The sequence below is a fragment of the Bos indicus genome, chromosome 14 (genome assembly GCF_029378745.1).
Source record: "Bos indicus isolate NIAB-ARS_2022 breed Sahiwal x Tharparkar chromosome 14, NIAB-ARS_B.indTharparkar_mat_pri_1.0, whole genome shotgun sequence".
In the NCBI taxonomy this organism is placed as follows: Eukaryota; Metazoa; Chordata; class Mammalia; order Artiodactyla; family Bovidae; genus Bos; species Bos indicus.
In genome coordinates, this window is record NC_091773.1 from 2,575,249 (window position 1) to 2,714,188 (window position 138,940).

General features: G+C 58.9%; 3 protein-coding genes and 1 long non-coding RNA gene across 9 annotated transcripts; 1 reads left to right on the top strand and 3 right to left on the bottom strand.

The window, feature by feature from the left end:
• Positions 1-9,372: 9,372 nt before the first annotated feature.
• LOC139186790 (uncharacterized) lies at positions 9,373-10,091 on the bottom strand. Its single transcript, XR_011570398.1, has 2 exons — positions 9,851-10,091; positions 9,373-9,617 (listed from the first exon to the last, which is right to left on the bottom strand). It is a non-coding gene; the product is annotated as an uncharacterized lncRNA (long non-coding RNA).
• A 12,762-nt stretch (positions 10,092-22,853) lies between these two features.
• On the bottom strand, positions 22,854-33,147 carry C14H8orf90 (chromosome 14 C8orf90 homolog). The gene is given in 6 exon segments (XM_070803001.1): positions 22,854-23,003; positions 23,138-23,315; positions 24,106-24,227; positions 28,236-28,349; positions 28,351-28,706; positions 33,063-33,147. Coding segments are annotated over 6 exon segments (1,005 nt in total).
• A 7,567-nt stretch (positions 33,148-40,714) lies between these two features.
• LOC139186855 (maestro heat-like repeat family member 5) lies at positions 40,715-101,492 on the top strand. Of its 4 annotated transcripts, none has more exons than XM_070802351.1 (30): positions 40,715-40,912; positions 46,119-46,300; positions 47,507-47,652; positions 48,262-48,390; positions 50,678-50,837; positions 52,302-52,354; positions 59,816-59,923; positions 60,205-60,321; positions 61,171-61,290; positions 62,271-62,417; positions 63,121-63,243; positions 64,291-64,370; positions 64,581-64,716; positions 66,277-66,372; positions 67,799-67,903; positions 69,390-69,525; positions 69,831-70,003; positions 75,320-75,475; positions 76,367-76,521; positions 87,360-87,516; positions 88,729-88,910; positions 94,716-94,856; positions 95,295-95,409; positions 96,081-96,224; positions 97,169-97,345; positions 98,359-98,514; positions 99,060-99,182; positions 99,281-99,383; positions 99,704-99,778; positions 100,012-101,492. In XM_070802351.1, the coding sequence occupies exons 1-30, from the start codon at positions 40,833-40,835 to the stop codon at positions 100,107-100,109; spliced, it is 3,873 nt and encodes a 1,290-aa protein (XP_070658452.1). In that variant the 5' UTR covers positions 40,715-40,832; the 3' UTR covers positions 100,110-101,492. The 4 variants fall into 4 exon arrangements, with proteins under 4 accessions (XP_070658452.1, XP_070658455.1, XP_070658454.1 ...); XM_070802354.1 differs by having other exon boundaries at positions 75,320-75,469; XM_070802353.1 differs by having other exon boundaries at positions 94,719-94,856; positions 100,012-101,491.
• A 1,039-nt stretch (positions 101,493-102,531) lies between these two features.
• PTP4A3 (protein tyrosine phosphatase 4A3) lies at positions 102,532-120,193 on the bottom strand. 3 transcript variants are annotated; one of them, XM_070802358.1, is made up of 6 exons: positions 120,174-120,193; positions 109,632-110,571; positions 106,737-106,829; positions 105,455-105,585; positions 104,843-104,917; positions 102,532-103,167 (listed from the first exon to the last, which is right to left on the bottom strand). In XM_070802358.1, the coding sequence occupies exons 2-6, from the start codon at positions 109,734-109,736 to the stop codon at positions 103,050-103,052; spliced, it is 522 nt and encodes a 173-aa protein (XP_070658459.1). In that variant the 5' UTR covers positions 109,737-110,571; positions 120,174-120,193; the 3' UTR covers positions 102,532-103,049. The 3 variants fall into 3 exon arrangements, with proteins under 3 accessions (XP_070658459.1, XP_070658458.1, XP_070658457.1); XM_070802357.1 differs by lacking the exon at positions 120,174-120,193 and adding an exon at positions 118,845-118,925; XM_070802356.1 differs by lacking the exon at positions 120,174-120,193 and adding an exon at positions 112,870-113,027.
• Between the last annotated feature and the right edge of the window lie 18,747 nt (positions 120,194-138,940).

Consider the following 138,940-nt stretch of genomic DNA (forward strand, 5'->3'; position numbering starts at 1 on the left):
GTGGCCGCCGTGGACAGGTGGTGCACGCACGCCGGGCTCCCCAAGCCAGGCGTCATCGTGCCAGTCTAAGAGGCTTATCTGCCTCCAGTAGCTGGTCCCCTGCAGACCAGCGCCTGCCACCCCTCATCCCCACCCGATGCAGGCATGCCTGACGGTACCCAGAGGTAGAACTGAATTTACAGCGAGGGAGGCAAGTCACCCCTGGGTCCTGGAGACGGGACATTCATCTTGTCTGACTGTTCTTGGAATGTCAACCATAAATGCCAAGATGAACGAAGAATAAAAGTCTTCCCAGAAATCCTGGGACAGCAGCTTGCCCTGGACGGGTGAGTCCCTGGGGTGTGGGGGAAGGGGCCTCAGAGGAGCAAGGATATTTGAGCCTTGGGTGTTCTTGGCACAGCACCCCTGTGGGCAGACAAGGCCCTGCCTGTCCAGGTCCCAGAGACCATGGGACGAGCCACGAGGGGAGGATACTAGCTGCTGACCGTGTGCTAAGACTGCAACTTCTTCCTAAGTCTGACCATTGCAAGGGCCAGTGAGCTTGGGGTCTCGTGTTTCTAGTCCTCATTTTCAGATGAGGAATCTAAGTCTCAGAGACGTTAATTCACATGTTCAGGCCACAGACCAGGAATCATCAGAACTGAAGCTTGTTCTTTTAACCACGATGATGTCACTGTCACAGGGATTATCCAAGCAGTAATAGTGACGTGGGAATAAAGTGCAGTGGGAACTCAGATGTATCAGTCAGCTGCTGCTGCTGCTGCTAAGTCACGTCAGTCGTGTTAAACTCTGTACGACCCCATAGACGGCAGCCCACCAGGCTCCGCCATCCCTGGGATTCTTCAGGCAAGAACACTGGAGTGGGTTGCCATTTCCTTCTCCAATGCGTGAAAGTGAAAAGGGAAAGTGAAGTGCTGCTTTAAAACTATCCCCAAATTAAGTAGCTTAAAACAACAATCAGTCGTTTGTTCACCATCCTGTGAGTGGGCTGTGTGAACAGGACTCCACCGAAGGCCCGTCTCTGCACCACTGACGCTGTCTGGGCTCAGGTGTGCGCGTGCCATCGGCTGGCCACACTCCCGTGTTCCGCATCTGGCTGGCTGTCCACAGGGGAAGTAGAGGTAACTGGTCCGTGTGCTGTTCACCAGCCGGCAGACTAGCCCAGGCTCATTCACGTGGTCATCCCTGGCTTCCCAAGAGCTGCATGATACACGCATTCCAAAGCTGAAGCACTTTTCAAGCCTCTTTCAGGTCACGTGTCCCATTGGCCAAAGCAGGTCAAAGAGCCCAAACCATCAAAGGGTGGAAAACTGACTCTGCCTCTCGATGGGAAGACTTTCAAGCTCAGTTGCAAAGGGACAGGGACACAGAAAAGGAGAAACTCCAGGGACATTTGCAGCCTGTCACAATGAAAAAGGCAGCAATTAGCTTTACCCGGGGCGGGGGGTGGGGGGACACTCTGAGAAGGTTCTGGGCAGACCTACAGGAGGAGTAACATCAGCATTCACTGGCGTAGCTGGGAAGAGCAAGAACCTGGGCCAGCCCTCAGTTTCAAACCTCACACAAAATAAAGTCACATGGTCCAGGGGTCACTATTCACATTAAACCTGTGAGATGTGAAACCTGAGCAGCTGTACACGACAGTCCTGCACAAGGTCACCAAGACTCTGTTGATGGCACAAACACTGCCCGTGTGCTAATCCAGCATCTAATCCTGAGAGAGAGATAGGGTGTCTCCCCCACACTCATCCAGCCCCAGCACCAAACAGGAGCCTTTCTGGCTGTGCTGTCAGGCCATCTTCCCCCTCCGGGCTTGCTCACACTCCACAAGTTGAAGTTAGGGTTTTACAAAGATCCCTGTGGGTGCTGGATGGGCCAGCCCCTAGGCCACCTGTGTCCCAGGGAATCTGCCACCACCTGCAAGGAGCAGGCAGATCTTCCTCCTGGCGTCTCACAGGGGCATCTCCTCCCTCCCTCATCAGGGCAGCTGCGGGCACCGGGCTGCGTGACCAGCAGGCTCCTGGCTCCTCCTCTCGCTCCAGCCAGCTTGCTCGGGCACCCAGATCAACACCTCCGCTGGCCCTTCCTGTGATGCCACGGCCCCACTGTCCACAGCCGACACCCAGCCCCTTGGCTGGCCCCGCCACCTCACCCGAGAAGGGTCAGCGTCAGGTCAGGGATGAGGCTGGGCCTCACATCAGGGTCATTCTGCTCACCTGTGGTACATCCTGCCCACCGCAGGGTGCCCTCCCCAGTCTCCAGGTCACTGCCCGACATGGGGTTTGAAGGATAAAGACGGCTCTGCGCCCCTAGCCCCTTCCCCTCCCCCAGCCCTCCCCCTCCCCCGTCCCTCCCCCTCCCCGCTCACCCTGCCCCCACGGCATGTATGAGGTGTCTGCTGGCATACTGCACAGGGCGGGTCCCCAGGCGTGGGGCTCCAGTGTGGCTTGGGGTGGGGAAGGGGCTGAGGCGTGATGCTGCTGCAGTCACGGGGGTCACTGGGGTCACTGGGGGTGGGGGAGACTGCAGAGGGATTGCCCTGCTCCTCAGAATCAGAGCACGGGATGGGGGGCGAGATGTGGAGCCAGCCCCAGACTCTGGGTCCCCACACCAGCCGTCCTCATCGGAGCCTGAGGGGCTGCAGCGCAGACCACCCCTAGGCCCCCAGTGCTTAGGCCTGGTGGGTGAGGGGGGCAGATAACCCAGGGGTGGAGGAGGGAGGGGGCCCGTAGGAGAGGCCAGGCTGGGTGACAGCTGGCAAGGTGAGGGGTGGAACCAGCCCTGACCCAGTATGTGGTCCAGTCTGGGGCCTGAGGGCCAGAGCTGCAGGAAGGGCAGAGGGCCAGACCCCAGGCCGATGTCTTGGCCCGCCTCCTTCCCTCCCTCCCCACAGGTGCCGGAGGACAAAGAAGCCTCGCGCTAAGCCCCCTCTGGACCCCTAAATCCTGCCTGTGCGTCTGCGCCAACTCCTGCATCCTGCTAATTTGCTGCCAGCCGCCCCCGGGAGCACTCAGCAGTGGCACTCAAATGTTAAGTGAGCCCCAGGCCCACCTCCTTCCAAATGTCACTTTCTGGAGAGGAGCTCCGAGCCTCAGGGCCCAGCCCGCCCCCAGTGATGCAGGCTGCTGCAGAACTGCCCCCGCAGCCCCTTCCCCACCCCAAGTTCCACAGGGCACAGGGTCCCCCAGCCCCCAAATCCAGGCCCAGGGCTGGGCTTGACACATGTATCAAGCGCCCTCTGACTCCACCATGACTGTGTTTCAGGTCCACACAGCTCAGCCATAGATGGGACCCGCCAATCCACGCAGCTAAGGAAACGGACCGGCTGGAGGTTCTGTCTTCCCTGCTGTGCTGCTCCCTTCAGAGCATTCTAGAAGGCGGAGCTCTGTCGTCCTGGGGCACTGGCTGACTCCATGGAGCAGCCCCCAGCCTCACCCCTGCCAGTCTGCAGCAACTCTGAAAAGAAACAGAGCTTTTCTTTGTTACATCACTGAGGCTGGGCCGTCCACAGCCTGTGCTGCGAAATCATCCACCGGAGGTAAGAACTGGCTGAAAGGCGACAGGAAGGACCCAAAGTGCTCCCCTTGTGCTCGCCTGCCTTCGATCTCCACATCCAGAAAATGGGTGCAAGAGTAGGTCCAGCTCTACCCTGCTTCTCCCCCTGCAGAGGCTGCAGGAAACGGAGTGTGAAGGCTGCCCTTGAGAAAACACCTCTCCGATGGTCCACGTTGGCACCTGAAACTCCACCACTGCCGCCTTCCTGGGATGAGACACTCCCGTCGCCGCTGCACCAAATGCTCGCTGCCCCTTCGGGCCCCCGAAGAATGACGAGCACCCCCATCACCAACCTACAGAGCCTGCTTCTCAGGGAAGCCAACCAAGGAGCTGGGGAAACAGAAGCAGAGTGGCCAGGACTGCGCACCCAGGAATCCTCAGGGCCCTGCGGCTCTCAGCCACTCTCCAGGGTCTCCCAGGCCATGTCCAGCACCGTGCTCCTTCCAGCCTCAGGAGGCCGTGTGGAAACGCAAGCCCGCCCCAGTTCACCCTCTTGCTTGCTCATTCCTGGGTTTACTTAACACTAAGCACCGCCCCACGCAGGCCCTGGGTGCCAACTCACGAGGTCACACCCACTGCCAGCAGCCCTGTGCCAGGCCAGCGTGTCCCAAGGGGTGAAAGGGGGCCACACCCTGTTCTACACCCTGGGTCCTCAGAGTGGGGCTCAGGGCTCAAGCAGGTTTGTGAAAGTTTGGCTTAATTGTTAAACGCGCAATGAGATGCCACATGACACCCTTTAGGATGGCCAGAATCAAACAACGGATGGTAAGTGCTGGGCAGGAGGTGAAAAGTGGACCCTCACACACAGCTGGTGGGGGTGGAAAATGATGCAGCCGCTTTGGGAAAGCCTGGTAAAGTGGAGTTACCCTGTGACCAGCAATGCCACTCCGAGGTGTATACCCAAGAGAAGCGAAAGCACAGATCCATCCAAACACATGTACACGGATGTTCATAGCAGCCGTATCCACCACAGACGAAGCTGTAAATGGCCCGAAGGCCCGTCCCCTGATGCTGGTGGAGACGTGGTCCAGCCACACGGTGGGATATGATTTGGCCATAAAGACAGGACGAAGCCCTGACCCAGGCTACCACGTGGATGGACCTTGACAGCAACAGGTTCGGTGAGAGGAGCGTACACAGGAGACCACACGCGTGTGACTCCATTTGTAGGAAACGCCCGGAACCGGAAATGCTCAGAGCCGAGGGCAGGCTTGTGGCTGCAAAGGGAATGGGGTGGGGATTGAGGGGTGGCGGTGATGAGGTTTCTTAGTGAGGTGACGAAAGTGTTCTAAAAACGGCAGCACGCCTGTGAACATACTTAAAATCGTGAGTTGTGCGTTGCAAGTGGACGGATTGTATGGTATGTGAACTATGAAAGTGAAAGTCGCTTAGTCGTGTCTGACTCTTTGCAACCCCGTGGACTATACAGTCCATGGAATTCTCCAGGCCAGGATACTGGAGTGGGTAGCCTTTCCCTTCTCCAAGGGATCTTCCCAACCCAGGAATCAAACCAGGGTCTCCCACATTGCAGGCGGATTCTTTACCAGCTCAGCCACCAGGGAAGCCCAAGAATCCTGAAGTAAGGTAGCCTTTCCCTTCTCCAGGGGATCTTCCCAACCCAGGAATCGAACCAGGTCTCCTGCATTGCAGGCAGATTCTTTACCAGCTGAGCCACCAGAGAAGCCCATAAACTATATCTCATTGTGAACTATATCTCAATAAATTATTTGGGGTTAAAAGTTTTCTTCAGAGTTAACTGGTTTTCCTCACGGGGATCCCTCTGGCCGTCTACGTGACCCACTGTGACTCTGAGGTGGCAGCCCAGTGGGCCCCTCACATTTGACCTCTTCCACATTCCAGACCACCTGACCTGCCTCTTGAGAAACCTGTATGCAGGTCAGGAAGCAACAGTTAGAACTGGACATGGAACAACAGACTAGTTCCAAATAGGAAAAAGAGTACGTCAAGGCTGTATATTGTCACCCTGCTTATTTAACTTCTATGCAGAGTACATCATGAGAAACGCTGGGCTGGAGGAAGCACAAGCTGGAATCAAGATTGCAGGGAGAAATATCAATAACCTCAGATATGCAGATGACACCACCCTAATGGCAGAAAGTGAAGAGGAACTCAAAAGCCTCTTGATGAAGGTGAAAGAGGAGAGTGAAAAAGTTGGCTTAAAGCTCAACATTCAGAAAACGAAGATCATGGCATCCGGTCCCATCACTTCATGGGAAATAGATGGGGAAACAGTGGAAACAGTGGCTAACTTTATTTTTCTGGGCTCCAAAATCACTGCAGATGGTGACTGCAGCCATGAAATTAAAAAGACGCTTACTCTTTGGAAGGAAAGTTATGACCAACCTAGACAGCATATTAAAAAGCAGAGACATTACTTTGCCACCAAAGGTCCGTCTAGTCAAGGCTATGGTTTTTCCTGTGGTCATGTATGGATGTGAGAGTTGGACTGTGAAGAAAGCTGAGCGCCAAAGAATTGAACTGTGGTGTTGGAGAAGACTCTTGAGAATCCCTTGGATGGCAAGGAGATCCAACCAGTCCATCCTAAAGGAGATAAGTCCTGGGTGTTCATTGGAAGGACTGATGCTGAAGCTGAAACACCAATACTTTGGCCACTTGATGCGAAGAGTTGACTCATTTGAAAAGACACTGATGCTGGGAAAGATTGAGGGCAGGAGGAGAAGGGGACGACAGAGGATGAGATGGTTGGATGGCATCACCGACTCGATAGACATGGGTCTGGGTGGACTCCAGGAGTTGGTGATGGACAGGGAGGCCTGGCGTGCTGAGGTTCATGGGGTTGCAAAGAGTTGGACACAACTGAGCGACTGAACTGAACTGAACTGAACTTCCACACCCAGGCATCTACAGAACCACTTCCCAAAGCTCAGAACCAGGTATCTGAGCTTCAGAAATGGGCTCCAGGCTCCTCAAACAACTCAGGTGGGTCTGCCCCTGAGAAGAGCCCCCTCAGGGAGGTACCAAGGTGCTCATGGGGTGTGGGGTCACCGTGCAAACAGTCACATCCCTGCCACAGCTTCCACCAAAAAGAAGAGACTTTCCAGACGCCCTGCGTGTCGGCGAGGTTTTCTTGGAGACAGTGATGGGTGAGCTGCCTCTGCTGTCACTTGCTCAAAGGTGTCATTCAGTCTTTCCTTGTTGAATTGGTCAAAAAATAAAATAGTATAATTTTTAAAAGAGGAAAGAAAAAGAACTCTATCGCTCTGCCCCTTTAGGATATTTTTACCATTTTATGATGCTTGTGCTAAGCATTCTAAGTCGCTTCAGTTGTGTCCAACTCTTTGTGACCCCATGGACTGTAGCTCACCAGGCTCCTCTGTCCACGGGATCCTCTAGCAAAAACACTGGAGTGGGTTGCCGTGCCCTCCTCCAGGGGATCTTCCCCACCCAGGGATCAAGCCCATGTCTCTGAGGTCTCCTGCTTTGGCAGTCGAGTGCTTCACCACTAGGGACACCTGTAAACCCTTGTGAAGCCAGGAAGCAAATTTTGTAGAATTTTGTTTCTTGGCAGACCCTAGGTGGGGGATGAGAACCCCTGGGGCCCTCACTGGGGCAGGGAGGGGCCAGGCCATCAGAGCCAGAACCACCTTGACGACAGCATCCTGGGGCCCGACCGGGAGGAGAAGGCAGAGCAGCAGATGGGGGTAGGGGCGCTTCCTAGCTGATCTCCTTTCCTCCCCCTTTCACGACTGATTTCCGCCTCAATTTGGGTAATTACTCTCCACTCAGCATCATTTCTTTCCTTCATTCAAGGAGGGAGAAAAAAACACACCCCAATCTCTCTGGGGGCAGGACACTCTTTTAGACTCTGGCAGCTGCTCTCTGCACCGGTGGGGCTGGTGGGGAGGGGGTTTCTTCAAAGTCAGGCTGACTTTTGTGTCCCCTGAGAGAAACCCTGTCCTTTCTCACCTGCCCTGGGCTCTTCAGAAGCCCTGGCCTCACATCAGGGTGACGTCTGATCCCAGATGCAGGCTGCCTGGTGGGAGGGGATGGTCATGGTCAGGCCTCCCCCTGCCAGGCAGTAGATGACAGACGGGGAGGCCTGGTGTGCTGCAGTCCATGGGGCCGCAGTCAGACACGACTGAGCTACTGAACTGAACTGATCTGGGACGGGGGATGGGCACACGGTCAAGGTCCCACGGCCGCTCAGTGCTGCCCAAGGCCTCCCCGCAGTGTCAGCTGCTACGTTAGCCCTGAGCCACGTGAGGCCCTGGAGCGGAAGCGGATTCCGCAAAGCCCAGTGCTCAGACGTGGGGAGAGCCAGGCTGGCACCCAAGGGTGCCCTGTGCTCCAGCGCCCACCAGAGGGGGCGGGGCCCCGTCGGAGAGTCTGACCAACCTTTGCCAGGCACTTGTGGAAGGGGGACAGACAGGGGACACAGTGTGGAGTGAGTCCCCGAGGAGCTTCACATCTGGTAGCGGGAGGAAGCAGGAGCACCAGCCCGGTGGCTGGAGAGGGAGGACACTGAAGGGCAGAGCGGAGAGCTGGGTGCCCAGAGGCCCTCCCAGGACCACGGGCAGAGCCACGGGCGGGGTTACCAGGTGGACTTGGACCTCCAAGGTGGGAATCAGTGGAAGGGCGGCCAGGTCACAGGGTGGCAGAGGCAGGGGTGTGGGGCTGGGGCGCTGGGCAGAAACCACCAGCCTGAGCCCCCAGCTGACTGCCAGCACCCAGCCTCAGCCCAGCCTCCCCTCCTCCAGGAAGCCCTCCTTGACCCCCAGGCTGGAGCAGGCGTCCTGCACTCCTCCGCCCATCCCAGAAGACTCCTGATGCTTCTGGGAGTATTGACTGTCTGTCTGTCTGTCTGTCTCCTGCTCCAGACAGGGAACTCTGCAGAGCTGTGTTGGTTTCCTAGGACAGTCTGGGTGGGTTCATGTAACAGAAATTCATCCCCACCCAGGCTGGAGACACAAGTCTGGAAACAGTGTTAGAAGGCAGACCTCTGAAGCCCTGGGGGAGGGAGGGCCCGTTCCTTCTTCCAGCCCCCTTGGCGTGAAGTCCCGGCTTGAGTCTCCACCTCTTCCCGCAGACTCTGTGTCTCCACGGAGCCGACCCTCCTTGGTGTCTGTCTCCAGCCTTCCCTCTTCTGAGAGGTCACCCCACTCCACTATGACCTCACCTTGAGTCCATCTGCTGAGACCCCATTTCCTAAAAAAGATCATACCCACAGGGCCGACCATATGAGCAGGGGTCCCCAAACCCCGGGGCCGCAGACCGATCCATCAGTGGCCTGTTGGGAACCGGGCCGCACAGCAGGAAGTGAGCTGTGGGCAAGCAAAGCTTCAGCCGCTCCCCATCGCTCCGCACGCTCACATTACCTCCTGAACCATCCCCTGCACCCCGCCCCATCCGTGAAAAAGTTGTCCTCCACGAAGCCAGTCCCTGGGGCCAAAAAGGCTGAGACCACTGATCCAGAGCACAGTCCTCCAAGTTGTCTGATGACTGACTGTCACACCAACTTCACGGCTCCCACACAGGACAACTCATAATATTTTATGCCAGTCTCCAGTCAACAGGCAGCCTGTTAGAATGAGTCTCCGTTTCCTCAGGGTAAAGGAACAGTTGAGTGGGGTCCTTGACACAGCCCTGGAGGGACGAAACCTCCAGCCCAGGGGTCAGGACGTCCTGCCCCGTGTATCTTGGCTGCTCCTTCCCTCAGGGGACCCCCATGTGGACCCTGCAGGGAGGCGACTGAAGGTGCAGTCACCAAACAGACTCAAACCTCCCCCCAACCATGCCAAATGCCAGAGCAGTTGCTGTGATTTATTAATCTGCCAGGATCTTTGCAAGATTTTAATGTGGTATTTGGAGTCTATTTAACTGGGTAACAAAAACACCCAAAGCCAGAAACCGTAAATAATTATCACATCCATCGGGCCTTTCATATGAAGACTGGTACTGGCTTCCCCTCCAAGCTGCTCAATTTTCAACTTTTTCTCTCTCCATTTGGAACAAGCTCCCACTCATCAAAGAAGGAGCCAACCCAGGGGTTTCGGGGAGCACCAAAGAGGAACGCTGCAAGTCTGTGATTAGAATACAAGAGGGAGGATCAAGGTAATTAATTTTTTTAACTTAAAAAAAAATTTTTTTAAGTTTCCCCATCAGCTTCTGCAAAGCCATGTGAATTATATCTGCTTATGTAAATAAAGCTAACGGGTGATAACATTAATTAGCAGAATAAAACTTTTGCTCATCCGGCTGGAGATAGCAGGTAGTTGGGGGAGAGGATTAATTTCTGTTTTAATTGGAAATTTACATGTGCGGCAGCTTGGCCTCCATCGGCGAACAATCAGATTCCAGGTCCCTTCAAACGTGTTGGCTTCCGAAAGGGCAAGGGGCCCATCCGCCTTTCAAGGGGGCTCCACTTCAGTTCCCCAGCCAGCGTGGAGTTGGCTGATCAAAGCCTGAGAAGCATCCTGCGTGGGGCTGGCTCCTTCGGGGGTCAGCACCCCAGCCTCCCCCCTCCAGCAGACGGGTCTCCGGGTCCAGGCCTGAGCTGCCACTGGGTGGGACGGTGAAGCGATTAGAGAAGACCCCGCCATGGGGAGGGTCACGTGGAGAGGCCCCCACCCAGGATGCCCAGCCCCTCCAGGAAGGCGTCTGTCGGTGATGAACAAGGTGAGGAAGAAGCTGGCAGGGGGCGGTGGCCTGACCACACCTGCATGAGGAAGCAGGGCCCCCTCAGACTCTACTCACTAAGAGGGCACCTTGCTGGGCCCCCGTGGAGGTAGCCGGTGGGTCCCGGACCCTCCTGTTCTCCACAGGGGAGAGCGCACAGAGGGTGAGACCTCGGCATCAGGGCTTGATCCTAGTGGCTCCGAGACCCCTTCCACCCTGACCTCCCAGGGAAAAGGCTGTTTTCAGGTCGCTTGGAAGCCCTAGGAGGCCAGTCTGGGGGCTGTTTGAGTGAGGGAAACGTTCTGGGGCTCCTGAAGGCACCTCACCCCACGGATGGGGACAGCCCATCTCTCCCGGTGGGGGCAGTGGTTTCTGGGGAAGGACAGCAGTTCGGGTGGTCCTCTCTGAGCTCCCCGTCCAACCGCAAGCCTCCTGTGATGGAGAGTAAAGAGGAGAGTCCTCCTGCCTCCGTCCCTCCTCATCCGGCTCTGGGGGAGACAGCGGCAGGGCCGCCCGCAGCTCTCACATGACGGCTCCTTTCTCTCTTCCAGAAGCTGCTCTCATCTCCACTCCCTGCCAGGCTGCTTCGAGCTTCTCCATCAATAGCTCAGCCACCCAAAACACCTGGAGGAAGCTTTGTAGGAGAGCGTGCAGCCTCCTGAGCTGGGCCGGGAGCCCTTCCCCACGCTCCCCTGACCCTCCTGACTGCCATCCTGAGGCTCCAGAGAGGAGGCTGACCAGAGCTGCAGCCGGTGGAAGCCGGGACACACACGAGGAAGGACTCTGGAACCCCAGGGGGACGATTCCAGGGGTGTGTGGTGTCCAGCCCTGTTCAGACCTCAGAGATGTAAAGTCACATCCCTGACCACAGAGCCCGGTGGCCTCGGCCTCACATGGCATTCCATCTGATCAGGGCCCACATCACACAGGGGGCCCTGGGAGCACCAAGGAGGAGCCCGAATGGGGAGTGATGGGGCAGACTCGGGAGGACCGGAGGAGGCAGAAGCAGGCTGCTTGGACTGAGAGTCTGGAGGCACACTAAGGAGCTCAGTGGCCCCCACAGCAGGCAGAGCTGGGGAGGTGACTTTCACTCTCAGCCTGAGAGTTGGGGGCATCAAGTGGGCCCCCTCTGTATCACAGGGGGACCTGAGGCCCGGAGGGCTCCCTGCTATGGCCTAGGGCACAAGCGAGTGAGGACAATTTGAGGCTTCACTGATAGCTCAGTTGGTAAAGAATGCAAGGCAGGAGACCCTGGTTCGATTCCTGGGTCGGGAAGATCCCCTGGAGAAGGGAAAGGCTACCCACTCCAGTGTTCTGGCCTAGAGAATTTCATGGACTATATAGTTTGCAAAGAGTCGGACACAACTGAGCGACTTTCACTTTCAATTTAGTCCAGTAACTGATGGATGCGAAGATGGATGGATGGACAAAGGAATGCATAAAGAAGATGCGGTACATGTAGACAATGAAACACTACTCAGCCATTAGAAAAGAATAAAATAATGCCATATGCAACAATATGGATGCCCCTCGAGATTATCATACTAAGTGAGGTAAGTCAGAAAGAGAAATATCATATGATATCGCATATATGTGGAATCTAGAATATGACACAATGAACTTGTTTACAAAACAGACTCACAGACACAGGAAACAGTGATTACCCAAGAGAAAAGAGGGTGGGGAGGGATAAATTAGGGATTTGGGATTGGCAGATACAAATCACTATATATAAAATAGATAAACAACAATGTCCTACTGTATATAGTACAGGGAGCTATATTCAGTATCCTGTACTAAACCATAATGGAGAAGAATATGAAAAAGAATATGAATAGATATATGTATGTATAACTAATCACTGTACACCAGAAACTAACACAACACTGTGAATCAACAAGGCTTCAACTGAAAAAAAAGAAAGAGAAAGGAAGAGAGAAGGACAGACGGGTGAGTGGGTGGGTGAGTAAATGGGTGGGTGTGTGGGTGGATGAGAAAGTGAGTGGGTGAGTGGGTGGCTGAGTAAGTGGGTGGGTGTGTGGATGAATGAGTAAGTGGGTGGGTGGGTGGATGAGTAAGTGGGTGGGTGGGTGGGTGGATGAATGAGTAAGTGGGTGGGTGGGTGGATGAGTAAGTGGGTGGGTGTGTGGATGAATGAGTAAGTGGGTGGGTGGGTGGATGAGTAAGTGGGTGGGTGGGTGTGTGGATGAATGAGTAAGTGGGTGGGTGGGTGGGCGGGTGGGTGGATGAATGAGTAACTGGGTGGGTGGGTGGGCGGATGGGTGGGGAGGCTGTCCCACCCGCACCAGCAGCAGCACCCCCCTCGAGGTCAGCACAGCCAGGCTCTGCCCTTCCCCTGTGCGACCTCGCCCTCAGGCAGCCTCTCTCCCTTCAGTTTCCTTACCTGGAGGAAGGACAGCAGCACAGCCTGCCCGCAGGTCCTCAGGAAGCCACAGGCCACAGACAGAGGTAAATGGCACACAGTAGGTGCCTCATAAGCCCGTCTGCCATCTCCAGTCAGTGCTGGCGACGCAGACGCCCTCCCGGGGAGCGGCGAAACCTCCAGCCCTGAGCCCATCAGGGGCCTTGGCCCCTCCCTGCCGCCCCCCGGGAAGCAGCATATGTTCGTCGGCACCAGGCTGCTATTTTTGTGCAGTGTGTTCTTTCCAAGAGTGAATGTTCCAGGAGCTCTGACGCCCGGGGACAAGCCAGCCCTGCCCATCACTGCCAGAGGGGAGGGTCCCGGAATCCCAGGAAACAGAGGCTGGAGGGCCTGGGGGAATCCTCTGGCCCTTCACTAGCAAGTGGCCTCTCAGAGAAGGCAGTGAGGGTTCAAGGTCACTCGAAGGTCAAGGACAAGGCCAGTCTGGGAACCCAGTGAGTTCACACCATGCAGGCTACCCTCAAGCCCATGTTCTGCCCAGGCAGCCTCAATCCACAGCCATGCAGAGCCCGGGCATCCTGAGCCTGGGAGGGGCGAGGAGGACCCCCACCCTCCAATGAGTCTGGGGTCAGATGGGCTCACTAAGCTCAGAGAGAGGCCCAGACCCCCAGTGTGGCCAAAGGTACCTGGGGCTCACAGGGCTCCCCGGGGGTTGGGAGTGGGAGAGAGGGAGCTCTCACAGGACAGCATTTGAGGAACCTGGGATCCAGGGCTCCCCTAGGACTGTGGGTGCATCTCCCCCCTGCTGCCCCACCCCGAGCCCTGTGCAGTGCCCCCCGAGGCCTGCTCTCTCCTCCCAGTGAGCCCCCTCTCAATCGTCTGCCTGTCCACAGATCCTGACACCTCGGTCTGTCCATCCCAGTGGGTCCCACGAGGTCCAGGTCACCAGCAGGGCTACTGGGACAGGGCTGCAGCCTCCATGAAAAAAGTACCTGGAGGGGCCCCCACCTCGAGGCTGGGACTCTGTCTGACACCTGTGCTGCACCTGCCCTGAGGGACCCAGAGGCTGCCATCTGCCTCCCCCACGCCCTCCAGGGGCCCGGTCACTCCCTCTCAGTAGCGTCCTGTCACAGGCCGAGGCCTCTTTGCCTCCACTCCCCCCTTCACGCTGCTCTGTGGCCCATGAGAAGCCAGAAGATCCTCTAAGAATATCCACCCGAAGCCACCGGGACCCCCATCCCGCTCCTGGGAAAACCTAGGTCCCCGGCGTGGTCAAGACCTCCCTTGATCTTCCCCCAAGTCCCCATTCCTCAGTCCAACCCTAAGACGCCTCCTCTCCCTGAACACAGCAGATCATTCCCACCCCAGGACCTTTGCACAGGCTGCTCCCTGACGGAAGGCTGTTCCTGCACCTTCCCGAGACTGCCTCTGACACACAGCTTCCACCCCAGCACTCCCAGCCATGCAGGTCACCCTCTTTACCACCTGGGCTCATCTCCAAGCCTCCAGCCCCGACTCGGCCTTAACTGAAACCCTGCCTGGGCCACGGGATACTCGGGCAGCTGCCGACAAGCGGCCCCTTGGTCATCCCCCTGCTCTCATGTTTGCATCCAGCTTACCTGGTGCTGCGCCACGTGCAGAGAGCAGGGGTGAGTAACTGCCAGGAGCACTGGACGCACCCGGCTCCCTGGCTGAAGTCAAATAGTACCACGAGACGGCCTAAGCCCCACTGTGATCCTTGGGGCCTGCCGGCTCCCCGAGGCTAGCCCTGCAGCCCCTCTGGCCCCCTACTCGTGCCTGGCACAGGGAAGACACACACCCATCCATGGGACAGAGGTTCTCAGCCACCCAGAAGCTGTCTCCCCTCGCCCCTGCCGCCCCTCACCCCTGCTCGTTCAGGGCCCCTTTCCCTCTGGGCATCCAACCTGGCCCCCCATCAGCAGGATGTGGTGATGAGAGGGCAGTGCCCAGGACAATGCCCAGGAAGCCAGCTCCGGATGGGACAGCCGCCCTGAGAAATGGGCCCTGCAGGGCCTGAGCTACAAACCAGATGCACGCCTGGGAGGGCCCTGGGGGTCTGAGAGAGCAGGCACGAAGAGGCACCGTGTGGCCCCAAGGAGTGGGGTGGCCAGCCTGGGCACCCCCGGATAGCTCAGCTCCCGCTCTGAGCCTCAGTTTCCTCCTCTTGAAAACAGACTATTGGGGTCCATCTCCTAATGTTTGCTGGAAGATTCTTCTTCCCAGTGACGACTGGGCCATTTTTAGAACCTCTACCTACGCCGGCACTTTACAAACACTTGGACTTAGGAGAAGACCTTGCGGAGGATGTAACTACCCCGGGTTCCCAATGAGAGGACACATCCCGGGAGGCCGCGACCCCCAGGGCCACTGGGTTTCGTGGGTGGATTTGGGTCTGTCCCCGTGTTCCCTGATGCTGCGGCCTTGCCCTGGGCTGTTCCTATTCCCAGCGGGCCTGTCCTCTGTGGTCACCAGGACCCAGGCCCAGGAGGGCCCTCGGAGGGTCATGAAGCCAGAGCTGACACTGGGATGCTGAGGCCACACTCGAGGATGGCCATCAGGGCTGTGTTCTCCCAGGGAAGAGGCAGCTGGCCAAGCTTGTAACTCAAAACAGAGGCCCAGGGCTCTTCCCGAGACCACCACGGTGGTGCCTCCCACCCCTCACAGAGCGCCTGCACAGACGGCTGCTTTCGGCTGAAAGGAGAGCCCCGAGCCTTAGGGACGCTGACTTTGGCTGCCCTTGGCGGGGCCTGGCTGCAGGTGTGCGGCCCTGGAGACGCCCGTCACGGTAGCAGGAGTTGGCGCTGCCGCTCTGATCCATGCCCAAGCATCAGCCACTTTGCCTGTCACTGCTTTTGCACCATCTGTGCAAAGACCAACACAGAAGAGGCAAACAGCAGCATCTGAGTGTTACCGAGAAGGCAGCTTTGACCTTGTGGCTCCCCTGACAGCATCTTGGGGACCCCTCTCAGGGTTCCACGGACCCCCACTTTCAGAACTGGGGCGCTAAGGTAGAAGCCCCAAGAGGGCAGGCAGACTGTCTGTGCTCCTGGAACAGCGCCCGGCTCGCAGGCTGGGCTCGCGGAGTGAATTATCAGCCCACCGCACACACAAAGCCCAGAGACGATGGCGCGGGGCCCCGCTGCACACCAGCCTGGGCCAGGTCTCCGGGCTCCCTCGGTCACTCGCCCCGTGCAGCCCTGTGCCCAAGAGCCACTTCCCCAGCTCCTCTCCTGCCCTCAGGCTGGGCGGCAACGTCGCATCTCTGTGTCTTCTACAAGTAGGAGCTGCCCCCTCACCCTGGCAGCCCCCATCGCCACCCAGGAGCATCTGCCCGTGTGCCCCAGGGACCTAGGCTCCTGGAAGGCGGGTCAGCCTCTCGTCCATGGTGTCGCCAGAACCCAAAACCCCTTGGCTCTTAGCAGGTCTCAATGAACGTCCACAGAAGGCCCAAGCCCACCACACTGCACTAGGTTAGACTCCAGCCTGCCTGGACAGGACCCTCAGTTTGACCCGGGCCGGCCTCCCCAGTGCTCCTGGGCTCAGTTCTTCATGGGCCTGGCTGACCTGAGCAGGGACCCAGCCTTGAGACTCTTAACCAGCTTGCTCATGAATTCAGAAAACTTGTGACAAAAGTCTCCTGCCTTCCAGGCTCAGAGCCCAGAGCCAGAACTACAATGGACAACAGGCACTGTCCCTTCCTCAGGGGTCCAGGGACCCATGAGGACAGAGCAAAGCACGCAGTGTGCCCTGCATTCCCAGCCCGGTCAACCCGCAGGGCCGGGAGGAGAGCGGGTTTGGAGAAGGCAGAGGTGAGCAGGTGATGAGCTCAGCGTGGGATTCAGGGACCCAGGAGGGGGAGGTCTTTGAGGTGGGAACAGGGCCCCCCGCCTGGCAGCGCTGAGGACGAATCAGGGAGGGAGAGGGGGGAGGAGGGGACTTCCTGGAGCCTTAAGCTTCCACCGGAGACACCAGCAAAGGGAGCGAGGGTGTCAGTGTCTAAGGGCTCAGTCTGTGAACATGCTCTGTGTTCCGTGCGTGTCTGGGATCAGGGTTCAGACCACGATCAAGGTTAAAGCTCAGTTAGTGCCCAGGATGTGGACTCAGCCTGAGATCACGATGGGCGTTCAATGTGTGGCTAGGATCAGGGCTAAGCCTGTGGTTGGGGAGCAGGGCTCAGTGTGTGGCCAGGATTCAGCTCAGTGTTCAGCCAGGGATCAGCGCTCATTCTCTGCCTGGGTCAAGGCTTGGAAGTGAAGGTCAGCGAGGGTGGCGCGGTACCAAATCCCTGCCAAGCTCTGGCGTCTGTGAGCCGTCACAGCCGTGTCTGCGAAAGGGGGATCCACAGAGCCTGGCTGTCGCTTCTCATGGAAAACCACACTTGTTTTGCCTGGTTTTTTTTTTTTCTCCCTTCCCCTACCCTCAGCCCAGCCAGGCAGCAGAGGAAGGTGTAATTAAAAATCAGGTTTGTTAACACGAACACGACGTACATAATATTTAAAACATCCAAGAGCCTTTAACTCGCTACCGACATGCATTTGCTCATTAAGCAGGAATTTTTTTTTTATGGCGACAACACCGCAAATAGCTCTTATTAAAATGCTCAAAACACCATCTGGTCCTTCGCTGAGACTCCAAAGCGTTGCGGAGGTGGCCCCACACGCCTGGAGACCTGGAGATTCCCAGCAGGGATGGGGGCAGGACCGGTTCCAGCTCCCCGAGTTCTCTGGGGTCCCAGTCGGCGGTCTCAGATCCCCGCCTCTCTTGGTCCCACACCACCCTCGTCTCACAGGGGCTCGGCGGCCTGGAGACCCTCGCCCAGATGGCGCAGCTAGTAAGGGACGCGGCTGGGTGTGAGCCTGAGCCTCTCTGAGGCCGGGGCTCCGTGTGGGAGGCAGGAGGTGAGGAAGGAGCTGGGCCGCCCCAGCAGCGCAAGGACCAGGGGGAGGGGAGGATGGAAGCGGAGAAGCTGGGCCGTCATCGTCAAGCTGCAAGGCATTTAAGAAGGGACACAGCCGCCTGGGGCATGAGGCCACTTGATCGTGAGCTGACTGTCCACACAGGGTGCCCCAGCATGGAGAGGGCTGCCGGGCCTCTGGATGGCCCTCGGGGTCTGGGACCTGGGTCATGCCTGGCAGGCTCTGCTGAGCGCCAAGGCAGGAGGTTTTGCGCTCTCATCCTACCTGCTGGCTCTCTGGCTCCAGAATGCCTAGGGCCGGGGCACCATTGCCAGGAGAGCCGAGTGTTGCAGGGCCCGCTCGGGGCTGCCCACGTCACAGCAAGCCAGTTGGCGGAGGAGCAGAGAGCCAGGCGAAACCAGCCCAGCCAGGAGTGGGGCTGGCTGCCCGCCCTCTCACCCTTGGGGCCGGTCCCTGCGGCCCTCCTTGGCCTGCTCCCTCCTCCCTCTGCCCTGCCCAGCCCGCCCCTCCAGCCTCCATCAGCCACTAGGCGAGCTCCCGGCTCCAGGCCCCCTGCCAGACTTACAGACACGAGAGCCACTCCCAACCTTGCCCCCAGGACTCCGCCTTCAGGTGGTGTCTGGAGGGGTGCAGGCCACTGCCTCCCCACCCACACCCACAGCAGACATTGCCAAGCCACCAGGGCGCACGTCTGGCTGCTCTGAGCACTCGCTTCAGGATCTCAACACGTCAGGAGAGCAGGCCTGCACCCATGGGCGGCACCAGCCACAGTGAGGAACCTGCCTGCAATCCCCCCAGGGTCGGGGCAGGGGTCAGAGCTGAGGGCGGAGGGTGGGGCTCCGACCTGGGCCTGAGGTTCTAGTCCAATGTAGGAAACCTCAGAGCATTTGCTTCTGCGCCACGCACTTGGACACACAGCACTCAGCCTTGCCAGGAGCAGACAGCCACGGCGGAGCAGATCGTTCAGAGTGAGAACAGTCCTGGGGATCCCAACCTGGACTTCAGGAGGATCCACGGAGGCTTCCTGGAGGAGGTGTGCAAAGTGAGCAAGTGAGACGGGGAGACCACGTGTGCCAGAGAGGTGGACAGGACAGAGGTGCCGGGTGCCCAGTGCGGAGTGTGGGGGTGAGAGATGAGTCACCGACCCCCCAGGGCCATCGGTAGATGGGGCCCAGGAAGACAGCAGCTGCTCTTCACCTTTGAGCCTCGGTGGGCTCCGAGTTGCTCACCCAGGAGCACAGGCTCAGAGTGGGGAAGACAGACCTGGGTGGGGCTGGTGAGAAGTTCCGGGACCAGTCAGGAGGGAAGGAGGAGACGAGGGAGGAGAGGATGCAGGAAAGGCCACAAAGCCTGTGTCCTGGCCCCCAGCCCCCAGCCCCTCCAAGCAGCAACCTCTGTACCTTCAAGGGGGCCTTATGGACACAGTCCCAGCTGGGCTGGTTCTCAGCTCGGGAGCCTCAGGAGAGCCCTTTATGCCCTCACACCCTCAGTGTCCTCATCAAGAAAATGAGCCTAAAATCACAAAGTTCAGAGAGTTGGGGGGTGGGTAGAGGGAGTAGGCAGAGAAGGCAAAGGCACCCCCTCCAGTACTCTTGCCTGGAAAATCCCATGGACCGAGGAACTTGGTGGGCTGCAGTCCATGGGGTCAGTAAGAGTCGGACACGACTGAACGACTTCATTTTCACTTTTCACTTTCATGCATTGGAGAAGGAAATGGCAACCCACTCCAGTGTTCTCGCCTGGAGAATCCCAGGGACAGAGGAGCCTAGTGGGCTGCCGTCTATGGGGTTGCACAGAGTCGGACCCTACTGAAGTGACTTAGCAGCAGCAGCAGCAGCAGAGGGAGTAGGGGGACTTCAGGAACTTTGAAGATCTTTGTGTTATTTGTGTATAACGACCACAGACACACTCAGACAAAAGGCTGCATACACACGGATGCATGTGCACACACGCATACACGAGCACGCACACGGGCCCACATCTGCACACCCACACACGGGCACAGACACGCAGGCACATGCGCGTTCAGCCTGTGCCCAGCGGTTCTCACGCCCCAGTCTTCACAGGTGTGGCCTCAGGCAGGATTAACAAACATCAGATGCCATACTCTAAGAAAATACCGATCAAATATTCCCGTTAATAAGCTGATTTCAGGCCCAATAAAAATGAAAACGTAGAAACAACGGTCAACACAAGAGACGTGCAGAAGCCCTCGGTGCATCCTCTGGGTCCCGGGACGTGAGCCCCTACAGCCCACAGCTGAAGCCCACCCCTCACCTCCCAGATACACCGCCCAGCACGACCTCCCAGTAGCGAACCCGAACAGGCCGGTCCTGGCGGGCAAGCTCCGGGCTGGGCCTGGGGGGTCGGCGAGCAGGGGTCTCCCGCCTCTGCTCCCTCCCCAAGCAAGAAGTGGCAGTTTTTAGAGTGTCAACTTATTCCCAGCTGTTGTTGCCAAAAAGGGGAAAAAAAAGAAAAAACTCTCCTTGGTTTCAAGGAAACTCACAACAACTTCAGAAAACCACGTGAACATGATGGATGCGTTCACTCCCCTGAATATTCAGCAGAGGCCAGAGGCCCACGTTGGTCACACGCAGTTTGGAGCTGCTGGAAGTGGGCCGGGTGGGCCGGGGCCCTCGCTGGGGCCTGGTGCTGTTCCCCCGGGGCCAACGCCAGGCTTCCTGGAAGGCAGCGTCTTTTCTCTCTCTTTATTCCAAGGAATAATGGCTCTTGACATAAACGACTCCCGCTAGCAATTAGCGGTGATTAATGCAGAACTCGCTGCAGAAGTGGAGGAAGTTCGCCTGGAGGGGGTGGGCGAAGATGGCACATTCATGGGTTTGTGACAAACGCATGTGGAACGGGAGGTGGGTACTCCTGGGGGCTTCCTCCAGAGCTCTTGGGCCTGGGAACCAGCGGAGGCCAGTGTGGCCAGCGACTGATGACCGGGCTGGGGTCAGAGGACGCAGGCCCCTTCCAGGAACGCTCGCCCACCACAGACCCAGGTGCCTGGGGCTCCAGGCGGGAGCCCTCAACGGCCAGGGGAGACCAGCCGTCCTGCGGCCGGAGCCCAGCTAAGCTCGGATGCACGTCCACCCTGTCCTTCAGTTACAAGCTGACCCCACACGGTGCACCATCCCTCTGTCCCACAGACAGGAGACCAGGGACCAGAGAGGTCAGCGAGCTTGGCTGGCCTCGGCTCAGGGCCATCAGAGGAAGCACGGACACTGAACCAGGAACCTGCTGGTCACTCTGCCCGCCATGGTGGCAGACCTGAGTCTCCCCAGCTGGGAGAGTGGGGGATGATGGGACTGGCCTGGTCTGGGGCTGGGACACTCTGGGGCGGGCCCTGCCCTCTCTCCTTGGGCCACAGGAGCCGGCAGAATGACCTGAGCCTGAATGTCAGAACACCCTGCAAACTTCTGGCCCCCCTGCCCTCATTAACACCACCCCTCCGCCCCGGCCTGTCCCCAGGATCCCCATTAACTCCGTCACGGCGGGGGAGAAGGGATGCTGGCGGTCAGCTCCTCGTCTTAATTTAATTTCAGGGCTCGTTAGCATTCAGTAATTAAAGGCCATGAGAACATTCAACACCCCGGCAACAGCCCAGCACTGGGGCCTCAAACGGGCCTCAGCAGCTCCTGCTGGAGACAGTCCCTGCCCCACAGAGATAAACCAGCCTCAGGCCAAGTGACAGAGTGCCCATTTCACAGATGAGAAGCCTGAGGGCGTACCAAGCCAAGGGACTCCAAGTGCTCAAGTGCACGCTTCCTCGGCCATTCAAACATCTCAGCCAGCACCAGGCAGGCCCTCCTCCTGCGCTGAGCCTGGGTCCCCAGCACACCCATCTGTCTGAGGCCTCTGCCGAGCTGAGCCTGCCGCCGCCACTGGGGTCCCCCAGGCTCCCCAGACGCCCTCCTCTCCAGCCTCCCCATCCCAGAGGATAGAAGCTCCAGCTTTCCCCTGCCCCCACCCAAACTTTGGGCCTCCCTGACACCTTTCCTTCTCTAACCTTCAGGAAATTGCCCTGGAGCCGCACCCCTCTCCCAGGTTCCTCTCCGATTTCCAGCGCGGCTCATCTGGATTATTGCAATTGCCTCCAGCTCTCGTGGGCTTCCCTGGTGCCTCAGATGATAAAGAACCCACTTGAAATGCTGGAGACCTGGGTTCAATATCTGAGTGGGGAAGATCCCCTGGAGGAGGGCATGGCAACCCACTCCAGTGTTCTTGCCTGGAGAATCCCGTGGACAGAGGGGCCTGGTGGGCTAGAGTCCACAGGATCGCAAAGAGTCGGACGCGACTGGGCGACTAACACTTCCACTTTTCAATGCCTCTGTGGGACCCGCGCCCAAATCTATTTTCAACCCATTGCAGCAAAGTGATCCTTCTAGACCAGTGCTTCCCAACCTTTCTTTCATTTTCTGCCCCTCAGCACCTAAGGGGTCTTTCTAGACATGCTTTCATAGTTTGCCCCCCAAGAAATTTTAAGACCACAGATGAACTGTGCATCTCTGTGTGAGTACTTTATGCGTAGCTGTGCTTCAGACATAACAATTAAGATTTCTTCACTGAAATCTTAAGAACCAGATTTAAGAACTACTCCCCAAGAACCAGATTTTCCCCTTGGGGGTGAAATCAACACCACCCCTATGAATGCATGCTTTAAAGAATTAATGAGCTGCTGCCATTGCTCAGATCCAAGCCCACCGTGGAACAAGCCAAAGTTCTGTTAATTCTGTCCTGACCCCACACGAGAAGCCGGCGTCCTTCACCTCCTGGGCTCCCCTCCTCAGAGTCTGCCCCCCACCCTCCTTCCCTGGGGGCTCTGATCAAACCCCTCTCTGGTGCCTTCCTCCCCCACCTGCCTGACACCCCTCGAGCCTCTCGGTAGCCCTGGAAGGCAGCACTCCCAGCCCCACACGCCTAGGGCAGGTGGCAGAGCAGAGAGCCCGTCTAAAAAGGAGCAAGAACAGCTCAGGAACTCCACGGAAAGCAGCAGCAGGCGCCTGAGGACGGGCCGGGAGGATGGCGGACAGGGAGGGCGGCCCACGCCCTGCCCCTGCCACGGGCCCCGCAAAACCTGTCCCCACAAGGCCTGCTCACAGCTCCCGCCTCTCGTTCTACAGGGTCTGGGGCTGGTGACCTAGGCAGTCACACTCCAGGGCTGGTTTAATGCTCTGCTGTCGTCATCCTGCCATTTTCCTGATTTTGAACAAGGGCCCCTGGTCCCATCTGGCTCTGGGCCTACACAGTCTCACCTGCAGAGGCTGCATCAGTTGGGAGGCGCTAGACCGTGCCGCGGGAGGAAACACCTCCGAATCTTAGGCACTGGGGCAACGAGGGGCGATTTCTTTCTCGCTGCAGGTGCCTCCGGGACGCAGGACGGTGGAGGAGGCACTGTCTCTGGAGCCACGGGTCATGGGGCAGAGGAAGGAAGGACTCCTGAGGGTCTTGTCCCGGCAGGAAGGCCTCTGGCCCCAAAGAGACGCATGTCACGGTGACCAGGACTCGCTGGCCAGCACTAGTCACAGGCCCCACCTAAACACAGGGGGCTGAGGGAGCAGCCCCCACGCAGGGAAATTCCAGAGGCAGGAGCAGGACACACTGGGTGAAGCGCGTACGCCAGGGACCGCAGGGAGCCGCTCGGCCAGCCCACGCCCCGCTCCTGAGCCAGGGCCGAGGCGGCGGCCCTGACCTGGGCTGGGAGCTCTTCATCAGGCTGGCTCCCGCCAGCGTCCGCCCGGCCCCCTTCATTGTCATTCCAGGCTGAGCACAGGCCGCATCTGAGGGGGAGGGACGCAAAGTGGTCCTCGAAGCAACTCAATTAATCCTCCATCGGAAATTCTAACACGATCAATTTGGGGAGCCGGCCGACATCGCAACACAGTAATTAGGAACAAGTTTCAACTCCCGGCTTCCTTTGAAGATTGTAATTGCAATTAATTAAACATTCTCACTGTTCCTCAGAGTCTGTTCCCGAAGAAACTGGAGCAGACGCAGCGGGTGGAGGGACCCTGACCCCTGTTCCCAGCAGTGCAGGGATCAAACGGGAGCCCTCTCCTTGGAATATGGAAGGACATGGCGTCTCCAGTCTCCCTGGGAATGCTGTGTTGGCTAGGAGGTTAGAGGGAACCTGCCTCGGGTTCTGAGCTGACACCCTGACTCCTGTCCTCCCCCAGGGACCCCCAGGATGCCCAGCCTCCCTGTTCAGCAAGCTGAGAGCCCCCGGTCACATTCATAACATTCAGAGCAGCCCCCACAAGTAGGTTCTAGGGACAGAGGTCCCACGTGACCACTGACAGGTCACACCCTGCCCTGCATGCTGCTGCACCAGCGGTGATGTGAATGAGCTGGCGAGGCTGCCGGTGCCCCGAGGGAGGGATGTGAAGAGGAGGTGTGTGCTGGGCTCCAGGGTGGAGAGGCAGGACAGAGGAGGAGCAGCCACCCTGGGTTAAGACAAGGGGACAAGGCTAGCTGCCAGAGAGTGCACAGTCCCAGCGGAAATAGCTGGCCTCTGTGGGCTGGCATTGCATGCCAGGCCGACCCAGGGGTCTAAACAATGAGCTCTCCCACCTCCCCTTCAGCGTCTCACCCGGAAGCACCATGACCGTGCCCCCACCTACCACTGAGGACCTGAGGCCCTGGATAAGCGCTGACCAAGGGCTGCAGCACTGGGGCATAGAGGACGCAGCTTTCTAAAAGAGGTACGTTGTCTCCCGGAGCCTGGGAGGCAGCCATTACCCACCCCAGTGAGTACCAGGGCCCAATGTCACAGCGGTCAGCCCCTGACACAACACCCACAGTATTCAGTGCAGACCACCAGGCTTGATTCTGAGAATACGGCGGAATCTTCTGGCAAGTCAGAGGGGGTGAAAGGGTCTGCAACATTCAAAAGAAGGTATTGCTCTCCAATTTTCAAAAATAATTGGAAGCATCATTTTTAAGATTTTAGCCCCTCAGCCTAAGACTCGAAAGCCAGTCCAGGGTAAAACAGTGAGGCCAGAAGGCAGAGGCACCGCACCTGGGAGATCACGCCTGAGGAAAGCTAGGGCGGAGGGCACAGGGGGCTCTGAGCACCCTAACAGCCAGAGCAAACAGGCCCGGGGAGGCTCCATGGCGCTATCTGCGAGGAGGGCAGCAGGAGACCCTGCGTCCCGAAGGGGCTGCCCAGACGCTCATCCAAGGGGCAAGGAGCAGAGGTCCTGACGCCTCCCGACTCCCCCACCCACAGGTTTCTGATGCAGGAAGTCTTCCCACCCCCGAATGCCCCACCCCTCACTGAGTGGGAGGTCAGGAGACGAATTAGATGATCACCCTTGCCTCACATGAAACAGTAGAGGTCCCACTGTGGCCATTTCTGACCCAAGCTGCTCTCGAGTAACAGCGTACTTAATTGGAAGAGAAAATGCGTGATTTAGCAAAAAAACGTCAGCCCAAGGGCCACACCCCAGGGCTCACACCTCCTGGCTGTGATGGACATGGGGGCCGCCTCCCCAGCATCCCTTCCATTCCCCTCAAGCAGATCCACTGTGCCGTTCCTGGCCTTATTCTTAGAATCCAGTCAGGGCAACCCCACCCCTGATCATAGGGATTGGTTCAGGAAACACATGCCTAGGTCAGTCAGTACAGGATACTCTCTGATTTAGGACTAGACACGTGACCCTACTGGACCAATAGGCCATTCAGGGAAGCTTCTTGGGGCTTGAGATGGATCCAGTCTTCCATGAGAGCTCTGGGAAGCCAGTGGCCTCTCTCCTTGTCAGTGGCCAGGGAGACTGAAAAGTCAGGAGGTGCATCAGGCATGGTGCCAATATTAAGGAAGATAGTCTGAGGGCTAGATCCAACCTTGAGCTCCTGGATCAAACCTTACCTGAATCTCAGTTTATTTCTAGATCTTCCAGTTACATGAACCATCCTTTTTAACTTTCTGCCATTTAAGCCTGTTGAAGCCAGGCCTTTTGTGGCTATAATGTGGAGTTCTAGTAACATGCTGGTTTATGCTCTTGAGCACGTCCCTTCCCCTCTCTAGGCCCCAGGGCCCTCTTCCACCCACTGACCTCATGGTACCACAGGGAGGATGAAAAGATGCAGTATACATGAAAGGGCTTTGGGATCCTAGAGTCTTGTGGGGAAGATTCTAGAGTCTTCCCCATAAGGGGAAGGCTATTCATCAATGAGAGTCTCTTCTTGCTTGTTGTGCTCTGGAAGCACCCCCTGCTTCCAGTCCTATGACCTTTGAAGCTTTTATTTTTAATTGCTCAGCCTTTGCACAGTCTGTCCCCTCTGCCTGAAGCCCTCCTCACTCTTCCAGTCTCAAATGTCACCTCCTCCAAGAGGCCCTCATGACCACTGTGTTTGAAATGAGACCTGTCCTTACTCATTTTCTTTATAGTATTTACTGCGGTTTTTTTTTTTTTTTAATCATGTTTGTTTCTTTAGTAGGTTACTTATTTGGTTACTTATCTTTCTCCCCTAGGTAAGTTCTTCTCAAACTAGAGGTGGTAAAGGGCCACGTTTTTATTTCCAACATGTCACAGGCGAATACTTCCATGCATGCATGCTCAGTCACTCAGTGGTGTCTGACTCTTTGCGATTAGATTGGACTGTGGCCCACCAGGCTCCTTGCCCATGGGATTCTCCAGGCAAGAGCACTGGAGTAGGCTGCCATGCCCTCCTCCAGGGGATCTTCCGGACCCAGGGATCGAACCCGCATCTCTTATGTCTCCTGCATTGGTAGGCAGATTCTTTACCACTAGTGCCACCTGGGAAGCCCCAATACTTCCATAAACTACATTAAAAATACATTTCTAGAAAATTTTCTATTTAAGGAGTATACTAAATATAAACTCCAAATTCTTATCACACTTTACACTTATAAAGCTACTCTGGCACCTTTTAAAAGTTTCTAAACAGTTCCTCCCCGTGTATGCTGTTTCTGGGTGAAGTGCAGGCTCGGTCCCCGCACCACAAGGGAGGCAGAGCTTAAACACTGGCTTCCCTGTCCCGGAGGCAGGATGGCGGTGCGGCGGTCCCCACACAGTCTCCCAGGGGGTTTCCATCTGCCTGCAGGCCTACCTAGCCGCACAGCATGCCCCCCACTGGCTTCCTTCCCTTCTCTGTCTCACCTCCTCACTCCCCTACCTATGTGTCCAAGGGTCACCTCCCGCATCAGTCACCTGCACCCAAATCCACGTTTAGGGCCTGCTTCTGGGGGAACCCGAACAATTAGTATTCAACACAGGGACACTGATAGAGTCCCTAACGTCATTTCTGTTACCCCATCAGGATTCACACACATGAGGATTGCGGTGTAACCACCATCAGTTCAGTTCAGTTCAGTCGCTCAGTCGTGTCTGACTCTTTGCGACCCCGTGAATCGCAGCACACCAGGCTTTCCTGTCCATCACCAACTCCCGGAGTCCACCCAAACCCATGTCCATCGAGTCGGTGATGCCATCCAGCCATCTCATCCTCTGTCGTCCCCTTCTCCTCCTGCCCCAATCCCTCCCAGCATCAGTCTTTTCCCATGAGCCATACGTCTCTATAAAATTGGAGAGAGGGCCCACAAGGAGAAAGGGATCTGGAACAGGGTCAGGGGTCTTGAAGGGAGAAGCTGAAGACCCCTCTTGCAGAGCCTGAGCCCCTGTCCTCCAGAGCTGAGCATTTTTTGTCCCTGGTTTTCCTGCACACCAAGCAAGACTTTGGAAAAACCATCTCTGCCCACCACCAGGAAGCTATAAATAACTCCTGGATTAGAAGAAAGGGAGAAAAAAAAAAGCTCCGATTCCATCTGTACTTGAGTAAGAAGGTGCCCTCCAGCCCCCTGCCTCCAGCCCCCTGCCTCCTGCACGCCTGGGATCCAAGCCCCCAACAAGAGGAAGGCTGGGCCTTGGCCGGCAAGTGGCAGGAGAAGGTCACCCGGGTCCTGCGTCCAGCGGCTCTGCCCAGCACCAGGAGCCCACGATAGACTGGCCTCTGCCAGAGCTTCTCAACTACAGAGGGAGACACCCAGGATGGAGGCCAGGCCAGCAACGGCCTCAGCTGATCTCTCAGCCCCATAAGAGGGGTGGGGTGGGAGTGGGGGGCAGGAGGACCCTCTTCTCTGCAGAGCCAGCACAGAGGGCCGCTAGGAAAGCAGCGGCCTGGGAACTGGGCTCCCAGTGTGATGTTTGTGTCCTGGCACCTGTTTCCCCATCACATCCTCCCCGCCCCTCCCCCACCCTGCGCTCCAACTCCTGTGTCCCTTCCCTCCCATCTCTCCATCCATGCCCCACCGCCGACCCTGATGCCCCTCTGTTCCAGAAGACGGGACCCCTGCTGAACTTGCAGTCACATGGGAACCAAGTCGCAGCTGCTCCCGGGAGCGCTGGGACCCAGGGTCCTCACCTGCAGCATGGGGGTGCTAATGCCCACCAAGAGGCTGTGACGGGGTCCCAAAGGGCCATCCACCCCCGACTATCCCAGGTCCTCTCCCTGCCACAGCCGCTCCCGGCCTGGCCAGCCCATCCCGGCTGCCACTCCGACTTCCCGCCTTGATTCATTATCCACTTGGGACAAAGTGGACATCCCACACCACCGCGGACCCGGCCCCCGGGGATCTGCCTGGCACCAGATGCCCGCCCAGGTGTATCTGGCAAAGAGCCTCGGGGCGGGAGAAGCAGAGGCTCTGCACACTTTATTGACAATCTCGGGGCCGCGCTAGCCCAGCCGGGGGGCGCCCCCGCCGGGGGAGGCGGCCTCGGGCCCCGGGAAGGCGCTGCCCGCGGCGGCGGGCACGGGCGCCAGCAGCACCAGGCCGGGCCGGGGGCCAGCGCCCGCGTGCGCGTAGCTCAGCGCCAGCTGCTCCAGGCGCCGCTTGCGCAGCGCCGCCTGCGCCGTGCTGTGCAGGGGCCGCAGCAGCACGGGGGGCGGCGCGCCTGGGCCCCGCAGCAGGAAGTCGAAGCCCGTGCGGTCGTGCGGGTCGTAGAAGAGCGGCCCGCGGGCCGGGTCGGGCCCTGGCGGCCAGGCGAACGGGAAGGGCAGCGTGAAGTCCTCGGTGAGCACGCGGATGGCGAAGTCGTCCTCCTTGCCCAGCGCGCGGTAGGCGCGCCCGATGCCGCGGAAGTGCGCCTCCCACAGCTGCGCGTCCCCGCCGTAGATGTCCGGGAACGGAGGCTCCTGGGGCGCAGCGGGGCCTGCAGGCAGGGATCGCGGAGCGGCCAGGGATAAGCGACTCCCGCAGCCACCCGCGCTGAGCCAGAGAAGCCAAGGCGGGCCACGTGGAGACAGAGAGGGGAGGGGTACCGGAGAGGGAGACTAATTTCCAGGGACAGCGCTAAGGAGCTGTAAGAGGCAGAAAGGCCCGGAGAGGTGTGTTAGAATATAGCCACTACATACTATTTGGGCGGAAAGTTCCAGAAGGGGAAGAGTCTGGATAGCTTGGCGGGGACCACGCAGAGCCTGCTGTGGACCTGGGGTCATCCCCAGAGAGCAGGGGTGACCTGACGACTCTTAGTGGAAAGTCGATCCTGGGCCTGGGCAGAGGATGGACCGCGGGGAAGGGGGAGGGGAGACAGAGCCAGGTGAGGGTGAATTCAAAGGAGGACTCAGCAGGCCGAGCATGGAGGGGCCAGAGCCGGCCTGTGTCAACAGATGGAGGGAGGGGGGAGCCCTGCCTGGGCACAGGGATCAGGGGCCGACTGGCTTGACTGTCTTCACCAGGGAGAAGGATCCGGTTGGAAGCTGGGCTGGTGCTGTGTCTGTGGGACACCCCCCTCCCTCCTCACTCCAGGAGCACATTCCAGGAGAAATGCGGACGTGTCTGATCGCTGGCTCACACATGGATTCCCAGGAGGCAGGGGTCTGGTGAAATCCAAGAGTCTGCTCTCAGATATCACGTGTGTATGGACGAAGCACTGTGCCCCTGGTTGGGGGCCTCTGCACCCATGAGGCCCATCCATCCATGGCCCCAGCCAGCAGCCCAAGCCACCACTCCAAGCCCACACCTTCTGTGAGCTGCTAGGAGAAACCCTTCCCCCCGCTGCCTCCTTGCTTCCTTCAGCAAAGTGCTTAGCTCTGGGGGTCCTGAACTCAACAATGCAACCATGGGCCCTCCCTGGGTATAGATAAGCCTCTGGGACACAGGACCAACTGGGCAGCTCCTTGGAGACAAGGCAGGACTCAGGGGGAGGGCCTGAGAGGAGGTGATGGATGAACCCATACAAGGCTCTGACCGTGAGTTCTCAGGTCCTCACCCTGCACCCCTGTGAGGGGCGACAGCACTCAGACTGTTTTCCTGGTGAGAATGCAGACCCAGAGAGACCCGCCCTGAACTGATGGCCGCAGGAGCGTTCCACCGTGCCACACCCTCCTGCTAGGAGCCCGTGGACAATGACTCCCCTCCCCTTGTAAGTGCCCTGGGGCATCTGCTGTGTGCCAGGCTCCGCCACAGCTGTGTACAACACACACTCGGCTTCTCCTAGGCCAGGGACAGGAGCCAGCAGACCTGGGTAAGAGGTCCTTCCTTCACCTGGGAGAGCCTGGTCTGGGTTCTGGATTCCCTGAGCCTCAGTTTCCCCATCTGAAAAATGGAAACAGTCAAGCCTGTTCTGCCATCCTTGTGGATGAGGTTATGAACTTTTGTGAACCTCTTTGTCAGTGGGAAGTGCCTTCCTAGCTCAGCACCATAGCAGTTGCTTCCAGAGCCACAGACCCAGGTAGGAGAGGCCGTGGACCAGCTCTGAGCAGGGTGTGAGGCCAGAGGGGCTGGCTCAGGGCCCAGTGCACTCAGCACCTTGGACAGCTCTGAGGCAGCCCTGCAGGGGCCTCAAGTTCGATGGGCAGCGTGGAGGTGCCCCCACCCCGGGCAGCCTGTCCTGTCCACCAGGACGCCTCCTCCCTGAAGGCCTCCAGGGTAAGTGGCCGGAGGCACAGCACCGCACTGATGTCCACACCACTGGCCCGGCCTCACACTTAGTACCAACAGGCGGGTGGGCTGTGGGGAGAGGCTTTGGGGTGTTGCTATGGGCCAGGGGTGAGGAAAGTTGTGGAGAAGAGGGAAGGGCCCCGGGCTGGGGGTGGGGCAGGAGAGGACTGAACACCCCTGACTGGCATTTAGCCAGCTGGGTCTGGTGTTTGCGGAGCAGACAGGTAAGGGGTGAGGGCTGCCACGCAGACCACAAGGCAGCCAGGGCAGCGATCCGGCAGAGGGGCTGGGGCTCAGCAGAGAGAAGTGCTGGTTCTACATGTGTCTGGAAGATGGAGCCTATAGGCTCTGCCGATGGAGGGGCTGGTGGGGGAAAGGGAGGGGAGCAAAGGGAAGACACACGGTTTCTGGCCTGAGCCACTGGACGAAAGGAAGCCCCATGTACTGAGAGGAGCAACCTGGGGCTAGGCTCAAGAGTCTAATTCTGGACCCGCGATGCCTTCAGACAGACTGGGGAAGAGGTGGAGAGCAGAGTTAGCTAGAGTCTGGGCTTGAGGTAGGGGGGCTCCAGGCTGAAGACAGACAGACAGACTCCTGAGCGATGATGGCATTTAAAGTCTGGTGGTCCAGTAGTTAGGACCCATGCTCTCACTGCCGCAGAACTAGACGTGACTGTGAGAATAGAGAGGGAGAAGCCTGAGAAGCCGGCCTGGGCCCCCAGCTTCCCCAGGTCAGGGAGAGGAGGTGGAGCGGCAGTGATGTGAGAGGAGAAGGGGAGCCTGGGGCTCTGGGAGTCAGCGGGGAGGGGGTCCTGAGCCCTGAGCTGCCCCTTCGAATACACTGCATGTAAGCCTCTCAGTCGTGTCTGACTCTGTGCCACCCCATGGACTATACCCACCAGGTTCCTCTGTCCATGGGATTCTCCAGGCTAGAATACTGGAGTGCGTTGCCATGCCCTCCTCCAGGGGATCTTCACAATCCAGCGATCAAACCCGCGTCTCCTATGTCTCCTGCATTGGCAGGTGGGTTCTTTACCACTAGCACCACTCGGGAAGCCCCTGAGCTGCCGATGGGTCACGTCAAAGGGCACCTGAGAACTGACCTCGGGTTCAGCAGTGTGGAGGTCACCCCCGACCCTGACCAGAGCTGCTGTGGCCAAGTCCAGGAAGGAGGGGCTGGGTCCACTGCGTTCCAGAGCAAACGGGAGGGAAAGACGGGGAGGCAGCATGTATAAATAACCTTTTCCAGGATTTTTGCTAAAAATGGGGAGCAGAGAAATAGGGCGGTAGCTACAAGGGAAGTGGGGTCAGGAGACAGGATGTATAGCTGTGTGCTTTTATGTTGGTGAGAAAGATCTCGTAAAGAGAAAATGTCAGAATGCAGGAGAGGAGGCTGGAGAGGTGCTGGAGTGATGGCCGTGGGCAGGAGGCCAGGCTGGGCCTCGGCTGGGGAGGGGGTGGTTCATGCAGGGGGCAGGCGGGGGAGCACGGGGCCCACGGGCCCAGGTGCAGGTGGGCGGCTGCCGTGCCCAGAGCCTGTGGGGGTCCTCTTTCTCCGTGAGAGTGGGAGCAAGGCCAGCAGCTGAGTGTGCAGAGGGAGAGGAGGGTGGGCGCTTGGAGCGGGGGTGCGAGGCGGTTGCTGGGAGAGAGGAGGGGCTGGACGGGAGGAGGGATGCCGTGGGACCCTGGCACAGAGCACCCCCTGCAGCTCACCACCAGGAATGTAATGGGAGCATCAGCCTGGTTGAGTTGATCCCCAGCTGTGCAGGTGCCCGCGAGGAGTAAGCAGAGAGCTGGGGCGGGGGGTGCCATCAAACGAGAGCGGGCCCAGGGCAGGAGGGTGTGGTGCGGGTGTGATGATCGAGAGCTGGACGGGGGCGTCGGGGTTGGGGGGACAGGGCGGGGAGGAGGAGGAACCGGCTGCAAACAGCGGACTACGGTTCTGCCCACAGAGTGCTGGAGTCCTGGCCCCCAGATCAGGGTCAGCGCCAGAATGCAGTTTGGATGCTGGCAAGGCACGACCACCGCATGGGTGGCTGGGGGCCACGTTTCTCAGAGAGGCGTCTGGGAGGCTGAGGGGCCAGGAGAAGGGAGAGATCGCCCATGCGATGGCAGCAGATTTCGAGAGAGGGTCAGCGTCCCGGCCCCAAAATCCCTGGGAGGCTAAGAGCCCTCCCCGCGTGGGCAGTGGGTGTGTACCTCCTTCAGTTATTGCTGACCACGTGGCATGTGGGGTCTAGTTCCCTGACCAGGGATAGAACGAACACCCCCTGCATTGGGAGCGCAGACTCTTAGCCACTGGTCCCCCAGGGAAGTCCAAGAGTTTGTACTTCTGAGGACCTGGGACTCGCCCTGGGCTTTTAGGGAGGTGGGAGAGGGGGCCGGAGAATGAACTGGAAGGGCTTGGAGGAGTGAGGAGGACCCTGGCCCACGTCCCAGCTCAGGGTCCAGGGGCTGCAGGACAACAGAAAGGAGAACTGTCAGGAGATGGGGTGCTCGCCCCCACCCTGCCCTGCCCTGCTGTGTGACCCTGGGGAAACCCCCCAGGAAGATGTGGGGGCGCTGCCTTCTCTCCCACATTCTCAGAGCCCAGCTGCCACGAGCACCCACTTCTCCTCCATCCCGACCCCCTCCACATGTCTCACCTGGAGTGGCTACAGGACACGGGGGCAGACCTGCCGGGCTGGGGTCCCCGGAACAGGGGGAAGCCATGTCAGCAGCCAGGGGTCAGGCTTGTTTACCTGGCTGCCCAGGAGACTGAGGGAGGGGCCTTCTGGGGAGGAGAGAACCTTGCATTTAAAGTGACCCCACCCGGAAGTGCCCTGGGGCTGGGGGGGAAGGGTCAGCAGGCACAGGGGCCTCTCCCCTGACCCGCCACGGCTCACCTGGCCCTTCTCAGGAGCCGTGGGGACCCTACCCTGGCGCTCGGAGACCTCCATCCTCACCCCAGTGACCTGCCTGGGCTAATCCCTCCCTGCTGGCTCTGAACCTTGGAGCCCGGCAAGGGGCTGGACAGCCTCCAGCTCTCCTCTGGAAGCCCTGGGGAGCGTGTTTTAGTTCCACTAACAAAACGACGGGGGCAGCACAGGACACAGAGAATCGCCCTGTGTTCCTCAAGCTGGCGAGAGAGGAGCGCACGGCTCCCTCCTATTTATCCCGTGTGAGCCCCCAGCCCAGCTCCTGACGCACAACGGCCAGGTGCTCTGGGCACAGGCACCTGGGCACCAGTTCCTCCGTCAGGGAGACCCGGGTCCCGAGTGCCGGTGGCAGCCCTGAGAAGCGGCGACCCAGAGCCCAGGTGGTGCTAGTGGTAAAGAGGTAAAGAGTGGTAAAGAGTCCTCCTGCCAATGCAGGGGCCACAAGAGACGCGGGCTGGATCCCTGGGTGGGGAAGATCCCCTGGAGTAGGAACTGGCAACCTGCGCCAGTGTTCTTGTCTGGGAAATCCCATGGACAGGAGAGCCTGGCGGGCTACAGTCCATGAGGTCACAAAGAGTCTGGCACAGCTGAGCACACACACACAGCCCTGCCTGGCACTCCCTGCCTCCCACCCACCAGTGTGTCTGGAGCCCCTGGCCAGGAAGGCGCTCTCACGGAGAAAGAGGACCCCACAGGCTCCGGGCACGGCGGCCGACCACCTGCACCTGGGCCCGCGGGCCCCGTGCTCCCCGCCTGTTTCCCAGGGTCCTGTGGGACCTTCCACACGGGCCACCAGATGCCAGCTCTCAGGGCAGACGTCGTACCAGCTCAGCCCAGCCCGGTGACCCTGGGCAGCCGCTTGCTATCCGCATGGTGGGGACAATGCAGGAGAAAAACCAGACACTGACCTTCTGCAAATGGTCACTGAACACTGGACAAGACAGGCCTGTCAGTAGCCACTCAAGCCCTGCGTCATAGGGTAACCACCAAACCATGGTAACAGAGAGCAACTTCAATAAGGTGGTGCCGGCCAACGGTCCAGGCCCACCTGCCGCCATCCAGCCCATCCCAGGCTCCAGGGCATCCAGCCCTTCCCAGGCTCCTTCCAGCTGTGGCTCCGCCCCTTGAGGCGTGGTCTCATCCACTGTCGTTCCCATCTCCTTCTCAACCAGGAAGAGGAGGGTGGAGGACCCTCTCCGGCCAACAGTTTCCCTGGTAGCTCAGCTGGTAAAGATTCCTCCTCCAACGCTGGAGACCCCAGTTCAATTCCTGGGTCAGGAAGATCCCCCGGAGAAGGGATAGGCTACCCACTCCCACTCCAGTAGCCTCGGGCTTCCCTGGTAGCTCGGATGGTAAAGAATCTGCCTGCAGTGCAGGAGACCTGGGTTCGATACCTGGGTCGGGAAGATCCCGTGGAAGAGGGCATGGCAACCCACTCCACTATTCTTGCCTGGAGAAGCCCAAAAACAGAGGAACCTGGCAGGCTGCAGCCAGAACCTGGTGACCGTGGGGTCGCAAACAGTCGGATACGACTAAGCAACTAAGCACAGAAACTGTACACTTCACTTCTCAAGTGCCAGGGTGAGAATCAAGTCACCTGGTTGCTCTTGGCTGCAAGGGAGGCTGGGGAATGTAGTCGCAGCTGGGCGGCCGGGTGCTCAGCATTGGAAGGGACAGCTGCTGGCCAGCCTGCCTCCACGTTTAGGACAGACCCAGTGTGTGCAGTCCGGTCTCCCCCTGAAGCAAGTTGTATTGCTTCCTAGCGCTGCTTCGACAATCACCACAACGTCAGTGGTTTAAAACAGCATCACTGGGATGTAGTCAAGGGCCATGCTACCCCCACGGCTCCCGGGAGAACCGGCCCCTCCCTCTCCCTGCTCCTGGGGGCTGCCCACCCTGCCCAACCCCCACCCCCGCCCCTGTGGGCACACGGCCTCCTCCTCTTGTGTCTGTGATAAAGCTCCCCCTACCCTTCTCTATAAGGATGCACGTGGTTGCTTTAAGGGACCACCCAGATAATCCGGATAATCTCCCCATCAGAGGATTCTTAACTTAATCACAGCCACGAAGCCCTTTTTTTTTTGCCATATAAGGTAGCAATTACAGGTTCCAAGGATTGGAACAGAGCTCTCTTTGGGAGGCCATTATTCAGCCTAGCTCCAGGCCCTAAGGAACGATTTGAGGACAGGACTTGACCCAGGGCATGTGGTAGGGACAGAGGGAGGCGGGTGATTCAGGGTGATTCAGGCTAAGTGGTCATCTCCGAGAGCCGCTGGGGCTCAGCGCCCCCGCGTGAGCCTGTCTGAAGGTGAGGGCCCAGTCACCCTATCAGTGTGAGTTAAGCACTGCTCCCCGGAGAGGTGATGCCCTGAATCTCCCACCAGCGGCCAGAGAGCCCTTCAGACAAAGAAACATGGGCTGGCATGGAGCTCCCGGGACAGGAAGAGCCCAGCGCATGGGAGTGGGGCAGACCCATAGTTCCCCAGCCCCCGCCTCAGGGAGCTCACAGCCTAACTGCACAGAGGGTAAAGGTCAAATCCAGGAAACAGACACCCGTTGGGATGAGGATGAGAGAGGAAACTCTCAGGGACCCGTGGGGTGGCAACGGTAGGGGTGACCCCCGGAGACCATCCCGTGGTCAAGGTCAGCCTCTTGGAGAAATGACACGGACACTGAGAGCCGAGATGGGACGTCACGTAGAGGGAGGGAAGGAGGGTCTGAGGACGGGCCCCTGCAGACACCCTGTGGCTGCAACGAGCACAGTAACCTGGAGATGAGAAACTGCCCCGAGGGGCCAGGCAGCTGCTGAACAGTGAGTCGCGGGAGGGGCACCGAGGGACAGTGGGGGCCTCCTGCAGCCTGGGGTCCCGACCCAAGCGTTTCTGCCTCCTCCATCTCCACAGTCACCTCCCTTCTCAGCAGCTCGGCCCCCCCACCCGCCGGCCCCCCACTGCACAGAGGGAAGGGCAGAGCGAGGGGGCCAGGCTGAGTGTGACGTGGGCACAGGCTGCTGGCTGCGGGCAGGGCACCCGTCGAGGAGGAGGGACGGGCAGGCCCCCGCAGCCCAGGCTCCCCACATAATCCCCTCCTGGCGCTGCACCGCCTCTTGGTTATTTTTAAAATCTCATTTTCAGAAAGTGGAGAAGAAAACCTCTTTCTTTGGACTTTTTCCCCCTTTTTTTTCTGTGAAAGATTAGGAGAGGGGTGTGGAGGGAGGAGAGAGCCTGGAAGAGCGGGAGGCACCTCTGGCAGCGCGCCCGCTTGGGGGCCAGGGTCTCTGCTGACTGCCCCCCGACCCCTGCGGCCCTAGAGACACAAGGCGGGACCCCTCCTTGGGCAGCCAGGTCTCAGCTGCTGCCTTTGCCCAGTGGGCGCGTTGTCAGTGCCGACTTTATACTGGAGCACAGCAGGGTGGTGGCTCTGGGTGTCCACCCTCCTGGGGTGCAGGGCCTGTGGGGAGAAAGGGCCAACAGAGATCCACCCCCGGGCTGGGAGGCTGGGGGAGGGGCAGGAACTGCCTGGAGCAGGGCCGGGTGGAGGGCAGGGAGGGTTCTAGAGGCAAGGACTGCACGCATGGGCAGAGCCTGGTGAGCCTGGGTGGCTGGCAGGGGCTGACCTCAGGGACCAAGGAACCAGAGGGCCCGTCAGGCAGGTACCCTCACTGATGCCCCACAGGACACTCTGCAGGGGAGGACCTCCCTGAGCCAGGAAGGCCTGGAGCCCGGGACTGGACTCCCAGCTCTGCTCCTGAGGCTGGGCCAGCTGTCTGCCAGCCTGCTAAGTTGCTCCCAGCTCTAACCCTATGGACTGAAACCCACCAGGCTCCTCTGTCCATGGGATTCTCCAGGCAAGGAGACTGGAGTGGGTTGCCATTTCCTTCTCCAGGGAATCTTCCCGACGCAGGGGTCGAACCCGCATCTCCTGCACTGGGGTCCCCAAGGGCGAATAGGAGAGTGCGGGATTTTCTTTAGGAAAGCAGGGGTGTGGAGGGGAGGAGGTGACTCCGGGTGAGGACCAGACTCCTGCGCGGGCGGTTATGGCTGCAGGCGCAGAGACGGGCCTTGCAGGGGGAGAGACCGGGCTCAGCTCTTGATGCAGTGGGGATTTACAGCCAAGGAGCAGGGCGGAGGGGGTAGGGGCAGTCAGTGGATGGAAAATACCTAGCAGGAGGTATCAGGAGTAGGGAGAGTCTAGCTAGATCCACCTACCAGGGTTCTCGCTGGAGGCAGGCCGGGTGCTCACACCTCACCTGGGAGAGAGCAGAGGATGAGGACCCTGAACAGAGGCAGGGGGCGCGGGGCAGGGGACAAGGAAGGGGGGGTTGTTCTTGCTAGAACTGCACTTCATGAGGAAGAGCAAGGATGGACCCAGGAGAAGGTTCCGGAGCCCGGCTAAAGTTTGGTCCAGCAAAGACTCTTTGTCAAGGGCATTCCAGGAGGAAGGCATTGCAGAGCCTCAGAGGGCTGGCCTGGCTGCGACTGCAACTGAGGGGGCTGGGGTGGGCATGGAGGGGGACAGAAAGAAGCAGCCTGGGTAGCAGAGCAGGGGCTGGGCTGCTGGGCCCTGGGTCAGGCCGGTCCTCTCTGGGGCAGTAGCAGCAGCCTCCTCCCCAAAGGGTCCAGGCTGGAGCCCGCGAGCCAGAGTGTGCCAGGGGCCTGGGCGGTGGGATGCCGAGGCCCCCTCCCCACCGACTTGCCGTCTGTGCTCAGGAGGGCTGTGGCCCCGGGCGAACCCATCTCTGCAGAACGCCCGGCCGGCCCGCCCCTCGGGTCCCCCGCCTCGAGTCCTGCCTGGGCCTGCAGCGCCATCTGCCGGCGGGACGGGAAGGCTCGGGCGGAACTGGCCCGAGGCCCCTGGGGAGGGACGGGTACCCTGCGGAGGCGGGTGTGCGATGGTTCACAGGCCTCGTGCTCACCCTGGAGTGAGCTGTGAGGGCCTGGTTTTGAACCTGGCTCCACTGTTGGCTGCTGTGTGACCTCCAGCCAGTTCCTGACCCTCTCTGAGCATCATCCCAATCGCAGGGAGGTGAGCACACCCGGCCTCCAGATTACTATGAAAAGTGGCCATGAGGCTGGGAGCCCACACGCGGCAGAGGTGGTCCACCCCGGCGCTGAAGGTGCTCCCCAGCCGGGGACCTGCAGCCCTGACATCTCACCGTTTTCAAACATGGTAAAGGGTAGCACGAGATGGACAAGGATCAGACCCCAGGTCTCAGTGTCCCCTGGGGCTGGCACCTGTCCTCACAGGAGGCTCATCCACTCCCACCCTAACATCCAGCCCTCCTTGGACCCTGCAGGAACAGGAGTCCCCCCCGCCCCCAACCTCGCTGCAAGCAGCTCATCCATTGTCCATCTGGGGCTTGCTGGAAAGTTCTGTGGAAAACCTGCCTCCCTGTAATCCAGGTACATTCCAAGAGCCCAGAAGGTCCACTGGGAAGTTCTGGGGCCAGGACCCAGGAACCGACCCCTGCCCCCGGCTCATCCCCTTGGGGGCCGGCCTCTCTCTGTACCCTGCTTTCTCCTCCCTTCTGCCTGGAGCCCTAAGGAGGGGAGGGCAGCTATAGAGAACCCCAACCCAAGGCTTCCCTCTTGGCCCCAATTCCAGATTCCTAAGGGGAGGACCTGCTTGGCCCACCTTGCCCGGTCAGCCTGGTCGATGTCCAGCAATGGCTCACCAAAAAAGAAGGAGCCAAAGGCCCTGACTTGCAGCATTGCCCATGACCATGGTGTAAAGGCTCCCACACGGCTGGTCCCCAGCTGCCCCTGTGATGGATGGCATACAGAGTCTGGCAGAGATGCACGATACCGCCCCGTGACAGACAGAGACACGTAAATAACCTCTAGGACACGGGTGACAGTAAAATAGATGCAATTAGCAAGAAGTGATGGGCTTGGGGCACTTATTATGTCTGTGTTTATTAGCGTCCCTTCCGTTGTGGGCAAAGGTGGTATTTTAACAAGTAACCCTCAACTTGCTGAGCATTTAAGCACTGATCACACAAGTCTGTAGGCCACCAGACAGAATGGCTACAGGGAGCCCCCCTGGAGGCGTGGGGGCCCAGCCCTGAGAAGGGTCACTGTCGACACCTGTTCTGGGAGCTTTGTGGGATCCAGTCTCCCAGGGACCCTCCTTCGTGATTCATGGACCCAGCTTTCAGCAGTCCCTCTCACGGTGCTGAAGGATGGGCGAGGGCGAACCGGGCGACGAACAGGACTGTCCCACGTGCTCCCATCAGAGTGAGCTGAGCCAAAGGCTTGGGGAAGACCCCATCCCCCAGCTGCCTGGACGAGCAGGACCCTGCCCCTCCTCATTCTCAGCCTCAGGCTCCTCCCCACACAGGGTGCGTATCCAGGAGCCCCATCTCATGGGACATCCTGAAGTTCTGCTGCAGTTAGCCCTGGTGCGGCTGCCCACCGAGTCGGACAGCCATCCTGTGTTGGGCACCCATCTCTTACCAAGCCCCTTTCGAGGAAAAGTGATTCAAGTCTCAGAACCAGCTGGGGAGGGGGCATCATCAGCCCCTGTTTCTAAAGAGGTCACAGCCTCGGAAAGGTCACCTGCCTGGCAGAGCCAGAGAGGCGGGGCTGACCCCTGGAGCAACTGCAACGCCCCCAAGGCCTCGCGGTAGGCGGTTGCTATCTGTTGACTCTCTGGCTTCCTGCACACGGCCAGGGTCCCACATGTGTGTGTCTCCAGGATGCAGGGGCTGCAGGCACAGCACAGCTGCCAGGACTCCTCGAGATCAGGGCCGGCTGGGCTGGGGGTGGGCCGCCCACCAGAAGGTCCAGACACCAACCGTCTGCTGCGTGGGGCCTCCTCGCCCCTCCACACGGGAGGACCCTGGGGCCTCTGGCAGCGGAGTCTGCTGACAAGCGTCCCTGTTGGGAGCCCTGGTCTGTCTTCGGGACCCAGCTCCCCTGTAGCCACGCAATTGGACCAGGGGACAACGAGCAGGCAGCCCACTGCGGACCCGCCCAGAGGGCTTCCACCAGGAGGCCATTCAGTCCCAGCTCTGCTGCTTCCAGCATGGAGCACACAGTAAGTTACCCGTCGCTGTGGAACAAACAACCGCAGACTCGGGGACTTAAGACCGCGCGTTTACTGCCTTGCTGCCCCTTGGGTCGGGAATCCAGGCGGGCTTTAGCTGGGCCTCCTGCCTCGGGGGGTCTCCAGGGTGCAGCAGCGTGTCAGCCGGATCCACAGGTGTCCAGAAGGAGACAACTAAGAACCAGAGGTGGAGGGGCACACTGAGGGCATAGGTGTACACGCGCACGCGCACACACACACACGGGCTGCGCCCAGGACACAGTGTTCGATTCCACAGCCCTGTCTTTGGCAAGGTGCGGTGGGTGCTGCAAGCATTGTGACCTCAGGGGTGAGGTCAGGGCTGGCTGGGGCGGGGGAGGGGGAGCCCAGAGATAGAGCTGCTCGGCCGGGCATGAGGAGAGAGTGGGTAGCACCTCCAGACGGCACCCCAACATGGACGCGCAGCATTCAGAAAAGCCACACAGCCACGCCAGCACAGACAGGACCTCCTCAGCCAGGTCCCAGAACCCCAGGTCAGCCCAGTGCCGGGCAGGGGCCCCCTGCAGGGCAGGGCAGCAAGGGGTGGACCCCCAGAGCCTGGGCCCGGGACGGAGGGGTCCTACAGCATGCCAGCAGCCCCCTGGAGTGGGAGTTGGGGGTGGACACTGACCTCACAGCCCTCAATGTGGTGGAGAGGAGGCTGGGGGGCGGCAGGGCGGGGCGATTGGGTGCAGGGAGAGAGGGGGTCTCGAGTTCCAGCATGGCCTTTGCCGTCACATCGCCTGTAGCTGCCGATGCTTGTGGGGACCAGCGGTGTGAGATGGAGTGGACAGATGGACAGACAGTGGGCATGCTGTCCCTCTGCTGCCCGGAACCTCCACCTCGTCGAGAGGGCGCAGCAGCCTGTTTCCTAAGAGACTTGAGGGATGTGCACAAAGGGGAGGCCCTCTGTGGCCTTTGTCGTCCGGGGTCCCTGCGCCCCAGGTGGGCACAAGGGCAGCTCTGCCTCCTGAGTCCAGCGGCAGGTCGGAAGCTGCGGGCAGCCTCCCTCTCTGGGTCCCCAGGCCCACGGTGTGCTGCGTGGGGACTGGGGCACGTCGGCTCTCCAGGCTGTCCCTGAGGGGGTTCCCAGGTGAGGTTCTTGCCTGTGCTTCCGTGGTCATGTCTCCCTGAGGGAGCCGCCCGACCCGCCTCAGAACACAGCTCTTCTGTTCTGCACCGTCGCTTCTGCCCGCGTGCTCAGGCCGGTCTCCCCTCTGCCGCATCCCGCCTCACGTCTAGGGCGAGAAAACGCTCCCCCTGCAGCTGTCTGCTAACTGCGTTCCTATTCTCCTGTCTTTTAAAATACACTCAATCCTGGTTGCCGCGGGACTGGGAGGCAGGTTTGGGGTGAGACACAGATCTCGCTGGTGGCTGTGGTCAACCCTGCCAAGGCCCCTCCAGGGTGCAGGGGGGGCCAGGCTCGGTGTGAAAGGCTGAGCCCTCCAGGAGCAGCACGGGAGTGGCTGGTTTTCTGAGAGGCCATAGGAAGGAGCGGGCTTCCCAGGTAGCCCTCGTGGGTAAAGAACCCACCTGCCGATGGAGGAGACTTAAGAGGTTCGATCCCTGGGTCAGGAAGATCCCCTGGAGGAGGGCATGGCAACCCACTCCAGTATTCTTGCCTGGAGAATCCCATGGACAGAGGAGCCTGGAGGGCTGCAGTCAATAGGGTCACAGAGAGTCAGCCACAACTGAGAGACTGAGTACGCACATAGGAAGGGGGGCCTTCCAGGAGGGGCGGTGTGTGTACTGAGCCCCAGTGGTCACATCCCTGGGATGCAAGCTTTGGAGTCGGATCCGGTCTGAATGGACGCTCTCCTGCAGAGGCTGTGTGTCCTGGGATGGGTCGCTGAGCCTCTCTGTGTCTCAGCACCTCGTGGGGTTGGTGTGAGGACATGGCATCTGACACAGGCCCATCCTCGTTGGCAGCGGTGGGGGCGCTGGTGAGGTGGGTGGTGGGCCAAGTACAGCCGGGAGAATCCCCTGCTGACCACAGTCACTGGTCCCCAGAGAGGCAGACGGTGGGGAGGGGCAGAGGGAGCTCAGGCTGGATGTGGCCAGGGAAGGGGAAGGCCCCACACTCCAGGCAGGAAGGCCAGCTGGGAGGGGAGCTGAAGGTAGCAGCTCCAGGTGGCCGGGAGGACGGTCCCGCTGTCCAGGGCTGACCTTGGCTCCTCCCAGGAGCACACCCCCAGCAGCATCCACTCACTCGGTCAGTCACTGGGCCTTCGCCCAGGCCCTTCCCTGGGACATGTGGGGGACCCAGAGAGAGATAGCCAGCACACCTCCAGGGGGACTGGGAAGGAAAAGGCCCAGGGGTTGGTCAGTGGAGCCGCCAGGGTTCCTGTGAGTTCAGTGGGAGCCAAGGAGGGCCATCAGTCATCAGGGAGCCAGGGGACACAACCCCTACTCTAGGATGCACTGACCATGGCGAGCAGGCTGAAGGCGACTTCATGTGGCCCCCACAAGGGGTCGAGGAGGACGGGGAGGGGAAGGACACACGCTCTGGGCAGACAGAAGAGCGGAGGCCCAAGGTCAGCCAGAAGGGCTCAGGCAACTGACCCGGTGTGGAGGCTGCAGAGGACAGACCGCCAGGATCCCAGTGAGCTGGAAGGGCTGGACCCAGAAGAGCCCAGCAGGGCTGATGGCTGCTCTGGACACATCACTCTACTGTTCTTTCCACAAACGTTTGCTGAGTCCCTGTGAGGAGTGCCAGGCATGGTTCCAGGTGTTGGGGACACAGCTGGAAACAAGACATGAAGAGCCCTGTCTCCTGGCTTGCATTCTGGTGGGGGAGACAGCAATAAACACCAGACAGGGCCCAGAGAATCATACAGTGTTACAAGCTGGAAAGCAGCGTGGGAGGAAATCGACCGGTCAGTGTGGGGCGAGGGTCAGATTTTAAAGAAGCTCATAGAGAAAAATACAACTGAGCAAAGAAGTGAAGTGGGGGTGAGGGGCTGAGCCGAGCAGCGCTCTGGAGGGAGGGTTTCACCAAATAGGAACAGCCAGTGCAGGGGTCCTGAGGTAGAAGTGTGCCGGCGGGTTCAGAAGTAGCGGGAGCCCTCTGCACCTAGGGTGGGTGGAGTGAGCAAGAAAAAGCCAGAAAAAGGGACTTCCCTGGCGCTCCAGAAGTTAAGACTCCGAGCTTCCACCGCAGGGGGCATGGGCTCCATCCCTGGTTGAGGAAATAAGATCCTGAAAGCACCAAAGATCCTGCATGCCACGGGGCATGGCCAAAAAGTGAAAAGTAAATAAATATTTAAGAAAAAAGAAATAGTAGAAGGAAATGAGATGGGGGGGTCATTTTTGTTCTTATTTCTTTTGTTCTTGGTTTGTTTTTTTTAGCTATGTTGTTGTTCAGTAGCTAAAGTATTTCTTATTTAAATGCAGTAAAATTCACCCCTGTTAGTGTCCAGTTCTACAAGTTTTTTCTTAATTAATTCAATTTTCTGGGGGCCATACTGCACAGCATGTGGGATCTTAGTTCCCTGACCAGGGATCGAAACTGCGCCCCCTGCAGTGGAAGTCCCAGTTCTAGACTGGGACTCATCGAGAGTCCCAAACTCTTACAGTGGTGCAGCCACGACCACACACAAGCTATGAAACGGCTCCATGCACCCCTGCAAATTCCCCGTGCCCCTTCTCGTAATCAATCCTCCAGCAATCCCGCTATCCCCAGAAACTAGTGATCTGTTTTCTGCCTGTATAGTTTCACCTTTTCAGAATGTCACAAAAATGGGACAAGGCCGCACGTCGCTTTGGGGGTCTGGTTTCTTTCACACAGCGTAACGCATGTAAGCCTCCTCCATGTGGCCTCCTCCATCAGTCACTCCTCTCGTTACCACTGAGTAGTATTTCTGTGGGTCCTGAAATAAAATGCAGTTTTTGGTGCATTCACCAGTCGAAGGACATTTGGATTTTTTCTGTTTGGGGTTATTATAAGCCACGGTAAACATCTGTGTACAGATTCTTGTGTGACGTTGTCATTTCACTTCGGTTAATGCCTGGGAGTAGAACAGCTGAGTTGGATGGTAAATGTAGGTCTTACTTTCCAAGAAAATACCAAACTACCCTCCACGCTGGGTGTACCATTTTGCATTTCCGTGGGCAATGATGGAAACTCTAGTTACTCTGTCTTCTCACCAGCACTTGGTATTTTCTGGTTTTTCTTTTCTCCATTCAGGTAGATGTGTATTGATATCCCACTGGGGTTTTAATTTATTTCCCCCATGGGGAATGGTGTGGAGCAGTTTTTATGGGCTTATTTGCCATCTGCTTTTCTCCTTTTGTGGAATGTCATTTGAATCTTTTTACCTGTATTTTCTTAGGTTGGTTGTGTTTTGTTCGTAAGGTATTTGTATATTTCAGGCACAGTCTTTTATCACGTGTGTGATTTGCAAATTACTCCTCCAAGTCCAAAGCTTATCTTTTCATTTGTTGTAGCTGTCTTTCAAAAAGCAGACATTCTTAATTTTGGTGAACTTATTTACCAATTTTTTATTTTATGGATGGTACCTTTGGTGTCATATACGGGACTGCTTTGTGCAACTCAGGATCACAGAGATTTACTCCTAAATGTTCTTCTAAAAGTTTTAGAATTTTAGGCTTTACTTTAAGTCTGTGATCAATTTTGAGTTAATTTATGTTTGTGAAAGTGATGTCGCTCAGTCGTGTCCGACTCTTTGCGATCCCATGGACTGGAGTCTACCAGGCTTCTCTGTCCATGGGATTCTCCAGGCAAGTGTACTGGAGTGGGTTGCCATTTCCTTCTCTAGGGGACCCTCCTGACCCAGGGATCGAACCCAGGTCTCCTGCATTGCAGGCAGATTCTTTACCCTCTGAGCCACCAGGGAAGCCCTAACCCTATGTTTATAGTGAGATAACTTTATGTTTGTAGTGAGATATAAATTGGGGTTTATTTTTTACATGTGTTTATCCAGTTATTGCAGCACCATTTATTGAAGAGACTGTCCTTTCTTAATTGAATTGCTTTTGTTGCACCTTTACCATAACACACGTGGGTCTTTTTCTAGGCTCTATAGTTTGCTCCATTTGTTTATATTTCTGTGCTTTCATCAATATCACACTGCACTGATTACTGTAACTTTATTACAAACCTCCAAATCAGCAGTGTCAGTGCTCCAATTCTTCTCTCAAAGTTACTTGGCTATCTTCATTCCTTTACTTTTCCATATAAATTTTAGAAACAATTTGTTGCTACTACAAAAAAAAATGCTTCTGGGATTTTGATGAAAATTGCATTGAATATTTAGAGAAATTTAGAGAAAATAGACAACAATGTTGAGTCTTCCAATCTGTGAACATGGTGCATCGCTCCATTTATTAAAGTCTTTATGTCTTTCAACAGTATTTTATATTTTACAGTATATAGATCTTACAATTATTTGATACATTTATACCTAAACATCTCATGATTTTTAGTGCTACTGTTTATAGTACCTTTTTATTTTAATTCCCAGTTCATTGCTGGTACCTAGAAACGTGACTGATTTTTGTACGCTGACTTTATATTTGCCAATTTGCCGAATTCACTTTTTTGTTCTGGTAGGGTGTTTTTTAGATTCTTTGGAATTTTCTAGTTAGATAATACCATCCTCTCGGCCTCTCCAGCACCTCCCTCCGTAAACACACGGGGCCATTCAGATGCATACACCCAAGGCCTCTTTTCCCTTTCAGAATCTCCTCCCACATCTCTGAATTCACAAAGAACCAGTCCTACATGACGGTACCTCAGAATTCTGCCCGTGGGGACAGACAGAGGCACCCCACCACCATCCTGCTCTGCAAGTCACAGAGCAGCCAGGCCGCCCTGATGCCCAAAGAGCACACGGCATTCATCGAGGAAGCCTACAGTGCAGGTGACCCCCGGCCCCGGGACTCGTCCCAGCAGACCCCATCAGTCCCTCCACCTGAGGAAGTCCCGGGAACGAGGGCCAGAGCAAGCCCACTCTCCAGGACCTTGGGGTGTCAAGAGGCGTGGATCTGGTGCAGCTTTCAGCAGGGCCTCCTGCGCATCCTCTTTGGCCTCCTCACACCTCCTGAGACACCATCGGAAGCCCCAGATGCCCTCTCTCAGCCCTTCCCTCCACACTCCTCCAACACCTTTCACACCCTAGAACCTCAACTCACACCTGGCCCTCTCACTGGAATGCTTATCCCCTCCTTCAAAGGATGACCTGCCTTCATCCTTGTAGGCAAAGCTAAAATGCCACCCTCTCTGGGAAGCCAGTCCTGACTGCCTTTCTGTCTTAGGATTCATCACCCCTCCACTCTCTGTGTGCCCAGGGCCTTTTAGACAACTTCCCCACAGAAAGTCTGCTGATACTGGGTAGGGCTCTCCTGGGCTGGAGGCTCCTTCAGAACAGAGCCGGGCCCTGACTCCCCTTGGAGCCACGCACATAGTCTTACAATAAAAGAACACCACTGAATGTTGGGTGACTGGATGGAGGATGAAGCGGTGAGGAAAGAACAGATGGAGGGATGGAGGGATGAATGCTTAATTTATCAACAGATAAATTAAGGGTGGGTGGATGGGTAGATGAATTTTTAAATGGGTGAATGGTGAGTAGATGGATGGATAGATGGATTTAGGAATGGAAGGTCGGATGGACCGAAGGTGGATAGATGGATAAATTTATTCATGGATGGACTGATGAATGAGCATAAGGATGAGCAGGCAGGTGGGTGGACCGGTGGATTGATGGATAGAAAGACATGGATAAATGGGTGCATGGACAGATCGACGGACACATGGATGACAGACGAATGGGTAAATGGATGGGTGAAAAGGAGTGAACCGATGAATGGATCGAGTACTGCACGAGCGAGCGAGAATGCATTCCCTGCTTGCTTTCTTGCTTCTGATCTTCCCTTGAACCTCAGAAGGACGGGCAGAGCGGTTAGGAGCCCCAGGATCGCCCAGTGTGTCCCCAGCCGAGCCCCGCCCCGCCCCGCCCCGCCCCTGCCCACCCAGCCCACCCCGCCCCGCCCCTCCCCTGCCCGCCCAGCCCTGCGGGTGCACCGTGGCCCCCACGGCGCACCCACCCTCACTCCTTCTACCTCAGCCATCTGCTTCAAGCTGCTCCGGGACCTCAGTGGTTCAGACTCCCTCCACCTGAGATACATCATCAAGAAAATCAAGAGCATGGCGCACGGGGCCCCCAACCTGGTGCTAGAAACCATCCACGACTACTTTGTAAACAACCAGCAGGTGGGAGCTGTTAGGGCTCTTCAGGGCGGGCGTGGGGAGGGGAGGGCAGGGCTAGACCCAAAGCAGGTTCAGACCTTGGTTCCTCCGGACAGCAGAGCCGTTATTTGGGGCAAGTCAGTCTCCCCATGTGTCCAGCGAGCCAGCAGGGGGTGGGTGGAAACTAGACCAACATGTGTGGATCATCCTCTGAACAGTCTCTATAGACTATCATGATTCTCAGAGATGAGAACGCTGAAACTTAGAGGAGGGAAGTAATTCGCCTAAAGTCACAGGGGAGGGATGATTGGGTGGATGATTAGGGTTAAGCTCTATCTGGATTTTTTAATGAATGGATAGATAAAAGAATAAATGGATGAACTGGTAGAATGCTCTTTAGACCCCCTGGTAGTTACCTGAGGATGGGGACAAGTGTTTATTCATCTGTGTCTGCAGAACCTAGTTCAGGGCTGTTCACAGCGGTGTTGCTGCATGGATGACCAAATGTGTCCACTATGCTATCTCCTCGCTGGCCTCTTTACGCGCCGCCCCCTAACTGCTGCTCCCACGGCGACTCCCCACTTAATCAGACCCAACTTGTCCCTGAGCCGGTGTCCACCCTGCCACCCACAGATCTCCACCCGGCACAAGTTCCGGCTCTTCCACGTCCTAGGGGCAGTCATTGGAGCCACTGAGTCCCTGGAGGAGACCTGGGAGAAGTCCTTCATGCAGCTGGCCCTGGAGAACATGATCAAGTCCACGGTGAGTCTCCCCCACCACCCACCCCCAGCAAATAGGCCATTCCGCAAAGGCTTCTGAGGTGCAGGCAGCTGCCCCGGGGACCCAAAGGGTGCTGGCAATGCCCAGCCTTGTGGCTGACCAAGCGATTCTGCCCATTTTCTCATTTTCTTACCACCAGCCCCTTCAGAGGGACAGCCTCATGCACTCACTTTACAGCAGAGAAAGGTGAGTCTCAGAGAGTTCTTGGCTGGTCTGTGCGTCCCACCCGCTCCCCAGGCAGTACCTCAGCCCTTGGCTGCCTGGCTCTGGGTCCCCGCCTATTGAAGACCACAGGCTTGGACCTGGACCGCACATCCTCCAGCAGGTGGGGGCAGGCGCTTCTCTGGGTGCACAAACTGGTCCAGGACTCACAGGGAGAGCAAGTGCCTCCTGGCGCCTCCATCCTGCATGACGCCCAGCACATGCCTGGCTCCATTTTAGCCTCTGCTGTGTGGTCCTGCATCCTTTCAGTCCAGCTGCTTGGGTCCTTTGCTTCTGGAAGACGCTTCCCTGATTCCCCAGGACATCGTCCCCTGTGTTGCTCTGTACTAGGCTTCAGGAACGCCTGACTCTCAGACCCAGAGCTCTCCATAGTTCCCCATACTCTCATCCCACCTCTCTTTTTCCACCTCTCTGTCCTTCATTCTCCTCTCTGAGGAGCCATCATCTTCCAAATCTTTGACTGCATTTTCTATGCATATCCATGAGCCTTTAACTTTCAAGAGATCTTGGTCTTTGTCCTCAGAAAGTTCCCATTTCATCCTGTTAATAGCTTCACAGATGCAGTGTCTTCTCTTATCTCTCAGGATATTAAAGGGACTGTTTTGCTTCCAGTTTTCTCTCTCTGTTTGGCCTCTCTTTCCTCTGAGTAGCTTTTCTCTGGGTTTCATCAGGTTTGTGGTTGTGGCTATGGTTTTGATCCCTCCCATATCCATGGCCTTCTCTGTGTGGCCATCTGCCTGTGCTCAGGAGCTGCTGAGGTGCTCTGGGCACACAGGTGGGTGATGAGATTGGGGGTCCACCACAGAGTTACGAGGTGAGCCCTCTACTGTCCTCCACATGTCCCTTGTCCCCATATCAGCACCTCAGTGACGTTCCTCTCGGGCCATCCAGATCTCCCAGGGAAGACCTGATCTGGGGCTCAGCCCCGCGTAGCAGAGTGGAGAACCTGACCCAGGAAGTGTCTGTCCCCTGCACTCGCAGGCCTGGCCTCCCCCGCCAGAGACCCTCAGCCTGGCCTCTCCAGAGACCCTGTGGGTGTGCAGGGTGGGGATCTGGGCGCTTGACTACTTTGCACACAATCCACCCTCTCCCCGGCCTCCCTAGCTGTAAGCATCTGGGAGACACATGCCCCAGGATTTCTACCAGACCATGTGTGGTGTCGGTGGAGGCCGGTTCTCAGCTTGCCCTACCTCCAGCTTAGGGCTCAGCCCAGTTACCTCACCCAGAGGGGTGGCTATCACCCTCGGTAAAACCCTCCTAAATGTAGAGTACTTGAGGTCTTTTCCTGAAAGAGCAAAATCAGATTCAACCCACCATCTTAACAAGAATCCCTCATAATCACCCTTTCAACAAATCATAAATGATATAACGATTTCACTTGATGACTCAGACAGCACTGAGAAAAGCCCTGGGTGTGGCAACACAGCGCCGGACAGTCTGAGGCTGCCCCTCGAGTAGAGCATGGTGGGCCTGGCTGGGGTGCAGGGAGGGTGAAGGGGCTGGCCAGCTGGGCCTCTGCCCCCGAGACGCTGACACTGACTCCTCAGGCCAGAGATCTCGGGACCGAAGCAGAGACTCTGTTTCTGAATCCCTGATGGTTAAGACTCCAAGGCTGTGATGTTGTCCTAAGCTCTCAGGAGTTCCGGAAAGAGGTGACATCAAGTAGAGCCTTCAGGATGCATGTCTAGAGTGTAGGTGTTGGAGCGAGCTTTCAAAATGGACTAGCGTTTGGATAGACAGGACGAGTGGGCACTGTGTTCCAGGTGGGAGACACAGCATATGTGCAAAGGCTCAGCAGCACGGATAATGACGATGGGTTTCTGGACCAGGAAGAGGCCCAGGGATGTGGACATTCACGTGTGATCCTGAGCCCTGGGGACGAGCCTCACCTTCACCCGCCCGCTCTGCGAGTTGGGCTTCCTCAGCCTCAGTTTTCCATCCAAAACCTGGGTTGACAGTAGCTGTCTTGCCCACCAAACCAGACCCTGTGTGTGAGATGTCAAGGCTCCATCTGACCACCCACTCTTCCTTTCTGCCCCCCGCCAAGGAGCTGGAGGAGGCCTACCAGGACGCGGCCAGCAACGTGCTGGTGGCCATCTGCAGGCACTCGTGGCAGGTGGTGGCCCGGCACCTGGAGACTGAGGTCCTGTCGGGCGTCTTCCCGCACCGCAGTCTCTTCTACGTGATGGGCATCATGACCTCTGATGGTATGTCCTGCCCTCAGGGCCTGGGCCCAGCCACCCTCTGTCCGCAGTCTAGCAGGGGGCGGGGCAGGCCGTGAAGAGAGCAGGAGGGGGCCGGCAGGGCTGCTGACCTGTGGGACATACTCGGGACTGAGCATCAGCTGCACAACAGGGAAGCCAGCCAGACGGCCCCAAGCTGCGGCCCGGACACCCCCACGGCATCTGTGCTGCCCGTCTCGACGAGGCCACGCTCCTGCCCTCAGCATTTCAGCTGCCCACCTGGACACAACCAGGGCAGAGCAAGGAGGTTCCAGGAGGAAGGGCTGCCCTGCCGTGGTCTGTTGGTTCCCAGCAGACAGACAGGCCGAGCTCACAGAGACTGTGCAACAGGCCTGGGCACCCAGCTGCATGTCACAGGCCCGGGAGGTCCATATTTCTGTGCCTCCTCTGTAGCTGCTGCCTCTGAGCCACTGGAAGGGCCACCTTGGATAGTGGGGGGTCTCTGAGGACCCCTGGGGAGGACTCATGTGGGGAGGTCTTACCAGGATGAGGCTCAGCTAACACTCTTTGAGTTCCTGTCATGTGCCCGGCTCTGCCATCACAAGCTCACAGCCTCACCAGGGAGGCAAACTCCACCTCTCATTCATTCATTCACAAGCATGAGCTGAGCTCACTGCTGCCCAGCTGTGGGGGTACTTCTGCCCTGGTGGCCATCAGGGAGGACTTCCCAGAGGAGGCAGCCAACTCTGAGCCATGCCTTGCATGCCATGAGTAGGGGTTGGAGGAGGAAATGGTGTGAGCACACCCCGGGGCCTTAGGGAGGAGCTAGTCAACAGCCTCAGCCCGAGAGTTGAGGTAGGGGGAGAAATGGGTGTGGCGGTTCTGCTGTCTCCAGGGCGACCCAGAGGGGAGGCCTCAGAGGCTGTGCTTGGGAAGAAGGCTGGGAGGAGGCAGGCGTTAGCTTGGCTCGGCTTTGCACCCCTCCCCTGGAGCTGACAGGCTGGGTGGAGGTCCCTCTGTGCCTTGGGTCACCTCTGAGATCCCCCCAGAGCATTCCCTGAAGTGGCCCCTCTTTCTGAGGTTGGGTTTCCAGCCTCAAGCATAAAGGCTTTCCAGCGCCCCAGTGTGCCCTTCCCTGGGCTTTGTTTTCCCACCGTTGAGGAGACCCAAGCACGTCCCAGGGGACCATGCCCAGAGGGAGCCCTCTGTACCACTGTCTGAGCCTGAGGCCCAGAGAGGGAAGTTAACCCACCTGAGGTCACACAGGATGGATGGCAGGACCACGACTCCAGCCCAGCGCTCTGGACACCCAAGTCCAGCTCACTATCCTTGGAGCTCACCTCCCCCAAGGAGCCAGACAAACACAGGACAATGTAGTCCTGACTCAGTCATGTCCAAGGGATGGGGGAGATGGAGCCCAAGACCCAGCCCCAGCCGTGGACACAGGACCTGGCCTCTAGTGACCACCACCTCCACTCTCTCCCTCAGAGACTCTCTTCAAGGAGGGAGAGAAGGCTGGCTGGGAAGAGCAGCTGGCCAAGGTAGGGAGGGAGCCCAGCCACGGGGGCCTTCTGCAGGGATGATGGGGGGCGAGGGTGGGCACCCACTCAGCCCTGGGAGGGTGGAGGAGGCTCAGGATGGGAGGCGGAGGGCGGGCAAGGCTGGTACCGAGGAGCAGCAGGGTCCCTGGGGGTCAGGACGTGAACTTGTCTCTAGACACCTGGCACAGAGCAAGTGTCCAGCGCACACAAGGCCCTTCTCGCCACACAAGGCCCTTCCCGCCCGTCCTGGGATCTGGGTCCATGGCTGAGGGGCCCAGAGAGGATGCGGAGGCCAGACGGGAGAGCAGAGGGGCGAGGAGGAGGGCGGTGGGGACTGAGGTTGTCACAGCGAGGACGGGTGTCACGCTGCTCCCACTCCAACCACACACCACGTGGCTGGGAGAAGGGACGTTGGGCCCTGGCAGGCCTGGATTCAAGTCCAGATTCAGCCAACCACAGCTGTGTGTGCTGGGTGCCTACTTTGCCTCTCTGTACCTTATTTCCTCCTCTATCAAATGGGGGTGAAAGTGCCAACCTCCAGCGCTTGCTGTGAAATGACAGGAAGTGATCTACATGGGGTCTGGCACTGGGCGTGACAGACAGGAAGCCCTCACTCACTGCATTAGTTATTATTATCATATAGTACCAGCACAACAGTTGTAATTAAGTAGCATTTAGTGGAAATAACACCGCTAGCAGCAGCAATACAGGTAATTAATAGAAAAATAAGACAGAAAATCACTAAGTACATAGAAGACTTCAACAACATAATTAACCAAATTGATCTAATTGACGTTCTTTTCAAATGTAAATGGAACATTCACCAAGACAGATCGCTTGCTGGGCCATATATCAGGTTTCAATAAATTTAAAAGGACTGAAATCAAACGGAGCACATTCTCTGCCCAGAACGTCAATTAGAGATCAATACCAAAAATATGTCTGGAGAAATTCCAAATATTTGGAAATTAGACAACACTCTTTTAAGTAACCCACAAGCCGTAGAAGAAATCACAAGGATAATTAGAAAATATTTTGAAATGAATGGTAAAGAAAGCACAATATGAAAATTTGGAAATTTGGGGGACTCAACAAAAAACAATGCTTAGAAGAAAATTATATTTGTAGTGCCCATATTAGAAAAGAAAAAAGATAAAATCTATCATCTAAACTCCATTTTAAGAAGCCATTCCCCAAAGTGCAAACTAAGCCCAAAGTAGAAGAAAGAAAATAATAAAAAGTAGAGGAAAAATCAAATTTTTTTAAATGGACAAACAATAGAGAGTGAATAAAACCAAAAGTGGGTTTTTCAAAAATATTAATAAAATGATAAGCTCTTTGATAAGCTGATCAAGAAAATAAAAAATATTCATTATCAGTAAAGGTGGAATATCAGTGAACAACCTTTAAACATCTGGAGAATGTTTGGGTAATAAAATATGATTCCAATAAATTAGGCAATTTAGATTGAATAAACACATTCCCTAGAAAACACAAACCACAGAACTGACAAGAGAAGAAACAGAGGATCTGAGTAGCCCTGGATAAAAGAAATTGGCGTCATATTTTATAAACCTTCCCACAGGCTTCGCTGGTTAATTCTATCACAAGTTAAAGTGTCAGTTGCTCAGTCGTGTCTGACTCTTTGGGACCCCACGGACTGTAGCCTGCCAGGCTCCTCTGTCCACGGGATTCTCCAGGCAAGAATACTGAAGTTGGTTGCCATTCCCTTCTCCAGAGCATCTTCAACCCAGGGATTCAACCTGGGTCTCCTGCTTTGCCGACAGATTCTCTACCGTCTGAGCCACCAGGGAAGCCCATCACAATTTAATGCAGAAATAATACCAACTCTGTCCAAATTCTCTCAGAAAATAGAGGAAGAAGGAACACTCTTGAAACCATCTGATGGGGCCAGCACAACTCCAACACCAAAGCTGGAAGAAAACATATTACAAGAAAGCTACAGACCAATATCTTTTATGAGGATGAATTCAAAAATATTTAGCAAAAGATTAGCAAGAAAAATCTGCATTTTTGTTCACCCACCTGGAATCTCTCACATCCCAGCCCTTTGGGGTTTTTACAGAGACCTTGTTAATATGTGTGATTCACGAAACCGCCGACGGCTGATAATGAAAGTCCACCTGTCGCCCTCTCTGAAGGTGCAGAGGTGGGTCAGAGTTCCAACCATCGATCCAGGATGGGTTCTCCTGGCAACTCGCCCTCATCCTGGGTGGAGAGCCAGGGGCTTTCCAGAAGTGGAACCAGGCTTCTTGTGAACAACAAAAGACCTTTACTGCTCTCATCACTTAGGAAAGGGTTTCAGAAGCTCTGTGCCAGAAGAAGATGAAGACCACGTGTATATTTTTATCATAAGTCCCAGCGTCACATTGAGGAAGGCCCTTCACAGAGCAGGAATAGGAGGGAACGATCGTCTGTGGAAGCCCAGCCACTCACACACCTAATGATGAGTGAGTGACGCCTTCCCACTGAGATCAGAATGAGGCAAAGAGGCCCACAGTCTCCACTTCCGGTCAATATTGCACTGAAGTCCTAACCAGGGCAGTAAGCTAAGAGACAGGTGAAAACAGATGTACGGATTACAGTGGAAAATGAAAAACTTTCTTTGCAGACAACATAATTGCATACACAGAAAATCTCAGTTTTTTAAATTCTGGAACTATTAATTACTAATAATTGAATTTAGCAAGATCTCAGGATATAGAATCAATATGCAAATGTCAACTGAATTTCTGTGTACTAACAATAAACAATTGGAAAATAAACTTCTAAAAAACTATGATGCAGTCACATTTAAAACATGAAAGACTCAGACAAATTTAACAAAATATGGGCAAGATCTTTACAAAACACTGCAAAAAGAAATTAAATAAAACCTAAATAAATGCAGATAAATGATCATGGATAACAAGAGTCAATAATGTTAAGATGTCGATTCTAAAAATTGATTTGTGTATTGCCAGTGTGATGCCAACCAACTTCATTATAGAATTAAATAAAATCTATAATTTAAAATTTTATATGGAAATTTCAAAAGACCTAGAATAGCCAGAACAATCTTGAAAAAGAGCATAATTACAAGAATTACACTAGCTGACTTCAAGATTTCCTATATAGCTACAATCAACAAGATAGTGAGAATTGACAGAGATAGAATAGAATCGCCAACATAAAACCACACTTACGTGATCGATTACTTTTTTATTAATGGTACCAAAGCAATTCAATAGGGAAGGTCTTTTAAACAAATGGCTCTGCAACAATCACCGATCTGGGGGGTAAAAAGGAACTTTAATGCCTGCCTCAAACCATTCACAAAAGTTAATTTGAGATGGGCCCAAGGCCTAAATATTAAAAAACAAAAAGCTTCTTGAGGAAAACACAGGGGCAGGTAAATATTTCTTGGAACCCAGAAATCACTCAGCATAAAAAAATTTTTAAATGGATGAATTGGATTCTATCTGAATTAAAGCTTCTGCTCATCCCACAATACTATGAGGAAAGTGAAAAAGGGGAAATCAGAGACACAAAGAAAATATTCACGAGACATATCTCTGACAAGAGATTGTATCCAGAATAAACGAAGAACTCTTCCAAAAATCAGGGAGAAAAGACTAACAGCCCAACTGCAAAAGTGAACAGAAGATTTAAGTAGGCATGTCACAGAGGAAGGCAGATGAATGACCAAAAGCCAAAGACACAACCGTCAGCATCTTGAATCCTCAGGGAAATGTCAGTTAACATCCGGGAGCAGCCTCTACGCACCCACGGACAGACCTCATAGGAGAAAGAAAGGCTCAGCCAAATGCTGGTGGGGAAGTGCCCGCTGTAGGTGGGATGGGGAAACCTGCTTGGAAAACTGGCATTTTCTTATACAGTTAGGACTCGGGAGTTCTACTTTTAGGTACTAACCCCAGAGACACGAAACACTCATACACAAAATTACGCACAGAAGCATGTTCCCGGCAGCCTTATTCCTAAGAGCCTCAGACTAGGAACAACCTGTACTAGGCAGACTCATCCCCTCCCAAAGACCTGAAATCAATTACTTACTCACCCACCGAGGAAACTGGAGAAAGGAGAGCGAGTTACACTGAAGCTGAGCAGCAGAAATAACAAAAGTCAGAGCAGAAATAGAGGCGTCAACTTGAACAAGCGTGCAACAGCACGGCGAATCTCAAACACACACTGAGGGAAAAACACCAGACACAGGGCTTCCCCGATGGGTCCGGTGGTTAAGAATGGCCTCGCAATGCAAGGGACATTGGTTTGATCCCTGGTCCGGGAAGATTCCACATGCCTCCTCTCTGGAGCCGGCGAGCCGTAGCTATGGAATGAAGCCCAAGCTCCTAGAGCCCGAGCCCCGCAAGCAGAGAAACCACTGTGGTGAGAAGCTCGTGAGCCACAATTAAGAGGAGCCCTCAGCTAGAGAAAGCCCGCTCGCAGCGGCGAAGACCACAGCCAAAAAATGAATCAACATGTCTCTTTAAGAAACATCAGACACATAAAAGCACACACACACGATTCCAGTCGTACGAAATTCTAGAAGAGGCAAAATTAACCTTATGGCAGGAGAACTAAATCAAACGGGCCTTGTGGGGATGGAGATTAACTAGGAGTGAGCACGAGAGAGCTTTCTGGGGCAGTCAGAAATGGTCCAGATATTGACGGGGTGAGACATTACTTTGCCGACAAAGGTCCGTCTAGTCAAAGCTATGGGTTTTTCCAGTAGTCATGTATGGATATGAGAGATGGACCATAAAGCTGAGCGCCGAAGAATTGAAGCTTTTGAACTGTGGTGTTGGAGAAGACTCCTGAGAGTCCCTTGGATTGCAGGGAGAGCCAACAAGTCCATCCTAAAGGAAATCAGTCCTGGATATTCATGGGAAGGACTGATGCTGAAGCTGAAGCTTCAATACTTTGGCCACCTGATCCGAAGAACGGACTCATTGGAAAAGACCCTGATGCTGGGCAAGATTGAAGGCAGGAGGAGAAGGGGGCAACAGAGGATGAGATGGTTGGATGGCATGACATTTACTTCATGTCCATCGATGACTCGATGGACATGACTTTGGTTTTTTGTTTTTTTTGTTTTTTTTTGGACATGACTTTGAATAAGCTCCGGGAGTTGGTGGTGGACAGGGAATCCTGGCATGCTGCAGTCCACAGGGTCACAAAGAGTCGGACACAACTGAGCGACTGAACTGAACTGAGACATACGTACGTTTGTCAAAATTCATTGCACTACACACTGATGATACACGTGTCTCACTGTACGTTAAATAGACCTCAATATTAAAATATTTTCCAAGCAAGAGTACTGGAGTGGGTGCCATTGCCTTCTCCAATTAAAATATTTAAAGCTTTAAAGAAAATTTTGGAAACAGATGTGTTTCAAATTTCAAAATATTTCAAAATATAAAAAGAAATATGGGGCCCGCCTTATATATTCTGTAAACATTCTTAGCAGGGTCTAGGACTGATGCAGAATCAGATAGATGACTATCTCTGCTACAAAAACATGCAGAATTCACACTAATTCCCATAAATAGTGTTGTAGCAGTTTGGGCTCCGCTTTGGCCACCAAATGCTGGTACATGATGCCATGAAAAAAAGAGACACCGAAGGTTTGGGGGAGGGGACAGAAGCCCCTGGTGCTTCTGGAGAAATTAGAAGCTTCTAGGAGGCTGGGGTTCCCTGGGCATTCAGCAGACACTCGTCCTGTGGGCATATGGGAGAGCCACCCAGGTCTTGCTGCTCCTAGCAAATGGACCAGATGTGGGGCACGACTGAGGCAGACAGGTTCCTCTGGATTCTGCCCTGGTGTGCGTGCATGCTGAATTGCTTCAGTCATGTATCTGACTCTCTGCAACCCTATGGACTGTAGCCCATCAACCTCCTCTGTCCATGGGATTCTCCAGGCAAGAAGGTGTAGGTTGCCATGCCCTTCTCCAGGGAATCTTCCCAACCCAGGGATCAAACCCGCATCTCATGCTTCCTGCATTGGTGGGCTGGTTCTCTACCACCAGCACCACTGGGAAGCCCTGGAGGAGTGGAGCTGGCCAATGTGCAGTGAAAGCATTAGTCACTCAGTCACGTCCCACTCTTTGCCACCCCATGGACTGTAGCCTGCCAGGCTCCTCTGTCCATAGGAATTTCCAGGCAAGAGTACTGGAGTGGGTAGTCATTCCCTTCTCTAGGGGATCTTCCCAACCCAGGGATAGAGCTCAGGTCTTCTGCATTGTAGGCAGATTCTTTACCATCTGAGCCACGAGGGAAGCCCTAGGCTAGAGCAGTTTCCATTTCCAGGTCCAAGGGTGCATCACCAGAGGGGGTGCAGACAGTCCTGCCTGCAGAGGGCGCCCTTGTCTCCGAGTATGGCCCTGCTACTGCTCCTTTAGGGTAGATCCCAGAAACGGAATTAATTGGGGAAATGGATGCATATAAACTATAAATTTTAGTTACCATTGCCCAAACCTGCACTTTAACGTGATCCAATCACCTCCAAAATGTGATGCTTTTACTATTTCTCAATCTTGGCCAAAATGATACATCATCTTTAATTTCCATTTCTTAAATATTAGTAAGGTTGAGTTTGTATATCTCCATTTTTAACTGGATTGTCATCTTTTTCTTATTGGTTTATAAAGTGCTCTTTATCAATGATATTAACTCTTGGCAAAAGATCACAGAAAGAAAAAAAATTACTGTGTCTTTCAACTTAATTTATGGTGATTTGGCTAAACAAACTTCTTGAAATGCTTATCTTCACATTTACCAATCCTTTCTTCTTTTAAGGTATTTGTGTTGGGAGCATAATTAAAAGGAGTCTCTCCATCAGAAAAAAATCTTAGGATCAAAATCTTAGACGACTTGTATTGTGGAAACCAGGAACACTGAAAATAGAGAGGCTGTGTATTTATCATCATAAAATGATGCAATGTTAGGGCTTTTAGGACTTTATGTTTAGAAGGGACTTCTCATTCATTTATTTGATCATTGGTTCATTCATTCCTTCATTCAAAAATACTAAGAGTGTCAACTACTTGTCGGGCACTGTTTTAGGTACTGGGGAGACATCCATGGGGAAACAAGACCAACCTTGCCCCCAGGCACCCACACTCTGGTGCAGCCACCTTGAGGGGACACGCCACTGGGCCTCTATGACAGCCGAGCCCCGGCCCAGCCCTGGGGACATGGTCAGGCTCCTGGTTTCCAGCCCCTCCTTGAGAATCTCCAGGGAGGGGCAGCTTGAAGAATGAGTTTCTCGTCCCCAACAGCGAGCAAACAAGTCAGAGAGCAGGCCCTGGAGCCTCAGGAGAGGGAAGCAGGGAGGAGGACGGGGAGTCAGGACCCCAAGCGGTTAGGGGCGGGCCAGGCTGGGGGAGACTCACAGGGTGGAGACAGAGACCCTCTGCCCGCCCACCTGTCTGCTCACAGATGGCCATCAAGTCGGTGCCGTTTCTGAACAAGGAAGGGTGGTCCAAGGAGCTGCTGGGGGCACTCACGAGGCCCGACCGGACACAGCAGGAGCAGCCCCCGGAGAAGGTGGGCCACCCCCACCCCTGGTGCGCACCGCACAGGCCCAGGAGCTCTGTCCATGGGCCCACGCCCAGCGCAAGCCCCAGGCCCCCGAAAGAAACAGAGGGCGGGGGCCAAGCGGTAGGACTTGCAGCCACACCCTTGACGCTTCACCACCAGGCCAGCGATTGCTGGTCACAAAGCAGAGGGGTGAGGGGGCCTGCACGGGGGAAGTGGCAGCCTGCCCAGTGGACAGGGGTTCAGAGAGGGGGTTCAGGCTCAAGACAGGAAGCTGAATGCTTCCCCAGGCCTTCCTGTTCATCTACTATGGGCTGATGCTTCAAGCCGAAGAGAACGGCACCAACGTCAGGACACACCTGAAAACCCTGCTGGAAACGTCCCACCAGTGGCCCAAGCAGAGGGAGGTAAGGCTGTGGCGGCCACTCAGTGCCAACTGTCTGACCCTGACCACGAGATTAGCCTGAGCCTGGCCACACTCTAGGCCCTGACCTGAGCCCTGACCCTGGTCCCACTCTGAGCCCTGACCTGGTCACACTCTGAGAGCCCTGACCCTGGTCACACTCAGAGCCCTGACCCTGGTCACACTTTGAGCCCTGACTCTGGTCACACTCTGAGCCCTGACCCTGATCTCAGGATTAGCCTGAGCCTGGCCACACTCCAAGCCCGGACCTGAGCCCTGACCCTGGTCACACTCTGAGCCCTGACCCTGGTCACACTCAGAGCCCTGACCCTGGTCACACTTTGAGCCCTGACCCTGGTCACACTCTGAGCCCTGACCCTGGTCTCACACTGAGCCCTGACCCTGGTCACACTCTGAGCCCTGACCCTGGTCCCACACTGAGCCCTGACCCCCATCACACTCTGAGCCCTGACCCCGGTCCCACTCTGAGCCCTGACCCTGGTCCCACTCCAAGCCCATCACAACTGTGTCCTCTTCCTTGTCACCTGGACCCGCATTCTGCACTCCGGCGCAGGGCTTGAGACCTGGGGGTGGGGAGGCAGCAGTAGCAGGGCTCCACAGAGTCACCTCTCCCCCAACCCTACCCTCGCCTCCAGCCCCCATAAAGAGACGCCCCATAATGCTCGGCTCAGATGTGTGTGTCCTCCCAGCCTGGTGGCAGGCAGGTGCCCTGTGCCCTCTGATAAATTCCCTCCCTTCCTGGGCCTCAGTTTCCATACACCCAGGTGAGGGGTAGGCCGGATCCTACCAATCCACGTCAGTGAGCCCTGCCCCCCGCCCCCTGCCCCGACAGGGCATCGCGCTCACCGTGGGGCTGGCCGCCACCCGCCACCTGGACCACGTCTGGGCTGTCCTGGAGCAGTTTGGCCGGAGCACGCCCATCAGGTGGAGCCTGAACAGCTTCTCCCCCAAGGTGCTGGCTCTCCGGCCGCTGGAGGCCTGGACTGCGAACAGGGATGCTGGGCCTCCGTGGGGTGGGGGCTCCTGGGGCTGATTAGGGGGAAAGGCTGTGGGCCACGGCCCCCGGCCTCCGGCCCACCTCTGCAGCAGCAGCGTGGCCCCTGCACCGCACTTTCCCCCTTCTCGATGGTGCTCCCTCTTTCCCACCGGGCTGCAGGGAGCCCAGCTGTGAGGCCAACACAGGATAGCTCCCGCGTGGCTGCCTGCCTGCCGCGTGGTGGTTAGTGGCTCTTTGATCCTGGGCCTCGTCCAAAGCAGGAGACAAGGGCCCGAGGCCAGCCCCGGGGAGCTCCCAAGGCGGAAGCAGTCGCAGCAACCCCAGGAGGCGAGCCAGGATAGGACAGAGGGGGGATGAGCGAGAACCAGGACTATGGCCGACGTCCGGCCTCCTCCTCGCAGTGCCGCACATGGCGGGTGGTAGAGCAGCAGCTGGGACCCGAGGCTCAGACCCCCAGAGAGGGTCTAGTCACTGACAGACCGCAGGACCACAGTGTCCTCAGGGGCATCGAGGGCCCCCACTCTCTGGGTCTCACCTGGAGCCAACGTGCCGGGTACCCCATCACTGTCTGTCTAGGTCCAGACACGCCCTCCCAGGCCCCCTGCAGCCTGAGGTGGGACAGAAGGGGGCCAGGTCCTGGGCCCCTGGGGAGGGGCCACCCCAAGGCTGGAAGGGTGAGGGGCTTAGATTCTAGCCTGTTCTAGCAGAGACAAGCACCCCCGGGTACACCTCCAAGTGACCCCACGAGACCCAGCCCACTGCCCCTAGGGAGACAGCCCCATCTCCCCTATTTCCTTGTGAGATAAACTGAGGTCCGCCCTGCCTCCCGGACCCCGCTAGTGGCTGGGGTACCTCCCGTCACCACACCCCCAGGGGAAGGCTCAGCAGGGCCCCCATGCGCCTGACCTGCCCCGCCCCCACCCCACTGTGCCCAGAACTCGGGGGACCTGCGGTGGAAGTGGGCGAGCAGCACCATCCTCCTCGCCTACGGCCAAATGGCAGACAAGGCCAAGGCCCAGATCCTCCCGTGGGTGGACAACATCCTGTCCCGGATGATCTTCTTCTTCCACTACAGCTCCTGGGTACGACCCCCGGCCCACTTCAGAGCCCACCAGAGTGGGGTCAGGATTAGACCTCCCAGGGCCCGGGAGCCCACCAGAGCGGGGTCAGGATTAGACCTCCCAGCGCCCGGGAGCCCACCAGAGCGGGGTCAGGATTAGACCTCCCAGGGCCCGGGAGCCCACCAGAGCGGGGTCAGGATTAGACTTCCCAGGGCCCCAGAGCCCACCTCCCCACCCCACCCCAACGTGGGCCTGGCCTCCTCTTCATCCTTCCCACCTAATGCTTCATGGGTTTTCATGAGGATCCCAGCCCTCTGCCTCCCCCAGAAAGCAAGCCCTGGGTTCTCACTTGGGGGAACTGGATGCCCCATGATGACAGCCCCCTGACCCTGCACCCCGGGAACAGTGAGGGGCCAGGCAGCCCTGTGAGGCCACCGCACACTTGATCCTTTGGGCCTGGGGTAGCCGCATATCATGAGAAGCTGGACACTGGGCTTCTTACAGCACCTCCTGATGCTTAAGCATCATCAACTATTCACATTGTTAAAAAAATCACATGGGTCGCCCCCATCCCGGAGCCTGTGCAGCCCCAGCCGGAGTTCTCTGCTGTCTCCCCCATCAGCAGTGGCCCTGCCACCACCTGTGACAGTGGCCCTCCTGCTCTCCCACCCCTCTGGTACTTCCACTCCCCGACCTGCCCCCTTGCTCCACTGTCCGACCCCAGGACGAGACCCTGAAGCAGAGCTTCCTCACGGCCATACCCATGCTGGTGGGGGCCATCAACCGCAACGAGGGTGCCCAAAGCTACGAGTTCTCGCAGGTGTCCGAGCTCCTCGAGTGTCTGATGGTGAGTGCAAGGTCCTTGGGCAGGGGAAGGGCTCCCCAGGGATGGACCAGGCACCCCCCTCAAACAGCAGCACTCACGAGAGACACCAGTGGAAGAGATGGGCCAGCTGGACTTCTAGAGTGTGGACAAGCCCCTCATAGGCTTTCACACCTGGAAGCACATCCATGGCCCTCAAGTGACTCACTCCCTACAGTGACCCTGAGCTGGCCAAGGACATCCACTACACAGCTGATGTGGCTGAGACCCAGGAAGGCCAGCACTGTCCATCCATTCTGCCAATACTGACCTAGCTTGCACCACCAGTTACTAGGGGTTTGGGCCTCGCAGAACCTGTGGGATAGTGGAGGAAACTCACAAGTGATAAATAATTATGCAGTAGCAAGGAGAAGGCAATGGCACCGCACTCCAATACTCTTGCCTGGAAAATCCCATGGGCGGAGGAGCCTGGTAGGCTGCAGTCCATGGGGTCACGAAGAGTCATACACGACTGAGCGACTTCACTTTCACTTTTCACTTTCATGCATTGGAGAAGGCAATGGCAACCCACTCCAGTGTTCTTGCCTGGAGAATCCCAGGGATGGGGGAGCCTGGTGGGCTGCCGACTATGGGGTCGCACAGAGTCGGACACGACTGAAGTGACTTAGCAGCAGCAATAACAAAAATAACAGGCGCATTTTCTGAGCCCCTCCTGTGACCCAGACACACTGCTTTGCATGCCTTGCTTCCCACCTAACACAAGGGCAATGTGAATACACGAAGCTCAGAGCAGTTTGGAGGTGTGCCCAGGGTCATGCGAGCTCATGTGTGGGTAGCTAGGATTCAGGCATGATCCATCTGATTCTAAAGTCTATGTTCTAATTGTCTGAGGTGGCAGGGGGATGTGGGGGGGTCAGATCACAGAGGCCCCCCTGTGCAGATCCAGAGCAGAAGCAGAATCCTGCAGGTTAGAGGGGTGCTGGGCACCCAGGCCTTTAGGCGGGAAGGAAACTTGGTGTCAGGGGACAGGCCCAGGTATGTGGAAAGACAGCCTTCACCTGGGATTTGCAGCTTCTGATGGAGAAGGAGCCCCAGGACACGCTGTGCACCCCGACTCGCCAGCAGACCATTCGCATCATCTCCAGTCTCTGGTAGGCTCCCCGGCCCCATGCAGTGCCTTGCTCAGCATCCACCATCAGCCTCACAGCTCAGGCTTGGCGCCCCTCAGGACAGCGAGGTGGGAGACATCAGGCTTCAAGGCCCTCCTGGGCAGGGCCAGGGACCTGAGCCAGCGCAGGCCACCGTGGGAGGCGGCTGGCTGTCTTACGGAGGCCCCCGCGCTCCCTGCCTTGTCCCCACAGTAAGCTGAGGCCACAGCTGGACCTGGAGAAGAAATCTCGGCTTCTGTCCATCAGCCTCCGCAGCGTGATGTCCCTGCCGCTGCTGGAGGTCCTGGAGAAACACACCTGCCTCTTTCTGGAGCCGCCCAACATACAGGTGCGAGGCTGGCACCTGCACCCCTTCCGGAGGGGGGCCCCCGGGGAAGAATGTCCAGTCCCACGTACTGCTCTAGGGTTGGGAGGGGGCCGCTGAGGCACCCGCCTCGCACCGTAGGCCAGGGCTGGGGGTGTTTCTTTTAACTGTTCTGAGCCCACCTGTAAAAAGGGGATGATGATCCAAGAGCTAGTGGCATTTAGCACTGAGGCTGAAAGGAAACCCTGGATGTCCCACGTGTGGGGCAAAGCAGCGCTCTGTACATAGAATGGGTGGCCTCCCTGCCTCTTGCCGGCACTGAGAGCGTGCAGCTCAGTGTCACCCACGCCGCTACTGCAGCTGGTCTGGTCCTGCCCGCGCTAGTGGCTGCAAGAAGGAGCTCTGATGTGCGCTCCACGGCCCTGGCCGGCCGCCCACCCTCTCAAGTTCTGTGCAAGGGAAGCCGCACTGCGGGGAGATGCCGGCCATTGCGGGCAGCCGCCACTGGGGGGCGCGTGCAGCCTCAAGCGGCCGCGCCCCCGCCAGGCGCCCCGCCCACTGCAAAGGGCAGGCAGCCGGTGCTGAGCACCCGCCGGGCGCCAGGCCCACCCCCATCTGCGTTAGCTCAGCTTCCCAGCAGCGACCCGTCCAGAGAGCGGAGGGAACCAGCTCAGAGAAGTGGAGGTGTCGGGAGGGAGAGGCAGGGCTGATCTCCGCCCCATGCCCCCGGACCAGGCTCTTCAGGCCACCTCCCCAGGCTGAGTCCAGGATGGAGCCGGCAGACAGGCAGCTTGGGTGTGGGTGACAGTGAGGGGCCCCCTAGACCCAGGGCGACACTACTGCAGTGGCTCTCCAGAAGGGGGATGTCTGCCTAGACTCCAACCCTGTGGGAGTCCAGGGTGCCCGGGTTACCACGTGATGACCCCACGGCCAGACCCTCAGCGAGTGCAGCCAGGAGCCATGCGCGGGGCTGGGGCTTCCTGTTCCTTCTCACCCTGTGTCCACGTCCACCCTGACAGGGGTCTGGCTCCAGCCCAGTTCTCAGGTGACAAAGGTAGGCTCATCGAGCTGAAGTGGCCCCCAGAGAGATGACGGCCAGAGCCACAGGGCTCTCCTCCAGTGGATACTCCCTGTGGCCCTTCCCTCCCTGGGCAAGCCTGACTCGCCAAGCGGCCAAGATTAAGGGTCTCCTGTGTTTGCAGGACCAGTGCAAAATGAAAATGAGGGGCCTTTGTTTAAACCTTTTTTGAGAATTTCAAGATGGCAATGGCAGAGCATTCAAGTAGACACGAGAGCCTTCCGGGCCAGGTCTTGAGCGGATTACACACTCGTGAATCTTCTCGGCCACTGAGAATCCTGTGCCCTGGGGCAGGCCCCAGACCACCCATGCTCCACGGCTGCCCAGTGCGGGTCCTAGGGGGCCCTTCCTGGGCATGATGTGAGCTCGCTGGTGTGCAGCCCATCCTGGGGAGCGTGCAGGGAGCGGGCCCCGAGAGGCTGACACACACAGGCCCCCAGGAGGCCTCAACCGTCCTCTGGCCCTGAGGCTCAGCTGCCCCCTGACCTGCTCCATGCCCCACACAGACCCTCTACAAGGAGACCGCGGGGGCACTGGAGCAGATGCTGCAGACCTTTATCATGCAGAACCCCACAGCCGAGGAGCTGCACTTCCTGCTGTCGGTGAGGGCGCAGGGCAGTGCGGGGAGGGGCCAGGCTTGGGACTGGTCTAGACGAGGGCTGTCCGTCTCTAGAGATCACCGTGGTTTAGGACAAGTGGGGTGGGCAGGTGCAGTGAGCACAGCCTGGTGGCAAGTGGGCCAGGTAGGCCACAGCAAAGCGAGTTGGTGAGGGAAGAGGCCGTGGCCCTGCCCTGGAGGGACCTGCCCTCCTTCCCACTGAGAGAACTGCCCCTGCAGCAGGTTCCCTGCTTTGAGGGCGTCTCCCAAGCCTACCACCCCCACTCCGTCACTGCCCTCCAGAGTCCTTCCCTGATAGGAGGGAGAGAAGCCAACAGAGTCAGGGGAGGCCCAGACAGGGGAGGCTGCCTCTGCTGGGAGGGTGGGGGTCAGGGCCAGCAGGCCTCTGCAGAGGAGGGGCAGAGAGGGCCCCGGGGCAGAGGGCACACAGGAGCAAAGCTGAGCAACCCCAGCGAGCACACTGGGCCGGAATGGAGGGAGGTTCTGCATGGCTGGAGCCTGGGGTGGGCGCAGAGGTGGGGGCAGTGGGTCAGAGTGAGGTTAGGTCAGCAGGGGCCAGGCCATCTCAGGCTCGGGGCCCAGTGGAGCTGAGGGGACTGCTGCAGGGACTGCTGACCTCGGGTGCACAGATGGACGTCAGGGTGGGGTGTGTGAGCCCGGCCAGGAGAAAACGTCACAGGACACAACCGAGTCACAGAGTCTCCCAGCTCTTCATCCTCACGCAGCGTCAGATCGTCCAATCCGTAACAAAGAGGCTCAAATGCGGCTTAAGAAGTGTTCAACCTGTCTCAGTATGCGTTTGTATTTCTTTGTAACTCTGTGCCTTTATGGTGTGCACAGAAAAGCATTGTTCTGGAAAGATATACATTGCAGAGAAACGGGTTAAGAACCTGCCGCCTCAAAAGACTTTCAGCAGGAGGGGCGTGTCAGCTACAAGAGAAAGAATTAACACCTCTTGCTTGGTGGTTCAGACGGTAAATTGTCTGTCTACAATGCGAGAGACCTGGGTTCGATCCCTGGGTTGGGAAGATTCCCTGGAGAAGGAAATGGCAACCCACTCCAGTACTCTTGCCTTGAAAATCCCATGGACGGAGGAGCTTGGTGCAGGCTACTGTCCATGGGGTCGCAAAGAGTCGGGTACGACTGAGCGACTTCACTTTCACTTTCACTTGGGTAGCAACGCTGGCCTGGAGCAGAGGGATTAGCCGAGGCAGTGAAAAGAGAGGAGGAAGGCTGGATAGGGCGAGTGGCGGACCGCGCTTGGGGCTGGAACTGGGAGGGACCTGAGCTGAGGGTGTGGCCTGGCCTTGAGTGGGTGTGGCTTAGGGTGCGGTCTGGGCTGGGGGCGGGGCCTGTAGGGAGCTGGGGTCCCAAGCGGCCGCTCCCCTCCCTTCCCCCACCACCTGCAGCACCTGTACGTCTGGCTGGAGTCGGAGAAGGCCCACGAGCGGCAGCGGGCTGTCCACAGCTGCATGGCCCTCCTCAAATTCCTGAGCCACAACTTCTACCTGGACGTGAGTACCATCTCTCCGGCCCGAGGCCCACACCCGCCAAGCCGCCCTTCTCCCCAAGCTGCCAAGGCGCATGGGGTCCCTGCCCCCAGGACAGGCAGGATCCCCGAGTCCCCTGTGGCCTGGCCAGGCACTCCTCCTCCTCACACACAAGGAAACAGCCGTAGTTGGGGGTTGGGGGGCCCCAGCTGAAGGCTGAACCCAGGCTCCCTGACGCCTGACCCAGGACACTGGGCTTTTGCCAACGCAGCTTGAAGCCTCAGGCAGGTTATCCACCCTGAGCCTGTCTCTCAGGGCAGTGGGAGGAAAGGAGTCCTCCTCGGAGGGACACAGTGGGCGTCAGATGGGAGACTGTGAGAGTGCCGCCCTGCCCCAGACTAGGGCAGGCAGCTCTGCGCGGAGCAGCCACTGTCCCTCTGCCCTCGTCCATCACCATCCCCATCGTTTCACGGATCACAGCTTAACCGCCATCTGTCACTAACGCCCTTGGGTTGAGTGAACATCAGCACGCGTTCAGGGAGTGAGTGGTTCTGCATTTATCAGCCAAAATCAGCATCGATTCCTCAGGGAGACTCACAGGGAGATGAAATTACTTCCTCGGCCTGGTGCCTGACGGGCGTGCCTTTCTAATGAAGGTGGACAGGCAGGCGGGCGGCTGGGAAACGGCCACATTCTGCCAAAGGCAAGCTTCCAGTGTTCCAGGCAAGCTCCAGCACTCCTTTGGTGAGGAGGACCCCTCTGCAGGGGTTCAAAGGGTCTTCCATTTACTCAAAATCAACTTCTGCAACGTAAGACTGGTCTGGGAGAGGCAAGTCAGGCACTTGCCTAGGGCACACTTGTGGAGGCGCCAAAACACTCTGCAAGCGAGATAAATATTTTAATGGGATGTTTTAAACAAATCAGCAAACGTTGGCCCTTGGGCTGGCCATCTGTTGTGAATAAAGCTTTATTAGAACCAGGGCTGGGATTAGGGTGAGGTGAGTGAGGCAAGGTCATGGATGTGCAAGCTCAGATCCTGTCTTTATTTAAAATTTTGAAACTTTTTCATGACAGATTTTTTAGCATTCATTTTGATTTTGATAAATATTGCAATAAGATAGTTTTCTGTTGTGTCCTGAGCTTTTTTGGCATCCCCTAACATTTTGGCTGGGGACCTTTCCCAGTGGCTCAGTGGTAAAGAATCTGCCTGCCAATGCAGGAGACACAGGTTCGATCCCTGGGTCAGGAAGACCCCCTGGAGAAGGAAATGGCAACTCACTTCTGTATTCTTGCCTGGGAAATCCCAGGGACAGAAGAGCCTGGCAGGCTCCAGTCCATGGGGTCGCAAAAGAGTAGGACACAACTGAGCAACTAAACAGAAACATTTTGTCCAGACCTGAATCCCGGTCCTGCATAGAGTTTGAAGGGATCCTTTCCGACGCCAGCCATGCTGGGGTGAGTGCGTGGCTGCTAGGATCTGCATAAGTGGTTCTCTGCACTCTCACTACAGCCCAAAGAGGACTTCAAACGGATTGGGCAGCTGGTGGGCATGCTGGGGATTCTGTGCCAGGATCCGGATAAGACTACCCAGTGCTCCAGCCTGGAAGGGCTGGGCCATCTCTACAAGCTCCTCTTGCACCAGAGAAGTGAGCCTCTGAGGGTCCCCACAGAGGACCTGCTCCCACCACAGCCACAGCCTCAGCCCAACCCATGCCAGCACTCCTGAACCCAACTCCCCCCAGACCTCCCCCAGACCCAAACTCTAACCTCAGCCGTCAGCACAGTCATGGCTTTGTCCCGACCTGCAGACCCACTGACTCCCCACCCTAAACTTGGACCCAGGCATGACCCTGACTTCAGATGACCCCACTGCACCCACTGCAGGTCCCGCCCTAGACCACAAGCCTGCCTTTGCCCACCCTCACCCCTGCCCCATCCCATCCCTGACCAGGAGGAGAAGCTTCACAGGAGCAAGCACCAGCCCCCCAGGAGCCTCCCCAGGCCAGCAAGGAAGGATCCCTGCTCTGGAGCAGCGGGGACCAGGAGGCTACTCCCCCCAGCCCCCGGGAGGTGGCACTCTTGAAGGACCACATCTTGCAGCCCAGCAGCTCCCAAGTCATCAAGGTCAAAGCCTTTAGAATCCTGGGCAGATCTGGGTGGGGGGATGTGGCCATGCTCTGCTCCGACCCCTACCACTAACCCTCTCCCGGGGCTCCCCCTGGGGCCAGGGTGTGAATATTAAAACCGAGGCCAGGATCTCACCTGCGTCTCTGGTGATTAACTAGAGCTTTGGAGGACCATGTCTCCTGGGAACGAGGAGTTGGGGGAGGAGGGGCTGGAGATAGATGCTGGAGTCAGCAGCGCAGGCTTGAGTCCCAGCTCTGTCTCTCACGGCTGTGCAATCTTGAACAAGCTCCTTCTGTCTGAGCCTCAGTCTTCCTCGTGAAATGGGCAGAGTGATGCCAATGAAGTTCCAGCCGCCAGGAATTCCTAATAGACGGCGCTGGCTGGCTAGCTCCCAAGGTGGGCGTCCTCTGAGGCACTGAACAGTGTCCTTCTCGGTGACCCTCTGCAGATACAGCCTCGATTTCCTCACTTGCCCGAGGTTTCTCCCCACCCTCTGAGAGCCAAACCTCCTCCTTTGAAGGCATAGCATGTCTCCCCTCTTCGGCTGTCATCTGACCTCCTGCAGGCCCTGCTTAGTCAGTGGCTTGGGATGTCCAGCAGCTCCCCGGCTCCCTTTCGTCATCTCAGTGAGATCCCGAGTCTCTGGGACCATCTGTATCTGTGTGAACTGTGCCTTTTCTGAAGATGAGCGAGGCTGGGACCCCGGGTGTGGGCTGGATGCTGGCATTGGCTGGACTGGCCGAGTTTCCTAGAGCCTCATGTTTGGAGTGATCAGTTCATGATGTCTCCTCTATGGTGGCCCCTCTTGCTGTTGAACCTGTGACTAATGAAGACCCCTGTATGGGGTATGTCTGTCAGTCTCCTCATTAGACCTCCAGGCCAGAAGTGGAGTCCCACCTGGGCGCAGCACAGGCTCTGGTGGTAGAACCAGGCTTCAGTAAACACCCATTCAGTGGAGTCAGGTTGAACCGAATGATGAAGGGGCAGTACCTGGCTAGTAGGTGCCCAGTGGGTTTTGAATCCAGCCCTGTCTGAGTCCAGAACTGTGCTCTCTGCAGCTGTAGTGGCTGTCAGCCCACTGAGGCCAATCCGGAAAAGTTTAGCAGGGAAAAACTTAAAGCCCTGGAGCCAGTGCATCAGTTGTCCAGGGCCAGGATGGGGAAACCAGGCAGGGCTTCTGTTTACACCTGAGGACCTGGACTAGGGGAAGAGACAGGGCTGGAGGGAGGGTTCCCAAGGGCCAGCTCAGAGGCGCCCAGGAGTTAAGGGGTCCTGGAGCACTGGGGTTCTCAAGTGGACAGAGTGACTAGGAACATAGGGTTCGGGACCTGGGAAGAGCAGTCTGCCCCACTCTGCATGGCCCCCAGCACACAGGGACGGGGCACTCGGCTCAGCTTCTGAACAGGAAGCAGTGATGGACAGAGCACAGAAAGGGGAGAGGATGGGAGGGTCTGCTGACCAAGGGATGATGGTTCTGAGAAGGTTTGGGCTGGAGAACAGACCTGGGTTCTTGTCCCAAGTCTGTCCTGAATTCCCCATGTGGTCTTGTAAACACTATAACTTCATCGCTACCATGAGCCATCTCCACCTTCACCACCACCTCCAACAGCATTCCTGTCACCACCATCCCTACCAACAGCACCATCACTAACAGCACCACCACCACTACCATCACCATCACCACCATCATCACCACCACCACTAACACCACCACCACCACTACCATCACCATCACCACCATCATCACCACCACCACTAACAACACCACCACCATCACTACCATCACCATCATCATCACCACCACTAACACCACCACCACCACTACCATCACCATCACCACCATCATCACCACCACCACTAACACCACCACCACCACCACCACCACCATCATCATCACCACCACCACTACCATCACCATCACCACCATCATCACCACCACCACTAACACCACCACCACCACTACCATCACCATCACCACCATCATCACCACCACCACTAACACCACCACCACCACCACCACCACCATCATCATCACCACCACCACTACCATCACCATCACCACCATCGTCACCACCACCACTAACACCACCACCATCACTACCATCACCATCACTAACAGCAGCACCATCCCCATCCCCATCACCACCACCACCACCATCACTACCATCACCATCACTACCATCACCATCACTACCATCACCATCACTAACAGCAGCACCATCCCCATCACCATCACCACCACCACCACCATGACTAACACCACCACCATAACCACAGAACCACCGTCACTGCCACCTCCAGCTCACATTTTTTCATGCCCTGGGCTGAAATAAAATATTCACAAGTACTTAGCAAACCTGAGATTGTAGTATTCTGGGATTCTGAGAGTCTAACCATCATTCCAGATTGAATTTCTTCAAAAACATTCTAATACTAGAACTTTAACCAAAATTTACCATTTTAGCAAACAATTTTAAATGCAATCTTAAAACAAATGATCTAACCAGATTTATATAGTACTCTAATATTCTAACACAAAAAGTTACTTTTAGCTACAAGTATGCCTGTATGCCAGTCAAGAAGCAACAGTTAGAACCAGACATGGAACAATGGACTGGTTCCAAATTGGGAAAGGAGTACGTCAAGGCTGTATATTGTCTTCTCTTATTTAACTTATATGCAGAGTACATCTTGTGAAATGCCCGACTGGATGAAGCATAAGCTGGAATCAAGATTGCAGGGATAAATATCAATAATGATATGCAGATGACACCTCCCTTATGGCAGAAAGTGAAGAGGAACTAAAGAGCCTCTTGATGAAAGTGAAAGAGGAGAGTGAAAAAGCTGGCTTTAAAGCTCAACATTCAGAAAACTAAGATCATGGCATCCAGTCCCATCACTTCATGGCAAATAGATGGGGAAACAATGGAAATAGTGACAGACTTCATTTTCTTGGGCTCCAAAGTCACTGCAGATGGTGACTGCAGCCATGAAATTAAAAGATGCTTGCTCCTTGGAAGAAAAGCTATGACAAACCTAGACAGCATATTGTGAAGCAGAGACATTACTTTACCGACAAAGGTCCGTCTAGTCCAAGCTATGGCTTTTCCAGTAGTCACGTATGCATGTGAGAGTTGGACCATAAAGAAAGCTGAAAGTGAAAGTGAAGTCGCTCAGTTGTGTCCAACTCTTTGCCACCCCTGTAGCCTACCACACTTCTCCGTCCATGGGATTTTCCAGGCAAGAGTACTGGAGTGGGTTGCCATTTCCTTCTCCAGAGGATCTTCCTGACCCAGGGATCGGACCTGGGTCTCCTGCATTGTAGGCAGACACTTTACCGTCTGAGCCACCAGGGAAGTCCCTAAAGAAAGCTGAGGGCTGAACAATTAATGCTTTTGAACTGTGGTGTTGGAGAAGACTTTGAGAGTCCCTTGAACAGCAAGATCAAACCAATCAATCCTAAAGGAAATCAGTCCTGAATATTCATTGGAAGGACTGATGTTGAAGCTCCAAGACTTTGGCCACGTGATGCAAAGAACTGACTCACTAGAAAAGACCCTGATGCTGGGAAAGATTGAGGGCAGGAGGAGAAGGGGACAACAGAGAATGAGATGTTTGGATGGCATCACCAACTTGATGGACATGAATTTGAGCAAGCTCTGGGAGTTGGTGATGGACAGGGAAGCCTGGCGTGCTGCAGTCCATGGAGTCACAAAGAGTCAGACATGACTGAGAGACTGAGCTGAACTGAACAAATATGCCATTAAAATTATCCTCACCTCCTAATCAATAACTGGTAAACTAACATTCTCACAAACACTACCAAAATTTTAGAACAGTAAGATTCTGTTAATAATAAATATTCTAACATTCATATATTTTTATATCTAATGTACATGCAAACATCCTAACAGACTTTCAGACATCTCAACAAATACTCTGACATGCCCAGGAACATTTTATCATCTGACCATCTTCGCAAGCCTTAGTGTTCCGTCAGCCTTCCCAAGTATGACTTCACCACCAGCATTCCGTCTTCCTTTGGTTACCAGTTGCTCAGAGTCAGAGCTGTCCCCGTGGGAAACTTTCTAGAACGATGAAGTGTCTGTATCTGCACTGTACATGTGGCCACTGTCCCTGTGTGATGATTGAGCTCTTGAAATGTAGCAGTGCAGGGAGTGCCCTGGAGTCCAGAGGTTAGAGCACAGTGCTTTCTCTGCTGGGCCCCAGGCTCAGTCCCTGGTCAGGGAACTAAGATCCCTCAAGCCAAGCGAGTACAGCCAAAGTAAAAAAAAAAAAAAGTGGCTGGTGCAGCTGACGAACCGAATTTTAAATTTTCCTTCATTTTCTTTTATGGGCTCACCACGTAGCTTGAGCTACATACGATTAGTTCCCAATCCTACACCCTAGGCGGTGAACGTGCAGAGTCCTAACCACTGGATCACCAGGGATTCCTTGAATTTTTCGTAATTAAATTTAAACAGCTGGGTATGTCTGGTGGCTACCATATTGAGCAGCACTGCTCTAAGTCTTTCCAGAAGGTTCCACCTGGGCAGTCTCCCTCTTGGAGACTGTGGTCTGAGGCTGTGGAGCAGGGATCCCACCCCCTGACCTTGCATTCCCTGAGAGTACCCTCATCCCTCCAGAGCGGCTCAGGGTCTGGGGTAGGAGGTGACACCCACCCCACCGGACGCCCCCTCCCAGGAGAATGTGGGCAGCAAGCAGAGTTGGGCTCCCTGGCAAGCCCTGCTAGGGCATGGGAGCCCTGGGTTCTGGACCCAGCCTGGCCCTGCCTAGCCCTCCCGGGCGCCGTGAATGAGGGCAGCTCACCTGCCTTCCCAGGCCTGGGGCTTGGTGAAGGTGACCCTGAAGGTCCTTCGAAGATCTGAAGTTGAGTTGCTCTTGATTAAAGCTCTGTGAGGAGGGGAGTAGGGAGTGGCTGCCTGGGCGGAGGCTAACAGATGAGGTGATGACTGGGCAGAGGAAGAGAAAGGTCAAGGCTGGCCAGGTCAGGCGTGCCCCAGAACAGCCCTGAGGCCTAGTGAAGAAGAGCACCATGTCCCCGCCCCTCGGCTGGTCATCACACCCTCTCTTCCTGCCCCTGGGCTGTGGCTGGCTCCGAGAGACGTGCAGGAGAGCACACTGCAAGATGGGTGCTCTTGCTGGGGCCCCAGAGGCATGGGGCTCAGGCATCTGGCAGTGCTTAGAGATTTGGGGAGCCTGGAGCATTGGGATGGGGTATGAGTGCAGCCAAGCAGGTGGGCGCCCAGCACCAGGGACCATGGTGACGCTGCCTCCCTCCCACCGCTACAGGAGGTCATGAAGCATCTCACGATGGCAGAGCTGACCGACCTCATCTGGACGGCCATCGATGGCCTGGGCTCCGCCAGCCCTTTCCGCGTGCAGGCGGCCGCTGACATGCTGCTCACTGCCATCCAGGAGCACGGGGCCAAGCTGGAGACTGTGAGGGTAGTGGGGCCCCCAGAGGGTCCACCATGACGGAGCAGAGGGCAGGGGGGCAGACCCAGCATCAGCACCCAGGGGCTAGAGCCGCGGGTCCCAGGCGGCATCCCCAAGCTTGGGCCTGAGGGGGAGACCCAGGCCCCACCCTCTGATGGGTGAGTGAATGCAGGACAGAATGGCCCACACAGGTGTCCGGAGCCCTGGGGGGTGTTTGCAGGGTCTGGGGCAGACATGGGCTGATGGAACAGGGATAGGATGGGAGTTGGGGGGAGGAAGGCCCAGCCCAGACCCTCCAGGAGCTCTGGATCTGACTCCAGACTGATGAGGAGGAGCAACGCAGGGCCCTGGGGGCACTCCCAGATAGAAGATGACTGATGTCTCAGGGGGGTGCTCTCGGAGCCCGGCATGAATGGATGAGTAATGAAACCCAAAAGTTTCCACTTTTGTGGAAGGGGAGGGGCCTGCCAGACATCAGAGCAGCAGGTACCAAAGTGATGACCAGGACACGACATCATCTGAACATAAGGCAGACACCCTATGTCCCCCCAGCCCCAAGACGGGCTAGAGGCTCTAGCCCCTGGGTGTGTCTGAACCTTCAGCAATTGGGCAATGTTTGGACAGACTTGGATGACCCCAAATGCTGCACAGATGGTGCTTGTCCCCCAGCCCTGGGGTCCCCTTCTGACTCGTGTCCAGGGCAGAGAAGAGCCTCCCCCGTCAGACCTCCCTCTTAGAGCGCCCAGGGCAGGGCTGTGTGTCCCCCTCAGGAGAGCACTCTACCTGAAGGGGCTCCATGCCCATCAGGGCAGCTCCTCCCTCCCCGTTCAGGCTCCCCGGGGTGGGGTCTGGCCCCCTGCCCAGACCAGCCCTCTCCCCATACTCTTCCTCCCCGCACAGGTTGCCAGCCTGGGCCGAGCCATCCACCTGCAGCTCTGCTCCGTCCGCATCCCCCAAGCCAAGGAAAATGCCCTGCAGGCTATCACCCTGCTGGCCCGGAACCACACCTCCGAGCTGGTGGCTGCCTTCCTGGACTTCTCCATTCCGCTGGACAGGTGCTCAGCCCTCCTTCCCTCCCCACCCCAGTGCCCACCATCCATCCTCCCCCAGGCAAAGGGCAGGACTTCTGCACCCTGCCTGCCCTCCTGCTTGCCCATGAACAGGGCTGCAAGCCCCGAAGGAGTACTTATCTGTTCATTTACTGTGCCCCTCCTGGGGCCATCCCTGGGGAGGCACCACACACCGTCCCTTCTCTCGGTGACCCCATAAAACACCCCACCCAGCCACCACCACCCATCACCTGGCAGAGAGGGGCCCGGGATCCTGGGTGCTTCCGGCAAGACCCCTGTTAACACCAAACCCTCTCTACCCTTCTTGTTCCTCCAGGGACCCTCACCCTGCCCCCACATCCCAGTGGCACCACAGTCCCCAGGCCCCTGAGCCTGGAGACAGTACTTTATCTCTAAAATCCCAGTTCTGAATCCCAGGTCTTCAGTCTATACCACCTGCTTACCCAGCCACCACGCACCTGCCCTGGGTCACTCCTGGAACCTTGAGGTTGTAGCTCCTGGTCGCCGACACCCTCTCGCTCACTCCCACTGGCTTGATCTTGGGGACGCCAGCATCTTTCGTTCACCCTGATGCCTCAACACCGGGACCTCCTCTCCCATCTCCCTCAGCCTCCCCCTCCCACAGTCGTAGCCTCGGCTCAGCCACCTTCGGTTTCAAGCATCTGTCCCCTGGCCTGACCCCCTCCCGCCTCACTCCATCTGGTACCCACCCCCCGACCAGTGAGCCTCTGCCCTCCGGGACCTCCATGTTCACTGCTCATGGCCCCTCCCCTGTCCTCACCTCCCTCCTTGCCAGCATAGAACCTACCTTCTGGTGTCAAAGGAACCCCCTTAAGCACACCCCAAGCCCTTTGGCCCCTTTGTCACACTCAGCTTGCAAAACTCAACTGGCTCCGTCTGCTTCACACCTGCACCCGTGCAGCAAGTGCCGGAAAGCGTGCCGCCACCCCTAAATTGCCAGCCACGCATCTCCACGGAGCCCTCGGGGCGGCCCAGAAACCACATTTCCCCACCCCTCCCCTCCCCTCAGCCCCAGCAGCTCTGCCCCCGCCTCACACTCGGCCACCGACCTTGCTTCCAACCCCTGAAAAATCGGAAGCCACCAGAAGAGAACGCTCACCAGCTCCCAGCTCCCAGGACCCTGTTTTCCAGGAAGATTTCTAATTTTCATATGGAAGGGACTTTTAGTTTTTTATTAGCAATGTCTAGTTTTATTGCATTGTGATCAGAGAATGTCATCAAATATTTCTGGTTTATGTAATTTACTGATCTTTTAAACAATTTTTGTGAATATTCTATGGGCACCTGAAAGGGTGTTTTTTTTTTTTTTTTTTTTTCTATTATCAGGTATAGGACTTGCTATAAAGACTTACTTTATCGATTCTGTTGCTTAGGTCTACCTCCTTACTTAACCTGTGTCTATTTGATCTGTCTTGTACTGAGAGTGGTGTGTTAAAGTTTCCTGTTATTAATATGCTTCTATCTATGTATCCTTCCATCTCCTGTGGTTTTTATTAATACTTCATAAGGTTGTCATGTTATTTGGTGTATACATATTCATAAGTGTTACATCTTCTTTATGGATCGTGACTTTCAGCAGTAAAAAGTGCCCTGCCTTGTCACAGTTAATGCCTGAAGGGCTTGAATTCCATTTTGTTACCAGAATCACGTCCCCCACTTCCCTGTTTTTCCCCATTTGCCCAGTATTCATTTGTCTGTGCTTTCATTTAACCTTTCAGAATTCATCTGTTTTAGGTGTCATCGTATATACAGCACACAGTTCCGTCTTGACCTATGATCAGGTTGAAAATCTTTTTATTTTAATAGATGAGCTAAGTCCATTCACATTTATTGATACGACTGACGTGTCGAATCTCAGTTCTGTCATAATATTTTGTAATTGCCTGTGTTTTATTTGCTACATATTCTTCTATGAGATGCGTATTCTTTGATCTTTGGCTGTTTTTTTATTTAGGAAGAGTTGTAATTTTGTTCTGTTACCTTTGTACTCCTAACCTACTTCAGTGTCCTTACTCCCTTGTTAACTTTTTCACATCTGGCTTAGCCATTTTTGCTGATATCCTGAAACTCCCAGCCATGCCCATCGAACAACCAGTGAGATTATTCATCCCCATCCAGCTGTGTTTTCATTTGCACAGTGCTTTGTCAAAATTTGCACTGTACTCCTCCCACACTGGTTTCTAGAGAGTACACACACACACCCTAAGTCCTTTGCCAAAGAGTCTAGGCCATCCCTTAGCTTGACAAAGTTAACGCTCTGACAGTTTCCTCAAGAAGGCTCGTGGCTTCAGAAAGCCCTAGCTTCTTTTATGTTGAAAGTTGTTTACTTGAAAGGTGGCTTGGCTGAATATAAAATCCTTGGTTCACATTTTCTTTTATTAACTTTTATTTTTTGGTGGTTTTTTTTTTTTTTTTTTGGTCACACCATGCAGAATGCGGGATCCTAGCTCCTGCAAGGATTGAACCCAAGCCCCCTGCTTTGGGAGCATGGAGTCTTAACCACTGGACTGCCCGGGAAGTCTCTAAGTAATTTTTTTTAGTGCTGCTCAGTTGTTGCCTTGCTTTGTTTTTGAAAAGCCCCACGACAGTTGTTTTGTTTGGTTTTGTTTTGTTGTCTTTGTAAGTTATCTTTTGGCCTGGAGACTTTGGAAATTGTTTTCTTTATCTTTGAAATTCAACAATTTTACTAAGAAATGTCTAGATTAGACCATTCTGTGTACATTTTCCCAGGTACCCGATAAGTCTTTTGAATATGTAGATTTAAGTCTCTACGTTTCTAGAAAGTTCTCTAGGTTGTAATTTTTCTCTTCTGGTTTATTGAGACATAATTGGACATACAGCACTGGTTAAGTTTAAGGTGTACAGGATAATGATTTGACTTACATATATCATGAAATGATTACCACAATAATTTAGTGAACATTCATCATCTCATATAGATACAAAAGAAAAAAAATTATTTTTCCTTGTGATGAGAACTCTTAGCTTTCCTTTCTTTGTAACTTCCACGTATAACATGCGCGGTGTTCATTAATCATGCTGTACGTGGCGCCCCTCGTCTTCTTTATAACTGGAAGTCCTTTTGACCACCTTCATCTGATTCCCCCATCCCCACCCCTCACCTCTGGTCTCTCTTTCTGTGAGTTTGTTTGTTTTGAAGTATACTGCTGCTGCTAAGGCGCTTCAGTCGTGTCCGACTCTGTGCGACCCCATAGACGGCAGCCCACCAGGCTCCCCCGTCCCTGGGATTCTCCAGGCAAGAACACTGGAGTGGGTTGCCATTTCCTTCTCCAATGCATGACAGTGAAAAGTGAAAGTGAAGTCGCTCAGTCGTGTCTGACTCTTAGCGACCCCATGGACTGCAGCCCACCAGGCTCCTCCGCCCATGGGGTTTTCCAGGCGAGAGTGCTGGAGTGGGTGCCAGTGCCTTCTCCCTGACCTGCCACACTGCGCCAGTTCCTGATGCACAACGTGCTGATTCTGTGCTTCTGTACTTTTCAAAATGCTGTCAGCGTGCAAAGCCATTACCTTATCACTGACTGTATCCCCCACCCTGTACATTCCATCCCCGTGACTTATTTTGTAGCTGAAAGTTTCTGCCTCTTAGTCTCCCTCGCCCACTTCTCTCTTGGTTATAATTTTAAATATTGGTTCCGTCCCATTGTTTTTTTCCTTTTTCAGAGACTCCGGAGATTCACATGCTGTTCTTTCCTTGCCTGTCTTCCATTTCCGCTTCTTTCTCTGTGACCATTAGAGCTTCTCTTAAATTCATCTTTATTGTCTTGGTGGTCTCCCTACTCTTCCTCAATGTTCCTTTCTAAATTTTCACTCGAGTTGTATCTCTCTTGAGCACCTTATAATTTTTATTCACTTCTGAGTTCAGTCAACTCTTTTTTTCCTTTCTTATTAGAGGGTATTTCTTGGTCCTTTTTGAATTTATAATTCAAGGTGGTTTTTCATGTCTTTAAATGCTTGCTTGAGTATATCGACCTGCAGGAGAGGTGTTGTCTTACACTTTTTTTCTGCATCATGATTATCAGGGGAGGAATTTTCTTATTGGATCTGTGTTTTCTGTTTTCCAGGGAAGGGTTGCAATAACTCTGTGAATCTGTTAATTTTTCTCCTGTTTGTATACAACACTGCTGCTGCTGCTGCTAAGTCGCTTCAGTCGTGTCCAACTCTGTGCGACCCCATAGACGGCAGCCCACCAGGCTCCCCCGTCCCTGGGATTCTCTAGGCAAGAACACTGGAGTGGGTTGCCATTTCCTTCTCCAATGCATGAAAGTGAAAAGTGAAAGTGAAGTCGCTCAGTCGTGTCCAACTCTAGCGACCCCATGGACTGCAGCCCACCAGGCTCCTCCGTCCATGGGATTCTCCAGGCAAGAGTACTGGAGTGGGGTGCCATTGCCCTCTCCAATATAAAACACTATTGGAGTGTTTTGTAGGATTTCAAGTTCAATGGCACCCTCTTCTGTCAGCATAACAAAGACCAGATAACTTAGCAGATTTTTAGTTTTGGTGGTAGGTGGGAGGGTTGTGTGTCCTCCACTTTTGGGGGTGCTCTTTTTCTCGTGCAGGTCTGTGAATTTTTCGTATTTCACACCTTTACCTTTCACTAACCGGTTTCAAAGGGTACGTCTTTCTTTTCTGCCCTTTCTTTCCTCCCCAAAGCTGCGTGTCTCGGAGGCTGCCCTTCAGATGAGCATCCTTTTCGGTCCCTTTCCTGGGATCCATGCTTTGGTTTACTTATTCTCCTTCTTTTTGTTGTTTCATAGTCTCAGACTTAAGATGGACCTCGTCTTCCTGAAGATGATTTAGATCGGCTCCGAGCCCTGTGAGCAGCTCCCGTCTCCTCTCCTCTCCAGGGTTTCTCTCGCCCTGCCTTTATCTGCCGCAGAGCTTTGTGGAGGAACAGGGGTGGGTGAGAGAACGAGGCACTGCGGGCGGGGCTGGCATAGCTCTCTCCTGCTCGCAGCGCCCCTCACGGCACAGCGTGGTGTGGAGTAGCTTCACTTTTCTTCTCGCTGTATGGTTGCTCAAGGACATTTTGAGAGGCGAGGGGACCCTGGCAGCCACTTCTCTCAGCTGCTCAGGTCTAGAGATCAGTTTTACCCAAACTGGAATTTATATCTTGTTTCCTCAGTGCTAAGAAGCACATTTTTCACACGTCAACATCTATGCCGTGGAAGCACATTTTATACTGACGGCACCTTCACCTGGGCTGACGGGGGTTGGGGGTTCTCAGTCACCTGGGGGGACTCTCAGCCGGAGACCAGTGCAAATTTTAAAGTCCCTGCTGGAGGGTTTTTGGGGGGGCCACCCTGGTGGTGTGAGTTCAGAGCCCTGTGTAGGTTTCGTGGTTCAGATTCTCAGGCGCACCCTCCTTCTTCCCTTCACAGGCTGAGCAAGCACTGGGTCTTCTCGCTATTTCTTCCTGCAGGACAGGCTCTTTATCTTCTCTTGTTTTATCCCACTCACCGTGTACACACAGCCCATGGGGTCCAGCCTTTATGATGGGGTCCCTATTAGACTCCCATCTTGGATAGCTTCCTTTTCTTAGGAGCACGTGAAATAATGGTGGTGTGTCCTAAAAGTATCAACAGAATTGTGTGATTCGTGCCCTTCCAGTATTCTTTTGTTGTCTGTTTTTTTTCCCCCTCAACATTTTGTGTTTAAGATTCATCCCGTTATGTTACACATAGTTGGAGTTCATTCACTTTGAGTTGCTGTGTCTTGTCCCATCTTGGTAAACACCAGTTACCCCTGTAGTGTGGACGGACGTTTGAGTTTGGGTCTGTGCTTAACACTGCTGTGAAGCTGCACATACGTGTGTCCTAAGACACACCCACACTCAATTTCCCTGTGCAGGCATGTCACTCACCTCAGTTCAGTTCAGTTCAGTTGCTCAGTTGTGTCCAACTCTTTGCGACCCCATGAATCGCAGCACACCAGGCCTCCCTGTCCATCACCATCTCCGGGAGTTCACTCAAACTCATGTCCATCAAGTCAGTGATGCCATCCAGCCATCTCATCCTCTGTCATTCCCCTTTTCCTCCTGACCCCAATCCCTCCCAGTATCAGAGTCTTTTCCAATGAGTCAGCTCTTCTCATGAGGTGGCCAAAGTACTGGAGTTTCAGCTTTAGCATCATCCCTTCCAAAGAACACCCAGGGCTGATCTCCTTCAGAATGGACTGGTTGGATCTCCTTGCAGTCCAAGGGACTCTCAAGAGTCTTCTCCAACACCACAGTTCAAAAGCATCAATTCTTCGGCGCTCAGCTTTCTTCACAGTCCAACTCTCACATCCATACATGACCACAGGAAAAACCATAGCCTTGACTAGACAGACCTTTGTTGGCAAAGTAATGTCTCTGCTTTTCAATATGCTATCTCATGATGCAAAATACTCCCAACATGTTTAAACCACCTCTCATACCCACAGTATTTTTATGTATGTAGTTCCTGTTACTCCACGTCTTCACTGACACTTAACATCAATCTTTTAGCCAACCATCAAACTTTTAGTCAGTCTGGTGAGTGGTATTAATCATATTTCCATGTTAATTTTCAGTTTTCTGATTAAATAATGAGATTGTACATCTTTTCATGCAATTTTTGGCCATTGGGGCATCTTCTTTGGGATGCCTGTTCAAGTATCCTACAGATTTTTCTGTTGGGTTGTCCCTCTTTTTCTTATCAATTTCTAGGAATTCTTTACGTAATCCGGGTACAAGGGCTCTGTTGATTATTATATTACATATCTTCTCCACTTTGCAGTTTTCCTGTCTCTCCCTCACTAGGTCCTTTCATGAAGAGGAGTTCCCAGGTCCGTCATTTATTCTCAGACGTTACCTTATAAAGTTCTAGAGTGTGGGAACTTCCCTGGTGGTCCAGTGGTTAAGACTGCTCTCCCAATTCAGGGGGCCCTCAATCTGTCTTCGAGGAACTACCATCCCACATGTCACATGGCCAGGCAAAAAAAAAGCCCTAGGCCTTGCCTTCCTCATTCATCCCACCGACCGCCCAGCTGAGGGCCATGTGCAGGGCCCTGCCCTCAGGCTCTCTGCCCGGCACTGCTACCTGGGCCAGGCCAGCACCCAACGTTCTCATTCCTACAACTTTAGAACGATTCACCTCCCTGAGCCAGAAAGCCTCCCCTTCCTCCTCCTCCCCCTCCCCCTCCCCCTCCTCCTGCGAGGCTGTCCTGGCCATTCGTGGCCCTTTGCCTTTCTCCGTAAACTTCAGAATCATCGCCAAGCTTCCTCGTTCTCTTTTTCCTCGCCCACCCTAGGGCGACTGTTTTATTGGACCGGCCCTCGGAGCTGGACCGGGAGTAACCCTTGCTTTGTCACCCTGGCTCACCCACCCTGGCTCTGGGTGTGGCCGGCTTTCTTTAATTTAGTTCTTTAGGTAGAACAGGGATTCTTCTCGGCAATCAGATGCACACCTGGGAGGCCCTCGTCGGGACAGAAGCCGGGGCCCTGGTTACGAGCTGCGCCTGAGGGCCAGGCTGCCCGCCCGCACTGGCTCCATCCCCTGCTCACCCACCCAAGGGTCTCCATTCTTCTTCTTTCATTTTATACACTGTGTTTGCATCCAAACACATTCCTAAAACATTTTATTTGCAGTTTCTATAATTTATATAAAGAGCATCACGATGCATATAGTCTTTGAAGACTTTTTTCACTGGCCTTATATTAATGTAGATTTGTAGGTCTAGATTCTCTATCTAACCTAAATCTAGTAACATCAGTTCTTCTTTCTTTAGGATTGTATTGTATGTCTCTTTCCACTTTTTTTTTTTTAATAGACTTTTTTTTGGAGCTGTTTTAGATTTACAGAAAAATTCAGCAGAAGTTGCAAAGTTCCCATCTACTTCCCTCTCCTGCCAGGCTCTTTTCTTGGTAACATCTTGCCTCAGTGTGGTAGGCTTATTACACTTGATAAACCAATATTGCTATATTATTATTAACAGGTCTATAGTTTACATTACAGCCCGCTCTTGGGGATGTACATTCTATGGGACAAATGTGCAATGACAGGTATTGACTATCATAGTATCAAACAGAATAGCTTCGTGGCCCCCGCCCCCTGCGCTGTCTGTTCATCCCTCCCTCCTCTAAACCCCTGGCAACCTCTGATCTTTTGACTGTCTCCATGGTTTTGCCTTTCCCAGAATGTCATAGAGCTGGAATCATCCTGTGTAGCCTTTTTAGGTTAGCTTCTGTCACTTTCTGATAAGCTTTCAGGTTCTTCTATGTCTTCATGTCAACCACTCTCACCCCCTAGGAACTCTTTCTTATTTCTTTTTTGTTGGGGGCGGGAGTGTGAAACGATCCCCACAGTAAGTCTAGTCGTCATCATTCCTAGTTACAGATCTCTGTCCTTGTGACGAGAACTTGTAACGTGGCAAAAGCTGGAAATACGCAGGACAATGCTGACCATTGCAGTCGCCCTGCACTGTATTACGTCCCTGTGGTTCACTTCCCCATTTCGCCTACCTCCGACTCCGCACGTCTAGCAGCCCCCAACCTGTTCTCTGTAGAGGGGAGCTTGGGTTTTGTTTCTTTGGGTTGGATTTTGGTTTCATTTAGATTCCATGTATAAGCAAGATCATGTGGTATTGGTCTTCCTGTCTCTGATTTATTTCACTGAACATAATACCCTCAAGGCTGATATGTGTTATCTCAAATGGCAAGATCTCCTTCTTTGTTACGGCTGAATGATATTTCATTTTATGCACACACATACACACACACACATATAGGGTTTCCCAGATGGCTCAGTGGAAGAGAATCTGCCTGTCGATGCAGGAGACATGGGTTTGATCCCTGGTCAGGGAAGATCCCCTGGAGAAGGAAATAGCAACACTCTCCGGTATTATTGCCTGGGAAATCCCATGGCAGAGGAGTTTGGCAGGCTACAGTCCAGGGGGTTGCAAAAGACTTGGACATGACTTAGCATCTGAACAACAACAGCCTGCGTGTGTCTGTTGATGGGCAATTATTTCTTCTCCATGTCTTGGCAATTATACATAATGCTGCTATGAACATGGGGGCTCACATATCTTTTCAAATTAGTGTTTTCATATTCTTCATATAAATTCGCATAAGTGAGGCCATGTGGTGGTCCGATTTTTAGCGCTTTGATGAATCTTCATACTGTTTTCCATAATGGCTGCACCAATTTACATTTCCACCAATAGAGTGTGAGGGTTCTATTTCCTCCACATCCTGGCCAGCACTCATTATTCCCCGCCGCCTTGATAACAGGTGTGAGCTGACAGCTCACTGTGGTTTTGATTCCCGTGTCCTTGATGATGAGAGACGCAGAGCATCTTTTCATGGACCTGTTGGCCATCCGTATACCTTCTTTGGAAAAGTGTCTGTTCAAATCCTCTGCCCATTTTTTAATTGGACGGCGTGGGGAGCTTTTGTTTATTTTTGAAATTGAGTTGTGTGTGTGTTTCATATGTTTTGGATATTAAAACCCATTTTCATAAGTATGACTGGCAAATGTTTCCTCCTGTTTACTATGTCGCCTTTCATCTTGCTGATGGTTTCCATTGTCGGGCAGAAGCGTTTCAGTTTGATGCCGTCGCTTGTTGATTCTTGCTTTTGTTCCCTCTGCTTTTGGTGTCAGATCCAAAAACTGATTGCCAAGACTGACGTCAAAAGCTTACCGCCTATGTTTTCTCCTAGGCGTTACACAGTTTCAGGTCTTACAGGCAAGTCTTCAATCATTTAGAGTTAATTTTTGTATTTGGGGTAAGATAGAGGTCCGATTTTATTATTTTGCATGAAGCTGCCCAGTTTTCCCAACACCATTCGTTGAAAAGACTGTCTTTCCGTGTTGTATGTTCTTAGTTCCTTTGTCGTAAATTAGTTGAGCACGTCTGTGTGGGCTTATTTCTGGGCTGGGAACGCTTCCTTAACGTGGCTTCCAGGCCCACACTTGCCTGACCCTCCCTACACTTTCCCAGCTGCTACTGCTCAGCCTCCTGGCTGCTCCCTCCTGTCCCCTGACTTCTTAGCTCGGGGATTGAAGGGCTGACCTCAGGCCTCATCTCCACTTACACTCCTTCCCTGATGGCCACACCCCAAGACCAGGCAGAAAGGCCATGGGACTAGACACACCTGACCTCCAATACCAGCTCCCGGTTATGAGGCAGGGCCCTGATCAGGGCACACCTTATCTCTAGTCCTCAGTTTCCTCACATGCAAAATGGGCACAAGGACTCTGCAAAGCCCTACACACACCAGTGATGGCCCCTAAGTTGGCCCAGGTCAGGCCCCAGGGAGCTGGTAGCCCCCAGCAAACCCAGGCCTAGAAGGAAACGTCCACTGTATGGCAAGCCCTACAGGCTGCGCGGGAACAGGCCCTGTGAGGAGGCCCAGAGGCAGGAGAGGAGGGAAGGCAGGCAGGTGCTGGAGGTCAGAGGGCAGGGGTCAGAGGGTGATAGCTTTGGGTATCAGCTAGACTTATCCTGACTGTACTTAGGCGCCATGGAGGGTGACAGAGTCTGCCACTGGGATGAGAGGGGCCTGAAAGAGGGAAGACCGGGGACCACGGGCCAGGGCAGCCAGCCCCCGGGCCGCACACACCGCTGTCCAGGCCCCAGCCCTCACGCCCCTCCCCCATCTCACCCACCCATCCTGCCAGGGTTCAGCTCAGGACCAGCCTGGCTTCCTCCCAGGCACCCCACTGCAGGCACCTGAGCCCTGAGCACTGTGGCTGCTGCTGTGACCTAGGCTGGGCAGGCCGGAGTCTCAGTGCCGCCCTCACACCACCCTTTGCCTGCAGCCACGCCTTCCGATTGTGGAGGGCCCTGGGTGCCGAGCAACCCGTGAGCCACCTGGTGCTGGCTGTGCTGCTGGGCTGGCTGCAGAAGCGGCCCCTGCCCACTAGGACCAGCGGCAGCAGCCCCCAGCCCAAGAAGGCCTACCTGCGCTCCCTGGCCGTGAGTCCCTGCCCCACCACCCCGGTGCCATCCCAGCTGCCTTCTCGAGTGTGTTCAGTCACACATGGGTGTGAGGCACCCACCACATGTGCCAGGCCCCAGGGAGGGGGAGCCCCATACTCAGGCTGTGAAAGCCCTGGCCTGCCCAGCCTGGCCTGGACAAGGGGGCCTCCGAGGTGGCCCCAGCCGGGAGCTGACCCTGGGTCCAGGCCCAGCTCCCCACTTCCCGACCGAGGGCCCTGGACCCCTCCCGCCAGGTGTAGGCAGTGAGGAAGGGCATGGAGAGATTCGTGAATCTGCCCCCATAATAGGGTTCTGGAGGAATCTTGTAGGCTGCCTCCAGCGGCTCCCACCCTCCTGTAGAAGTCCACACCCACTCCCCACCCCACCCCCTAGCTTTCCCCACAAGCCTAGACCCTGCTTGCACAGCCCCCGGAGCAGGAGGCTTGTTTCCTAACATGCCTCACCTGGGCTGGACTCTGACAGGGCTGCAGCTGTGCCCCAGCCCTGTTTGATCCAGGGCTGAGAACCCACTTGCACCCCCTAGCCCCCTGAGCAGTGGGCAGAGCCTCCTAGGCAAGCTGCTGCCCCCAGCCGAGGGGTGTGACAGCCACACTTGGTGCTCGGGGAAGCCCACCCTGTCTCCATGCCAGCCCTCCATCAGCCTGGCCCCTCAACACCCCCAGACCCAGAACCTCCCTGTTGGAGACCAGACTCAGCATGGGGTCAGCAGGGCGGCCTTCCTGGGTCCCGCCCTCCTCTTGTCATCCCCCCCACCTTGAGAATATTCTGGACCCAAGGCCCCTCTCCAGGTGTGGGAGGCCCTGGGGCTGCTGTCTGGTAGCTCCCCCTTCCAGGACCGTGTGTCCCCCACCCAGCATTCATTCACGGGCATGTGCCAGGCTCTGTGTTGGGGGCATTGCAGGGAGCACAGCCCACAGGGCGGAGGGGCCAGGCACGAGGCAGTGACTGAGGGCGGAGGGCAGAGCAGACTGGGATGGTGGGCTGGAGGACCCACCTGCAGGGCCGGCAATGGGAGGGGGCGGGTGGGGAGCATGCAGGGTCCAGAGAGCAGGCCGCGACCCCCAGAGGTACGTCTCACACGGGGACTTGGCTGTGGTCCCGGAGACAGCAGGCAGGCACAGGGAGGTGAGGTCGGCAGTGGGTTTTGTGGGAAGCCCGGCCCCTCAGCGTCCCCTGCCACCCCCGCAGGCCATGAACACGCTGCACGAGCTGCAGTTCGCCCGCGAGTTCAAGCAGGCTGTGCAGGAGGCCTTTCCCGAGCTGCTCCTGGCCCTCCTCTCCCAGACGCACTACCTCCTGGAGCTGAACCTGCCCGAGGAGCCCCAGCCCGGCAAGGAGGCCCAGGAGACCGCCCTGTTCGGCCCCCAGAGGTAAGGCCCGGGCCCCAGAGAGGCGGTGTGCGGGCTTCCCAGGGCTGAAGGACAGAGCTCCATCACCAGGCAGCTTAGAGCCGCAGGCGGGTATTCTCGCACGGTGCCAGAGGCTGGCGCTCCAGATCCAAGGTTGGCAGAGCCGCACTCCTCCGAAACCTGCAGGGGAGGCTCCTTCCCGCCTCCTGGGTGCTCCCGGCTTGTAGACGGCCTCCTCCAGTTTCTGCCTCCAGCTTCACCGTGTGTCTCTTGTCTCGATTGCTCTCTTCTTATGAGGACGTCAGTCCTGGTGAACTAGGGCCACCCTGACCTCATCGTAACTTGATTCCATTTGCAAAGACCCAAATGAGGTTATGTTCCTGGGTACCTTGGATGGTTTCTGGGGACACAGTTGGATCCCCAACAGATGTGATTCCAAACACGGCTGCCTCCAGCAGTCAGCGTGGAGGGCAGGTGGGTGTCCCGCTTCCTTGGACTGTGGGTGCCTGGCAGCCAGGATGCCCAGTGGCAGCTGGCCCACAGGGACTCCCGGGGCCGGCACAGTGCACCGGATCTTACCCACATGTGGTCCCTGCGGGGATTCTGAGACGAATATTGCCTTCGCCTTTGACAGATGAGGAAACAGGCTCGGAGCGAGCCAGAGGCTTCCCCAAGCCACACAGAGTGTCTGTGTGCTGCCGACCTAGAGCCCATAGAATGGCAGGGGTGTCTGCCCAGCGACCACTTGGCCCTGCAGGCAGATGCCCACCAGATGCTGTTGCACAGGGTGCTCGACCCTGACACCTTCTGGCTCTGAGGTCGTGGACAGTTGTCAGCCTCCCCCACGCCCGCACCTTGACCATGTGGACAGGACTCGTGCGGGAGGGTCCATGCCCCACGCCTCACTCGGGTGGTGGCACTGGCTGGCCGCCTGGCCTTCCCTTGCACGAGGGTGCATCTTGAGAAATCCATTAAGCGAGTCTTTAAAAACCGCTGGGGCTGACTCTTTTCATTTGTTTGTATTATGATGTGCTTCACACAATTTGTCAGTTTGAACAGCTCTCCCCAAGGCACATCACTGAAAAAAAAAAATGTCACTTCTCTCATATTGCTTCTGAATTCGAATGTGCATAAAGTTCTTTTTTATTCAAATCAACCATACAAAATGCATGAATCTTCCCTAATAAGCTAATAAAACGTTCTCCTCCCCGAAATAGGAGGGTTAGGAGAAAGCTCTGATGAACCGCCTCCATCCATCAGCTTCCCTCCCCTGCCCCCATGGGGCCAGCCTCCACCTGTTCCTCCCCTCCCCCTCCTTGCTGCCCTCCACCCCAGGTCAGATCAGGCCTCACCTGTGCTTGGAACCCTCCCTTCCTCTTCCCCTTCTTTTAACTCCAAGAAGGGCTGAATCCTTCCAGCAGTCCAGTGGCCCTGCATCTGGCTCCCCATCACCTCCAGAACCTCATTTCCTGCCACACATCGTCATCCTCTACATGAACCTTCTGCTCCAGCCTCAGCGTCTTCCTGCCGTTCCTCGGAGCCCACGCTCCTGCCTCAGGGCCTTTGCACTTGCTGTGCCCTCTTCCTGGGACGTTCTTCCTGACGGCCTCACCTCCTGTGGCTCCCAGCCACCTCCGTACAACAGCAGTCCTGCTCCTCACTGTTATGTTCTCCCATCTACAGCTGTCATCTGTGCCCCGTATGATGGAGGCTCTGGGGAGCAGGGACGTCTGTCTGTCTCATGTAGGGCTCTCCCCCGGAGAGCAAGGGTGTCTGTCATCTCACTGGGGAGTCAGGGGCCTTCTGCTCAGAGCCAGCTGTACCAAGATGCTCCAGCAGCATCAGCCCTCCCCTTCCATCTCTCGGGTCTTGGCTTCTCTCTGGGCTGATTCTTCTGAAGAGAAGGGTGGGGGTCCAGCAACCACAGAACAGACCGGCACCCTGGTCTCAGTCCCTCGGCTTTGATGGGCCCAGCTTAGCTCACACACTCACCCCTGAACCAATCGCCTTGGCCACAGGGGCAGGTGGGACTCCTACTAAGCAGGTGTGGGTCCACACCCTCCCTGGAGCTAGGATGGGACCTGGGCCCCCTTCCCCAGAGGACAGCTACAGTACTGGTACCATCCCCAGGGACCCGGGAGTGGGGCAGGCCAGTCAGCAGCGATGCTGGCCAGCCGTCAAGGACATTGAGGAGGTCTGCAGCCGCTCCCAGGCCTCAGAGGGCGGGAGAGGCCTCAGAGTGTAAGCGGAGCACTGCAGTCCCAAGTCTGACGCCTGGAGGATGCAGAGGATCGAGGGAGCTGGGTGCCAAGGAGGAATCTGGGCGCAGCTGTTGAGAGGCCCACTGGCCTGTGGTTGCCCCCGAGAGCACTGGGGGGAGGGGTTGCAGCCGTACCTCTGACAGCCATGCAAGACTCAAGGCAGAGTCAGGCTAGTCCTGGGCCTCTGAGGTTCCCGGCATCCTGCTGAGCTGGGCTGGCCCCTGGGACCAACAAGTGAGGGTTTGGTTCCACTTCCTGCCAGGACACAAGCACCCATTCCAGCCCTGACTGTGGGACCCTCCCCTTCCTGTGCATCTCTGATGAGCAGAACCCCTTTCTTGTAGAGACATTTCCTGCTTTGGTCAGTTCTCAGCCAGCTCCTTCTCAAGTCGATGTCCATCCCACCCTACGAAGGACTTCTCATTCCTCTTGTTTCATCCATTATGGGCTGAGTCTCTTTAACTCTAACGGAGCATCTCATTTCTCCTCATTCCAAAGACATGCCCATCAACCACTTAGAGGTATAAGCCAACATATTTCCCTTTTTGCCCTGGCTGCCAGGAAGCTTGTAAATAAAGTTCAGTTCAGTTCAGTCGCTCAGACGTGTCCGACCCTTTGAGACTCTATGGACTGCAGCAGGCCAGGCTTCCCTGTCCTTCACCAACTCCCAGAGCTTGCTCAAACTCATGTCCATCAAGTCAGTGATGCCATCCAACCATCTCATCCTCGTCAGGCCCTTCTCCGGCCTTCAATCTTTCCCAGCATCAGGGTCTTTTTCATTGAGTCAATTCTTCGCATCAGGTGGCCAAAGTATTGGAGCTTCAGCTTCAGCATCAGTCCTTCCAATGAATATTCAGGACTGAATTCCTTTAGGATGGACTGGTTTGATCTCCTTGTAGTCCAAGGGACTCTCTTGAGAGTATATGAAGTTACTGTTGAGTAATCTCTCACTGTGACACAAGGTGCTTCCTTTTGTTTCTTACTTCCTGATTAGTCTTCTTTTCAACTTAAAGCTTTAAGTTTAATTTAAAGCTCTTTTATTTAAAACTGTATTCGCAGCCCTAGGTTTTGGCAGTTGACAAGTAACAAATCAGCAATGAATAATAACATGCTGTGTGCCACCTGGATCTGAGATCCAAGATCGCCTCCTAACCCTGCTGTGAGCGCTCCAGGCTGGTCGCTCATCTCACAGCCTTGGTTTCTTCTTCTGTGGGAGGGGCTGGTCCCTCCCTAGGTGTTGGGAGGGTCAGGAGCAACAGAGGACTGGGCAGCCTCTATGCTAGGGCAACCCTGGGCGAGCGGCCGACACTCTGGGCCTCAGTTGAGGGTTGGAAGTCAGGACCCCAGCCCACCTGTCTTCTCTTGGATTTGTCCAGTTGGGGTGCTGTGGTCTCGGGCCCTGGGGGCCCCCTGACTCCTCAGACTCGAGGTGAGTTGTGACGTCACAGGGAGTGAGCTGGGATCCCTGAGCAGGGAGGGATGGATGGGGAGGTGCTATGCCCCAGCCTGGAGTCCCCACAGTCCTGCTCCGACCCGCCTCCTTTCCTGCCCTCAGCCTTGGCCGCCCTCCCGCTCTGAGGTCGAAAAGAGGAAAGGATTAACAGACCGTGGATCATTCGGTCGAAACTTGCTAAGTGTACTGGGGGCCCCACTCTTACTAATGAATACAGACAGTGTGTGCTGTGCCCCTGAGCGTGCTGTCAGCAGGGAGGCATCCATGCGCTCAGGAGCTCAGCCCCATGGAAATGCAGACAGGGTCCGGTGACGGCCCGGTGACGATGCCTGGAGAGGGCCCCGAGGTGAGGCAGAGCCTCGCAGGAGAAGACACAGGGGCGTCCCTACCTGTGGGTCTCTGAGGACCGGCTCTGAGCACAGATCTGAAAGATGGTTAGAGGTCACTGTGTGGGGAAGGAAGGGTGGACAGCCTTCCAGGCAGGGGGACCCCAAAGTGGAGAGACAGGAAGGAGGGGACCCTGAAGCGGGGGGAGCCATGGGGGCTCCACGCCGAGGGAGTGACAAGACCTGGTCGGTACTGGAGAGACGTGGAAGCGTGAGGAGACCCCACACTGCCTCCGGAGGCTCGCGTCCGGCGGCGGGGCTCCAGCTGGAGAGGAAGAGTCCCGCCCCAGTCCCTCATCAGCCTGGGGACGCGTCCCAGGGTGCTGACGCACAGGAAGCCCCAGCTCCGGGCGGACCCCGCAGGCTCCCCACCTCCGCACCTTGCCCTCCAGGCCCCGCCTCATCTTCAGGGCCCTCTGCCCCCGGCCTCCCAGGGCGAAGCAGGAAGGGAGGGGAGTCCTGCGCGGCTGGCCTTGGACCCCAGGGGCTCTGCCGTCTGCTGGTCACGGGGCTGCGTGGGTTTCAGGTGACACAGGTCCTGGTGCAAGGCCAGGGGTCCCCACAAGGGAGGTCATTCACCCCGAGAATCAGCAAGGGAGCCCCAAGGACGCCCTGGTGCGGCTGTGGGGCACAGTGACCCCACGGTGCCCCGGGACCAGAAGATTCCAAGAGTCCTCACAGAGCAGACAAAATGCCACTCCGCCCGGAGCCCCCTTCCCCCAAAGCCATCGTCACTCTGGCTGAGACCAGTGACCCCGAAAACTCAGCCTCTTCTTGGTGGCACGGCTTGGGGCGAGAGGACAGGCCCGCTGACATTTGTGCGGGCACCACCGGGGACTCACGGAGTGGCATTTCATCCCTTCACATCGGGTTTTGCAAATCTGATCAGAGTGGCTGGCCCCTGGTCAAAGCTGACAGGCTCGCTCCGGGGGCCGCTCACAGGTCCAGGGGGAGCCACCAGGCGCGGGCTGGCTGGGCGGGGAGACAGACCAGAGAGCTATTCCTGGGCCCTCGACCCTGTGGGGCCTGGGGCAGCCCTGGGCCTGTGGCTCGACAGCACCGCGCAGGCGTGGAGCCCGGAGCCTGGCTGGACTCTGCTTCTGCGGGCCCTGGCCAGGCTGTGTGAGCAGGACAGGGCCCCCGGGCAGCACAGTCCCTGACCCACAGGCGGTCTCACCCTGCTGCAGTCTGGCACACTGTCTTGAGCCCACACAAACACGCCGCCAGCAGAACCCGGTTTCCCGCATCTTCAGGGTCCCGGCACTCTCTGGGATCCCGTAATGCCACACCCCCAGCTGCCCTCCCACCCCGTCCACTCCCCCTGCATTCTCAGTCCCACATCCAAATAGCACAGTCTGTCAAGGCTCAGTCAGACCCCCTCCACCCTGCAACTTGGGGAATCACTGGTCCCCTGGTATCTCTACTTCTCTCTCAAGCCCTGTCCTCTCAGCCTCAGCCCTGAAAAGCCAGCTGCAGGCATCTCCCACTGACCATGCGCCTAGCCTATCCGGAGCTTCCCCCTGGAACCACCCCCATCCCAGGACAGCCCCTACCCATCCTACACCCCAACATTTCTGCTGAAGGAGGGCAGGAGCAAGCTGCCCCAGGGAGGCTTGGTGCTGCCAGGCCCGGAGCAGGGACGGAAGCCAGGAGGCACCTTTCCACCCAGGGCAGGTGGGCACTCTCCCCGGGGCCGAGGCTGCCCAGTGACCCCTCTGCTCCCCAGCAGCACGTCACTGGAGGCGCTGAAAAGCCTGCTGTCCACCACCAGGCACTGGCAGGACTTCGCCTACATGGAGCTGCAGGGCGCCTGGGACCTCTTTGCCACCATCCATACCTACCCACAGGGCGTGGGCCTCCTCGCCAGGTAGGGGCGGGGTGGGGCCAGGGGAAGGGGCCCGTCCTGGGTCAGCCCCGCCCAGGAGGCTGGGCTACGGACTGCAGCGACCCCCAGGACCTGCCATGAGCACAGCCCCAAGGACTCACACGTGTGCACACAGGGTGCCAGGGTACGGATGGCGCGGCTCACTGGCACACCCTGGGAGCCTAGAATGCAGACCTCTTGCCTGACGCCTAGCCCCCGTCTTGGCCGGAGGCTCCTAGGGGACCAGGGCCAGGTCCACTCCTCTGTTCATCCCACGCTTGGCCCACGCCAGTGGGTGCAGAAGGAGCAGGAGAAGGTCAGACAGAGGCGTGCCCACTCCGCTCAGCAACGCTTCTGGCCACCGGGCCCCTGGGTGGGTGGTGGCAGGAGGGTGGCCAGGGGCTGTGCCCACGAGCCTGCCCGCCTTCACCCTGCACCCAGGGCCATGGTGCAGAACCAGTGCAGGCAGATCAAGGCGCTGACCTTCCAGCTGCTGCCCAACCTGCAGAGCCGGGAGGAGCGGGAGCGGAAGGCGGCCATCATCATCTTCACGGAGGTGGGGGCCTGCACCCTGTCTCCAGCTGAACCCACCAGGACCTCCCTTGACCAACAGATTCCTCACACCCCGCCTTCCCACTCCCAGCTCCTCGGGGCCCATGGTCGGGGGCTCCTGGTTTAGGCCCCTCTCCACCTGCATCCTGGGGGACCGTCTCTCTCCTCCCCAGCCCTGATGTCTTGGGGTCTCACCCCTGGAACGGTGAAGCTGAGAGGGCAATGGCTGGAGCCAGACAGGCACTGGGTATACCGGGCCCTGGGGCTGAGAGCTGGGCCATGGCCAGACAGGTGGGGGCCTTTGTCATTTCCACAATGGACAGAGCCTGGTGTGACTCCACACACCACCCCTGTAGTGAATCTGGCTCTCCCTCCATGGGGCTGGGTCTCCAGGTGCCCTATGAGCCAGGCTGCATTGAGTATGTTGTTCCCAGCTTCGCTGTGTGACCTCAGACAAGGCCCTTTCCCCCTCTGAGCCCATTTCCCCAGCTATGCACTGAAGGATTGAAGCAGCTTGGCACTGGGTTTCAAACACTCATTAACCAAGATACCCAGAGAGGGGCAGGTCAGCCACCCTCCCCGAGCCCCAGCCCTGGTCCTAGAGTCCGGATCCCACAGACACAGGCCCCCTACGAGAGGCTGTCAGGCCTGACCCGCCTGCCCGGGGGCTCCCAGTTCCTCTACAGCCCCACCCTGCTGGAGGTGCTCCCCAAAGAGGCCGCCCTGTCCGTGCTGGTGCGAAGCCTCAGGGACCCCAGCCCCGAGATCCGCGTGCTGAGCCTACAGGGCCTAGGGAACATTCTTTTCCACCCGGAGAAGGTAAGCGGGTGCGGGAGCGGTGATAGACGCCCCGGAGAGCGGCCGGGTGCACAGGGCTTTTGTGTCGTTGCCGTTAGAAATCTGCCCTCCTGGTCCAGTCGGTGGTCGGACCCGCATCCCAGCACCCAGGTGGTGCTCAGAGAGGGTTTGTGCTGTTAAGTGACTCACTGGCTGAAAACAGATCTAATATTGTAGAACCAGACAGAGTTTAGGAACCCAATGAAGCTGCCGAAAACTTGTTTGAAAGTTGCAAAACCAGCCTAGCTTGCACAAGGAGTCCCTGATAAGGTCTTTGATGGTAGAAACTGTTCATTTGCTGACATGTCACTTCCTGACAGTTCATCCAGACAGTTCACACTGCACCCAAGAGGAGCAGAAAGAACTTGTGGAAAAGGAACTTAGCTTTTCCTTTTTAAAGTAATGTAAAGCTGGGAAATGGTCATTGCCACTTAGAAGGTCTGGGGTCACCACTGGTGCACCCACCTCCCTGCGACGTGAGATGCCAGAGACTTCAGTGGTACCCACCCAACCAAATTTGTCTTGTCTAGCCCCCAAGACCCCTCTGACCCCTGGGGAAGCCAGGAATAGGGGCAAAGGCAGGGTAAGGCAGAGGAAGGGAAAGTTGGTCTCCAGGACTTGGCGGGGGGCCCTCTGGCCAGAAAGGGGACAGACAGGAAGGCCCTGGCAGCCGACTGACATGGGTTAGTGCTCCCCTGACCCCAGGAGGACCGCAGGGTCTCAGAGAGAGGAACCCTGTCCCGTCTGTCCACAACTCCCAGGGGACAAACCAGGGCTAGGAGCACGTCTCCCTGGACGGCAGAGCCAGGGCGAGATGGAGTGGGGTGGGTACAGCATGGGTGCCCAGGCATGGATGGGGGTCTGGGAAGGGGCCGCAGAGGGAGCCAGCCCCGGCTCGCACGGCCCACCGGCACCCGCCCCCGCAGGGAAGCCTGCTCCGCGGACAGCTGCCGCCCTTCCTCAACGGCTTCTTCCAGAGCAGCGGGCAGGTGCTGGTGCGCGTCATGGGCACCGTGTCGGACGTGCTACACCGTCTGGGCGCACACAGCACGGAGGCCCAGGGCCTCAGCATTGCCATCAACACCCGCTCCTTCTTCGATGACGTGAGTGCGCCCGGGAGGGGCGGGCACCCCATCTCGTGGCCCTCCAGCGCCTCCCCTGGCTCCCTTCCTCGAAGGCCGCTGTCCCACTGGGGCAGGGAGGTGGAGGGGCAGGGCAGCTCCCTGGGTGTGTGGCGTTGTGTGGCACAGGTGGGCTGGCCAGGGGCTGCCGCTGGCACTCGCCCTGCACCTTCAGCTGAATGCCAACCTTCATCTCAGCCCCATGCGTCCCCACCCTCCTGACTCATGAGCCCCTGTGGATAACAGATTCTCCTTCAGGGCAAGTCAGAGGGATAAGCCTGCCCTCCCAAGTCAGCATCCGTGACACCTGGGTTGTCAGGATGCGACCATAGGCATGAGAGAGGAATGAGTGTAGGTCCCTGAGGATGGCTGTGACCCTCCCCAGGAGCTGGCGGAGGTGGGAAGCACAGCCCTGCCCGGAGAGGTGTGTGAGGGGGGAGGTGCAGCCCTGCCCAGAGCCCTGTCTGAGGGGGGAAGCCGAGTCCTGCCCAGAGCCCTGTCTGAGGGGGGAGGCCGAGTCCTGCCCCAGAGCCCTGGCTGAGGGGGGAGGCTGAGTCCTTCCAAGAGCCCTGAGGGGGAGGTGCAGCCCTGCCCTGAGCCCTGTCTGAGGGGGGAGGCCGAGTCCTGCCCAGAGTCTTGTCTGAGGGGGGAGGCCGAGTCCTGCCCAGAGCCCTGTCTGAAGGGGGAGGCCGAGTCCTGCCCAGAGCCCTGTCTGAGGGGGGAGGCCGAGTCCTGCCCAGAGCCCTGTCTGAGGGGGGAGGCTGAGTCCTTCCAAGAGCCCTGTCTGAGGGGGAGGTACAGCCCTGCCCTGAGCCCTGTCTGAGGGGGGAGGCCGAGTCCTGCCCCAGAGCCTGTCTGAGGGGGGAGGCTGAGGTCTGTTCCTGGAGTCTGGAGCCCCGATGAAGGAGTCCTGCTGAGGGTACTGGGCCCCACGTCCCGCCTGAGTGGAGGGTCCCAAGGAGGGTCTGGCTGGGCTCCAAGCCTCTGTCTTGCAGGAGCGGGACGGGGTCCGGGCAGCGGCCGTGGCACTGTTCGGGGACCTGGTGGCGTCGGTGGCAGGCCGGCAGCTGGGCGGGCTGCGAGCCCAGGTGCACCGGAGCATGCTGCCCCTGCTCCTGCGCCTGAAGGACCCCTGCCCCGCCGTCGTCACGGTCAGTGCCTGCGCCGCGCCTTCGCCTTGGCGGGGCTGGGGCCCCACGGCGGGCAGGGTGCTGCTGAGAGCCAGGGACACCCCCTGGGCCGCGGGGCCAGCCCCTCCCTGGGTTCCTGCTCCTCCCTGTGTGCACACACATGCCCATGTGTGGCTGTGCATCTGTGGTCAGGACACCGTCTGTCCTGCTCACTGCTGTGTCTCCAGCGCCAGGCATGTCCTCGGGTGCAGGTGGTTCATTGAACTTGAAATATGGGCTGAGCCCTGCGTGTGCCAGCCAGTGCCCCGCACCAGGCCATTAAGAATTGCTCAGCCTTCCTGCAGCTCCCGGCCACTGGGGGGATAAACAAGCAGCCAGTTTCCAAGCGGATAGGGACTGAACACTACCTTCAGTCCAGCGGGGCCGTGGTGCTGGCCAGGGAGGCGAGTGGGCTCAGGGTGCAGCCTGAAGGCAGCGGGAAGGAGCCGGGGAGCCCAGGAGGGCCGCGCCCGCTGCAGCTTCCTCAGAGCCACCGCCCACGCCCGGCCCTCCCTGCCGTCCCGCAGCAGGCCAAGTTCGCCTTCTACCGCTGCTCCGTGCTGCTCCGGTGGCGGCTGCAGCACACCCTCTTCTGCACGCTGGCCTGGGAGAAGGGCCTCAGCGCCCGCCACTTCCTCTGGAACTGCCTGGTGAGGGCCCGCAGCGGGGAGGGGACGGGAGGCTGGCCGCCAGGTCCCTGGGGCCGGCCAGCTCTGGCCCCAGTGAGTGACAGAGACGTGCTCCCCAGATGAGCCACAGCCAGGAGGAGTTTGGCATCCACTTGGCGCAGGCCCTCAGCTACCTGCACAGCCGCCATGACCACATCAAGACCTGGGCGGCACTCTTCATAGGTGAGCAGGGCGGGGGGCCGGGCTCAGGGACCCCCAGGCCTGCCCTGCCTGAGCACCCTGACCCTCACCCTCACCCGTTCCTCCACTGCAGCTGGAACGTGGGTTCCGCTGGCAAGCGAGGAGAGGGGCAACTGAGGGGGTCTCAGGGGTTCAGTTCTTTGGGCCGGGCCCTTCTGTGTTCTGGCCCTGTCTTTCCAGCGGTCCCTCACACAGGAGAACTCTCTTCCCTATGCCAGGGAGGGGGAGAGGGAGAGAGGGAAGAGGGGAGAGGTTCAGCAGCCCCCTCCCACTAGCCGGCATGCTCCTTGTCTGTCACACAGGTTATACCATCTGCTACCACCCCCGGGCCGTGTCCCAGATGGTCAGTGACGTGGACACAAAGCTGCTGTTCTGCAGTAAGGGATCATCCTTACTCCATCCACCCCTATCCATGTCAGCAGGGAGCACGGGCCCCCAAACACAGCGGGCAGGGTAGGGAAAGGGAGTGCCCAGGCCTGGAAGGCCGAGGAGGTGGGGTCTGGGTGCCCAACTGCCCCCACCCCATGTGGGAAGGAGGGTGCTACTCCACCAGGGCTGTGGGCAGACAGGGCGTGGAGGGTACCTCTGATTCGTCCCTCCTTTCCTGGAGCTTTTGAGGATCTCAAAAAGAGCCCCGAACCCAGCGTCCGAGACTTCGCCAGCAGGCAGGCCTCCTTCCTTCAGAAGATGGCAGCCAGACCGCGGTGACCTCCAGCTGTCATCCGCCCCGCCCCCCCGTCCCCCTCCCCCGTGCCCACCACACCGCGCAGCCCTGCCCTGTCTGCACAGAGCTTGGCTACATGACATTTTTCCATTTGAAAGAAAGATCTAGATTCAACAAAGAAGCGTCACACCTCTGCGCTCCCTGCCCACCATCCCATGGGCCCCCCAGAGACACTGGCAGGCCAGGGGGTGGGCACAGACGGTGTGTCCCCCAGAGACAAACTGTGAAGTCTGGGCAGGGACTCCCACTTGTGGCCACCAGGTGGCTTCCCGGTGACTGGAGCCCAAACCACGGCCCGCCGATGTCCTGGGTGCTGAGTGGGCACTCCCAAGGCACCCATGGCCCTCGGGGCTCACGGCTGAGCGGAGTCACCCACCATGGCGCCCCCGCAGGCTTCAGTCTGTCTCCGGCTTAGAGCTCCGTGGTCACTGGGAGGCTGACGGTGGGGAAGAGGTCCCTTGGCTGGTCTCCCTCTGCCCAGGGGACTCGAAGTCACCCTCCACCCCGTCTCTAGCCTCCTGAGCCCCGTCAGGGCTGGCACCTGGGGTTGGCAGCAGAACCGGCCTGGCTCAGTCAGATCTTCCAGGTGGGCTTGGCCCACCCTGAATGACTGAGGTGAGGGTCTCAACACTCTGAGCCTCAGCTGTCCCATCTGTAAAATGGGTAGTAAAACCTTCCTCCAAGACCCCTTGGAAGGTTGAGTCCAGAAGAGGTCCCCAGACTCCGAGGGAGCCCCTGAAGACCCACCTGAGCTTCGGCGGGTCTTTCCCCTCCCAGCCTTGGTTTTTCCACTTGCGCAATGGTGGGGGTGGCCCCTTCCCTCGCCTGAGAGCCTCCCTGCTAGAGTCCTCCCTAGGGTCTCCCCCAGCTGGCCACTCTCCAGCAGGAGGTCCAGCCCCGCCCAGCCTACCCCCTGCCTTTCCCCCCACGCGCCCTCCCAGGCCCTCCCGACGTGGCCCAGGCAGAGCTTCTACCCAGAGAGCTCTCCCCACATCCCCTGCCTTGGGACCGCCACGTGACCTGGCCCTCGAGGGCCTGCCAAACAAGGCCCCCCACCCCTCGTCAGGCTGTCCCACCATTCCCCATAGACTGTGAGCCCCTCGGGACAGGCCTGGGGTTGCACCCAGGAGGCCCCACAACTTGGATGGTGGGTTGAAAAAAATACAGCAACTGCAGACTCACTGGTGTTGTTCAATATGACCGGGGAGAGGAGTAAAAGACCCTGGGCAGAGCTGGGCCCCTGCCCGCCCGTCTGCGAGTCTCTGAATGGCACCACTTGAGGAGGGGCTCTGGGTGGGTTTGGCTTTTCACAGCTCCCCATTTTGTCCACAGGCCCCTGTGGATGCCCTCCACCCCACTTCTGCTACAACCCCTGGGTGGGAAGAGGGTCCCCTGAGCCCAGCTCGGGGGGGGGGGGTGCCATCTCCCCTAAAAGGGAGGCTTTCCTGGTTCCCCACAGTGGGCAGTGGGCAGTGGGGCCTCCTGCACGTCCCCCTGCCCCACCCCAGTTCACCCTGCCCCTGGGAAGTCTGGTCTTAGTAAAAGCCTGGAGCTGGGTAGGCCTGGGCCCCAGAGGCTTCTGCAGCCAATGGTGACTGGATAAACCCCCAGGGGGAACCGAGACAGGTGAAGCCTGAAGTTGAGGGAGCACAGGCCTTACCAGCAGGGTGGAAGGCTCTAGACCCGGGCACACAAGAGGTGCCCCAATAACCAGCAGCAACAGTTGACTGCCAGGCTGGCCACAGCAGGCCAGGGGCGGGAGACAGGGCCTGAGACCTGATGGGTGGGCCACCATCCCACCCGGGAAGGTGCGGCCAACCTGCCCCAGGGAGGGGCTGGCCCCCAGCTCTGCGAGAGCAGAACTGCTCACGGAGCAGGGCAATATCTGTGCCCTCCAGCAGGCCCAGCCCCCAACACACTCTGACCTTTCACCCCAGGAACCCCGGGGTCACCCTCCACCCCTCCAGCTTCCCCTCCCCGCTCCGGGGTGAGGAGTCGGCATGTCCCTCCACCCCAAGCCCAGTGGGCACCATCACCCCCTCCCTTCTCTGGGCTTCTAAGACTGAAGTCAGGACACTTAGTAGGGGGCAGGATGAGGAAGCCACCCCGCCGGACACATGGCCCAGAATAATTACCAAGTGACCCATCCTGTCCCGCACGGGGGCAATGCCAGTGACCCGGCCCCCAACACAGCAACAGGGCAACTGGGCAGAGCCCACTCGGGCCTCAGCCCCTGATGTGTTTGATCTGGGACGGCCCCACCCTGAGGCAGGGAGTGCAGGGACCCAGCGTGGACGCCAGGGGGCGGCCAAGCACAGCCGGCAGGAGGGGACGCGCCCCGCAGCATCCCTGGGTCCCGCCAGCCCCCCAAGGCCGCCCACACCCCGTTCTCCAGGCACACACAGCCACAGGGTCTGGTTTTATTGCCTTCGAGTGTCCAGAACACCTGACTGCTGCCCCAGACCCAATAATTTAAGGTGCCAAGAACAGGTCAGGGTGAGGGGCCACAGACAAGGGGCTGGGCCCAGTGGTTAAAAAATACACCAGCCCCCAAACAAACCGGCCAGGAAGGAGAGCTTCCCGGAGGCGGTGTGGGCAGGGCATTAACAGGACAGCCAGGGACATAGGGAAGGGAGATTGGAGGGGGATTAAGCCTCAGAGGGACAGTGAGGGCTCAGGGCACAGAGAGACAGACACACGGGCAAAGACAAAAGGAAGGCTGGACCAGACAGCGGTGCACGCACATGCACACGTGTGCATGCACACACACACACACCTGCTGGGTGGACAGAGGGAGGGAGCAGAGACAGAAGACACCCGCGAGGGGTGTGGGTGCAGGTGTGCTGGGGGGCTGGGAGCAAGGGGCAGAGGGCGGCCCGTGGCGGGAGCCCTGCTGAGCCCGCGCCGGGTGCCCAGGGCCTGAGCTACATGATGCAGCACTTGGTCTTGTGCGCGTGGGGGTCCTTGAACCGCAGTCTCTGCTTCGGCCGGTATTTTTCCAGGTAGGTGAGCTGTTTGCTGTTGATGGCTCCGCGCCGCTTCCTGGGCAGACGGGACCGGGGTGGGGGTCAGGCAGGACCCAGGCTCGGCCGCCCACCCTGCCCCAGAGCTGCAGGCCCCAGAGGCGAGAGGGGCTGGAGTGGGTCCCCATGACCCACAGAGCCCTCCCACCTCTGGGCCTTTGCCCGGGCTGTTCCTTCCGCCAGAATCACTGTCACTGCAGCCACCGCCGCTGACCTTCAGGTCACCTGGCTATCGCTCCTCCAGGCTGACCGCCTCACCTCCCCAACCCCAAGGTCCCCACCCTCCAAGGCCCGCGTGTTTACCTGGGTACCACCACCCACCCCCCGAAAGCAGAGCCCGTGGGGATTGGAGCCTGGCATGCCGGCTGGCTGGGAGGGAGAGGAGAGGAGACAGGAGGTGGTCCTCAGGTGCCTGGGTGTGGGAGTACCTAGCACTGCCCACCAGGCACTTCCAGAGGTCCCCACCGCCCGAGACCTCAGACGTGGCTGTGGACTGGCACTGGTCAATGATGCGTGGGCCGGGGAGGAGCAAGCCTGTGCTGCTCTGAGTCACCAGGTTGGGCCCAGCCCCCAGTCACAGGCCTGGAACTAGGGAACCGCAGGCTCAGGTACGTGGGGCAGAGGTGACGGTGAAGACCTGGCCCTTACCCTGGGGCCGCCTCAGATCTGTGCCAAGGCACAGAGCTGCACACAGGCTCACGGAGAGAAACCGTGTGCCTGGTGTGTGTGCACATGTGCCAGGGTCCCGAGGAGGCCAGAGCTCCTGCGGGCACACGCAGGGCTGGCCGCCTGACTGGTAAACAAGCCTGCCTCTGGGAGAAAGAGATGGCTGTGCCCTGGGAACTGTCGTCGGGGGAGCAGCACAAGAAGACACCCAGGCACGGACGGTGCACGAGTCTCACACATACACACTCACAGTGGGTGGGCTGGGGGCGGGCTCAGGTCTTCTGTGCCCACCCCACTGTCCCTGCTGCCACCCCGGGACCCTGCTCCACCAGGGCTCCTTTCCTGGGGGCAGCAGCAGACAGGAGCCCCCTCCCCCCAAGGAGAGGAGGTTGGGAGACCTCCATGGGGGCTGAGAATGGGGCACAGAGGGCCCAGGGGCCAGGGCTTCAGAAGGGCAGTCCTGAAAGATCCTGGGGTGTCGGCTGTCCCGGGGGGGGGTTGGGGCAGCTGGGGCAGGTGGCACGGGGGGGCTCCTTTCACTGCTGGGCTGGGTTGGATGGCTTCTGGGGGTTCCTCCTCTCCCAAGAGCTGAGGGGAGTGACACCCCACGTCAGGAGTGCTGGAGGCTTAAAGAGGTGTCTGCCCCAGCTCCCTGTGTCAGAGATGGGTTTGGACCGGCCTGTTACTCAGCACCGCAGGGCCAGTGCGGACTGATGCACCCCAGGCTGAAGGAGCCATGGGCCCCAGAGAGGGGACCAGCCAGGCACTGCGTGTAGCCTCTCCTCACTCTCTGCTCCCAGTCTGGGGAGCAGACCACACACAGGGACCCGTCCTCAGTCGGGGCTAGGCAGCCTGAGGGGTACGCTGGTACCACAGGAGGCTGCCCTGAACTGGGGAAGGCCTCAGAGGACGGCACGGGGCCAGGGGTCAGGAGTGCCTCCTGGCGGGGCCCTGGGCCCCTGCGGGGTAGGGAGGGAAGGATAAGGAACCCCTGCACCCACCAGCGCCCTTCCCCACCAGCCACTCACTGTCGGATGAACTGGATGGCGTCCTCATACTTCATCCCGCTCTCGATGAGGGCCAGCGCCACGAGGACGGGAGCCCTGGGCGGACGGCAGGGCCAGGTCACCCAGGCCTGGGCACCCACGCCCTCCCCGACGCCTTCCCCCTCGGGGCCTGGGGCGGCCCAGGCTTCCCCAGTGGCGCTCCCGCCCCATGGAGGGCACAGGCTCCGCCTGGGCCTGCTGTGTGGCCCCAGGTGGGCAAGGCCACCTCTGTGCCTCAGGCTCCTCATGTATAAACGTGTAAGTGGGAGGGCTGAAGGAGGGAGAGCAAAGTGCGGGGCTCGGGTCTGCCCGTGGATGAGAGCTTGACTCTCGGTTACGAACCACATTCACAATTCCCATGACTAGCTGGCAGGTGTGGGGTCTTTGTGTCTGGGGAGGGGCAGGGCTGTCAGCTCCTTCCCGCACAAAGTCCCGGCCACAGCAGCGGGGAGCAGGGTCAGACTTTGGGAAGAACTTCCGCCCCCCAACCCCCAGAAGGAAGTCACATGATGTGGGCTCAGCACCCACGCCTGACGGCAAGCCAGGCCAAGAGGTCCCCAAGTTCAAGCCAGCTGCCCTGCCCCACTGGCTCACCGCCCCAGGCCAGCCACGCAGTGCACAGCCACGCAGCTGCCGGGGTCATCACAGAACTTGTTCTTCAGCAGGCTCAGCCAGTCCTCCACCACTTTGCCGGGCGGGGGTGCCCCATCATCAAACGGCCAGTCCTGCAGGAGGCAGCAGCCCATGAGGAACCCCAACTTGAAGGTGGGGTGAGAGCTGGGGCCCAGGCCAGCCTGCCCATGGGCGCTCTGACAAGCAAGGAGGATATCGGGAGCCCCCCGAGGGTGACGGTCGGGGCACAGGCCCCAGAGAGCGCCCCCCCCTGCAAGGCTCCTCCCATCGTCTCCTCCAGGAAGCCTTCCCAGAACACGCTGCTCTTTTTGGGGGGCAGCCCCGGGAGCCCTTCTCCCCTCTCGTCAGTCCACGCTGTGGTTCTGAACTCACCCAGCCTGAGCCATTCTGGGCCCACAGACCCAAGAGGCCTGGTCCATGAACGTGGCTGACACAGGCCTGTCTATGTCCCCAGCCCCCAGCACAGCGGCACAGAGCAGGCCAGCCCGAGGCTGGAGACAGCGCACTTCCCACGGAGCACATTCACGCGGGGCAGAGGGGCTGCCCCAGAATCAGCACTGCTTGGCACCAGGGGTGCATCCATGTGTCCACCGAGGCCAGGCACCCAGGCATCTGATCCTGTTCCCAGACTCCAGATTCAGCACCCCTGGAGGGGCCCTGGAGGACAAGGGTCTGCCTGGCAACTGTGTGTCTAACCCAAAGCCCTTCCTGCCGCAGGGGAGGCGTGGGAAAGCGCTGACCCCTGTGCTCCGGGCTACTTTACAGCGTTCACCTGGAGCCCTTCAGGCACCCCGCTCTAGACAGGAGGACCCTGGGTCATTCAGCGGGGAAGGGGCAGGCCTGTCCATCCCAAGGCTCCGGCGCCTCTCACCACCTTCGTCACCGTCACCTGGCTCGGGGGCCTCCCCACAGGGCAGGTACCACATGGCCCATCCCACGGGGCCTGCTGCCTGGACGCCGGTCCCCACTACCAGGGACCAAGGAAACCGCCCAAGGGTCCCTCCCCACAGCCTCGGGAGAGCCTCCCCAGGGACCCGCCAGGTGCACCCAGCCCACCCCCCGGGAGGCGCCCGCTGCCTGGCGACAAGGACCAGACGCCCAGCGCGGTGAGACAGCGCCGACGCTCTAGAGATGCAGCCTGCGCACAGACACTGCGGGGCAGCCGGGCGCACAGCAAGGCCACACACACCTGCCTCCCCGCCCGGGCCCAGCCACCCCCCACGCCGCCGCACGCAGCCCTCACCACAACCGTGATGCCGTCCTTCTCCAGCGGGGCCTTGTCGTAGGTCACCTCACACACGCGCACCACGGTGGTGGCCCCGTACTTCTTCAGGTCCTGGCAGGGAGGGAGGAGGGAGAGGCGGCTGGGTGGGGGACCCCACGGCCCTCAACGGGACACAAAGGTGGGGCCCAGCGTGAATCGCCAGCGGCTCAGGGACCTGCAGGGGTGGGACAGCTCTTCCTGATGCTTCTGGGGCGAGTGTCCCTGGGCTCACCCCGTGGCAGGCAGAGTGACCCACCCACCCGCATCACCACTGAAGCGACACAGCTGGGAGCCCAACTTCCAGCACGATCTCCCTCCTCTCGGATGCTTGGGACCCCAGAGCACGCCAGCAACTTCCAGACCAAGCTCCCGGGTCCCCAGGCAGGGCAAGGACACCAGAGCCCACACGTGAGCCCCCATGTGGTCCTGCTCTGAGCAGCCCTCCCAGCCCAGGCTGCAGGGACAGGTCCACCCAGGGGCAGAGCCAGACCCCGCACGGGGGCCTTCAAGGTCTCAGGGGAGGGGCACCTCGGGGCGGGGAGGGTGGGCATCTGCCCAGAGGGCGCCCAGGAGGGAGCCAAGCCCCATACACCAGTGGGGAAGCCCCAAGCTACCCGGGGAAAGGTCAAGGCAGTTCACAGCCAGCGCAGGGATATTTATACGCCGGGGTGGGGGCGTTCTGCTGCATGGGGTCCACGTGCACCCACCCCCACCTGCTCCCGGCAGCTATTTTAGGAGCAGTGAGGAATCAGTCGCTGGACCTTGCTCATCATGCGACAGGGACACTGGACACAGAGAGGAGAGCACAGAGCTATTCTGAGAATGCAGGGAGCAGGGGGCGGGGCAGGGGCAGGGGCAGGGGTGGGGCAGGGGCGGGGCATGGGCGAGGCAGGAGCAGTGCAGGGGGCGGAGCAGGGCTCTGAGCCAAAGGGGCACCAAAGATTCCTCTGGGCCTGCAGCCGAGGGTGCTGCCCCCCAGACCAGGCTGGGTCCAGACCTCATGACAGAATGAGTGCTGACACCTGTCCCACTCTGAGCCCTGACCCCGGTCACACACTGAGCCCTGACCCTAGTCCCACTCTGACCCTGAGCCTGGTCCCACTGTGAGCCCTGAGCCTGGTCCCACACTGAGCCCTGACCCTGGTCCCATTCTGAGCCCTGAGCCTGGTCTCACTCTGAGCCCTGACCCTGGTCCCACACTGGGCCCTAAGCCTGGTTCCACACTGACCCCTGACCCTGGTCACACTCTGGGCCCTGACCCTGTTCCCACACTGACCCCTGACCCTGGTCCCACACTGGGCCCTGACCCTGGTCCCACACTGACCCCTGACCCTGGTCCCACACTGACCCCTGACCCTGGTCCCACACTGACCCCTGACCCTGGTCCCACATTGACCCCTGACCCTGGTCCCACTCTGGGCCCTGACCCTGGTCCCACATTGACCCCTGACCCTGGTCACACTCTGGGCCCTGACCCTGGTCCCACACTGGGCCCTGACCCTGGTCCCACATTGACCCCTGACCCTGGTCACACTCTGGGCCCTGACCCTGGTCCCACACTGGGCCCTGACCCTGGTCCCACATTGACCCCTGACCCTGGTCCCACACTGGGCCCTGACCCTGGTCCCACATTGACCCCTGACCCTGGTCCCACACTGGGCCCTGACCCTGGTCCCACATTGACCCCTGACCCTGGTCCCACTCTGGGCCCTGACCCTGGCCCCACACTGGGCCCTGACCCTGGTCACACTCTGAGCCCTGACCCTGGTCACACTCTGGGCCCTGTCACACCCTGAGCCCTGACCCTGGTCACACTCTGAGCCCTGACCCTGGTCACACTCTGGGCCCTGTCACACCCTGAGCCCTGACACTGGTCCCACTCTGAACCCTGACCCTGGTCACACACTAAGCCCTGACCCTGGTCACACTCTGACTCCTGACACTGGTCACACTCTGAGCCCTGACCCCAATCATGGGCCATGAAGGGGGACAGCCCTCCTCCACAGGGTCCCCTGTGGACTCAATGTCTAGAGTCCAGGTCTCCCGGCGGCAGGGTGCTCACTGCCTCCCTCCATAGTCTAGCGTCTACACAGCTGCTGAAGTCCTCCTGTGTCCGGGCCCCTGTTCAACCATAAGGAGCACTCAGAGGGGCTTATATCTTGTTGCAGAGGGAATGGCTGGAGGTCTGAGATCACAAAAGGCGCAGCACACAGTCACAGGCTCTGTAAACAGCAAGGAGCACTGCAGAGGCCAGTCTCCTCCAGGAGCCCCGCGGAGAACGGCAGGCTCTGCAAACATTTGGTTCCGTCTGCCGGGGCCACGAGCAGCAGACAGTTCAACAGCTGGCTCTCGGGGTACAGTGGTCACTCTCTCCTATGACTGGCTTGGACTGCTGCCCAGCCCTTCCTCACACAGATACCTGTGCTGAGAGCTCCCAGCCGGGTTCCAACCCAAGGAGTCCCTGGAGCCCATGGGCTTCCCGCAGCCTGGGCTGGCTGTGGAGCTGGCCTTCATGCCCTGTCCCCGCTCTGCTTTCTCCAGGCTGTTTAAGCAGCCGGTCCTCTCCTGGGGGGACCACCACCCCCCTCTCCTCCTGCTCAGCCTCTGTACAGAGGCCAGATGGCCATCAAAGGGCTCGGGACCGCACCAGACACAGGGACGTCTTGAGGAAGCGAGACCTGTCTCACCTCCTACCTCCGCACCTGTCTCTGCTCATGCGGCACAGGTCCCACTGCCCACCCCACTGACCCCCACAGCCCTCAGACCCCAGCCCCACACACACCCTCGTGTGCCACTCCCAGGGGGCCTGTCATCCCAAGCTCTCCTCTCACTCGCAGGCCCCCAGCCTGGCCATGAGGCGTGCCGGATGCTCACCTCGATGAAGCTGCTGAGGGTGGCATTGGTGGGGTTGTGCGTGATGAGGAAGCGCATGTTCTTGTAGCTGACCTCCACAGGGGCCGGCCGGTTCATCCGCGCCATGGCTGCTGCCCGCAGATGGGGCTGGGGATGTGAACGCAATAAGGGCCCACCACCCCCCAGAACCCGAGGGGCACGAGATCCCTGTGCTTGTCCAAGAGAAAGAAAATGCTTAAAAAAAAAAAAAAAAAACCTGCCCCCCAGACCCCGCACAAATATTGTGCAAATACTTGGGTGGGGGGAGGATGCTGCCCGGATCACGGGTGGATGATTAAAAAAAGAAAACCCAACACTTTACAACACAGAAAGAACAAAAGAGCCCCCAGAAGTAAAACGGGCCGAGTCCAAGCTCCTGCCTCTCAGGGCTGGAGGATTACTAGGGCGCAAAAGCAGAAATAAAAACCACCAAAAACCTCAGCAAAAAAAACTTTAAAAAGCCCAAAGTGAATCCGGCTGCCGAAGCTGTGGCCAGCGTTGCGCCTGTCGCCGGGGACACCCCCCTCGGCATCGGTGGACGGCTAGAGGGCCACTCTGCTCCAAGGCCCCAGACGCCAAGGATTTAAAGGCAGAACGAACTTGAAACTGAACCAACGGGGCCGCCGTGGGGTGGGGATGGCAGGCAGCGGCCGCAGGCGGACAGTGGGCGGCAGTGATGCGGGGCCTCCGTCACGTTACCCCATTGGGGTACGGCAAGTCCTGGAACGGGGCGGGGGGCTCAGGCCGCAGAGCCAGCCCCGGGCCAGGTGGCGGGGGCCATGAGCGGGCGAGGGCAATGGTGAGGCCGGAGGCGCGGGGGCCTCAGCAGCGGGCGCGGTGCGGATGCTGGGCGCGGCAGTACTCAGGGCTGCCCCCCGAGGGCCTCTCCATAAATCCCAGGCTGGTCAGCGGCAGGCAGCGTCTGGGGAGCGGGGAGAAGGCAATGAAAAGGGGTCCCGGCCCGTGCCCCTCCCTCACCGGGCCTCGGTTTCCCCCTCAGGGAAACCACGAGTGTGCTGAACCCCGACACACAATTTCAAGGCATTTGTGATGACAGAGCCACCCCTCGAAGCCCGGGCCCCTCCACAACGCCCCGCCCCTGCCATCAGACGGTCAGCTCCCTCCTCCGTGGAATTCTGGCCTCTGCGGAGTCTCTGAGCCCAGATCACTCTGGAGCACCCCCCGTCCTCGGGGGAAGGGGCTCCGGCACAGAGGCCACGGTGACAGAGCACAGTGGGGGGTGGTGGCGGCGTGGCAGCACCCCCCACAGACACGAGCCACCTCACACGTCTCTCAAGGGCTCCCCCATGGAAACCGGAGGCTCTGGTCAGCCTCTGCCCCAGGCCACTGTCCACCACTCACCCACAGGGCTGACCACACGATGGAAGCAAACAAGCCACTGCCCCCCAGGAGCTCAAAGAAGCAGGGACAGCCCACAGGAGCCCGCAGGCCGGGGCCGGCCGCCAGGTGCTTGCCAAGGTGGTGACCACACAGGTGCCGGGACTGGGGTCTCACCATGACAGGGCCTCAAGGAGGCGCATGGCCGGGCCCCAGAGATGGCCGCCAAGCACCTCCAGGCCCCCTGTCTCTCCCCCTCAGCAGACCCCTCCAGCCACTGGGCTCAGCCCGGCCCCGTTGTCAGAATCCACACCTGCTTACCGGGCAGGTCCTTCATCCACCCAACCAACACCTCTTACCTCTGCCCCACCCAGCACCCCCTTCCCCAGCTGCCCACCAGGCCGGCTGGGCCCCTGGAGCCTCAGCCAGGGTGCAGACCTGGCCTGCAGCTGGGACCCAGACACAGTGGGGTGGGGGCAGCGGGCGGCTCCACAGATGCTCCAGGCTCACACTCTGCCCCGCCCGGTTCAGGAAGGTTACGTGGGGGTCCCCAGGGAGGAGGTCAAAGGCAGGAAGAAGGGACCGCGCACCATCCCAGAGCGCGCTTCCACTCCGAGTGTAGGCGAGGAAAGAGCCAGCCGCCAGGCGCCCTGAACAGCACGTGAGAACCTGCCCTCCTGGGGCTGCGGGAGGTCCCCGGGCATGCCTGTTTACAGAGGGAAGGGAGGGAAGGGGCCCTGGGAAGCCATAGGACGACAGGCCTCTCCCGAGGGCCCAACCCGCCACCTCCCAACCTTCTGGACACCTGGGGAGACCCTGTGGGCAAGGGCAGACGGCCTGGCTCTCCTGCCAGCGTCCCTGGAGAGCCACCCCACAGTCCTACCCATGTGAAACCTGTCACCTGCAGGCAGGGGCCCAGGGTCAGGCTGGCTGGGGGCAGGGGTCAGGGCCCTAGATGGAATGGGGTCAGGGTCTGGGCTGAGGCTGGACCAAGATCACGGCCCAGCTGGGCTGGGGTCTTGCCAGACACCCGACTTGTCTCCTCAACGTCTAGGGCCCCACCCCCAGGTGAGAGGGAAACAGTGAAAGCCCCCTTGCTGCCCCCAGGCTGTCCCACCAGGCTCAACCAGGCCTGCGGCCTCCCCCTGTGGCAGAGCCCCTCTTCCTAACCACACCACCCCCACTGTGAGGTCACCGAGCAGGCCCCCAGGCAGGGCTGAGCCAAGTCCACCAGCCGGTACCCCTCACACCCACCCTCACCTCCACCCCGGGACACAGGAGCCCTCCTGGAAGCACGAGGCCCCTCCCTCTGCCTTCCCACCACCAGCCCCACACGGCTGTCCTGGGGCCCCAGCTGCCCAGCACGAGGCTCTGAGCTCTCTGCTATGTCCCTGACAGTCCTCCCTTCCAGACCCATTAGGAGAGGGCCCCGCCTGGCCCCTGTTCACAGACAAGTAAACAGGCCAGGGCGGGCTGGGGGACCTTCCAGGGCCCTGAGCAGGCCAGGCCCGGGAAGAGCTCCCCATGGGAGTTCCCAGCCTCAAGTTCCAGTGGCACAGCTGACCGAGGAGCTGGAGTTTGACTCCAAAGGGCTTCCAGAGTGCCAGCCTCCGTGGACCCGGGACCCTGTCTGACATGGGGGAAGGCTGCAGGGCCAGGGTTCATTGGGGTCCCAGGAGAGCTAAGCGGGGGGGTGTGTGGGAGCACCGTGCGCAGGATCGGGCTGGGAGGGCGCGGGTGGGGCAGTGGGCGGCGACCCCCTGTCCCGCAGCACGCACCGTAGGGTGGGTGCGGGAGGGGCTCGTTCTGAGGGCACGGCTTCCTCCCCGGGGCGGGGCTGGGGTCCTCCCGGCACGCCCCCCGCCCTCGCGCCCCGGCTCACCGGCGGGCAAGCGTCCTGCCGCTGCCTCCATTCGCGTGGGGCCGGGCAGGGCCGGGGCGCGGCGGCCGAGACTCAGTGCGCGGGGCGCGCCGGCCTCCCCGCGGACGCCCGGCGGCCGGGCTGCGGGGGGGCTATTTATAGCGCCCGGGCATCACGTGGGCGTCGTGGCCGTGACCAGCGGGCGACCCTGCTGGTAGTGACTCCCACACCTGCCGCCTAAATATAACCACAGGCCAGCCCGCACGCCGGGGCAAACAAAGAGGGCCGGGCCGGGAGAGGAAGCGCCGGCGGAGGAAGGGGAAACGCAAGGGCGGGGGCGCTGCCCGCGCACCCCGCCTTCCTCCCGCCGTGCCCTGAACCCTCCAGCGGCTCCCCCAGCAGGGAGCCGGCGCTGCCCCAGGTCCGGAGGAGCTCAGCTGGAGCCGGGGCCCTGGCGGGGACCTCGGTGCAGGTCCGGATGGCGAGCTACGGAAAGGAGGGTGCCTCGTGGCCCGGGTGGGCTCCAGAAGCTGACGCCCACAGGATGAAGGATGGTGACCGACACCTGGTCTGGCCCTGCTCAGAGCCCTGCCCAGCTCTCCAGCCTCAAACCCCAGGACCTCTCTACTTCCTGAGCACCTACTGTGTGACCGACCCTGCTGTCCCTCACTGAACCCTCCACACACCCCTGGGGGTGCTGCCATCACTCCCTCCCCCCCAACCCCCCAGTATGCAGGTGGGGAAACTGAGGCAGGGGGACACTCGAGGAGGCAGTCATCACCTAGGGAGGGTCTCCACCTCCCGCTCATCCTCCAGTGCTCAGTGCACATGTCCCCTCCCCAGGAGGCACTCTGTGATGGGAAACCCTCCCCTGGGCCCAGGCCTGAACCCCCAGCAGGGTGCTGGCTTCACCTCCCGGAAGCACCAGCTCAGGAGTACACGCGCTCCCCAGACTGTGAGCCCCGAGAGCGCGCAGCCGGGCACCACAGGCAACCATGTACCTGCCCCGGCCAGCCCGGGGGCCCACAGAAGGGGGTGGAGCAGGGTGGGTAGAGCCCCCAGCACACAGGGTCCCCAGAGGCCCTGCCTCGCTGGGAACCCGGCTCTGAGCCCAGCTCCCAGCCAGCCAGCCTGGCCCCTGCAATCATCGGTCAGTGCCGCAGGGGCGGGGTGGGAGGAACTGGCCGGGGGCCCAGCCCAGAGCAGGGCCGGGTCCCAGGCTCTCCCCACACACATACCCAGAGTGTCAGCCAGGCCCGGGAACCCGCGCTCCCCCACCCCTGCCAGGCGAGCAGGCAGAGGCGAGGAGAGGACAGCCGTGTCCAGGGCAGAAAGGCCGACCAGAGCCCCGCCCCAGCCAAGCCAGGTCCCTGCCACCAGCTCAGGAGCCCCAGGGCAAGGGCTCCTCCACCCAGAACCAAGGTGGGCTTGGCCCAGGACACCCATCCAGTGCTCTTAGGGCCCAGCTTCCAGCAGCCTCTTCCTAAAGGCCAGCTCTGGGCACTCAGGGCCCCACCAGTCTCGCACCTGGATGACTTCCTGAGAGCTTGTCCCCTCAGACACCGTGCTGGATGCTGCATGCCATGAGCAAAGCCCATCAGCCACACTCTATTAATAAAATAGCAGCTCAGAGGGGTCGAGGGACTTCACCTGAGTCACACCGCCGACAAGCAGAAGAACCAAAGTTGGGCTGAGTTTTGCTGACCCCCGGAGACCCTGACTCTCTGGAGAGAGGACCCCTGGGCAAGCTGCTCTCATGCCACGCCACACTGCATCCCCATCCATACAAGCTGAGGGGTCCCATCAGCTTTGTGGACCTACACCCAGGACCCAGAGCCCACCAGACTGCTGAGCCCGCAAACCAGCACCCCTGTCCCCCCCTCACTGGGGGCACCCGCTCTGGCCAGGCCTGGGGGGCACCTGCTGGCCTGGCACCATCCCAAGCCCTTCGGAGAAATCTATTTTTATCAGGGCAGGAGCCGTTCCTGGAATCCTCCCAGACAATCCCAAGTCTACTTGCTGCCTGGGGGAGGGGAGGGGACCCAACAGGCCGAGCCCACGCCCACCCCCGGGGAATCTCCCCAGAGCCCCCCACTCCTGCGCCCACAGCACCGAGGGTCCAGCCCCCTCACTGACCAAGTTCGGCCACCTGCCCTCCCTGCAGCCACAAACCCTTCAGAGCAGTTTCCCCACCCCCCAGGGAACGTGTGTCCGGAAGGAGGGGCTCAACTCCACCCACCTCCTCCGCACAGGACCTGGCACCAGGAGGCCCCCCACTTGTTGTGGAAGGAACAAATGACCCAACGTCCTGGGCAGAGCTCCAGATCTGGGCACCATCCAGAAACCATCACGGGATCGCAGCCCCTGAAGTCCAGAGGAACCTCAGAGGTCACCCACGCCAGCTCATCACCAGCTTGCACACCTCTGGTGACGGGGGGCTCGCTGCTCTTTGGCGGCACCTTCCACGCTGGGCAGCTCCCCGAGTTATGCGTCCGCCCCCTCTAGGGCCTCCTGGATGGGGCCCAGCAGGAGGCACCCTGCAGAGCAGAATAAGCCAGCACAGCAGGCGCTGTGGAGGGCAGAATTGGAGGATCGGGTGGTCAGGGAAGGCTTCCTGGAAGAACTGGCCGGGGTGGGCGACAGGCAAGCTCACCATCAGGGCTCGACCAGCTGCCCCGACTCCGTGCGGCCTGGGGCTGTCACTTGCTCTCTCTGGAGCTTGAGACCTCCTCTGTAAGTGGTGACACTGCCAGGAGGGGAAGCCACTTTCCAGTGGTGCCAGCTCCAAGCCGGTCAAGAGGCGCCCAGGCTCTGACCTGGAAGCAGAGCTGTTAGGAGCAGGCTTGAGTTTCCACCCGGGGAAGGCACCTGTTCTCTGCCAGGATCTGGGGATGAGAAGAGGGCTGCAAACACAGTGCCCCCAGACGCTGCACAGGGCTGCCCTCACCACACCGGGTTTAACGGTGCCTCCGGGGCGTGGTGCAAGCTTGTCAACCCAAGTGGCCGGCACCCACATGCCATCAGCCTCCAGCATGGCCCAGGCAGGCCACAGCACCACTGTGGACTCAGGAGCAGGTGGGTGGGTGTGGGTGAGGCTGCTGGGCCCCAGCCTGGCCGTCACCAGTGGTGGGCACAGAGCAGGCAGCCAGGTGACTCAGACCAGGCACCTCGGGTCTTCTGAACCCCGTGGCCACCCCGAGTCCACCAGGCCCACCCAAAGCCTCCCTGGTCTCAATGGCACCACCGGGCAGGCACCCAGGTGAGGGGTTTGGCCTCCCCACAGCCAGGCTCCCGGGGCCCTGGCCCTCCCCACCTTGGCCTCAGCTGGCCTGGCCTCACCATGCGGGGCCTGGAGCCTCCCCTGAAGGGCCCAGCGCGAGAGGAGAGGGCAGGGGACGGACAGAGGGCCGACCTGCCCACGGGGTCTGGGGTTGAGCCTGACGCTGTCTGGGACCACCTGCCCCTGGGGGCCCCAGCTCCTCATCAGATAAAGGTATGACAAGCCCTGCCCGGCCGGGTCGAGGGCCCGTGGGCACTAATGGCTGGAAAACGGGGCCTCTGTGGCCAGCAGCCGGCAGCTCCGACGAGGGGACAGGGCAGCAGGGAAGCAGGACTGCCAGGAGCCCTGCAGGAGTCACCTCTGCCCACCACGGCACCGGCCTCCACTGGAGCCAGCCCCGTCTCCCGCGTGCTGGTCAGCTCTTCCTGCGGGGGCTCACGGCGGGGGCACGTGCAGGGTCAGTGGCGCGTGTAAGGGGCGGCTCCAGCTGCCCAGGCAGGCTGCCTGTGCCGCCACATGGTGACACGCTGGCCGCAGCTCATCCCGGTGGCCCGCACGCAGGGGACTGCAGCCCGGGGCTGCCTGCCTCTGCCTGAAGCCCTACTGTTCGCCTGCCACTGACCAGGACCCCCTCCCCCACCTGAGGCCTCAGCCCTGGCTCTGAGCCCAGTCTGGCCCCTGGGTCCTGCCTGCAGCCTCCCCTGCTCCCACCCTGGACCTCAGGACTCCTCCAAGAGGGACAGGGGAGCCAGCATCCGTTCATTCATTCATTCACCCAAGTCACAAACGTTCACTGAGCATCTCCCTCCACTGCCGGGTGCTAGGCTGAGCTTGGGGGACACAAGGAAGAAGTCACCAGTAGATGCAAAAAGCCAGCCCTGCCCTCTCCTGCCCCACCCCCGCCCCGATGGGGCGTCTGGCCACCCCTCTGCACCCCAACCCCCACCCTGAGAAACCACCTCCCAGACTGCCCAGCACAGGTGGGCTGGATAATACGGTGGCTGCCCAGAGGGGCTGGGAGTGCCCCCCTAACCCCGTGCAGCTGGCATTACTGAGCCTGGGGTCACCGCAAAGAGACCTCACTCCCCCAGTGCCTGTTTCCCAGGCTGTCACCTGCAGGGTTAGAATGTGGCATTTTCACAGTGCCACCTGTCACTGGGCTACCAGGTCCCACTTGGACCACACCGGCCAACGGCCCAGCCGCCCCTCCCCTGGCTTCCCCCAGGGGAGCACCACCCCCCTGCAACTGCCCCCTTGCCTCCGGGGGTGGACACTGGGGGGGGTCAAAAGTGAGCAAACCTCCACGACCCCAGGTGGGGTGGGGGTCGGTGGCAGGACATACAACCAGGTAATAGACTGAGTTAGAAAGAACACTGGTCGGGGGGTGAGGGGGTAGACACAAGGTCTCTCAGGACGTGGCCTTTGGGCAGAGACTCAGGACGCACATGCACTGCACAGATCCCCGAGAGGGGTCACATCAGACCCCCTTGAGCCCCGCGAGAACAGCATGCCCGGTCTAGCACTGCTTGCCAGTCCAGGACCTGCCCACCACCACCATCGCCATCGCCTTCACCCTACACACGCCCCACCTGAGGTGGAAGACTGAGTGCCCCGTTCCACATGGAGGCCAGACGGAGACGCAGAGCAGAGCTGTCTGAGACCCGGGTTCCTTCTCTTCGCCCCAGTGAGTCTTGGGAACCTCACAGCTGGGAGCCCGGGCCCGGGGGCGTGCTAACACAGACGAGGCCTTCAGTGCAGCCGCAACAGTGGCCCAGCAGCAAGCATCAGCATCAGCAGCTCCGCGTCCTCAACTCAGAGCCCAGCAGCTCTCAGGCTCAACACAGTTAGCACCAACCCCTCAGGGGGTTATTAAAACCCAAGGTAATAAGGGCTGACAGTCTAAGCTGCCACCCGTTAACAGTAATCATTAACGATGGTAGTTACCGCTTGTTGAGAACCTGCTTTCTGAGGAAGCCCTAAGATAGCTGGAGTCAAAGGCCAGGAGGTCCTCACTTCCGGGCTGGGGGTTCCTCCTCCCTGATCCATTTGGTACAAGGGGGCTGGATGAGGCCCAGCTGGTCACTGTGAGGCTGAGACCAAATCCGCATTAACGGCCACACCAACCACGGTGGGTGCACGCGGGTCAGGCTGTCGCCAGCCCCAGAGCACCCCCTAGGGCACCTGCTGACCGGGTGACCCCAGACAGCCCCCTTCACCCCGGCTGGCAAGGACTGCCACCTCCTTTCACTCGCCAGCATGGTGACACGTGACCAACCACGTGGCCACTGTGTCGTGACCCTCGTCTAACAAGAAAGGACATGGGTGCAGGGGGTCTTGGTCACTACCCAAGGGGCAGAAGAACCAGGCTGTACACCACCCCCCGGCAGCTGGCCCTGGGGCCTTGCTCTGCACCGTGACCCTGTCCCTCTGCCGACTGTGTGAGCAGCAGTCCCGCTCACCCTCACCCTGTACCACTGAGACAGGGGTGCCACGCCCCAGAGGCCCAGGGCGCACAGCAACATCACAGAGCCTGGAAGGACAAGGCCCCCTTGCCCCATTGGACGGAGGAAACCACTGAGGCTCCCCGCTGAGCCACAAGCATGAGCAGGAAGGCCTGGGGATCCCGGGGGCCCTGTGCTCTCTTGGGCTCTGCCCCCACAGTGCCCACATCCCAGTCTCCACCCACCTGAGCCTGCCGGGAGCCCCAGACACTCACTCGCTGTCCCGCACGTCCTGAGTCCTGGAGCCCTGCAGAGGCCGCGCCCCCAGCCCAGCTTTATCCCCGGCCTGGCCTCCCGCCCTCCCCACGTCAAAGGCCCTGGGACCGCCCGCCAGCCCAGGAGGCGGGGGCTCAGGCAGGGGCAGCCCGGGAAGGATCCGGGCTCCCAGGGCAGTCCCGGCGGCCAAGCAGGGAGGCGGGGTGGGCCAGGACACAAGTCAGAGTTCACGGCGGGCACCCCGGTCTCGGGAAGAGGGCAGGAGAGCCCCTCCCCTGTGGGCCAGGCTCTGGGGCCCACTGGGGCCAGGACAGTCCCCAGGGCCCTGTAACTGCCGGCAGGCAGAGCTGAAGGAGACAGGCGGGGCAGGTGGGCGGCAGCAGAGCCAGCGGGGAGGGGTCGGAGGCCCAGCCCGGGCCTGTGGCTGGCAGGGTGGGCGCTCCCAGACACAGCCTGGGGGCTTCCCAGGTCTCTGGCCTGGCTCCCCACTGCCTGCTGTGGGCTGGAAAGGGGCCCCCGGGGCCCTTTCCTTGCAGAGGGGAGCTCGCTGCAACTTCAGAGAAACAGCCCAGCCCTCTGCAGTCTGCCCCCCACCTAAGAAGTCCCCCAGGAACCCCCGAGCCTACTCAGGGAGCAGCCAGGTTTGCCCAGAGCCCCCTCTGAGCTCAGTGCAGTTCCTCCTGTTGTCCTGTTTCCTCCGCAAGGAAGTGGGGGAGAAAGCCCACAGGCAGGCTAGCCCACCCACCCAGGCCTGGGAGCCGAGCCCACAAAAGCACTAGGGAAGTGGGAACCCCCGCCGCGGGGGAAGGGCTGTTCCTGCTTCCCAGGGTCAGGGTCACTCGCCCCTCCCCCACCAGGATGTTGCCCCGGTCGTGGTGACATCAGGAGGGTGGAACCCACAGGGCCGGGGTGGGGTGTGCATTTCAGGCTCACCCAGCCCCTAGCCCTGTACTTCTTGGGGGCAGAGGGAGGCCATGCTCTGCTTGTGCCCCGCCCGGTGAGCAACGGGGCAGTTCCTACCCTCTGCCATGCATTCAGCCACCCATAACCTCCCCCTCCCCGCCCCATCGCTAGGTCCCCGCTGGTCTCCACCAGCCACCACCCCAGACGGAGGCCCTTCCCCAAGGGCCTGTCACCCAGGTTCAGCCCATCGTGACTACCCAGTGCCTCAGCCAACCCCCAAAGCCCTCTTCAGCAACCCCCCAGCCCTCTGGCCTGACGCTGCCTGGGTCCCCCACACAGACATGGGGTGTCCACTGTTCTGGGCCCAGGCCTCCCACCCCCCCGGGGACCCTGGCATCTGTATTCACACAGGCAGCTGGGCTGACCTGGGCGGCTGGGAGCGGTGTTCTGTAGGTCCTGCCAGGCCCCCAGACTCTCTGCTTGGAGAGCCCCCAGCCCCGGGGGGAGGGGGTGTCTGGTTGTCTGGGATGCAGAGCCCATCATGCTGGGATTCTAGACAGGAGGAAAAGAACTTCAAGCCTGCCCCACGCTCGGAGTTAGACCTGCACCCACAGCCCTGGCACGCTCCCCCTGGGCCCCATGGGGCTGGCACCGACTCCTGGCACCATGCCACCCCGTTTCCAAGGCCCCTAAAGGCCGATGCCCAGAATGGGCCTGGCCTCCGGGAAGGGCATAGAGTTTCACGGATCCACTTGACACTGATGCCCCAGAGAGGCCCTGGCACCATCCCCCCCACCGCCCCCCCACACCGCCCCCCGCCAGTGCAAGCCCCTGCCAGGAACACGGAGCCCCAAGGAGGCCCCTGATCCTGGCCTCCCAAGAGCTGAGCGCTCCCCAGGCAGAGCCCCAGCCCCTCCTGTTTCATGAGCACATCACTGGGACCCTCAACAGGCAGATCCGGGACCCCTGGGCTCCCATGCTGGGGCCTCAGAGAACAGGGGTGGGAGCCGGGGCCTCACAGACGGTCCATGTGGCCTAACAAGCCTCACTGCCCGAGAGGAGGCCGCCCTCGCCTGCCAGGATCAGCTGGAGACCCCACAGGGGTCCTCAGCCGGCAAGGGGACAAGGCCTGCATGGGTGCCTACGGCGCAGAAGTCCTCCCCCCATGGCTGCTGAGTGCCCTGGGCCCATCTCCTCCCCTCTCTGGGCCTTCTGAGCCAGCAGCCAGGCACAGGATGAGAAAACAGAACTGCACCACATAAGTGCCCACAGAGCGGCCATGCAGCCTGCCGGGCGGGGGTGGGGTGCGCACACATGATTGGGTTCCAGCAAAGCCCACCCTGCAGGATGGATCCTGATCAAGCTGGGCGATGGCCCCCAGCCCCTCTCCGTGGAGAAGTAGCTATGGCTAACTTCTGGGGACAGTGAGGGGACAGGGTCCCTGAGGGTGGGCAGGAGAGCCTGAGGAGAGGAGAGGGGCAGTGAGCAGCAGCCAGCACGCGGCAGGCGCTCCCCCTCCCAAGGGAGAGCAGGGTCGGCCGCCCCCAGTATCCTCAGGCAGGGCCGCCAGTCCCCTGTGCCCACCCGAACCCTCTGCACCCACCAGGGAGGTCGGGAGCTGAGCTGGCCCCTCCTACTCCAGGACCCCAGCAGCAGGGTGCCAGGGACCTTGGGGGCCCAGGGGTGAGGGACCTTGGAGCATCAGGGTGTGATGGTCTCTTCTGTCCACTCCCACACCCAGGAGCCTGGCCAGAGCAGGACCCCCTGCCTGGGTCACAAGACAGGAGCCTGCAGCCCGGCTGAACCCAGATCCATGGGCCCCCCCAGCACCCCCAGGCCACCCTCAGCCACTGCCCAGCTCACCCCTCCTCTTACCTCCCATGCACATCCCGACCCTGGACCCAGGGTCCATCCCCATAAAGGGGGAGAAGGCCGGAGGCCCCTTCCACGTACTGGCCCCACACGGGGCCCTTGTCGCGGGGCCCTCCCCACATCCATCCCCAAACTGGTGCTGGAAGGCACCCAGCCCCTCATCGTCTGGATCAGGAAACCGAGGCTCAGGCCTTGCAGGGCAGCTCTGAGGGGCTGAGCCAGCATTCCCGGCCAGCCCAGGGTGGGCATTTCTGTGTATTTTCTCCTCCAACCAGGCCCCAGAGGAGAAACTGGGGCCCAGCCTCCACAGATGTCGGGGCTCCAGGAGGCCTCGTCACCCGGAGCCTGCCCAGTCCCCCCCCACCCCACCCCCGCCCCGTGCCCGGAGCGCAAGGCCGCTGGGGGTCAGGCGGGCAGGAAGGGGGCGCGAGATCACGGAGGTGGCCAGGGCCACTGGCCAAGGCCCTGGTGGACGCACGTCAGAGGGGCCTGCAGGAACCGCGGGAAAGAGCGCTGACCTGGCCTCAGGAGGCCACGTCCAAAATAACCAGCCCTCAGCCAGGCGCACGTAGGCCTCTCAGCCTGGGCACTGCCAAGCTGGGTGCAGAAGGTCATGGCTATTTCTGGGCCGGGCTGGCAGCGAGATGCAGCCCCCCAGTGCCCCCAAAGAGCTGGTGCAAGAGGGGTGGCCGAGGCAGGTCCCAGCCGCAGGATGCGTGGCCTCTATCTGGGGCAGGGGTCCTGCCGGGGGACCCCACGCTGCTCCCTTCCAAAAAGCCCATTGGCATCATCAGCATGTCCGGGTCACGTTGGTCTCATCGGGCGGTTCCGGGCCTTCTCAGCCACGAATCCCTGTGCTAGGCCCTTGGCCGCACAAAGCGCCACAACCGCCCACAGCACGCGGGGGCTCTGCGCTCCGCTCTCCAGCAGCTCCGACTTCAAGTGCACAGGGGAGGCTTTGACTGTGGCAGGAACCCCCTGTGCCCACACGGGCACCCCCTGCCCTGCCGGGCCACATCCCCAGAAACACCTTGTCACACAGTCTCCAGCCTGGGGCTCCGCCTGCCTCACGCAGGTCAACACCACCACCCCCATAACTTTGCGGGTGCCAATGGTCGTCTGACCAATGGGAACCTGGGGCCCAGAGAGGACGTGAGGCCCTGAGGTGCAGTCTCACTCGAACTCCCAGGCCAGGCAGGTTCTCCGTGGGCCAAGGGGAAGGGGACGGTTCCCTTTCATCACCCCAGACCCAGGCTTCTGTCCACAGAGCCTGCCCCTCCCAGCAGAGCATGAGCTTGGGAGCCTGCCCCGGTTCCCACCCTGGCTTCCCCACTGCAAGCTGTGTGCTGCTGGGCACATCTCTCAGCCTCGCTGTGCCTCAGTTTGTTCATCTGTGAAACGGGTTCACTGGAAGCTCATCCCGCATGGAGGTGCTGCTGGCTGTTCTCCTGGGTCTGGAAGGACGATCCCCTCCAGAGCAGCCTTGCCTGAATCCCTGGATGCTTCCACTGCACTGGGCACCCACGGGGGCTCTGATGGGACTCTGGGATCCCCAGGAGGGTCCACATTCAGGGTCCTAATTCTCCCAGTGGGTTCCTTGGACACCTGAGGGGACTTCTTCCTGCAGTGTGTCTCAGAGCCCTCATTTCTCTACACACAGGGCTATCTGATGGCGGGCAGTCAGCAGCGCATTTCCAGAACTTTTCTGAAGGCAGGCACTAGCAACGAGGCGCTTCCCAGAACCCACCTCGGCAACAGCAGGCTAGGCCAGAGAAGGGCCCCAGCCGCGAGGGTCCGAGGGCCTCCAGGCCTGGTCCCCTCCTCCTGCTCGCCTGTGTGTCTGGGAGCATCTCTCTGAGCCTGGGCCCTGTCTGTGAGGATGGACGATGAAGACTGCGGGCAGGGCTTTGAGGGGTGCGGCGGGCGGGCCACACTGGCAGTCACTGCGTGGCCATCACGGCAGGGCGAGGGCCGAGCACACACTCCTCCCCTCCCCCGTGTCCCCACCTGGGCCATGCCATGGCGACAGTGACCTGAGGGTGGCAGGATTAGCTCCTGGATGCCGGGGTCCCCTGCCAGGAGAACGGCCCGGATACCCAGCCAGGGAGGGCAACTGGGAGGCTCCAGCCGAGGCGAGCTCAGCGCCACCCCCCAACAGCCCCGCCAACCCCAGCAGCGCGGCTTCCCCAGACAGAAGGCAGCAGAGGCCGGCACCGCATGTCCGGGGCAGCCAGGCGTCAGGACCCGGGCGCCTGTACCCCCAGCTTAAGCACCTGCTCAGCTCCCGGAGAGGGAGCAGGGACCCATGGGGACAGAGGACCTGTGGGAAACCCTCTTCTCCGGGGCTGAGCCTCCTGCGGGGCTGAGGTGCCTTCCAGCCTGGGGTCTGCACCAGGCCCCGGCTCCCTTGAGGGGCTCTGGGCATGGCTGCGGGCCGCCTCAGCCACACCACCCCTTCCTGCCCAGCGGCTGACTTCAGCCCCTCTCTCTGAACCACACAGCACAGCCCCACAGCCTCCAGGAGGGGCTGGGGGCAGAGGCCAGGGGAGCTGGCCTGAGGGTGGCCCCCAGGGCCCAGGGACTTGTCTCCACCTGGCAGCATCATGCCAGCCGTTCCCTCGGTCAGAGGAAGCAGCGGCCTGCAAGCCTCCTCCAGAGAGCCAGGCCAGGACTCAGAGGGGACGCTGCCGGCCAGCACCTTGGAGGCCGGGAGGCCCCTGGCGACACCTTCTCCACGCCGGGCATGGATGCTCAGAGTCAGACAACCAAGTCCTGCCGTACAGCACGGGGAACTCTACTCAATATCCTGTGCCAAACCATAAAGCAAAAGAACACAAAAGAGAACACGGATGCGGCGGGCTTCCCTTGTGGCTCAGTGGGTAAAGAATCTGCCTGCAATGCAAGAGACCCAGCTTCGATCCCTGGGTTGGGACGATCCCCTGGAGAATGGAATGGCTACCCACTCCAGTATTCCGGCCTGGAGACTTCCATGGACAAAGGAGCCTTGCAGACTACAGTCCACGGGGTTGCAGAGTTGGACATGACCGAGTGACTAAAGAATACATACATACGTATAAGAGCCACTTTGCTGTACAGGAGAAATTAACACAACACAGTAAATCAATTCAGTAAAAACGCCCAGGGCCAGATGGGTGTGAGTGGCGGGCAGCCGCTCCTCACCAGACCCAACAAGGCCGATGTAAAAAGAAATATATGGGCAGAGACAGACCAGGCAGGGGGCACACTTCAGAGGCCCCCAGGCGGGTGCCCTCTTTGCTCCATCTAACCCCTTGGCGACACTGAGCCCCTGCAGGGGACCTGGGGGGCAGAGCACAGCGGGGGCTGCCCAAGTGCCCGCCCGGCTCTGTGCCCAAGCCCCTGGGGCACCCTGCCGCCTGGGCTCTGGGACCAAAGCGGGGGAGGCACCAACAGATCCCAAACAGAGAACACAGGCCCCACGCCGCGGGGGGACAGGGGTCCCGGAGCCGGGGAGGGGCCTTTGTGTGCAGGCATCGACCTGCCCCGAGGCCATCAGTCCCCTATCTGCTCAGACCAGGGGCAAGGATGCCTACCTGTGGTCCCGCACCTGCTGGGCCCGGCGTCCTGACAGCGAGCAGGTGCTGCTTCACTTTCTCCTGCAAGAGCGGACCAAGCCCCTGCCTGCTGAAGCCCTGGGCCAGAGCTGGGTTAATCCTATTTGCCAGACTAACTATGAGCCTGCTCAAGCCAGGCTGTGTAGGGCAGGGGAGCCGTTTAAATTTATTTTTTTTTAATGGAAATAAAATTCACCTAACGTGATGTTCCTCCTTTTAGCTATCTGGAAGTGCACGCTTCGGTGTTTTTTTTAGTACATTGAGTGTCGTGTAGTCATCACCACCACCAATTCCAGAACATTTCCATCACGCCCTAAAGGTACCCCCCTCCTGTCAGCAGGCACTGCCCATCCCCCTGCCCCAGGCCTTGGCAACAGTGAATCTGCTCTCTATCTCGATGGATTTGCCTGTTCTGGACGTTTTACACAAACGGAGTAAATCACGTGTGGTCCTTCACGTCGGGGTCCCTTCACTCCGGATAACGCCCCCCAGGCTCACCCACACTGTCAGGTAGACCAGGATGCTGAGTGATGTCCGCAGTGTGGAGAGAGGACGTCTGGGTCGTGTCCAGGCCTGGTCTCACTTCACCCACGGGGACTGAGCTGCAGCACGTTGCCAGGGAGCAGGGCTGCACGGGAGGGTCCGGGTGGCACGGGGGCCACATGTGGCAGTGTCTGGTCAGCTCCTTCCCAGGCCCACCAGGCTGCCCAGGTCCCGGGCAGGTCCCGGGGGGACAGAGGCCCCAGAGGCTGGGTGTGAGGGAAGGGGCCTCCAGGGTTCCAGGCAGGACAGGGCTGGCCTTCAAGGAAGGGGAAGGTCGGTCAAAGCCTTTTTAGAAGTTAAAAACATAACTGTCACACAAATAGTGACCACGGGTCTGAGACCTATTCCACCTGTGATGGCACTGGCAGGCGGCAGTGCTGGTTCAGAGGAGAATCCCTCGATTCCAAGCATTAAAACCAGAGAGGAGGAGACAGACGGGAGGTGTTCGACAGGGCAACGCCACCATCCGTGCCAGACAAAGCGGCACGTCCAGGCGACTCCCCCACATCCAGGGCAGGTACAGACGTCCCGAGAAAGCTGGACGGCACCCAACAGACACAGAAGGACACACCGTCCCCCTTCTGCCTTAAGAGATCCAAACGGGCGAACGGGGGTGGGTGTCTGGGCGGAGGGCACGGCCTGAGCAGAGGCCTCAAGGCAGGCAAGGGCAGGGTCCCCAGGGCGGGCGGGCTTGAGATGGGCACTGGTTCTCGGAGTCACCAGAGGGATGAGGGGGTCTCTGCGATCACAGATCCAGGCATGTCACGGAGCCAAGCGTGAGGTGAGGGTGAAGCAGTGGAAACTCCCCAGAATCCCCAGTCGGGGGCGAGAGGACTGCCACAGGCGGTGAGCTGGCAGCACCTGGGCCCAGTAACTGAGGCCACCTGAGGTGACCAGGAATCTGGGGAGCATCTACCCAGAGCCAGTCCCCCGCTGGCATCCCAGGGCTCCCACGCCACCCCCACTCCCTACGTGGTGAAAGCTGAATCAGTCCTGTCCGCCTCAGCCGAATCACGCCGAGGGAAACACAGCATGCTTACGGCTGGAAGGAAGGCCCCCGCCGTTTCCTTCCTCCTCTTCTCCAGCCTCACCTGTGTGCTGCCTGGAGGCGACTCTCTGCAGCCCCATGGACTGTAGCCTACCAGCCTCCTCTGTCCATGGGATTCTCCAGGCAAGAATACTGGAGTGGTTGCCATTTCCTTCTCCAGGGGATTTTCCCGACCCAGGGATCAAACCACGTCTCCTGGGTTGCCTGCACTGCAGGCGAATTCTTTACCGGCTGAGCCCTCGGGGAAGCCCACCTCAACTGCCCTCCCGCTATTACTGGATCACACCCTCAGATCCTGCCTCTGGCTCTCTGCACCCACTGTGAGTCTGTCCCCGCGCCATCCTGCACCACCACCAGGCCTCTGTCTGTGGGTGCCACTTCCCCAGGACTCCCTCCTGGCCCTCCTGCACCTCTGCAAGTCCCACCTCCTTGGAAGCCCACTCACCTGCTCGCAAGCTCTCACTGAGCTCCTACGGGTGCCCTGGCTGTGCTGTGGACCCAAGGGCACTCTCAGGGAGCAAAGCTCAGTTCCTTGCACAACAGTGAGTTCGGCCACAGCAGCCGGGGGGTGACCCTAGAGGCCAGACGCCCCCAGAGCACAGCCCTAGCACAACGAGACAAGAAGAGAGGCCCTCAGCTGCCAAGGAGCCCCCGCAGCTGGACTCCCAACACACTGAGAAGCCCCCATCTCTGACCCAGCTTCCACCCAGGCCCCTCACCGAAGGGCAGGGGCCTGGAGCCCCGCTTCACAGGCCATCACAGAGCGCACCGCACCCAGGAAGACACAGTCTGGGGCTCTCGGCTCAGTGTTCCCCAGCACCCGTCAAGGCTTCTCCCGTTTCAGAAACCTCTCAACAAGCAGCAGAGAACCCAGCCTCAGCCTCTGCCGCCTCCCCAACTCCTGGACGTGCGCGTCGCCAATGTCTCTTAAAGAGAGCACCCCTCCTCCCCCTCCCGTGTTCTGCTGGACTCAGTGTCTCGTTACGAGGCAGTGGGGCAAGGCCAGCGCTGCTCAGACCTGGGTCAGCCGCAGTCCACCTCTGGGAGGCACCCACATCCCCAGGGCGGCTGCAAGGCTGGGTCACAGACTAGCAGGCCTAGCATGAAGTAGGTGCTCGGGAAGAAGGGTCAGGGACCCTCCTGGGCCAGGCCCGCGGCTGCCTGTCCTCGGCCCATGGATGCCCCTGGACCATCCACCCTGGCCCAGGGCTGGCTGGTGGCCACGCCTCCCGGCAGCGGGTCCTGCATCCCAGATCCGCCCGAAGCCCTGGTTCTCACGCTCGCTTCCTCGGGGTAGGGAGTGGGGGCAGGGCACAACACGCTCACCCAGGCCCTGAAACCCCAGCCCCCTCTCTGGGAGCCTGTGCCCACAAGGACCCGGGGCCAGAGCCTTTCACTGGGAGGGGGGGTGGGGGAGAGGGACAGGGGAGCACAAGGCGGGAGACAAGGAGGAGGGGGATGAGAGGAGGGCGGGAGGCCCAGGGGGGTGCTCCCTCGCCTCCTCAGGGCTGGCCAGACAGGGGCGTCTGACCCTGAGCCCACCAGGGTCCTTCTGAAAACAGGAGGCCAGGCAGGAGCAAGGCAGCCAAGAACACAGGACACGAGGGGTCAGCGTCCGTCCCGAAGCCGGGCAGGCCTGGCAGTGTCCGTGGGAACAGGGCCCGGGCTCGGCCGGCCACACTCGGGCCAGTCAGTGGGCATCAGGGCCGCGGCAAAGGCTGGGGCAGCTGGGCATTTCCCGAGCGGCAGGAGCCCAGGCCCCGATCCTGCCCCAGCCATGTCCAGACCTACAGGCTCATCTGGGGCAGGGGGTGTCTCGTGGGGGCCCTGGGGAAGGCTGGAGGGGCGGCGAGGGGAGAGAGAAAGGGTCGGCAAGTCACAATCACCCCTATCGTCACCATCCACGCCCCCAGACCCCGCCGGCGCTCTCCCCGTCTCCTACCTCCCCTCGGCCCCAGCCCCTTCGTGGCTGCTTCCGCCCACAGCCTTCTCCCCGCCCCGCTTAGCCACCTCCTCCCTGACCCTCAGCTGGCACCAAGTGTCTCCCTCTGGGTTAGGGGCTCCTCCTCCAGCTCCCTGGACCCCCACCACCCCTAACCGCACTCAGCCCAGCCCACCCAGGGCAGAGGCCACAGTGGCATCGTGCGTGTGTGGAGACCATGATTTTGTGGGCTGTGGCCACACTGGACCTCAGGTTGGGGACAGGGGCGGCTGACGAGGTGGACAGACGGCTGGACACTATGATGAGCGGCTCAGTCTGCACTCCAGCACGCATGCCCCGCAGGCTCTGCCCAGCTCCGTCCTCCACGCTCCCTGCCCCCCACACCCCACTTGGGGACCCCCAGCCGCTGGCTGTCCTCACAGGCCTGGGGGCCCCTCGGGACGGCCCTTCCGGTGACTTCCTGCCAGGGAAGCTGGGGGGAGGGGTAAACAAGGCCTCCAGATGGCTTCCTGCGGGCTGCCCTCGAGCGTGGGAACGGGCCAGCCCCGGGGCAATGGAGGAGGGGAGGGCTGCGCCCTCAACAGAGCACCTTCTGCCCCCTCTCCCTGGACGCCCCCTCTGACACCTCCCGACACGCGCAACTCCATCTAGGGAGCGGGACAGGCCCCACCCGCGGGCCAGAAGCAGGGCTTCCTGCCCACCATGGCCTTTCCTTATCAAGCCTGCCCTCCTGCAGAGGCAGGGACCCCCGCCCCATCTGAGAGGCAGGGGACACTGAGGCCAGGGAGGAGAGGGTCTCCCAGGGCGCAGTGAGTCAGTGGCTGGGCGGAGGCGGGTCAGCCCCCACCTCAGCACACACCTGGAGGCTCCTCATCTGTAAACAGGGGGACGACAGTCCAGCTCCAGGCCCCTCGACAAGGACGGCACAGCCCCGGCTCGGGAGGCACCGGCGACAGCACGTCTGGCCCCCACACCGGGGTCCTTGGTTCTGGGAGACAGGGCAGCGACAGCCACCGCCACCCAGCTGACCAGAGGATGATGGCTGCGCCTGGACTCGCGCCCCTCCAGCCCACAGCGGCCTCACGACGGCCACTGAGGAGATGCTCTTAACTCAGGCCCTGAGTCCCGGGGAGCCACCCTTGCCCAGCTCCCCTCCAGCCACTTTGATGACCACATCCTTCAAGCCCAGGTGGGATACCATTTCCTCTCAGAAGGCCTCCCTGATTTCCCATCCCCACACAACCTCAAAGTCTGGGGGACGCACGCTGCAGGAAGGTGACAGCTGTCCCCTGCAGGTCCTCCTGTTCACCCGTGGTCCCTTCCAGGGTCAGGACCACCTCTCTCTGCCCTCTCCCATCCCCCACAGGGCCAATACAGGCCTGGCAGCCCCTCGAGGGGCACATGAAGGCAGGAGTAGGGGGCCTGTAACCTGCACCCCCTACCCCACTACACAGCAGCCAAGCTGGTGGTGACAAGGCAAGAGGGATGCACCTGGGGAGAGGAGGCTATCACGGGGGTGCAGATTCACAAAAGGGTCCGTCCAGGCCCAGGACCCAGGCCTCCAGGTGCCACCAGGAGAGAGGCCCGCAGTCAGCGGCGAGGGAGATTTCAAGTGAATAACTGCACGTTACTCAGCAGCCTGTTCCTGTGTAATCCAGCACAGGCCCAGCAGCCCGGTGCTCGGAGCGGTTATGAACCTCCTGGGCTGTCTGATTTTTCATGAGGAGCCCCATCATAAGGAGCACCACCAAGTCTGTGCTGAACACTAACACGGAGCATGGTTAGGGTGACGCTCCACCCCCGATGTGAGCTCCTGGGGCGGGCAGTACCGTCAAGGTAGGGCCCCAGGACCTTTCTGCCCACGCCCTGCACAGGGTCAGGCCCAAGAGCACAACTTGACAGGTGAATGGAGGCCCCCAGACGGCCCCTTCCGAGGCCACAGCCTTGGAGACTTAAAGGGCTGGTCTGTGGACGGTCACACGGGGCAGATGCACGGTTGCAAGTGGGTCGTTTGGCTCAGGTGGCTTCGGCTAAACCCCCATCCAGTCTGCGGTGGGATCCAGGGTCTACTCCGAGCTCCCCATTCTCTAGACAAGAAAACTGAGGCCCAGGAAAGGCAGGGGCTGGCCCAGGGTCACCCAGAAGCCCAGCAGAGCTGGGGCCATGGCTCTGGGCTCCCTAGGGCCGTGTGGAGGGGACAGCGAGGTCTTGGTGGGAAGTCCCGGGCACCCTCAGGCACCCCCTGAGCTCCTCGTGGCAATTCCCAGCAGATGCGCCGGTGGGCAGCCGGCCAGAGAGAAGTGAAGGCCAGGAGAAGGCCCAGCAGCTGACCCCGTGGGGAGATGAAAGCGGAGGGAATGTTTGGCTTGGCAGGGCCCGGTCTAAGCAAGGGAGGAGGAGGGCCGCCATGGCTTCAGCAGACGATACCCAGGGATGCCAGCGGGCGCAGCAGAAAGGCGCATGGCTGGGGGCAGGCGCAGGGCTGGCAGCAGGTAAACCCACTGCAGGAGGCCGCCGCGGAGCTCCGGGTGGGGTGGCGGGGAATCCTTCTGGCCCTCCCACGCCTCTTCCAGGAAGCCTGAGTCACAGGAGGGCCCCGGGGCCCAGAGAGCGGCCAGGAGCGCCAGTCCCACGGGAAGGGGACAGGGCAGGGCCGCCCGCCTCCTCCAGCTGGGCCAGCCCCGGCTTCGGGGTCTGTGTGGCGACTGAGGCCATGGGAACAGGCTCAGGCCGCTCCCAGGAGGGGCTGGGGGGATGGAGGAGCTGGTGACAGCGGGTCAGAGCCCAGCTTCCACAGGAGGGGAACTGAGACTCCAGAGGAGAAAAGTTGGCTCAGAGCCAGACAGTTAATGACCTGTTATCAACCAAGGGGGGCTCCGGTCAAGCAGGCCTGGGTGCCGGGGAGACCCACAGCCATGCGCATCGACCTCCTGGCTGAGCCCCGTTCCAGCACATCAGCTCCCCGCCTTGCACCAGAGACCATCCCACCACCCTGCTCTAGAACACTCCATGGCTCCCGCCGCCCCTTCCCTCAGAATCTGAGTCAGGAAATGGAGCCAGGGCACAAGGCAGCCCAACCTTCCAGCTACCCGCACCCGCCACGCTGCTTCCTGCCTGGGGGGCGGGGGGGGGGGGGGTGCACGCACAGAGCGCCAAGCATCTGGGGGCACCGCACCCATTGACAACCTCAGATCTGATCTTGGCCCCTCATTTGCGGGCACAGGATGGAAACCCAGGGCCGTGACATCCACCCCTGGATTCATCCAGGACTCAGCTCCAGGCAGGCACACAGTAAGTGCACAATAAAGGCGGTGGCCGGGAAGACCCAGGATAGAGAGCGGGTTCATGGCTCAGAGGCCCGAGAAGGGGAGACAGCGGGAGGAGCCACGCTGGGCTCAGGTCTGACCGCTGGTCGAGTTCCTCCTGCTGTGCCTCCCAGAGGCTGCAATGGCCGAGAACAGCAGAACCCCCGGCCAGTCATCCTGGAGGATCGCCACCTTCTAGAAATGACCGCTCTGGTCTCTGCAAGGCTCAAGCCGCCTCCCTGCCCGCCGAGGCCTCGGGCACTGCGGCTCGGTGCTCACGTCCAGTGTACTCACCACCTGCCTTGTGAGGGCCAGCAGGGGACTCTCACTCCTAACAGAGGCCGGGGAGGGGCTGGACCCCAGGCCAGGCCGGACAGGGCCACTAGGCCATGGAGGCGTCACTGTGACAAGTCCTGGGCCTGGCCGTGGCTTCCCCCAACCCCTGGCCTGGGCGGCCCTTCCAGATTCCCAACAGGAACCCTTTCCAGGCACCCAGGGGGACTGTGGCACCAGGCCATAAGTGGCCTTGGACAGAGGGGCTCCCCTTCCTGCGCCACCACTGCCTGGAGCCCCTGTGACCTCAGGAAGTGAAAAGCCTCAGTGAACTTTGGCCTCTCGCTGCAGGGCGGGCAGACGACGACTCCCGTTGCTGGCGGACAGACCAGGATGGATGGAAGGGGCCTGGCACTAAGCGGGCACCGACACACCCGAGGCTCGGCTTCCTTACCTGGAAGGGAGCCACCAACCCTGCCCCCCGGAGTCCCGGAGACAGGAGACGCTCTGGCCCTGGGGACATGGACAGAGTCTTGTTCCAGAGAAACGGACCTGCCCTCATTCCCTCCAGCCTTTGGAGGGCCCCCGGGCCTGGTGTCCTGGCCAGGAAAACAGCAGGGTAGAGGGAAAACAGCAGGCCAAGCCCTGCACCCTCCAGCCAGCCCAGCAGCACACCCCACAAGCCACCCAAACACCCAGCCCTGAAGGTCGGGTGCGTGAGAGCAGGGCCACACGTGTCCTTTGGCCCTCGGTGCCCGCAGTGCGGCCCCTGGACGTGTGCATTGTGGGTATACACAGCCCCATCGGCCACTTGGTATCACTCTTCCAAGTGAGAGAAGTGTATGGTGAGGCGGGGGACCTGAGGCGGGCTTGGGGGTCCACCATGCCCAAGACAGGACAGCCACGCCAGCTCCTCCTAAGGCTGCCCTCTGCCCCTCACCAGCCCCCAGCCCAGCTCCACTTCTTCCTGGCACTGTCGCCACCTGCAGGCGTGGGCAGTGCCACCTGATTGCCAGTTCCACGGGGCCGGGGCCAGGTCTGCCCTGATAACAGCTTATCAAGGCCCAGCACACAGTAGGTGCTCAAGCGTTGGTGACTCTGTGAGACGGGCACGCCACCTTGTGGCTCCACTGAGGACCACCACCAGACAGACCGGGGCACCATCACCCACCCCTCAGTCCAGCACCGCGCGGGGCACAGACTGCGTGGCAAGCACTGCGGGGCTGTTGGCGGAGGCCAGCTCCCCAAGGGGACAGTGGGGGGCATTCTCTCTTCTTGAATACCTGCAGTGAGGGAGGCCTGGGTGGCTGTGGAGAGACCCTCAAGCCCACCTCCGGCCCCCTTTACTCCACACAGCAGCCTGTCGGGCAGGGCCACCAGCACCCACTTCACAAGGGGGAAAACAAAGGCCCTGGTGAGGGGCTGGACGTGACTCTACCTCTCTGGGCCTTTGTTTTCCTCATCTGAGAAGCGGGGTTAATAACCCCATGGACAGATCTGAGGAGGTCACTGAGGCAAGGCGCCCACACAGAGCTGCAGAGGTAGGGTCCCCGTCCAGGCAAGGCCACAGGCACCCTGTGTCCACTGACCCCCCTCTAGTCCACAGCCCTACACGGCTGCGACCAGGGACCAAGGACCCACTGGAGTCTACACACCACCAATGCTAAGCTCCCAGGCACTACTCACCACCACCTGCTGGGCTGACCACAGAGCCCACCAGCCAGGAGGGGAGGCTCAGTGCCTGCCCGCTGGCCAGGGCCAGAGTGCCCAGCACACTGTGACCTCTGGCCTGGACCCCACTCACCACCCTCCACCCGGGGAAGGCCAGGCCCAGGGCGACAGCTGCTCTGCAGTCATGGAGCTGACATGCCACCCACCCCAGCTCCACCAGCCACCAGCTAGCTGCCCTGGAGAACACAGGAGCGTGTCCCCGAGCCGCTTGGCCAAGGCTGGGACCTGCTCTAAGCTGGGGTACTGATTGGACAAATGAACCGCTGCCGGGCTACCAGCGCCCACGCGATCTGAGAGCCGGGGCTTGCTCGGGTCCCTGGGACCTGGAGCTCAACCTGGGCGCCATACGCGGGGCCGGGAAGCCCGTGGTGTTTGTGGCGGGCAGGGGCGCTAGAGACCAAGTGCCCCCAAACTGTGCGGAGGAGCAAACTGAGCAGGGGGCTGGGGGACGGCACGTGATCCCCAGCGCTGCTTGGGGCACAGGGACTCCGGATGAGGGTCTCCCGCCCCCAGGATCGGGAGCAGGGACCAAGCCTCCCAGCCCGGCGTTCACCGCCGGCCACGCGGGGGAAGCGGCGGGCGGCGCCCCGAGCCGGCCCCCCACCCTACCCCGGGCTGAGAGCTGCACGTGGCAGGCGCCGGGCCCTCACTCGCGCCGCCTAGGCCGCGGGGCGCGGGGTCCCGGCCCCCCAGGAGGCGGCCCGCCCCCGGCCCGCGCGCCCAGCCGCGCGCCCGCACCGCGCGCGCCCCCGCCCGGGCAGGCGCGAGGAGACTGACCTGGCGGTCCGGGCGCCGGCTCCACGGGCGGAGGGCTCGGGGCGCGCGTGCGCGTGCACGAGGGCCCCGGCACGCGCAGGCGCGGCCCCGCTCCGGGCGCGCGAGGCCCGACCCGCTGGGTCACGTGGGCGGCACGGCCCAATGGGAGAGCTCCCCACCAGGGGGGACCCCGCGGGCGCGCGCGCACGGGCCCCGGAGCCCCGCCTGAGCGAGAAGGGGCCTGGCCGTGGGCTCTGAGCGCGGTCCAGTCTCCCTAGCAAGCCGGCTGCAGCAGGACGGCGGGGCGGTTAGTGGGAGGGGGGCGACTCGACCCCGAGGTGATGCCGAGGTCGAGAGATGGAGTCCGGCGTCCCAGGCTTTCAGGAAACTTCTGGAGTCCTGGACTTTCCCCTGTGTCATTTGGGGCTGAGCCCCACGCTCACAGGCCGGTTGCCCCGAAGACGGGGCACGAAAAAGCAGTCACCCCGCCTGAGGCTTGGGGTCAGACCGGGTCTCGAGGCCTCCAGGCTGCCTCTAATGCATGCAGCGGGCTGGGACCCCCAGGAGATCATAAGGTGCCCCCTAGGGGACTGGTGGGAAGTCCCCTTCTGGATCAGCCCTTCCTAGAGAGCTCACGGCTCCACCAGTGGTGACAAACGGAGGGGACCCAGCACAGAGAGGGGAAGGAGACGTGGGCGTGGAACCGGCTGGAGGTCTCCTCGGGACCTCACACTCTCCCCACCGTGTCCCCCACACCAGTCCATGGACCCGCAGCCCAGCCAAATGCCCAGCCTCTCCTCGCAGACCCTGGTCCTGCCTCCATTCCCCAAGAGGATGCCCTCCTACCACCCACCCACCCGCAACAACACCTGGACCCCGGGACCCCCGAAAGACAAGAGTGAGCACCCATCTTTCTGTACAGAGTCCTGCAGGGCGGCTGCTGGGCCACCCGACCCGGCACAGCCTCAGCCTCCCTCCCCGCCCCCATCACTGCCACAGCCTGACATCTGCGTGCAGCTCCGCCCAGAGGGCAGGGTCCATCCACCGCAGGGCCCTTGCACTCGCTGTTCTTTCTGCCTGGGAAGTCTTGGCCCCAGACCATCCCTGGGGTGCTGTCTTTCGCATGTGGCCCCTCTCAGCTGTTGCCTCCTCTGAGAACTCAGTCTCTGCTGACCTCCCCGTCACTCAGCCCCACAGTGCCTCAAGCTCTGCCAGAAAGTCCCCCTGGGCAGCTGGTCCAGGCCTGCCATAAGAACCGCAGAGCTGGGGCTCCTGGTCCTTGGTGCCTTCGGGCAGGGAGCAGCGGGAAGACCGTGTTGTCGGGAGAGGCAACATCTGGCTGTATTCCAGCTGGGAAGTCCTGGGAGCCCTCCACTGCAGTGAGAGCTGGCCACCCACTAAGGCAGCCCATTTCCCATAGCACTGTGGGACTTTAGGGTCCATTTCAACTATTGATTTTCCTTTTAATGTTTATCTTGACCTCACCAGAGCACCTGCATCCCGCAGGTTTCATAGGCTTCCTCCCCTCCTGTCCCAAGTCTCAGGGGGGTTTGCCCCCAATGCCGTTTGTGTGGAGCCGTGGGTATGGCTTGTGGGCTCCCAGGCTGGGGTCCCTCTCACCTCCATGTTCCTGGCATCAGTGTGGGACCCTGAGGAGGAGGATCCCGGAGTTTGACTGCCCAGATGTCCGCTGAACACCGGCCTCTTGCGAGGCACTTACGCCGTCTGTCCAGCCAAGCCCGCACCTTGCCCTGCAGCAGAGGGACTGCCACCCTCATTCTGCAGGTGAGGAAGTCGAAGCTCAGTAAGGCAGAGCTGTGGGAATTCCCTGGAGGTCCAGTGGTCGGGGGCTTCGTTGGTAGCTCAGTCAGTAAAGAATCTGCCTGCAGTGCAGGAGACCCAGGTTCGAGCACTGGGTGGGGAAGATCCCCTGGAGGAGGAAATGGCAACCCACTCCAGTATCCTTGCCTGGAAAATCTCACAGACAGAAGAGCCTGATGGGCTATAGTGCATGGGGTCGCAAGGGTCGGACGTGACAAAGCGACTAAAGCACCACCACCCAGGGGTCAGGACTTGGCCCTTTCACTGTCAGGGCCAGGGTTCAATCCTGGCTTCATGATGTGGCCAAAATAAAGGCAGAGCCGAGATTCAGGCTCAGGTCCAGGGAAACCAGAGCTGGCACCAGTACTATGAGTGGAATGGGCGAGGCTAGAAGGGAGACAGAGCTGAACATGATTTGCAGGTGACTTTGTAGTAGGGAGGGTTGGCTCAGAACTGAGCTCCTTTACATGGGAACGGGGCCACAGAGGTGGCAGGTGAGTGAGGGAGAGGCAGAGTTGAAATCTCAGCCTGAACTCCTAATGCCCAAATCCTCCCTGGGATTGAGGGTCCCACACTATCTACCCCCAGTCACTGGACCTGCCCCCCCCCACCAGCATGGCTGCCAGCTGGGGTGGAGGACCTGAAGAGGAACTGGGTTAGGACAGGAGAGGGGCCCCCGGGGCTGCAGGATTAGCAGATTAGCTCCAAGGAGGACAAAGAGGAGGTCAGTGCTAAGTGGATTTCCAGAAAGCAGCCTCCAGCCCAGCAGGCCTGGCCCCAGAGGAGGCAGGGCCCTGAGGAGGGGCTGGCAGCCAGCTGTGGTCAGTGGGCAGCCCCCACCAGTGGACAGATCACACGTCTTAACCTCTTCCTTCCTCCGTCCCCTCATCTGTGATGGGGTCAGAGGGACAGCTCCATCTCTGCAGATGAGGCTGGATGCTGGCTTGCTGCTCCTGGCACTGAGCAGGTGCTAAGTGCCTGGAGCACATGTACAGGCATGTACATGTTCTTAGGACTCTCCTTCCAGAATCATCTTCAGGCCCCAGCGTCAAATATGAGCAAAGAAAAAAAAAGAGCTTCTTGGGGTTTTTGTTTGTTTATTTGGCTGTGTCGCACAGCGTGTGGGATCTTAGTTGCCTGATCAGGGCTCAAACCCTGGTCCGATCTGCATGGTCCTGCATGGTCCATGATCTGCATGTCCCCAGCAGTGGAAGCGCAGAGTCCCAACCACTGGACAGCCAGGGAAGTCCCAAAGAGCTTCTGGTTGAACATTAGGCCAGGTAGATGCAAACGCTGGGTGCAAGGTGCAGGACGAGAAGAGTAACTTCGGGACTGGCCTCTGGTGGCCGCATCACACCCACTTTAGCCCCCAGAGGCAGTGCCGCGTCCCGAGTCCAGTGGGACTCTCCCCCCACCCCGGACGGTGCCCCACCCCCAGTTTGCACACCCAGGACAGCCCTCTCCTGGGGTCCTCCCAAGCCTCCTTCCTGCAGACAGACCATCCCCGAGGTGTCCAGAACACCCGCGAGGCACCGAGAGATCTCTACGAGGCCCCTGTGTGACGGCTCTCCCACCCTCACCTGGGGCCAGCCTAGTGACCCTCCTGCACCCAGGTCCTCACCGTGGGCTCTGCTGTTCCGAATATGAAGACGAAGCCAGACTTGGAGAACAGGGCCTTGAGGGTTTGTGTCTCTCGTTCCCAGATTTCCAATAACACAGTCAAGTTGCTTAAATGATAAGACATTTTTGGGGGGAGAAAAATTAATGTTTTATTTGTGTTTACAGTGATATAATATACTACTTAGTATAAATTATAAATAACTTATGAGAAAAGAGAAGACATCCCTTATATCCAGAAAATAAAACATTAAAGATCTATTGTTTTAGTCACTCTTTGTGATCCCATGGCCTGTGGCCCACCAGGCTCCAAACAACGCAATGTTTAAATGGGCTTCCCTTGTGGCTGAGCTGGTAAAGAATCTGTCTGCAATGCTGAAGCCTGGGTTCGATCCCTGGGTCGGGAAGATCCCCTGGAGAAAGGAAAGGCTACCCACTCTGGTATTCTGGCCTGGAGAATTCCATGGACTGTATAGTCCATGGGGTCGTAGAGAGTCGGACACAACTGAGCACAGCTCAGCTGTAAAGAAAGCTGAGCATCAAAGAACTGATGCTTTTGAACTGTGGTGTTGGAGAAGACTCTTGAGAATCCCTTGGACTGCAAGGAGATCCAACCAGTCAATCCTAAAGGAAATCAGTCCTGGGTGTTCATTGGAAGAACTGATGCTAAAGCTGAAACTCCAGTATTTTG

What these genes read in the sequence shown, in the direction of transcription:
- LOC139186855 (XM_070802351.1), top strand. Translation starts at nt 40,833, where the DNA reads ATGGACGCGCAGCATTCAGAAAAGCCACACAGCCACGCCAGCACAGAC. An exon ending in GGCGTGGGCCTCCTCGCCAG is followed by an intron (nt 94,857 to 95,294) that starts GTAGGGGCGGGG and finishes CCCTGCACCCAG; the next exon opens with GGCCATGGTGCAGAACCAGT. An exon ending in TTCTTTTCCACCCGGAGAAG is followed by an intron (nt 96,225 to 97,168) that starts GTAAGCGGGTGC and finishes CCGCCCCCGCAG; the next exon opens with GGAAGCCTGCTCCGCGGACA.
- PTP4A3 (XM_070802358.1), bottom strand. Translation starts at nt 109,736, where the DNA reads ATGGCGCGGATGAACCGGCCGGCCCCTGTGGAGGTCAGCTACAAGAAC. An exon ending in CCCTCAGCAGCTTCATCGAG is followed by an intron (nt 106,830 to 109,631) that starts GTGAGCATCCGG and finishes CCTCCCTGCCAG; the next exon opens with GACCTGAAGAAGTACGGGGC. An exon ending in GCCATCCAGTTCATCCGACA is followed by an intron (nt 103,168 to 104,842) that starts GTGAGTGGCTGG and finishes CCGTCTGCCCAG; the next exon opens with GAAGCGGCGCGGAGCCATCA.